The sequence below is a fragment of the Zootoca vivipara genome, chromosome 11 (assembly GCF_963506605.1).
Source record: "Zootoca vivipara chromosome 11, rZooViv1.1, whole genome shotgun sequence".
NCBI lineage: Eukaryota > Metazoa > Chordata > Lepidosauria > Squamata > Lacertidae > Zootoca > Zootoca vivipara.
In genome coordinates, this window is record NC_083286.1 from 54,619,216 (window position 1) to 54,743,942 (window position 124,727).

General features: G+C 46.4%; 1 protein-coding gene across 3 annotated transcripts; it reads left to right on the forward strand.

Moving 5' to 3' along the window:
- Nucleotides 1–24,484: 24,484 nt before the first annotated feature.
- ZBTB7C (zinc finger and BTB domain containing 7C) lies at nt 24,485–108,694 on the forward strand. 3 transcript variants are annotated; one of them, XM_060280373.1, is made up of 5 exons: nt 24,865–24,994; nt 69,644–69,796; nt 92,660–93,841; nt 103,976–104,642; nt 106,657–108,694. In XM_060280373.1, exons 2-4 carry the CDS (start codon nt 69,744–69,746, stop codon nt 104,610–104,612), a joined length of 1,872 nt encoding a protein of 623 aa, XP_060136356.1. In that variant the 5' UTR covers nt 24,865–24,994; nt 69,644–69,743; the 3' UTR covers nt 104,613–104,642; nt 106,657–108,694. The 3 variants fall into 3 exon arrangements, with proteins under 3 accessions (XP_060136355.1, XP_060136354.1, XP_060136356.1); XM_060280371.1 differs by lacking the exon at nt 69,644–69,796 and having other exon boundaries at nt 24,486–24,994; XM_060280372.1 differs by lacking the exons at nt 69,644–69,796; nt 106,657–108,694 and having other exon boundaries at nt 24,485–24,994; nt 103,976–104,881.
- Nucleotides 108,695–124,727: the final 16,033 nt, after the last annotated feature.

A 124,727-nucleotide genomic window follows, 5' to 3' on the forward strand; every position in this document is an offset into this window, starting at 1 on the left:
TGCCCAAACCAGCTTGACAGCAAAGAGGATGCATGAGAACATGCGCCCCCATACTGAAATTATTTATTTATTAGACCTTGCATACTGCTTAATTGTAAATAAAACCTCTAAGTGGTTTAGGGGGGGGGGAGAATAAGATCGTTTTTTTAAAGGTCAAGGTGAAAATCAGTTTCAAAGTATGAATTGCTGAATTTGAGTTATCAACCTGCCTAGATGAGAGACTGTTTCAGGACTATGTGTAAGCTTTTCTGAGTTTGTTGGCATCTGTCTGTCTTGGGAGACAATGGAGGAGTGCGCCTTTGGGGATGAGGTCAAGCTGTTGGAAGGTTTCATTGTCTGCTTTGGCTGTAGAGACTGATGCAGGAGAGACATGTTTTGTTGCAGCTGGGGAGAGGGGGGAAATGTGGGGAGAAGGATAAAGTGTTGAAGCTGGTTTCAGTTCTGCCCTACTAGATGCCGGGGGGAGCAAGTATTTGTTTTATCTATTCGTATCCCCATGATTCCATCATCACAACAACCTTGCAGGGTAGACTAGACTTTGAGGGAGTTACTCAGTGAACTTAAGAACATAAGCATAACTCCGCTGGGTGAGATCAAAGTCCTGCCTAGCTTAGTGTTCTGTTTCCATTGGCCAAGCATATGGGAAGTCTATTTGCAGGACACAAGCATCATACCACTCATAAGGGAGTAGAGGCTTGAGCCTAGGTGTCCCCAGTCTTAGTTTAACCATGTGATTGAAATATGCATCGCACACCCAACAGGCTGTAAAGCTGCAAGTTTCTGTAACTTTTTCGTGTGCACCAGATAATTGACATTATGTGGTAGTTTCTGGATCCAACGGAAAACAAGTAACATGGGAATTTTAACTAGAAACTGTTAAAAGTGGTGCTTCACAGCACCTAGGAGCTCCCATTACCTTCTCATGCAACCAGCAGAAATCAAATAAATGATGCAAAGTAAGTTGATACATTTTACTGTAAGCGCAATGTGTGTTGCTTTAAGCTCGGTCAATGTTGGCATTTACTGGTCTGTTTTAAGATTAGAACAGGGTCAGGGTTGAAATGTCACAAAAGTTGATGTCATGGCCAACAGAGTGCTCTCGGTTCATGTTCCCAACTATCATTCTAGTGCCACCCCCCACATTTCCAAGGGGGTGGAATGCTTGGCTTTGGGCATTCTTAAGAACGCCCAAATCCCAACAAAAGTTGTGGCTTAGAAAATAGTAATTGAGAAATTGACTCATAAGCCAGTAGTGTATGAAGCTACTTTGAAGCAGCTTTAAGGCCTCTTCCAGTCCTTATATCTTTTTAACAGGAGATATCATGGACTCAATCCATGATATGGCAACTCCTACTCAGACCCTTGGCCCATCTTGACCACTATTGTCTTAATCAGGAGAGGAGAACCTCCGGCCTGCAGGTGAAGTTTGGCCAGGCATGGGTCCCAATTTGTCCCACAAGGCCATTCACCTGACACACACCTGGCGCAGGTTGTGATGTCACATGTGGAGCAGGTAGAGACATGCCTGGCCCAGCTACACAACTGAGATCCCCATGGGGAATTCGATTGCACAGCTAATCCCTGCAGGAAGCCGGGTTGAAATCACCCTCCAGACCTTTGGGGGTTGGCTGCATGACTTCCCCAGTTGCACAGCCCATCCTTGCAGAAAGCAGACTCACCAGCCTGGTGCTTGGGGAGTACTGGGCATCAGGTTGGCAAAGGCTACAGTTCCAACAACCAGCTGGTGGTTGGTGCATGGAAAGCATTGCACAAGGGACTTTTGACAACACAGCTAACAGTCATCTGATCAGATGATTGGCAGGAGGGCTGTCACACCCACTTGTCAGAGTTGGCCAATGGGGACCAATAAGTCTGCCGGGCCAACAAGATTTTCCATTCCTGGTTTAAATTCTTGGGCAGGCATCCTTCCCTACCTATCTGCATATATCAGGGCTGGGCATCAGTCCGAGGTGAGTCAGGAACCATGGGAGAGGCCAGTAGTCAAGACCAAAAAGTGGGTCAGAAGGGAATGGAAATGCAGATTAAGGATGCAGATTAAGGAGCAAGCCAGAACCAAAACTTCTGTATACATATGCATACATGCATATTATATTTTCTTGCTCAATGTTGAGACAGCAGAACTTTGCACTTGTACAGCTTCCCAGTTTACATTTCACGCCTCTTGCTTTACACTGGAGGCCTTTGGATAAATAGGTGTGGCTTAGCTCAGGGCTAGCTAACATGGTGCCCTCTCAAAGTTTTGGACTACAGCTCTGCAGAGCTCTGACCATTGGCCCTGCTGGCCGAGGTGCTAGATCTTGTAGGGCACCATGCTTGCTACCCCTGACTTAGTCACACACTCGCTGTGATCACATGTTTGAGGATCTTGCACCATATGACATACTGGACTTGCACGGTGACCTGGCCTTAGATAACTATGGGAGAACATCCTTCTGCTTGCCACCAGCCGATAAATGAAGGTTGCTATGGTTAAACACCCCGGGTTTTTAATCATTACCACACTCTCTCACCCTTTCCCCTTCACTAGCCTCTGGCCCCTCCCTCTGGCCCCAGCTTCCTAGAAGGAGCAGCTCCTAGCAGAAGCTACGAGCAAAATTTCAAAAAAGATGTGTGTGTGTCACCACCCCCCCCACTCTGGTTTTTCCAGACTTTATATCGGGTGGCAAAGTCAAATGCAAATGAAAATCAAGGAGAACAGGCAGCCATTACCCAGAATCCTTTCCCCAAGACATCAGGCGGTTGCCGTATGTTCTTGATGAGTTAATTAATGCTCAAGGACATAATAGGGCAGATTTGTGCAGCCAGTTAAAATGTCACGCAGGTAAAATGAAAACGGATGGGGGAAGGGTCTGTCTGGAGTTGGGTAAAGGGCAGCGGGTGCTCATCTTCTCGTGGAACAACTCCTCAGCAATCTTTGGATGAGTGAGAGGCCCTTTGGGCGTCACAAGATGATAGGAGTAGCCACCGTGGCATTTTTGTAGGGCTCTCCCTACTTCTAATCAGCTGGCTAAGTAACTCTGGCGATTGTGGGTTCGTTGCAGGAGTGGAATTTACGAGGTTCACACCTGACGCCTCTCTTGACAAGTCTGTTCTTCAGGGTTTGGAGATGCGCAGATTCAGAAGTCCCGCTTTGAAACAGACCCCAAAAGTCCTGTTGTTTGTAACTCAAACACTGCAAAATAGTGGTCCGGCAAGATCCTCAGCAGTTTTCAAGTTGTCCGTGGGGAGGAAAGGTTTAGGAAGTACTCTGTATCTCTGTTGCACACGGCTTGGGAACGATGGTATTGAATAGCATCTAATTTTTTAAAAAACCACCAAATAGAATTATAGTATAAACTCCCATCATCCCCGGCCAGCTTTGCCAATGGTCAGGAATGATGGGAGTTGTAGTCCAACAATGTCTGCCGACCCAGGGTTCTTAAACGGAGATGTTCACAATACTGAGATGGGCCAACGACCTGCGTTGGCGCAAAGAAGCATTTCGACTTGCAAAGGTTATGCTACCATTTGCAGAATGCAATGAGCAAGGCTTGCTTGCTTGCACCATTTGGATAGGTTTCAGCATTCATTTCCCATGCACCAGAAGCTGACTTAAAGCAAGCCTGGGTAGGTTAAGCAGGCATACAATTGCACCAGATCCTAACCTGGTTCATCAGAGGGGCTGGTGCTGCTCTGTCTGAGCCTGGAAGAGGGAAAAGAAGCCTTTAAAAGTAGTGTTCTGTGCTGGGTTGCCAGGTCATGTGACCAAGCTGAATGCGCTTAAGATTCAGACTAAGTCTCTCCCCCCCCCCATGCCCCTTTGGCTCAGCTCACCCAAATGTTTCATTGGCTGAGCTACAGTTGGAGACTTACCACTGCCTGAACCCAGTGGACCTTACAATAGGACTGCCCTCTAATTCTCTACCAAGGCAGATCTGATCTCTACTGCATATTTTGAAACACCTCTGCTTCTGAGCACCCTTTTTTCTGCTCTGGAGCTTTCCTTGTGAAAACCTGATCTTTAGCTCTTCATCGGAGCAAACAGCAACATGCACAAAACCCAAATTGATGTTTACTCCGTTTGAGCGCCAAAGAGCGGGTTTTTGCAGGCAGAAAAACTCACGTTTGGACACAGAGCTTTTAAGAGAGGATCTGTGCCTGGAAAGATCGGGGCAAAAGGGATAAGCCCTTAGTCTTGTAGTCAATCTATTGATAATATCCAGGCAGCTTTGGGATGTGGAATCTCTGTTACTCCAGGAAGGGGCTCTTGAAGCCAAATATTGAGAGACAGAAACATTTAAGTGGGTCAAGCGAAGATCTGAACCAGGGTGATATAAATTGAACAAGGAAGTTGTTGCAACATCCACCCACTTCCTGCCTCCCCAGCCCAGCTCCCATTTATCTTTTCTCCGTAGACCAGACCTCTCCACAGTCATTGTGCTGTGGGCACAAAAACAGCCCAAGTTCCTTCCTTTGCAGTACAGATGTCCAGTGTGCCGTCCTCCACCCAGGCTGACCCCGACACAGAAGATTGGCTGCGTCCTTTCGTTTGCTGGGCTTTTGTGCAGGTTTTCCTGATGAAGGCAAACAGATGCTTGACACTACCTGCCCCCTCTCTATGATGTTCCCTCCCTGCTTTGAGGAATCACTGTCCCTGCGTCCTCAGGACAGTGGACACTGTGTGGACACGTGGCCTTTGCTATGCATGGCTTATGTCTTCCCAGGGCCTGAGTCCAGATGCCAACCATTGGCAGAAGCCTACCGTATTTGAGGTCATGTTATTGCCCTTGCCTGGCAAAGCTGCTCTTTCCCCAGTTGCTGCCTCCGTGACAGGTCTGATTCATCCATAGCTGCCAAGTACCCCGTTTTCCCCGGGAAACCCCGTATTTTCTTACCGTTTCCTACAGGTGTCCCAAATGGCAAAATACCCCATATTCCCCTGGATTATGGAGCTCCTGCCTCCAGCCATGTTCTTCTGGTGCTGTGCTGGCACCGAAAGTTGCTTCAACGTACTTCCGGACATGTGTAGAAGCGACTTCTGGCGCTGCAGAAATTTTGGAAATGGGCAGAGCAGTGCCAGAAGTCGCTTCTACTCACTTCCAGACATGCGTAGAAGCGACTTTTGGCGCTGCGGACATTTTGGAAATGGGCACAGCGGCGTCAGAAGTCGCTTCTACGCATGTCTGGAAGTGCGTAGAAGCGACTTCCGGTGCCACAGACATTTTGGAAATGGGCACAGCAGCATCGGAAGTCACTTCTATGCATGTCCGGAAGTACGTAGAAGCGACTTCCGGTGCCGCGGCGCTGCTGATCCCAGATTTTTCAATCCGGAACTTGCCACCTATGGATTCATACCCAATTCCTCAAAAGTGGGCATGGCCCGCCTCTCCCCATTTGAGCTGACCTGGACCCTGGGATCATCAGCTGAGGCCCTTCTTCATGTGCCTCCAGAGGGCAGCAACACAAGAACAGGGCCTTTTCTGCAGTGGCTCCCTGCTTGTGGACTGATCTCCCAGGCTCACCTGATCCCTTCATTACATATCTTTAGGCACCAGGCGAAATATTCCTCTTATCGCAATCTGTGGCTTTTAAAACCATGTGTGAGGGTTATTGTTATTGTTCGTTATAATGGTATTTATTCTTGTGTTTTTTTATATTTTAAACTGCTTTAGCATCTTCAGATGAAGGGCAGTAGAGCAATTTAATGAATAATAGTGATAATAATAATTGATCAGCCACCTAGTTCTGCATCAGAACTGGGCCATGAGAGCACCTACGTGTTATTCATGTCACTGACAGATCATGTGCATAGAACATGAGGCCGGAGGAACATCGCCCGGCTGTGGGGCATGAAAGCCACTCTCCGCAAGGCCCTTTCCACCCGGCCTAGGGGGCAGGGCCCACACTCAGTAGCCCCACTGAATAGGCTCCTCATGAGGCCGGAGGAACATTGCCCTGCTAATGTTTTATTTATTGATTGATTTTAATATGCTTTATACCACTTTGAGATTTTTATTAAAAATATAAAGCGGTATAGAAAAAACAAAACAAAAACAAAACAAAACAAAATCCCTGCCATATCAGACTCGAGATCCATCAAGTCCAGCATCTGACTTTTTGTGTCTCACCATGACCAGCCAGGTACCCATAAGCAAGGTGTGAAGCCAATTGCCTTGGGCTCCCCAGATGACCTCTTTATTGAGCATTCATCCCAATTTGCATGCGCAAAGCTCCTGTGGTTCAGCTATGTTTGGTTTTTATTGAGCACTTTTTTGCGGGGAGGTTGTACGACAATGAACACTCATCTTGATTCCCTTGTGTGGAGGTAATACACCTTCCCATAAATCACTTCTACATCCCACCTTCTTAATGCATTACCCTGTCACTTGCCTAACAGCAAATAGTCATAAAAAGTGGATGTGTTGCTCCAGAGCACTTTAATTGCATAAACCTGAATTTTGCGTATGCTATTGAATTCCTCCTCCAAAACGCTGGCACCCTATTCCTGCTGTTGTTCCCAAGCACCTGGTATTCTGAGCCACAGGTATACTGAACTGGGAGGGTTCCATGTAACCAGTAATAGCACTGCCCTGTATGCATTTAAATCTTAAATGGCAAGCATAGAATCATAGAGTTGGAAGAGACCACAAGGGCCATCCAATCCAACCCCCTGCCAAGCAGGAAACACCATCAAAGCATTCCTGACATATGCCTGTCAAGCCTCTGCTTAAAGACCTCCAAAGAAGGAGACTCCACCACACTCCTTGGTAGCAAATTCCACTGCCGAACAGCTCTTACTGTCAGGAAGTTCTTCCTAATGTTTAGGTGGAATCTTCTTTCTTGAAGTTTGAATCCATTGCTCCGTGTCCGCTTCTCTGGAGCAGCAGAAAACAATATTTCTCCCTCCTCTATATGACATCCTTTTATATATTTGAACATGGCTATCATATCACCCCTTAACCTTCTCTTCTCCAGGCTAAACATACCCAGCTCCCTAAGCCGTTCCTCATAAGCAATCCAGTCCTCTGTGACACTGCCCACTGCGCTGCACAGAGTCGCCTACGCAATCCAGATTACTGTGTGACGCAAGTCGGTTTCAGTGGCTTGAAAAGCCACCGGCTCCAGGTGAATCAAGCAATCGAGCCAAATTGTGCATTTCAGGGGGAAGCTGAAAAAGTAGGACAAAGGCGGAAAGGGTGAGGAATAGAAATTAAAACGGGAATGTGCAGGACCTGTCTGACCGGAGTCAGGAAGGATTTTCCTTCGGATCAGATTGGCCAATGAACTTAAACAGACACACACACACCAAAAGATCAGTGGTCATCCTGACCTTGAGAAACTCCCTTCCTGATTCCAGTCAGTCTACATGCAAGCCCACTCTGTTGTCTGAGGCATCTGAAGGAATCTTTATTAGAGGCAACCTTCCTGCCTCTGGCTGTAACAGTCCCTGGTGTACCAAAGGAAACGACCTTTGGAAGCTTCTCCTTGGCCAAAATGTCTGGTATACAAAAAGCTAGCTTATCAGGGAGAAGAAGACAGTGCCAGAGCCCTTCTCTGTGGCATGCAAACTTCAGTATGAAGACCGAGGAGTCTCCCCAATCCCATTCAGCCTCAGTTAGCATCTTTGCCACTCTTAGAATGAGAGGCACAGATTCCAGGTTATGGTTGTGGCTTTCCATCTTCCTCTCCTCTTTCATTACTTGTTGCCTTCCTCTTGTTTGTTTGGGGGTTGCTCAAGTGACTATCCAGTACCCCAGCATAGATTTCTAGGTTAAAACTTTATAGGTTAAAACTTCTAGGTTAACATTTTAGCAATTTGCTTGAAAATTATTTAAACTTTGACATTTTAAACTCTGGTTCAGCTCCCTCCCACTGATTCATATATGCCATCCCTCCTTTCTGGTTCTTTCTGAATTAAATTGGGATTCTGAATTAAACTGGGCTGCATCAATAGGAGTATAGCATCTAGATCAAGGGAAGTAATAGTACCACTGTATTCTGCTCTGGTCAGACCTCACCTAGAGAACTGTGTCCAGTTCTGGGCACCACAGTTCAAGAGGGATACTGACAAGCTGGAACGTTTCCAGAAGAGGGCAACCAAAATGGTCAAAGGCCTGGAAACGATGCCTTATGAGGAACGGCTTAGGGAGCTGGGTATGTTTAGCCTGGAGAAGAGAAGGTTAAGGGGTGATATGATAGCCATGTTCAAATATATAAAAGGATGTCATATAGAAGAGGGAGAAAGGTTATTTTCTGCTGCTCCAGAGAAGCAGACACGGAGCAATGGATTCAAACTACAAGAAAGAAGATTCCACCTAAACATTAGAAAGAACTTCCTGACAGTAAGAGCTGTTCGACAGTGGAATTTGCTGCCAAGGAGTATGGTGGAGTCTCCTTCTTTGGAGGTCTTTAAGCAGAGGCTTGACAGGCATATGTCAAGAATGCTTTGATGGTGTTTCCTGCTTGGTAGGGAGTTGGACTGGATGGCCCTTGTGGTCTCTTCCAACTCTATGATTCTATGATTCTACGTAGGGACATAGGAAGCTGCCTTATACCGTGTCAAAACTTTGGCTCGTCTGTCTCTGCAGTGCCTACTCTGACTGGCAGGGCTCTCCAGGGTTCTGGGCAGGTGATAGTCCCAGGCCTACCCGGAGGTGCTGTTGAGGATCGAACCTGAGACCTTCTGCATACAGAGTGGGTGCTCTGCTGCTGAGCTACGGCCCTCGTGAGCAGCATAGCTGCCATGTTATCCCTTTTTTTAAGGGAAATTCCCTTATGCTGAATAGGCTTCCTCGTGAGAAAAGGGAAAACTTGGCAGCTATGGTGAGCAGGAAGCCAACCAATGCTTGCAAAATCAGAAACCATCAGTGTGCTTCGCAATGATGCCATTCATGGGGGCAATCGAACTGGGTAAGCAGATATTTTAGGAAGGAGCTACTGAAACTCGGCAGAAAGGGGTGTGGCTTCCCCTGTCTCTCTTTGGGCAGTATTCAAAGTACCCGAAAAGAAAAACGGCGAGCAGTTCGGGGATCGGCGCCTACCATTAATTATGAACAAGTTCAGCTTGGGCTTGTACAAATAACTTATTGCTATTGAGCGCCTTGTATGAATCAGTCTTGTGCTCTGTTCTGCTGCTGGAAACATTAGTAAACAAAGAGGTTTTTTGCATATGCTGCTGCTTTATCGATCCTGTGGGTTTGGCTCAGTCTCCTCTTCTGGAGCGCAAGGACTGAACGTACAAGTTCTTCGTCACGTGAGCCGATGCCATTGATTGCAAAAGGGCAGCTCGCGGGGGGAAGACATTGGCAGGAATGAAATTTGCAGCATGTTTCCTTTATTGCTACATGATTGTGTGCACAGATAGTGCCCCGCCTGATCCGGGGTGAATTTGTTGCAGAGTTTATCCTTTACAGTGTGATTTCACTGCCTGATCTTTATCCTCGAGTGGCAAAGAGAAAGGCTGGTTTTGGCCTGGGGCTTCGCTTTGCCCTTATCGGGGATTGCAGCTTTACTCATGGGAAAAGGAACAGAATCTATGGGAGCCTATTATTATTATTATTATTATTATTATTATTATTATTATTATTATTATTATTATTATTATTATGCCATGGGGATCCAGGTCTGCTTGAAAGTTGCGTTGTAAAGAAGCAGGTTTACTAAACACCCGCTAAAACTAAGCTAATAGGGAAATAGGTAAACTGCTCAGCAGGGCCGGTGCTTCTGGCCCCCCCCCCCCATTGTTGACCTTTTGTTATTGACCTTTTTTAGAAAAAAATAAAAAGTGGAATAAAAAATAAAATAAAGAAATAAATGAAAATAAAAATAAAAAAAGAAAAAATAAAAAAGAGAAAAGAGAAAAAATAAAAAAGTAGAAAAAATAAAATAAAATAATAAAAAGAGAGTTCCTTGGTTGTTGGTGAGGAGAAGGGGTAAAAAGCAGTCTCTTTACCTTGTCAGCTAGCGGCCTCCCCTGTTTCTTGCGCGGCCTTCTCCTGCTTCCTCTGGAGCCCAATCTCGGCGCGCTAGCTGCTGGAGGGGTAGGTCCGGCTCGAGCGAGCGAGCGGAGAGGGCGCCTCCAGGGTCCCTAGGCCCGGGCTGGGTGGCGCAAGGCACCAGGGCACCTGGCCATCAGGGACGCCAAACTCAGCGGCTTCAGGTGGGCGGCGGGCAGGCTGGCCAGCGCCCCCTACATTTTGGCGCCGTAGGCAGCTGCCTAGTTCGCCTAAATGGACGCGCCGGCCCTGCTGCTCAGATGTATTTCTTAAATTTATTTGTCTCATGATTTCGATCCTGCCTTTCCATTTCATGGCTAAGCACTCAAAGGAGCTACCATAATCAATGAATTATTATTATTTTTAAAGCAAGCAAACAGAAACACCAGCCAAGGAACAGCAGAAAGTAAAGAATAATAATCAGTATCAAAAGCGCAGGTTGTAAGGATGGGGTAAAGAAAAAAATTAACATAAAAACCTGTCCAAATACCTGTTTGAATGAAGAAAGGTCAGTAATTGGCAGAAAGTGAGCCAAAGAGATGTCCTGTTAGATATCCTTGATAAGGATATCCTCGATAAGAAAAGCCCTTTATGTTTGTTAACAACTATGCTTTCCCTCTTTTTTTCTAAATTATTTCTTATTAGAATGTATATTCTATGCATATCACAATAAGATTAATATGTAGTTCTTTTAACAGAATACAAACATGAAAATACCCAGGCCCTAGTGCAAACAGAATGAAGATTTGTATTATTTTTTGCAACATTGGTAAATCGCTTTGATACTCCTTTGAAGTATGAAATGGAATACATGTTATTTAAAAAAGAAAAACTGGTTGCTGCTGTAGTTCGTACAAAAGAGCAGTTAAAAGAAATAGCCTGGTTCTAGTTAATAGCCTGGCTGCTGTGTTTGGAAATACCCTAAGTTTCTGAACGGTGGTTAAAGACAGCTCCACAGAGTGTGCTACAGCAATCCAGTCTAGATGTTGCTAAGGCTTATATGACCATCGTAGCAGATTGGGTGAAGGAAGAAGAAATAGCTCCAGACACTGCGTCATACGGAAGAAGCAGGTTGAGGGGCTCAAGCCAAGCTTCTAACAAAGCATTTGGGATTCAGGGCTAATTCTCCATCTATTGGAGAAATAATTTATCTACAGATTATGCTGCGATTCCCATTAAAGTACCAAAATTTTCTGTGGGCGCGTAATATTTTTCATGCCAGCATCTTCCAATAGAATAGGAGTGGCCAAGTTTGGAAGAGGAGAGTTGAGTCTTCTTTTAGGGCAGTGGTCCTCAACCTTGGGCCTCCAGATGTTTTTGGCCTACAACTCCCATGATCCCTAGCTAGCAGGACCAGTGGTCAGGGATGATGGGAATTGTAGTCTCAAAACATCTGGAGGCCCAAGGTTGAGGACCACTGCTTTAGGGTACAGGGACCTCTGATCTTCCAGATGTTGTTAACTCCCATCAAGCCCAGCCACCATGGCCAATGGATGATTGGAGTGGTAGTTCAACATCTTGAGAGCCATAAGTTCTCCATCCACACTAAGGAATGCCAATGGAAGTACCAATACTCAAGTATCTGGGGTTGACTGTCCCATGTAGGAAACTGTAGCATGCAGACCTGATGTTGAAAATAGGCTCCGGAGTTGAGCCTTGGGAATCCCTCGCTCAGTTCATGCTCTGAAGCCAACCAAGAAGACTCAACTGCTGCTGTTAAGACCTTCCTTCCCTCAGGCTTGGCACCTGAGCTCCATGTGGGCTGCTTAATTGCAACACAGTGCCGGGAAGAAAAGGTTGGCTTTGGATCAAGAAGTGCTTTGATTCTTTTCAAGGGTATTTCTGGAGCCATCTCCTCTTGCGCAGAAACAAACAAATAACTTGCCATATTTGATCTGCAGGTCTTAAATTGCTTGCGTTCCAAATTGCTCAGACCCCTTCAGAGGCTTTCCCTTCCCTTGTGCTCTATCACCATCTGTGGAACCGATTAAAAAGTGTTCTCTTTGCTCTCTGTGTCAACGGGCGATCACAGCAGCTCTCCTTGGACAGTTGCCAAAGGGCTTTTCTGTCTTGTATCAAATGATCTGAGACCCTGAGGGGTGCCAGGGACAGTCTGAATGGGGCTTGGCTGCAGCTGGAGTCATCTGTCACCTCATGGTCCGTATCAGGAAACAGGTACTGTGTTTCTCATATTATAAGACACGTCTTATATTTATTTTTTCCTCATAAAAACACACTATGGCTTATTTTCAAGGGATGTCTTATTTTTTTCCTCCTCCTCCTGCTGCGGCCGGCATTGCTGCTGCGCCTATCACTATGTCTTATTTTCGGGGTATGGCTTATATTCCTTGAATGCTTAAAAATCCTGCTATGGCTTATTTTATGGGTATGTCTTAAAATATGAGAAACAGGGTATTGGCTTCCAAGGAACTGGATCCAGATTACAAGGGCAGAGTGAGCTCAACAGGACCCTGGAGAGCTGCCTGGCAAAGCAGACGTTGCTTTGACCTAAATTGGGGACGAGGAACCTCTATTTCCCCTAACAGAGCTACAATGACAAGAGTGGTGCGACAATCAATGCCTCTTCCAAGGGAACTCTGGGAACTGTAGCTCAGTGAGGAGAATTTGAGTCTGCTAATACCCCTCAGCACTTTTAACAAACTACACCACCCAGGATTCTTTGGGCAAATTCATGACTGTTGAAGTGGTACAGTAGTGATTTAAGTGTGACCTGGATGTTGGAACTCCAACTCCCATCAATTTTGACCAGTGGCCAAGTTGTCTGGGTGTGGGAAACCTGTTGATGACTGTTAACGACTGCAACTGGTCTTATGGGGAACACAAGGGGTGAGATGGCTAAAAATAGCGTTATCATGTACAGTGGTGCCTCGCTAGACGGATTTAATTCGTTCCATGGGTCTTTTCTTATAACAAAAAATTCGTCTAGCGAATCCCATAGGTATGCATTGAATTTTTTTTGAATTTTTTTTTGCCCATAGGAACGCATTAATTGAATTTCAATGCATTCCTATGGGAAACCGCGATTCGCTAGACGAATTTTTCATAAAACGAATTCGTCTAGCGAGGCAACCTCCACTAGAAAAAACCTTTCGTTAAGCAGAAATTTCGTTAAGCAGGGCATTCGTTAAGCGAGGCACCACTGTATAATGAGATAAGAATCCAAAGTCTCTATTCAGACCAGGTCTCTCCATGGTTTTAAGCTTGGTAATAAGTTGCAGTTCAGCAACTTCTCTTTCCAGTCTATTTCTGAAATTCTTTTGTAATAAGACAGCTACTTTGAGATCTTGTATAGAATGTCCTGGGAAAGTGAAGTGTTCTCCTACTGGTTTCTCCGTCTTGTGATTCCTGATGTCAGATTTATGTCCATTTATCCTTTGGCGTAGGGTTTGACCTGTTTGTCCAGTATAGAGAGCTGAAGGGCACACCATTGACAAACTTAGTTGGTCTCTAAGGTGCTGCTGGAATGAATTTTTTTATTTTGTTTCGACTACGTCAGACCAACACGGCTATCTACCTGTAACTAGAACTATGATGTGAAAGAGCTACAGACATACCTCACAAAGGTGCCACAGGCACAATCTAAGAGATGCCTGTATCTTGGGTTGCCACTTTCCCTCTCTTTTTGTTTACTGCTCTTCCGCCTAGGTCTTTGGAGCAACCTGACGCACACAATGCAGGCAGCCGAAGCTTTGACCACCCCTTATCTCCACATTAGGAAAAGCTGATACATTTCTGTGTGTCAGGTTGCTGTTAACTACACAACGGGAGGGTGAGTAACACAAGCTAGCCCCTTTTAAACTTTTTATTATTATTATTATTTCTGCTTTTCTGGAGATTCCTCATTCCTCTGTCTGCATGCATCATACGACGTAGCATTCTAAAGATAGTAAGCCCCCCCTCACTCTAGAATATGCATATTTCATAAAAAAATTAATACAAGGATAGACGTGTTGCCTGCTGGATCACACCAAAGGCCTATCTAGTCCATCATCCCATTCTCACAGAGGCCAGGAAGGAAGCCCACATGCAGAAATTGAGTGCAAAAGCACTCTCCCCATTTGCATACCTGCCAAGTCCCGGACTGCAGAATCCGGGACCGGCAGCCACATGACACCGGAAGTTGCATAGACGCAACTTCCAGTGTCGCTTTGCCCATCTATGGGCACCAAAAATGGCCGCCGCCAGCTTCGAAAGTTGCGTCTACGCACTTCCGGACATGCGTAGACGTGCCTTTCGAAGCTGGCACCAGCCATTTTCAGTGCCCATAGATGGGCAAATCAGAAAAAAAAGGCCATCGGCAGGAGAATATAAGGGAGAATAACGGGAGACAAAGTGATACGGGGGACCGCCAGGAAAAGGTAAGAAAAAACGGAGGTTTCCCGGGGAAAACGGGGTACTTGGCAGCTATGCCCACTTGTGATTCCTCACAACTGGTATTCGGAGACATATTGCCTCTGACAGTGGAGGAAGAGCATACAGTAGTTGTTGTGGCGAGTAGCCATTGATAGCTGTGTCCTCCATGATTTGGTCAAATCCTCTTCTAAAGCTATTCAGGTTGGTAGTGATCACTAGGGCTAGGTGATATCCGGTTTTCAATATTGCGATATATCACCAGCTAAACATCGTAATATACCGTTATATCACAATGTCTGAAATAAGGATGGAATTGTGAAACCATTATCACAATATGGACTTCAAACCGGTTTTGGATGATATATTGATATACCGCCCAGCCTTAGTTATCACCGCACCTTGTGAGAGCGAATTCCACAATTTAGCTATACATCCTGTCAATAAATACCTCATTTTGTCTGCTCTGAATCATTCAACATTCCGGTTCCTTAGATGGCGCCTGATATCATGAGCAAGGGAGAAAAAAATTATCCCTTATCTACTTTCTCAAAACCACCCACCATTTTGTACCCCTATACCACACACCATTTTTTTCTAAACTAAAAATCCCCGAATGTTGTAGCTTTTCCTCACAAAGGACGTTGCTCCAAGCCCTTGATCATTTTTGCTGCCCTTTTCTGAACCCTTACCCTTTTTTGAGTTGAGGTGACCACAGCATTTTTGGGCCATTCAAACTTCCTGCAAGGGGCTGGCTCGCTCCGCTTTCCACTGCTGTTTAACAAAAGCTTGCCCTTTTACATTACTATTATTAAAGCCTGTATTTCTTTTGACTCAATAAGGCTTTGCGCTTTTGCCACCTCCACCCATCCCAGGAAGGAGAGGGGGGAGTCCAGGGTGGATATGGGAACTCGAGTTTCTGTCAGGCGATGAATGCAAGACTAGAGTGAGTCTCCTGCTGTGTTTAGACTATATGGTCAAGTTATGGGCTCCGATTGACAGCAGTTTGATGGGGAGAGTGATAGCACAGAGCTCCATATTCCCTGTCGGGTGTTCACTGCCCATAGGAAGCAGTATTGTGTGACTGAATGTTCCCCAGACGTTGGGGAGGGAGAAGTGATACGGGTCCGTTCTATATATAATTCATCTGTTTCATTAGCTCTGTGGTACCACGGCAAGTGGGAAGATTATTTTCGCCTTTCCGAGCATTGTCCATCCGAGATGGGTGCCCGGAGTTTTCAAACCCCGTTTATTTAGGACTTCCGAACAATATACCCAAATAAATGAGCTCTTTGTTTATCCAACAGAGATCCTATCTGTCCTGTGCCAGGTCACTTTTGTAGCGCGGCCACAGTGAGAAGATTTCTCCAAGGGGGTTTGCCTGGGACTCCCGGCAAGCAGTGCCAGAAGGGATTTTATTTATTGATGTGTTTTTTATTTATTTAATGACATTTATAGACTGCTTATAGACTGCTTATAGACTGGGACCCAGGTGGCGCTGTGGTTAAACCACTGAGCCTAGGGCTTGCTGATCAGAAGGTCGGCGGTTCGAATCCCTGTGATGGGGTGAGCTCCCGTTGCTTGGTCCCAGCTCCTGCCAACCTAGCAGTTCGAAAGCACGTCAAAATGCAAGTAGATAACTAGGAACCGCTACAGCGGGAAGGTAAACGGCGTTTCCGTGCGCTGCTCTGGTTTGCCAGAAGCGGCTTTGTCATGCTGGCCACATGACCTGGAAGCTATACGCCGGCTCCCTCAGCCAATAATGCGAGATGAGCGCGCAACCCCAGAGTCGGTCACGACTGGACCTAATAGTCAGGGGTCCCTTTACCTTATAGACTGCTTATGAAAACAAAACCTGAATGCAATTTACATAAACAGTATATAAAATAGCTGAGAAAATGCCAATTCAAGAGAGGTTAAAAACAAGTAGCTATAATACAATACAAAACAAAACAAAAAATCCTTCCAGTAGCACCTTAGAGACCAACTAAGTTTGTCATAGGTATGAGCTTTCGTGTGCATGCACACTTCTTCAGATACACTGAAACAGACCCTTATGTATAGTCAGAGGGTGGGGAGGGGTATTACTCAGAAGGGTGGTGGGAATGGGTGATTGATTGGCTGATAGGTGTGGTAAACCTGTTAATGACTGTTAACGACTGTTAATGACTGCAATTGGTCTTGTAGGAAAAAGCAAGGGCTGAGGTGCTAAAGAACCTGCAAGACCGATTTCTTGCAAGACCAATTGCAGCCGTTAACAGTCGTTAACAGTCATCAACAGGTTTACCACTCCTATTAGCCAATCACCCATTCCCACCACCCTTCTGAGTAATACCCCTCCCCACCCTCTGACTATACATAAGGGTCTGGTGACTTCTGTTTCAGTGTATCTGAAGAAGTGTGCATGCACACGAAAGCTCATACCTATGACAAACTTAGTTGGTCTCTAAGGTGCTACTGGAAGGAATTTTTTATTTTGTTTTGACTGCGTCAGACCAACACGGCTACCTACCTGTAACTAGCTATAATACAATTATCAAAATATAGATGGTGGTGAATATTAAGGTCCCTTAAGGTCCCAAGGCAGGTCACAACTATTTAAAAAACAAAATTGAGATCTGTTCGAAACAAATGGCAGTCACAAGAGATGGGTGGGTCCTAGAATGATATATCTTAGGCATCGAAGGCTGAGGTAAAAATGTCTTCAACATTCCCCGAAAACTGTGTAGTGAAGGTGTGAGGCGCACCTCTGTGGGGAGGAAGTTTCACAACTTAGGAGCTGCCACAGAAGCTGCCATCTCGCAGGCCATCCCTCCGAATTTCTGAGGTGGCAGTGCAACAAGGGGGTCTCCTCTGCTGATCTTAATACCAGAGAGGGTCTGTAGGGAAGGAGATGGTCTTTCAGCCTTATAAAATCAATAGTTGAAGAGCAAGTGGACATAACTTTTTAAAAAACGATTTCGCCTCAACCTTTAGCCTTGGGAGTGCCGATGATGATGATGATGATGATTTATTTCTATCCCGCTCATCTCTGGGCAGCTTCCAACAAAATATTTTAAAAATACAATAAATCACCAACCATTAAAAACTTCCCTAAACAGGGCTGCCTTCAGATGTCTTCTAAAAGTCAGGTAGTTGTTTATTTCCTTGACATCTGATGGGAGGGCGTTTCACAGGGAGGGTGCCACTACCAAGAAGGTCCTCTGCCTGGTTCCCTGTAGCCTCACTTTTCGCAGGGAGGAAACCACCAGAAAGCCCTCGGAGCTGGACCTCAGTGTCCGGGATGAACAACAGGGGTGGAGACGCTCCTTTGGGTATACTGGGCTGAGGCTGTTTATGGCTTTAGAAGTCAGCACCAACACTTTGAATTGTGCTCGGAAACATACTGGGTGCCAATGTAGGCCTTTCAGGACCGGCATGATATGGTCTCGGTGGCCACTCCCAGTCACCAATCTAGCTGCTGCGTTCTGGATTAGTTGTAGTTTATAAACATCCAAACCAGCCCTGGTTTATTTAGAGATCTGTTTCTCTCTGTCTCTCGTTTTTCCAACTTTGAATTCAGTTCTCCACAGTTCCACAGCAATTTGCAGATTTTCTAGCATTCTAACGCTTTGTACGCTAGTGTTATGTGCTCAACGAAAGGTCTCATAAAGTTTCTCCCTCCTCTTGCCAAGGTTTCCAAAGCCACCCTTCCCTGCCTCTTTCCCTCAACGCCCTTTCCTTCTCTGGAGTCAGCATCATCCACCAACCAGTTCCAAAACCAGTTTCTTAAAGCCAAACGTTCTTCCGTCCCAGCCTCATGCAAATGGGCTGCAGGTTTTCCTTGATGCCAGTGCCAGCCGCCCAATTAAGCAAATTAATATACTCTTCCCTGCCAATCTTCACAGTTCAGCATCACGCCACATCCCTCGCCCCACAAGCAATGTTTCTGTTGTGACAGTGTCATGGAATAACTAAGAGTTTAAGCGGGGTGGGGAGGGGAGAGAGATTGCAAATAATAGTGATTAATAATAGGTAGCTGTTTTTTTCTTTGACATCTGATGGGAGCATAGCTGCCAAGTTATCCCTTTTTTACAGGGATTTTCCCTCATGCTGAATAGGCTTCCTCGCGAGAAAAGGGAAAACTTGGCAGCTATGTGGGAGGGCGTTCCGCAGGGCGGGCGCCACCACCGAGAAGGCCCTCTGCCTGGTTCCCTGCAACTTGGCTTCTCGCAACGAGGGAACCGCCAGAAGGCCCTCGGTGCTGGACCTCAGTGTCCGGGCAGAACAATGGGGGTGGAGACGCTCCTTCAGGTCTACTGGACCGAGACCATAAACCGAACAAGAATTCTCTCCCCACCCCTCAAAGAACACCAAAACTTTAGGAGGGTTAACGTTTTTGGAGAACATAGTCAACACTTGTTGGGGAGTGCACCCACACACAGCCCAGTGTCTCAGCAATGTTGTGTCTGAGGCATTGTGCGTGTGTGCGGGGGGGGGGGGGAATGGTGGTCTGTTGCGGCAGCAAAATAAAGCATAAAAAGTGTTTTTAAAATCTGCCTCTCATACACCTCTAGATCTTTTCTGAACCAACAGAAACTAACCTACTGTATGAAAGTGATCCCTGTATTCATCTCTCTCAGTCCGCTGTTGTCTCTGGCCCTGCCACTAGTGACGTGGGGAATCTCACCTGCAGATACCAGCAACTTCTACTTAAAAGTGCATAAAACCCACGTCTCTTCGTTTCGAACCTGGAGTGAAAAATGCACCGTTCTGCCGGATTGCTAAGACAGGTCATCTATTAAACAACAGGCGGTGCAATGTGGCCGATTAGAAGAGCCAGCCTTTGACTGTAGCATATTTTCTTCATGGGCATGTATATATTTTTCATTGGATTTGTAGGAAGGCCATAAAGAGTTTAATTTCCAACTGAAACTCGGTCAATACATTGTCAGCCTTGGAGCACTTTTCAGACGTAATACGGAGGATGGGAGAAGAGGGAGGAAATCGGGTCAGCTGGATATTTTAGTTCGGGAGAAGCAATATTAAATGTTTGCCCGCAGCAAAAATAGGCGGAGGGAAGGAAAATGGGAAAGAACGAAGGAAGGAAATAAAGTTTTGTTACTATAAGCAGAAGATACAACATCAGTGGCTCAGTTCAACTCAGGAAAATGATGGCGAGTTTTTTCTTAGCCTGCTGAAATTTTAAAGGCCCTGTCCATACCATATCATATCATTTCCAGCAGTCATGGCTTCCCCCAAATAATTTTGTGAACTGTGCTTTTTTAAGGGTGCTGAGAATTTTTAGGAGGTTCCTGTTCCCCTCACAGAGTAACAATTCACAGAGTGGCTGCAGGACCAGTCATCGGACTTCCCATACCCCAACCCATATAAATGTTGTTGTTGTTTGTTGTTTAGTCGTTTAGTCGTGTCCGACTCTTCGTGACCCCATGGACCATAGCACGCCAGGCACTCCTGTCTTCCACTGCCTCCCGCAGTTTGGTCATATAAATAAGAGACTAATAAAACTGGTTTGGGGTCAAAACAGGCTGCAACTTTATCGAATAAAGACGAAAGAGGTTTGGCTTGGGCAATCTAAATACTTCCAGCCCACCCGCTGGAAGTGACGCGTGGTCAATCCGGGTGGAGGTTCCTAAAACTTACATCCAATAGGAAGACCTCTGCAGGGACCGTCGTGGGGGGGGGGAATTGCCTTCGGCCCTGGGCACGCGGAAATGGCCACTCCCCCCAGATCCGTTTCACGGGATACCCCAGCGTTTGGAGGGGCAGGCGGAGACTACAACCTCCCCTCCGTCCAAAACAAAGGATTGCCCCAATGCCCAACCAGTTGTGACGATTGCTATGAGATAGGCAAAACCACTGGGTCAGAGCCAATTAGCCCAGTGGGCAATTTCCTACCCCATAAAGAATGGCAACCACCATAGCCACAGCAAAGTCATTGACTATCAGCGTAAACCATGGGAAGGTGGGCAAGAAAACCCCGCGCAGGAACAAGCAGGCTGAGCTCCAGGTGTAGGCTGCTGAAATGGGCAAGGGGCGGCTCCGAGGAAGCCCACCGCTGGCTCCATCAGCTCCGCCCCCTGGCACAGCCCAAGTCCCAGCCTGCACCCCCGTTTTCCAAAGCAGGGTGCAGGCTAGGAGCTGGTTCCTGATAGGTGGCTGAGGCTTATTCCCCCTCCACCCACCAGAAAGCGCACGGCAGTTTGAATTCTTCTGTCGGGGCCCCAGTGAATCCTCCTCCGTCCCGCAATGCTGCAGCACCAAAAGGGGTAAGCGGACTTCTAAAAGAAACCCCTCTTCCCAGGGAACTATGGGAGGCGAATAGGGAATCTGCTAGCAACTCTCAGCACCCTTAACAAACTACACTTCCCAGGATTCATTGGGGGAAGCCCAAAGCTCTAGCCACATGTAATAACATAATTAATGATGTGATTGTTATGTGATTGTCACGTGGTTTTTTCCCACATGCTAAAAAAATAATGACAGCGAACTGCAGGCTGGAAAAGAAAAGTTGACAGCGATTACTAGCCCTACTTGCCAGACTATATAGCCTCCCCCTCTTTTTCTAGGAAAACAGTAATATCTATTAAAGTTTATTAAATCTCAAAAAAAAAAAAAACCATTTACCATCCTATAAAAAAAAAAATCAACGTAACTTTCTTCTTGACTTCCCACACCTCCTTTCCTGTTGTTTGTTTTTTATTAGCTGATTTATAATACATGTGCTTTTACTATCTAAACTTTGCTTTTCTTAGTTTTTTCAGTAATCCACTGCTTCTACTGTATTTCAAATCCTGTCTGTGACTTCATGCATGGGTGATACTTTGATAGATAATCCATCAATGGTCTCTATTCCTCCTTAAATGCTTCGACATTATGCCCTCTTCTCCTGGCAGCTAACTTCGCCATTTCAGCACAAGTTTCCGGACAGATTCCTATAGCATCCCTACTGAAAGGCAGGTACCACAGTGTAGCCTAGAATGGGTCTTCCAGCCTACAGTGCCAAGTGCTCACTTCAAGCCTCTGTCCAGGAGAGGTCTTTCCATTGCATTTTCCAGGGCATTGGAAGGGTCCTCAGGGGTCCTCTAGTCCAGCCCCCTGTGGTGCAGGAATCAACGAATCCCCGACAGATGGCCATCCAACCCTTGTTTAAAAACCGCCAGTGAAGGCGTGCCCACCATCTCCCAAGGTAATGCAGTCCACTGTCGAGCAGCGCTTGCCATCAGAAAGTTCTTACCAACGTTTAATCGGAATCTCCTTCCCTGTATTTTGAGTGTTGGCTTGGACCCTACCCCTTGTTGTTGTTGTTTAGTCGTTTAGTCATGACCGACTCTTCGTGACCCCATGGACCATAGCACACCAGGCACTCCTGTCTTCCACTGCCTCCCGCAGTTTGGTCAGACTCATGTTCGTAGCTTTGAGAACACTGTCCAACCATCTCGTCCTCTGTCGCCCCCTTCTCCTTGTGCCCTCAATCTTTCCCAGCACCAGGGTCTTCTCTTCCAGGAAGTCTTCTCTTCTCATGAGTTGGCCAAAGTATTGGAGCCTCAGCTTCAGGATCTGTCCTTCCAGGCTGATTTCCTTAAGAATGGGTAGGTTTGATCTTCTTGCAGTCCATGGGACTCTCAAGAGTCTCCTCCAGCACCATCAATTCTTCGGCGATCAGCCTTCTTTATGATCCAGCTCTCACTTCCATACATCACTACTGGGAAAACCATAGCTTTAACTATACGGACCTTTGTCGGCAAGGTGGTGTCTCTGCTCTTCTGACCCTACCCTCCGGGGCAGCAAAAAACAACCTTGCTCCATCTTCCATGTGGCAGCCCTTTAAGGGGAGTCTTTTACTGCCTTTTGGCTGGTTGGTTATGCCAGGGGTTCTGTCCTTCAGCTTCTCTCCTCCCATGGTCGACTTTACGATGCTAGCCTTCTGTTCTTCGTACACTTCACCCTCCCCCCAGAAATCTTGATGGGTGGGGGCTCAAACTGGGAGGTGGGCGAGCAGATATACACAAGGGTGTATTCCTCCTAGGGCGATATAACCGGAAAACCACTGGGAGGCAATTTTCTTTCTTCTTCTTCTTCATTTCCAAGGCTGGGTAGATTGGCATTTACTGGACATGGCCCAGATTTTGCTAGGACCTTATCTTGGGGGCTGGCGTATGGTTTGCACAGGCTCTGCTGATTAATGTACCCAGACACTCCTTAGAAAGCCAGTAGCCAGAGAAGTTGCTGATAGCGGGTTGGGTGTGGGATTGTAAGAGAAAGGTGGGAGAGGACGTTTAGAAACCAAAGGATTCCAAAACCATTTAAAAAAATAAAAAATAAATAAGGTCCCCTAAGCATTCAACTTCTGCAATTAAAGTAAAGCCTCGCCCAACTTGTCGGCACACAGATTGCTGCTTGTTCATCATTTGAATTGGTTGGTTGTATTTCAGGAGCTCTGCCCTTAGCAAGCAGAAAAGTTGGGCCGGATAAAGTTTTGGGTGTCGTCGATAAGGGTAATCAAACTTAGCCTTTCCATGGAACTTTTTAGAGTATTCTGATCTCGGCAATCCTTACAGCAACCTCATAAATTCGATTAATATTACCGCTCCCATTTGGCAGATGGAAGGACTGAGGCTGGGGGGGGGAGGGAGGAGTAGGGGAGACATGCCTAAAGGCACCGAAAGACTGGTTCATAGTAAAGTCGGGATTTCAATGGGGATCTTCCAAGTTGATAACTCAGAAGCTGAAAGCTGGCGGCCCAAGCATGCAGAATGAGACTGGAATTGAGAGGTAAATTGCTCCTGAGGTGGTAGAGCAGAATACGGCGGACTGGAGATTTAGGGTTGCCATATTTTGAAGAGCAAAAAAGAGGGCACATTTGCAGACTTCTACTTTTAACTATGGATTGCTAGGACGACTCTCATTTTACATACCCACGAGAAAGAGGAGGCGTCCTGGAAAAAGAGGACATATGGCAACCCCGCAATGGTCCCCTAGATTTAAAAGCGAAGCAAATCACCCACTTCCCTGAAAGTAGAAGCTACCGTGTTTCTCCGAAAATGAGCCATACCCCGAATATAAGCCACACCCCGAAAATAAGCTATAGTGATAGGCATACTTAATAAAAAAATAAGACATCCCCTGAAAATAAGCCACAGTGTTGTTGTTTTTTGAGGAAAAATAAATATAAGACAGTGTCTTATTTTTGGAGAAACACGGTAGCACAAGAAGGAAGGAGCTGAGCTAATTTCTCCTTGGTGCAAAAGTTTGTTGCTGCTTTTAAAGGGTATTTTTTTAAAATAAAAATAAAAATGTGGTAGTAGTGCATTCAAAAGAAAAGACCTCCCAAACCTGAGGTGGTACGATCTATTCCATACACTCCAACATTTCTCTGATGAAAATAGGGACGTCCTAAGGAAAAGTGGGACATTCCAGGATCAAATCAGAAACCAGGACGGCTTCTGTAAATCCAGGACAGTCCTTGGAAAAGAGGGGCACTTGGAGGGTCTGTTATTCTACCACCACCTCCGCCATCACAGGATTCTGCCACTTCATTTTACTGCAGTTGCATTATATATATATATTAATAATAGCATGGCATGTGCCAAGGTATCAGGGTAGGGGTTCGGTCCCTTACGTGCAGGAATTCAGCCTGGGATGGATGCAGTTAGAACTAGTAATCTCCTCCACACATTCCTGTCCAGATAATCTCCTCTACCCTCCTCATCCATTTTTCCTCTCCTCCTTCCAACTGGGTGGATCCCTCCGCAACTGCCATTTCATACTCTGCCACGTCCCAAACCTACTACCCTTTAAAATGCCCTCTATCTGCCCTCCAGAGGTTTTGGACTAGCCAGCCTGATGGGAGTTGCAGTCAAAACCTTTGGAAGGCACCAGGTCAGCAGAGGCAAACCTACGTCAAACAATCTCCTCCCTGCTCCCCTCTAAACACATACCCCGAACACAGTTCACTATATATTCCAGTACAATAGGTTTAAACCTTGCATGGCTTAGGTATTTTATAGCATATTGCATGGTGCGTGTGTGTATAAATTAAGCTCTCTGTGATCCACGGATGTCTTTTAAATTTGCACAGAAGGAATGCATTCGTTATAGTTAAGGTGTAACTAATTGCATTGCATTTTTTCCCCTAATTTAATTATGTTTTAACTATATCTGCCTTTTAAATCTGCTGTTTGTCTAGTTAGTTATTCAGAGCCTGTGCTCTCGGTTTGCAAAACTGCTGCTTAGATGGCAGGAGCCTGGGCAAGAGCCTGCCTTTCTTTAAGAAGAAAGGAGGAAAGAAAGAAAGAAAGAGAAAGTCTTTCAGAAGAACGCAGTTGGTGAGAAGGGAGCATCCAAAATAGGCGCTGGCTTCCCCCGCGTACTGTTAAGCCTTTCGTACAGGTGGACAGCCAGGGCTGGGTGCCAAATTCTTTTGGTTTACAGGGAGTGGTGGGAAGGAATCCTTCAAACCGCTCCTAGAAGGGCTTAACTTTCCTCTTTCAAATGAGGGACAAGCTACTACGTTCTGCTGCAGACGCTCGGGGAGAATGCTTTTTTGCAGATGTCTTTCTAAAACAGAGCAGCACGTTTTTACGACTGAAGGCTCCAGGGGAAAGGAGGAGGAAAGAGTTGCGGAGGTAGGTCAGGCTTGTCTCTCCTCTCTCTCTCCCCTGCTTCGGCTCTTTCCCCAAGAAGGGTGGTTGGAGTTTATTATTTTCAGTGCTTCCAAGTTTATTTAATCACAAGGAAGCATCCTGTCTTCTCTGTGCAGAGGCTAATTTGGTTAATTAAAAAAATGTTTCCAGTCTGCCTGAAGTGCCATAGCGTGTTTCGGTTTACTGTTCTCTTTTACAGTCTATCACAGCCAACATGTTTTGTTAATTGCTATTCAAAGGAGAAGCTGTGATTCTCTCTCTCTCTCCTGTCTTTTTAGTGCTTCTTAAATCCTTCCAAAACACACTGGCATCTTGGCTTGACGTCAACCCAGCAGATAGTAACAGCATCTTCATTTTTTTTGCATGTTTCCCCCCCATGATGGATTCAATACATTATTTTTAATCTTCTTTTTCTTTTCTTTTTTGGCTGGCAAAATGTGGCATGGACATACCTTGTTGTTTTAGTGTCTTACAGTGAGTTTGGGCATACTGGATTTTTGTATCCGACAAGCTTGTCTCTTTTTCAGCTTTGTTTGAATCTCCCTTTTGCATGGGGGTTGATTCGTACACCTGACGGTCGCCTTTATGCTCCTTTGTGCCTCAACAAACATGTCGAGTAAAGACTTACCCTGGAATTGAATGCTGCCGATACTCAGGGCTGTAGTTTTAGAAGCCACTCAAAGCGACTGGTTCCATTGCTCTCAGGGAAGAAGTCTGTCATTATGTACGGAAAACAAGAAACTATCTTATAACCATTGTGTCATTGTGATCTGAAACTCGGGACGGAATATCCTGTGAATAGCTCTGTGCAACTTTTGTGTGGCTATCCCCCCCCCCTTTCAAATCAGATACTAGGAAACAGATGAGGTCTTTTCACAGTTCAACCTGTGTGTATAGGACTGCAGACTCAGGTGTATGTTGGTTTTTTAAAAAATTGTTGCAAACATTCGCTGGATCACCATGGTGAAAATAGTATTTTATACCTTATGGTGTGACATAGAAATTGTAGCGATGTGCTTGATCGTCCATCAGTATAAAACCTCTTGCCTCTCATAGCTGAATGAGGTCAGGATTAGAGATGAGCAAATCTGTCAATCTATGTTTCCCATTTTTCCATTCTTAAGATAATTTCTCCACATTTCTACATCAGTTTTCTTTTTTTAAAGAAAAATTCCCTTGTGAAAGTTCACCATCAAATTACTCCTGAAGTTTTGTGTGCAGTTCCCCTGATAAACAAGTTTTTGGAAAGCATCCGCCCCCCCCCCTGAATATAACTTATTTTTGTATGCTGTCGTTACTAATAGAGGCACACAGTCCATTTATGCATCTTTGTACAGATTACTTGCTTGGAGAAGTGCCCTGAAAAATTCAGAGGTGCGAATTTCTGTAATAAAAAGATGGCTGTGTTTCAGATTGTGTATTGTTATGTAAAGTACAAATTAGGCAGCTTCACTTTTAAATGTAAACAGAATCGAATTGTTCTCCTTCCTTAGCCAGGAGGTGTGCATTTTCTTTTTCTTCTTCTGCACAATACGTACCTGAAATCGTCGTGGAAAACTGCTATATGGCCTTTCGGGAATAGTGCGTTTTTCAGTTTCTTTTGTAAAGAGCAGCTTGATACCATCAGTCTTGTAGGATTTTCTTTGACTGGAGTACAGATTGTTTCAACAATCCATTGATGGTTGGACTGTGGGTTTCCTTAAATCACACCAAGGTTAGGGACACTGAACTTTTGGTCACTCTTGGGATTTCTGAGGCACAATCGTCTCATGGATATCTGTTAAGAAATTGCTCCTCCACTAACACACACACACACACAATGTGTTTATCATGTTTGTACACAAACACCCATTTTTGTCCAAAGACTTCAGAGGCTTAACACTTCCCCCAAACTTTGCTGGAAAACATTGCGAGATGTGCCAAACATTTCCTTGAAATTTAAATGAGGAAGAAGCTCAAAACTCGCCTCAAATATCTCTTTAGGAAAAATCCAGTGATTGCTTTGTGCCATGCCACAGCCACTGCCACCCCACGAATATTTACTAGTCTTTACAGAACTCTTTTTTGCTTTTCTCCCAAATTCCTCGCATCTTTCGCATGAGAAACTATCCAGATTTTGCTTTCACTGTTGCTCTAGGTGAAATGTGGGTGGTAGCTCTAGGTTCTCTTTATTTTCTGACAACATTGGTTCGCGTCGCAAAAAGACGGTGCGCGAGCCAAACAAGCAAGCCTTTTAGTGTTGCTGTTGACGTTATTAGTAATATTATATATAGTACTGTCATTATACATGCTGCTTTCCTGTGCAACATAGGCAAGCAACTTGCATTGATCCAAGGAGGTTGCTCCTTGTAAAGGGGAGCTAAAAACATAGGGGAAGGGCAGAGGAAGAAGCAGGTGTAGCAAGGGTTAAATGCAGGAACAGAGAATACACACACAGAGGCTTAAGACGGTAGTTGAAAGGGTTAGCCCTAAGTCCAGTGGTATTCCCCAAGAATAAAGTTAGACATAACTATCGATTTCTGTTTCTCCCAGTTTCTCATTATTTCAGTCTTATGTTAAGTTCACTTTGCCACATTTCCACATCGTTTTGCTTTTTTTGTTCGTTAAAGACTGTCCTAATGAAAATTCACCAGCATTTTAGAGCAGATTTCTTCTTTTTTTGCAAGCATTTTTGTTTATTTTTATTTGCAAGCAATTCCCCCTAATATAATGCATTTTAAATGTTATTTTTAATAATATGTGTATTTTAATCCATACTTTCCCCTGATATACACATTTTGGTTGGAGAACGACACTGCAAAATTCAGTGCAATGTGCAGATTTCAAAAGATGGATCTGTTTTGCTTTGTGTACTGTAAACTACAAACCAAACCAAAGTTTTCCTCCATCATTTTGCAAAATATAGATTCCCTTGCAGCCCCCACGTTGTAGTTTTCACATTTCAGGGTAATAAACATGTTCTTACAATTGCTCTGATTACATGACATTCGCTGTCAGTAATTTTTTCGGAGCCCTGTGCATGTTTGCAGAGTTAGTTTCAACAGCTAAGCAAGGAAACAGAACATTGCAGCCCAAATAAGTGCACCTCAGGACTTGAAAACCCTCCACTGCTAAGCAGAAGACCAGCACTCACCAGAAATTAGTACAATTCAGTAGTGTGCATGCAAAAAATGAATTAAATGAAATTGAGAACTGGAATAACATAGTGTCTAAAACATAGTTATAAATTCAGAAGTCATAGAATCAAGAAACTGTAGATTTCGAAAGGACCTCTGAAAGCTTTGGAAAGGTCCCCTAGGATGCCTAAATCACAGCTAGGTCGCTACTTCAAATTTCACCTCTGCCATGAGCTCACCAAGGTGCCTTAAAGAACTCTCTCTCTTGACTCTTCAACCCATTTGTCTACAGTAAGTGGACATTGCAAGCTCTTAGAGATGATCTCGCAACCCTGGGTCCTTTTTTGCTGCCATGCCATGCCAGGTTTGGTTAGGTGTGTTGTTTGAACGTGGACTCCCTCTGAACCGGACCAAACTGCCTCTACAAGCTGGTGGCCCAAAAAGAAACGAGGTTTGGCTTAGCATGTTGTGCGAACCAACTCAATGCCCTTTGAACAGTTGCGTTATGAAGATGAAGGTGGCGGGTGGTTGGTGTGAGAAGCAGGGAAGGCTGGGAGAAGAAACGGAAGCTCTCAGGTAAGAGCTGAGAGATTCACCTCTTTCTGAGTGGGGCAAGAGTTAAGATTTACCTCTGAGAGAGGACTTTGTATTCGTCTCTTTGTTTCTGTTTTATTTTGTAATGTACAGTGGTACCTCTGGTTATGAACGCTTCTGGTTACAAACCCTTCGGGTTATGAACAGGAAATAGCGGCTCCTGGGTTGTGAACTTTGCCCCAGGATGCGAATGAAAATCGCGCGCCAGAGGCACGCGCGCAGTGGGAGGCCCCAATAGCGAAAGCGCACCTCAGGGTAAGAACGGTTTCAGTTTAAGAACGGACCTCCGGAACGAATTAAGTTCGTAACCGGAGGTACCACTGTATTGTGAAAAGTCTTAATAAAATCTTATTAAAAAGGGAAAATAGCAGTTGCGCTACAGAAGAACTTCTTGCTGTTGTTAAATCCCTGCAGCTGGGATTGAAATCTGAATTCAGCTCTCTTCGTTCAGGTGTATAGTTATGTTCCTAGCAAAGGAAGCATGAAAATTCATGTCATTGCCCCAATCCCACAGTAGCATTTACGTTTGTGGTCAAAGTAGTCAATTAGAGCCTCTGAAGACTAGAGCTGTGGTTGTTTGTGATATTTTACCCCACGGAGGGTCTTCATATCTCTCCGTTTCAGCCAAAGGTCTGTTGTGGGACCTAATCACTTTCCCGCTGTGTTTATGCAGGAGTCAGCATTTTCTCTCTCTAAATGCTGCATGGCTGAAACCACACTGTAGCAATGGATTTCACCACAAAACTATCACACCCCCTGAATCCCTTTGTTGTGGGTCTTGTCGGTGGCTCAGACTGGTGCTAAAGGATGCTTTTTTAAAGTTATTGCTTTTGTTTTGATTGCAAAGGCAATGTGCTCCAGCAAATATAGCTCAGTTGGAAGAGCATGGAAATTCAAGTCCCGTGTTGGGCAAAAAGATTCCTGCATGGCGGGGGGTTGGACTAGATGACCCTCATGGTCCCTTCCAACTCTACAATTCTGGGAATCTCTTATTCTAAATATGTCCTCTTCAGGGGCAGTGGTTCAGACGGACAGCCCTGCCTTTTTAGCACTAGAGCTGAGTGAGGAGAACACAGTTGGGCAGTATCAAACGATGTAGATCTGCTAGAGCAAGGATTTCCATTTGTGCAGGAAAACTCCCCCACCCCCTGCTGTTCCTCTATGCTCCCACATACCCCCATCTGTCCCAGAGGGTTTGGAGATTTAGAGGGTACACAGGGCGAGAAGAAAGGGGGAATATTCCACTGAGCTGTCAAAAGTCCTTACCCTGGTGGACCTAATTTGTTGCCTTGCCTCCCCATAGTTGTTTAAAAAGTGCTGAACTGCGTATGCAACATAGCAAGTGAAATAAGAGGTTGCCCAGTTGAGTGGTCTTGTTCAAGACATCAGGAGGAATTTTCTGGCGGTAAGAGCAGACTCCCTTGGAAGGTGGTGGACTCTCCTTCACTGGAAGTTTTTAAGCAGAGGTTGGATGGCCAGCTCTCATAGATGCCTTAGTTGAGATCCCTGCATTGCAGGGGGTTGGACTAGATGACCCTTGGGGTCCCTTCCAACTCTATGATTCTACGACTCTGAGATTATCCATTCCACTCTCTTCCATTCTGGTTGGTTTTCTGTCCGCCTGCTTCCTCCACTTCAACAGACTCCCAGCATCCTACCGCCATTGAACATGTTCAAGTCCCATTCGGATTTTCTGTTTTTTTCTTCTTCTCCTGGACCTTTTGTCATAAAGAACACTTGTATTCTGACAAACCTTATGGTTCTCTCAAGCACCTCCATTTTCATTTTTGGTAGCCACCGAGCATGTGGTATTTGTGGGTGTGTACATGTCTGAACAGGATGTGGGTGGCACTGTGGTCTAAACCATGGAGCCTTTTGGGCTTGCCGATCAGAAGGTCGGCGGTTCAAATCCACATGACAGGGTGAGCTCCCATTGCTCTGTCTCAGCTCCTTCCAACATAGCAGTTCAAAAGCATGCCAGTGCAAGTAGATAAATAGGTACTGCTGTTGTGTCAGAAGTGGCTTAGTTATGCTGGCCACATGACCCGGAAAGCTGTCTGTGGACAAACACAAGCTCCCTCAGCCAGTAAAGCGAGATGAGCACTGCAACCCCAGAGTCGTCTGCGCCTGGACTTAACTGCCAGGGGTCCTTTACCTTTTTTTTTTTTACATGTCTGAACACTCACTTGCTCTCCATCCGACATCAGTTTGAGGATTTCTTCATTCATCTTCCTTGACCAAGCGACCTCTAAGCAAGCAACATGGTTATGCAAATCTGGGTGTTGGGGATTTATTCTCGGAAACGTAATTCCAGTGTTTCAGTTTAGTACACTAGCTGTGGAATGTGGAGACCTCTTTTCAGTTAAGTCTCGTTTTCCCACTTTGCATCGACCCCTCTCAAGAATATCAGCGGACCCTCTGAAGGCACACCTTGCAGTCCGTAGACCTTTGCAAAAAGCTAGTGCAATGGCATACAGTGGTGCCTTGGTTCTCAAACTTAATCTGTTCCAGATGTCTGTTCCAAAAGCAAAGCGTTCTAAAACCAAGGCGTGCTTCACCATAGAAAACAATGCAAAATGGATTAATCCGTTCCAGACTTTTAAAAACAACCCCAAAACACCAATTTAACATGATTTTTACTATCTAACGAGACCATTGATCCATAAAATGAAAGCAATATCAGTGTACTGTACTATAAAATAAATAAGACAGCATTGTAGATGATAATTTTTTTTAAAAAAAATCTTACATGCACTGATAGTCATTGATGAGGGGCTTTTATCCATTTCTGCAGTCACACAATCAATCAATCAGTAGCTGAACTGATTCCACACAGTCACAAAAACAAGTCACAAAAACAAAGTCATAAGCCACAGTCACAAAAACGAAGTCACAAGTCACAATCATAAGTCAGTCCCATAAAACGACGAACAAGTCACAGTCAAAAAAAGGAAAAAGCCACACAAACAACCCCCCCCCCAAATAGCAAAAACAAAAGCTCCAAATTTTACCTCTGCCTTGTGTGGGTGCTTGGGACTCAACAGCCGACAGATTCAACAGGAAGCGTAACATGTCCAGCTTCCAAGGCAAAGTTCACAAACTGGAACACCTACTTCCGCATTTGCAGCGTTCTATTTCCAAGTTGTTCATAAACTAAGCTGTTCTAAAACCAAGGTGCCACTGCACTGGGTTTATAAAACCTCCTAGTACTGATTCAGTGTGTGTTCATTTTACATTGTGCACAGAAAACCACACTCCAGTTCTAGATTAATGAATCCAGAACAGCCCCCACTGTCCTAGTACAGTAGTTGCTTTCATAGTAGCTGTTTACTTGAGAGTTGCAGTCCTTTTTTCATCCGCATTTAATAGAAGATACAGGCAGCATGGGTGCCAGAGTGTGGCTTCCAGTGTTTTCTGCGTTCTCCCATCTTTTCTCAGACCTGATCGGTGGTTATTCCCTTCCCCCCACTTAAATTGCAGGGGCAGCACCAGCCTGCAAATCGCTATTGTGGATTTTCAGAGCTTCTGAGTTTGGGGTTATTTTTATTTATTTATATATAGAGGGAGAGCCAACAAGGTTCCCAGAGCCACAGACTTACAGTCTAGAAGTCATGACAGGCCCGGGGGGGGGGGCAAGCAGAGAAGAGGGAAAAAGCAAACTGACGTGGTAGTTCTTTAAATTAAACAGAAGTTTTTACAATGACTAATTAAGTGGTTCTTAATTAGAAGCTTTCTTATTGTGGCTCTTGCCCCTAGAATTTCTCCTGACCAGTGGGGGATATGGTATCATTGAATTGTCTCTTAATTAGCTTCCCTGCATTCCCCGCTTTAGTTATTGTTGTCTGTTGTTAATTTTACTTCTTCATCATGTAGAGCAATCAAAACAAAAACAGTGAGAGGAAACAGTAATTAAAGCCCCTGGAACTAAGGAATTAAGTGGGGCAATTCAGGGGCAATTCAGCAGTAATTTTTGGGCACGGTTAACAGGAAGCAATTACAGCCAGGCACCACACGGAAGAAGCTTTTAATTAAACATGCAGTAGAGTTTTGTTGGGCGGCACATACTTCTCTGTGTTATGTGGTTTTTAATGTGTGCTCTTAGAATCTCCTCGTGCCAGTAAAAACTGTGTCTAAATTTGTACTTTACACTGGAATTCAATACATTTTATAAGACTAGGATATCAATCTACATAAAAATGCAAATAATCACCAATTGAATTAATCTGGATTTTGAATTGTATTATTGCTTTGGTTACTTCTGTGAGTCTTTCTGATCCAGAGCTTTATTTCCTCATGAACAACAAGAATTCCATGTACTGTAATAGTTTGTCAAGTCCTCCTGTGTGTGACACACACATTCTCAAATTTCTCAGTTCGTTGAAAAGGTTTCTGCTTTAGGTGTTCTTTTTGTGTGTGTTTTCAACCCTTACTCAGTTCTTGTATTTTTTTTAAAAAAACATTTCAGGTGTTTTTAAAGATTTGCCTGTAAAGTTAAAAGGGTAAATGGCATGGGCGTAGCCAGGATTTTTGTTGGGGGGGGGGGTAGAACTCAGTTGGGGGGGGGAGGACTTTTGATGGGGGCCAAACCAACATTTTACTTGATCTAGGGGGAGCAGCTGCCTCCCTTGGATATGTCCATGGTAAAGGACCCCTGGACGGTTAAGTCCAGTCAAAGGTGAATATGGGGTTGTGATGCTCATCTCGCTTCAGGCTGAGGGAGCCAGCATTTTTCCACAGACAGCTTTCCAGGTCATGTGGCTAGCATGACTGAACCGCTTCTGGTGCAACAGAACACCGTGAAGGAAACCAGAATGCATGGAAATGCCGTTTACCTTCCCGCCGCAGCTGTACCTATTTATCTGTTGGCACTGGTGTGCTTTCAAACTGCTAGGTTGGCAGGAGCAGGGACAGAGGAATGGTAGCTCACTTGGTCATGGGGATTTGAATTCGAACTGCCTGTAAGTCACCCTGGGAAATATATGTGGGAGGCAATTCACAAAACAATGTCAGCATTTGTTTTAGATAAAATCATTTCTAACCCACTTCCTAGTTCAAAAATCTCTGAGCCGTGTACAGTCTAAGACAAACAAGCAATATATCATTAAAACTAAACGGCAACACAAAACCAATAGAACAGCAATATAAAAAGACAAGAAAGCATATGGAAGGAACTAAAATAGATATTTGGGGATCCAAGGAAAGCCCGGGCAAAAAGATACGTCATCATCACAATCATCAGAACAACTGGAAGGGTTACTGCATGACCCCATATGAACTTTCAATGAAATTCCCAGCACTAGAATTTCCACATTTTCCTGAAACCTGTGAATCATATGAGGAAAGACAGAGATGAAAAACTGGAAGTGCTTGGGATATGACAAAAGAGTGGAGACTTGTCAGGGGGTTGTTTTTTCTTTTGAGAATTGGTAATAAGGCTGGGGTAAAGGGGAAGTTGTTTTGGGGAGGCTTTTTTTGACCCACAAGGGAATGTAGACCTCAGGATGAAAAGGGATGACCGTTCTGAACAATTGAAGACTCTCCATCATCAGAGCTTTTAAAGAACTGGGCAGCGTGTTACAGCCACCACGGGTATGTGCTTGAAAATGGCTATCACTGGCGAGTTGTCTGCTCCACTGCGATGATATCTAGGTTTCCTCATCTTGCACAGCTATCGCGTTGAGTTTGCCCTGCCAGTGGCCTCCACTGGCATGGTGTCAGGAGTGCGTGCAGGAGCCACGCCCTGTGACCAGTAGGGCTTCGCAGGACTGGGGCTTTCCTAAGTTTGTTCTGAGGAGGCAAGGTGCGGCTGCACAGGTGAGGCTGATTGGTACAGCACCTGGTGGCAAGAGCCGGGAAGGGATATAAGGTCAGCATTTCCCTTTGGCTCTTTGCCACAGCAACACGCTTCCTGCCTTGGGCTTCCTTCTTGACTCCTTGCTCCCTGATCCTCGGACCCTTGGCTTCCTGACTCCTGGCTTCCGGACTCCTGTTCCTGCTCCCACCCCGCCGTCTTGCCCCCAGTCCCAACGTCTTCAGCCAGGACTTTGACCGCCCATAAACTGGACCATGACACACGGCACACAAGAACAGGGAAGTCCACAATGTGATCATGTGATAGGGAGCACTCCAATACGTTATGGAAAGGAGGGGGTGTCAAATCCTGATTGAACCTTGAGCAGAAGCCCTCAGCAAGTGGGGGCGGGGCTGATCTCATTCACATCCCATTTGTGAGCCCTCAACTTCAGCTGAAGTGGTACATCCCAAAGCAGTGCTGAGTCAAACTTTGGGCAAAATTCAAGAGCCGGGCTGTGAAAAAGCCCCCCCCCAACCAGGGGGCCAGTTTTTGATAGAGAATAAAATAAAGTTCAGAGTTTGCATGGGGTGGTCTATTAGCTGTGGCACACTGTGTTTCACTTTTTGTTCTTGGTTTTTTTTGTCTCTTCCTGATGCCCAGCTGTCACCAGATGCCATGTCCCCCCCCATAATGCCACTGGAATGATGCTCTTGGGGTGTATTAAGGTAGCCACCCATAGAGATCACCATTTCCTACCCAGAATGCTCCTTGGAACGTTGTGTCATGACATAGCATCCTGCTGGGAGATGTTAAGGAGAATTCAACATGGTGGCTGTCAGCAGTCAAGCGGCAGAAGTCATGTTTTGAGTTTTGAGTCGTCGTCCCCCTCTACATGCCCCCTTAGCTGGAAGAGTTCCACCCCACCCCCCATGGATGTGGGCAGTGAAATGGAGGGAACATTCCATCCATTTCGCAAACACAACCAACCCTTTCATGGAGAACCAAGTCTAGGTTTGTCAAACATTTTGTTGACTAAGCATCGATGAGTTCAGTCCCTGAGACAGTGAGATCCCTTCCAGCCAAGGTCACCCTCTCACATGAGGATGATCACTGCCTAGTCTTTGAAGTAAGTATTTCTAAGAAAGATTCCTGCTTCTGGGGAGGGGCTGAACCTGATAACTCGTGCAGGTGTCCTTGAGATACCACTGACATTTGAGAGAAATATTAGGCTCTGGCATCCTAGACATCTTTGAATGTCACCGTGTAATTTGACATGGAATGGTAATAATAGTGTGAGATACAAGAACATGCAGATTGGTCAAGCTGACCCTGAGCTGCAGCTCAAAATGCCGAACACACAGAAACTATTAATTCACATCTCCGTGGGTGTAATTATAGGGGAGACTTGTCCCCTCCCAAATTTCAGAATGGGTGTGGGGATATAATTAGTCTCTTTCCCCCTCTCCCCTCCTACATCTTTTCAGCCCACAGTCTCCATAAATTCAACTACTTGAGAACATAGTAAAGAGGTAAAAGGAGTGGGAGGGCAGGGCAGGGATCACAGCCGCCCCGTCTGACTCCATGGATTGAACAAAGGTTCAGCTGTGGGTGCAAGACCATCAGAATCTGCTCCTATTTGTTCATAAGTAAAAATGAATATGTCCATATGTTTTGTCGTCCAAAACACTTCAGTACTTTTTTTGGGGTGTGTGTGTGGTTTGCTGTAAAGTAGAAATGTTCTCTACAGCAATGGCTTTCAAGCTGTGTTCTGGTCAATGATGTGGGTTTTCCAGAATCTTTCCTGGGCAAGTTTTGGTAATTTACGCAGCAAATGTTCCATGTGCATTGGAAAATTTCCTGGTGCCCTAGAGCAGGACGAGGGAATCTCTGGTCTGCAAGCATGGTTAGTCCTCCCCACCTGGCTCACAAGTAGGGGTGCCAGACTCAATAGAGGACAGGACTTCTGTGCCTTTAATTGCCCTGCTCTCTTTTGAGTCTGGAAACCTTAAAGAGAAACCAGCAGACCCTTTGCTTGGAAATTAAACAAAGGGTCTGCTGGTTTCTCTTTAAGGTTTCCAATGGCCAAGCCATTTCTACCTGCCCTGTGCCTGATGTCATATAGGGGGCAGGTGAAGTTGCGACTAGGCCCAAGGGGCATGTAGAGCTCCATGCAAGCCCTGAAAATCAGCTGGCCATTGGAGTATGCGCAGGCCCTGAATCCCAGCCGATTGCCAAGGCTAGCATTGCTCTGTTCATAGCTGTCACCACCAGGTGATGGACAGGAGTCAACTTTGTTCGCCTTTCATACTTGGGCCACAGGATATCAGAATGATAAGGATCTGGCCTGCCAGCTGGATCCAGTCCCGTCCCCCCCCCCGTCCCCGCCACTGCCCTAGACAATTATCTAATTTCGCATTTCAACTTGTATTTAGTAAACAAAGCTAAGAACATGGAAACAGCCAAGCTTGCCTAATGCTGTCTTTCCATTGACTTTCCTCAGACTCATCACTGAAACTCCCGCCTCTCTAGAAACCAAAGCAGATTTTTTTCTTCCACATTTTTTTTAAAAAATAAATTTGCTTGCTTCTATTTCTTTGCTGTTGTTGCTCAGCTTCCTCTTCTTTTAAACTAGATTTGGCTATGACTTTACTATTACAGAAAGCGATCCGAGTTCCAGTGGCTTCCTGGCTATAATTGTCAGGTTTTGCATGGAGAGTTTGCAAGGGAAATCAGGGAGCGTTGTTCAAGGCTGTTGCGCAATATATTCCCCTTCAGCTCCAGCCAGCATGGACAATGGTAAAAGATGTTGGGAGTTGTAGTCTAAAGTAGCTGGAGTGCAACACATTGCAGACCGCTAGGGGTGGCCCAATACATTTTGGCACCTGAGGCAAATCACAAAATGGTGCTCCCCTCTTTTCCAGGGAAGAAAGCGCGACTGAAGATTTACGTCATGAACAAAGGGGGTGGGAATTTGTGTTGGGATTTGTTGCCCCCTGTGGATCCTGCCACCTGAGGCAGTTGCATCATGGGTGGGCCGGCCCTGCCTGGTAGAAAGCACTATGGCTGGCACCTGAAACCCATGAAATAATCAAAATGTGCCCAGAAGCAGCACATAGATCCAAGAACTTTTGGTGAGTTTTTTTTTAAAGTCTTCAAATGCATGTTAGGACATCTCTGTGGCCGCACCTCTCCTCTCCCTCATTCCTTTATTTAAATTGATTTGTATACTGCTGTTCATAAAACAGATCTCAGTGTATTGCAAACTTAAAATAAAACAATAAAACAACTGTTTGTGATAACCAAAACCCAAAAACAACAACCAAGCACAGCAAAACAGCTCTAGGACACAGCATAGAGCAGTCAACTCTAATTTTCAAAGGTCAGCTGGGATACACTGACTTTTGCTTGTCTGCGAAAAGCTAGCAGAGAGGAGGCAGTGGGAACCTGCTTTGGGAGAAAGCTCCCAAGCATTGGGGCTGCAGCAGAGAAGACCCTGCTGCTTGAGGCTGAAGTCACCTTCCTATAAGATGTAACCCAGAGCAAGGTGGCAAGATTTGATGTGCCGGAGGAGGGCGTTATATGGGAGGAGATGTTCCCAAGAAATAGGGAACTTTTTGTCCTCCAGATATTGTTAGATTCCAACTCCCATCAGCCCCATCCAGCATGCTCAGTGATGATGGAAGCTGTAATGCCAACATTCCTTAGACCTGCCATTAGGGTGTCGTTCGAATTTCCTTGTTTCCCATAAACAACAGCTAGCCAAGTAGGGTAGAGAAAAGGAGGGGGAGATGAGAGCTCCCGGAATGTGTCGTTCCTCTTCTAGGCTCAATTTAAAATATATGGGGGGGGCAGGCTCAGTTGAGGCCACTGGCTCAAAAGCGACCAGGTTTGCTCTTCCCTTTCTAAATGTAAAGATTAGCACTGGGGATAAGGCTCAGGAGCATTTGGCGGGGTCTGTTCTGTGCTTAATTACACAGGTGTATAATTGTCCAGAAGTGTTTTGCTTGCCATGTTCCCATTCAGCAGCACGACTGTACAGGTTTGGTCAGTGAGATAGCTGCGTGGTTTATTTTCTTTTGGCTGGGAGCCCTGGAGGATGAATAGAGGGAGGGGATAAGAGGCTGGGATTTTTTTTTATTTTCTAATGCCAAGAGCCAATTGGAGACTCCCAACACATTAGTCAGTGGTCTTTCACTTCCATTCTTTTTTCTCCTCCTTTCTTCCTTGCTTACTTCAGTGGTGCACCAGGCCTGCTAACACAACGGCATTTAATAATTGCAAAGCAAATCCCACCAAAAACTCTAGTGTCCTTAGAGAGAGAGGAAAGACTCAGTTTTTTCCCCAAAGCCTTGGGGCATTTTGGGCTGCGATCATCTGAAGATACAAATATAAGAATTGTAAAGTTGGAAGGGACTCTGAGGACCATCTGGTCTGACCCCCTGCAATTCAGGAATCTCAACTAAAGCATCCATGACAGATGTCCATCCAACCTGTGTTTAAAATCCTGCAGTGCAGGAGAGTTCATCATCTTCCAAGGCAGTGCATTCCACTGTCAAGCAGCTCTTGCCGTCAGAAAGTTCTTCCTAATGCTTAGTCAGAATCTCCTTTCTTGTAACGTGAATCCATTGTTTCATGTCCTACCCTCTGGAGCAGGAAAAAAAAGTTGGATCAGAAGGGTCTAACTCTACTGCAGCATTCTGCCTTACTTATTCTGCCAGCTGTTTGTAGGAAGCTTTCAAGCAGGGATCTCTGTGTAGCCTTGGGGTACGGAGGTTCTCTTTAGCTGCCATTGATAGATTTATTCACAAATTTGCAAAACTCCAAAAGCCACAGTGCAGTGATTCCAAAAGAGGACATCCATTGGTCCATCTAACTCAGCATCGTCTGCTCTGACTGGCAGCAGCTCTTTAGGATTTTGCTGCCAGCCCTACCTGCAGATGTCAAATATTGAACCTGGAATCTTCTACGTATAAACCAGATGTGCTACCACTGAGCTAAGATCCTTCCGCAAGAGTAGGGCTGCATAAAGTGCATTGCAGTCATCTGTTCAGCGGATTTCCAGGGCATTGTGTAATGTGGCCAAGCTATGCCAAGCCAGGAATGGTCAGAGCAAGTTCTCAAGGGCTTCAGAACTCTGTCTCAGGCTGAATGCTCAAGATATAGTTGGGTAGCTGCTGGGCTTTACGTTTTCAAAAAGGGTGCCAGCAGTCGCTTCCTAGGCGTCGCACGATGGCAGCTGTACCTGGCAGACTCTTAATTCAATCTGTCTCCAGTCTCCATCTTGAAACTGAGCCTAATTGCACACTTTATGGCTGCAACATCCAGCCAAAGGTTCTTTTGTTTTGTTTCCCACCTCCCTCCGCCTGCACTTTGCATATCATCCACCCTGAATAAAGAGTTCTAGAGAACGTGAAAGCTTTCTCGCCATTTTGGGATATTTCAGCTGGTCCTAATAAATGCATTCTTCAACTGTGGAGTTTTTCTTCATGGACCACCGAAACATCCTTTGCTTTTTTCATGTTCCAACTATGGAATCTGCTTCCACGAGGGGCAGTGATGCCTAACACGTTGGATGGCTTTGGAAAGGGGTTAGACAAATTAATGGAGGGCAAGGCTATCAGTGGCTGCTAGCCACAATGGCTGTGTTCTCCCTCCACTGTCAAAGGCTGCGTTCCTCTGAAGATCAGTTGCTGGGAATCCCAGACTTCACATCTCGTTCCACTGTGGAAACAAAGTTCTGGACTAGACACACCTGATCCAGCATATTCTTCTGAGGGACTGCTTGATCATGATCTCAATAGGTGCCCTTGGCTCATCTGGTATCTTACACAAATGTAAAATAACAATGAATTGGCATGGATGAGGATCATAAGGAACTTTGTACACTTTAAGTGGTTTTCAAGCGAACAACGGCCATACAGCCAAAGTGATCTGCTTTGGGGCTTCTTGTTGTAAGTTGTGCCGGGGTGATGAACCTTTTTCAGCGCTGGCTGCATCCATTCATGGACATCCTCCTGGGGTTCACATGTTGTGGCAGGAAGGCCACCGGTCATTATTGCAATATACAGCTACTGACTCACACTTGTGTGCATGAAATAGTTAACTTGAGCCCAGAGCTCAGGTTGCAAGTGGGTGTGGCTTAGCAGGCATGCGGCCAGTGGCTCCCAGCTGCGAGAAAAGCCAAGTGGACTGAATATTTCCAAAAAGCAAATCGTGCAGCCTGCATCTTTGCTAACCCAAATATTCCATGATCCTTTTTGTAAGGAAACCAAGCTCTTTTCTTTTTAAAGTCGTTAGGAATCTTTTCCCATTTTTATTTTTGTGCCAGCAGATGGAGACTTTGTTTGCAATAACTTCTGGAAACACTGTGGGTAAAATCTCCACTTATTTGCAAAGCTAAGTGTCTGTGATTTATTCTAGCCTAAGCATTTTCATGGGAAATGTTTGTTTAAAGGTGGATGAAGACAGATGCAAATCTAACCCAAGTTTTAATGTATACTTGGAGCAATAATTACCATTGTGCTTAACCCTGCTAATGGAAAGTAAGCCCTCTCAACCAAATCCCCCTCCCTCCAACAGTTGGCTGATCGAGGGTGCCGCCCAAATGTGCATGTAGGGTGTGAGAGATATGAATTGTGATTGGCATTTCCAGGGATATTCGAGGAGAGAGAGATTTCAACCCTACCTGGGATAATAAGCCAAGAGCTACTGTATTGCAGAATCTTGCTGGAGTTTCTTGTTCATGTAGGCAGCTTTTATTGATTCAGGATAACACTGACTCAGCACCCTCTGAAACAATGCCAGGTATCCCTGATCCTAATGATTAAAGGATCATGGGGACTCTGACATGGGGACTCTGACAGTGCTATCTCCCTCTTCCCGATCCACGCAGAAATGTTGCGCATGGCTTAATGGGAGAAGGTAGACATGCTGCTCACAGGATTCCTCCTCCCTAAGAAGAGCTGAAGTTTGGAATTGGGTGACTAGACTCTCCTTTTTCTAGGCCACAGCTGAAGGTTGTCCGCACAGACAGATGCATGCGGGAGGCCATACCTCTACCCCCCCCCGCCCGCCCGCCAGAAGGAAAAAGTGATATATTTTTTATATCAATGGCTCTCTAGTGAATCAAACGGTGCCTAATCTGCATTGTGGGAGGAGCCCTGGGGCCGTTGCAAAATCCAAACAGGCCGTGCTTTCCCAAGATTTTGCCTCGAGTTCACATCATCATCATCCATTTGCTTTAATTGCTCCATAATTAATTGCAGTAAAATTGTTTCAAGTTTTGCCTGAACGCACGCACAGCTGAGAAGCTGGAACATCCCCATTGAACCCACTTCCCTTCCTCCCCTGCCTTTATTGCCACGAAAGAAGTGTTGGCTGCTAAGGGCTTTACCTGGAGTTTATCACTCTGGCATCTCTTATGCTTACAGTACGAAGAGCATGGTAGCTGTAGGTGGAACTGGTATGGGAACTGAAAGGTCTAGTCCAATATTGGCTCCCAACAAAATATTAAAAACACGATAGAACATCAGACATTGAAAACTTCCCTGAACAGGGCTGCCTTCAGAAGTCTTCTAAAAGTCAGATAGTTGTTTATTTCCTTGACATCTGATGAGAGGGCGTTCCACAGGGCGGGTGCCACCACCGAGAAGGCCCTCTGCCTCGTTCCCTGTAACCTCATTTCTTGAAGGGAGGGAACTGCCAGAAGGTCCTCAGAGCTGAACAATGGGGGGTGGAGACGCTCCTTTAGGTATGCTGGGCCGAGGCCGTTTAGGGCTTTAAAGGTCAGCATCAACACTTTGAATTGTGCTCAGAAACGTACTGGGAGCCAGTGAAGATCCTTTAGGACCAGTGTTTTATGGTCTCGGCGGCCACTCCCAGTTAAAAACTTCCCTGAACAAGTAGAGGATGATGCTTCATCTCCTCACTCTTGCACCTGTAGGTTTGGTCAGAGGAGTGATCGGAGATTGCCATCATGGCACTGGGTTTCCCCTGGTGCTCTCAAAGCCTCTACATGTCACCACCCTCTTGGTCCTGCAGCGGTGAGAGTGCTTACCTTTTTCTCCCTTGACAAGTACACGGAGCTGAAGAAGATAGTTGGAAGAGTGACCCCCCCCCAAAAAAATTGTGCAGTTGGAAAAGTTGGAAAGGCACACTAGGTATACAGGCAACGTCAGGGACAATGTAAACAGGCACCCCCCGCCCCATTTACACACGGTCAATATATGCATGAAATCGCGCAACATGCAGAACCCAGGAGTGACCCCAAAGCATCACAAAAAGGGGTGAAATAGGGTGGGGTGAGAACAGGGTTTGGGGGGATGAAATGGGGTGTTTGCAGACTTTTTCAATGGCGTTTCAAAAATACGTGATTTCACATGTGCAGAGCCTGGGAACGTAGCCCCCGCATAAATGTGGGGGTTGCCTGTAAACAAATACATAAACTGTCCAAACCATATTAAAACTCTTTTGAGGCAGAACCTCCTCTACTTCACTATCTAAGTTGCTATACCAAAACAAGGCGGGGGGGGGAGAAGAAGCCATGAGCAAAGAGATTAACATAAGGGTGGGGGCCGGCGGGGGGGAGGGGAATGTACAAGAAGAATTAGCAGCTGCATAACACGTTCCCCCTGCTGAACATTATCCAATCTGTGTTGGCAGAAAGATATATACCATACAATAGGTAGACCCTGTTTGCTGTCTGCCTCCTTTGAAGTTAATACCACAAAAAAACACCAAGCCACACTTTAAGTAGCTCATATATTCTTGCCCTCAGAATAGAGCTCCAGACCTTCAAAATGCAGCGAAGGGCTGTGAAGGGAAAAATACATATCCCTTTTCTTCCTTATCAATTCATCCCCTTCTAGCATTTCAGCCCCTACCTGTAATAACTAAGCCATCCGCGCATTCACCCCCGATCAGAAGGACTTTCATCGCTTTTTACATTTTGAAGAAAACCCTCTTGTGCAAACAATGGCGGCTGCTTCTTAAAAATATCAATCGCGGCGCGTATTCGTTAGAAAGTGGGATGTGCCAAGGACCACCTGAAGCCTGTTTAGTTCTGTCACCTGGCGTTGCTCTTGTTTGAACAGATGCACAGATTCCTGCCCTGCCCAAGACTCTCCCCAAACAGTTTTCATAAACAAAGATCGCTCCGTAATACCCTAAATGCACCTGTGTCCAAACCAATTATGGGTCTCGCCAAAATAGTAATCATAGACAAATCTCTTGCTCAGTTACTGGCACATTTTCATCCCATTTGGTGATGGGATACTACGCATACACTCTCCTTCCTGCTTTCTGATGTGGTGATTTCAGCACACCCATTTTGCATTCTGGATGTTTCCTTTGAATGTGCCATTGTGTGCTGAGAGGTGGTTTTTATTACCTCTTCAGTGGGAACCAGTTGCTCTCACTGACAACCCTTCCAGACTGGTGGGGTTTTTGTGTTTTTTTATGTGTGGGCATATTCTGCAACCTAGCGATACAATAATACTGCAATGAAAGGTAAAGGTAAAGGGACCCCTGACCATTAGGTCCAGTCGTGACCGACTCTGGGATTGCGCGCTCATCTCGCATTATTAGCCGAGGGAGCCGGTGTATAGCTTCCAGGTCATGTGGCCAGCATGACAAAGCTGCTTCTGGCGAACCAGAGCAGCACATGGAAACACTGTTTACCTTCCCGCTGTTTACCTTCCTATTTATCTACTTGCACTTTGAGGCGCTTTCAAACTGCTAGGTTGGCAGGAGCTGGGACCGAGCAACGGGAGCTCACCCCGTCACAGGGATTCGAACCGCCGACCTTCTGGTCAGCAAGCCCTAGGCTCAGTGGTTTAACCACAGCGCCACCTGGGTCCCCAATACTGCAATAGTGGTGGATTTATTCTGGATTGTCCATACACCATTCAATTTTAGTTATTACTCCATAATGCTGCACCAGTGTTATCACATTACTGCCACCCAGAGGGGTATATTGATCTATAGCGCAACAAAAGTGAGGCAAAACAACAACAACACCCCACTCTCAGAGCATCTTGTGTTATAAAAGTGACAGCGTTTCAGCAGGAAGTTATGGGATATGGACCGGTCAGAAAACAAAGCAGTATATCCATGCTGAAATATTTGCAAGTGCAAACCGTATTGAAAGCAGGAATAACTGCCTTGATACCATCATGAGCAGGGCTTTCCCCCTGGGGGGGGACTTTTTTGTCAAAAAGTGTGGCCCTTACTCATGATAAGTAACTGGCACCTATTTTTCTAGAAAAAAAGCAGTGATCATGAGCACAAATAATCAGGAATTCACAAGAAAAAGGGTGTGCAAAACTTTGCAGTGTGCAAAACTGATGTAGTAAGAGAGAGAAATTGTTCAAAGGTAACATGAGCCGCAGAATGAATCAAAGTCTATGTGGTTCTTTTTGGGGTGTAGCTTTCAAATGGCAATGCTTTTCATTAAACAGGTGTGATAGAAAGAAAGAAAGATCTTGTTATGTGCCCAGGCCAGAGGCTATCCAGAGGGGATTTGAGTCATAAGACACTGAAACATTCCCAGGGCCCACCTATAATGTTTGGATACCCTGTCCTTACTATGGTGAAGGTAAAAGGTAAAAGACCCCTGGATGGTTAAGTCCAGTCAAAGGTGACTATGGGGTTGCTTTCAGGCCAAGGGAGCCAGTGTTTGTCCACAGACAGCTTTCCGGGTCATGTGGCCAGCATGACTAAACTGCTTCTGGCACCTTGACGGAATCCAGAGTGCACAGAAATGCCATTTACCTTCCTGCTGCAGTGGTACCTATTGATCTACTTGCACAGATGTGCTTTCAAACTGCTAGGTTGGCAGGAGCTTGGACGGAGCAACGGGAGCTCACCCCGTCACACGGATTTGAACCGATGACCTTCAAATTGGCAAGCCCAAGAGGCTCAGTGGTTTAGACCACAGCGCCACCCACATCTATGGTAAAAGCAACTGACAATTGCCCAATCTTCAGTGGCCAACTCATGATAGGGCAGGCCATGAGTTTTCAGGGGCCTCTAGCCTAGCCACATAACTTGCTATGTGAAGGACCCTTATGGTGTGGGCTTGCATTCAATAAACTTGTACATGCTCTGTGTGCCATAGCTGACCTTGGGGAGAAGTCTGAAGAGGTGAGCCTGGCCTATTGGAATCGCCAGGGATTGGCTGGACATTGAGGCATGGGCATTGGGAGAAATGAGGGTTGGCGATTGACTTGGAAGAAGGGATTGGTGATCTGGGGGAGCCTGTAACAGCCAGGAGGTGAGAAACAGAGGCAGGAGAAGCTGCAGGGTTGGTGAGGGGAGAGCAGGTGCAGGAGGAAAGAGAGAGAGGTCAGGCTGGTGTAGAGTCAAGGGCTTCCACACCTCCTCCTCCCGCCTCCATTTCTACTGTCTCCCAGGACCAGGAGAGAATTGAAGAGGGAGGAGCAAAAGAAGGTAGTCTTCTACACAGTCTTTGCCTGCTTGCGTGGGGGAGATACATTAGCTGGGGTCAAGGGTGAGCGCTCTCTGTTGCAGCAAATGCCTCATCAGGGGCATACCTAGGAGTGGTTAAGAAACATAGGACTGATGGACATGCATAGCATCTTAAAAAGCAGAGGCATCACCTTGCCGACAAAGGTCCGTATAGTTAAAGCTATGGTTTTCCCAGTAGTGATGTATGGAAGTGAGAGCTGGACCATAAAGAAGGCTGATTACCGAAGAATTGATGCTTTTGAATTATGGTGCTGGAGGAGACTCTTGAGAGTCCCATGGACTGCAAGAAGATCAAACCTATCCATTCTTAAGGAAATCAGCCCTGAGTGCTCACTGGAAGGACAAATCCTGAAGCTGAGGCTCCAGTACTTTGGCCACCTCATGAGAAGAGAAGACTCCCTAGAAAAGACCCTGATGCTGGGAAAGATTGAGGGCACTAGGAGAAGGGGACGACAGAGGACGAGATGGTTGGACAGTGTTCTCGAAGCTACTAACATGAGCTTGACCAAACTGCAGGAGGCAGTGGAAGACAGGAGTGCCTGGCATGCTCTGGTCCATGGGGTCACAAAGAGTCGGTCGGACACGACTTCACGACTAAACAACAACAACATGAATTTGACGAAACATCGGGAGGGAGTGGAAGACAGGAGTGCCTGGCGTGCTCTGGTCACGAAGAGTCGGACTTTACTAAACGACTAAACAACAACAACAACAACAACAACAACGTGTACTTTGGGCAATAAAAGAGTTAATTCCTCATCTGACAGCACTGTGACAAAGGGCAACTGGGGGTGAGACCAGAGAAGAATTCAAGAATCAGAAGCAAAGAGTAATCAAGGTTGGACAGCATCATGGAAGGCATGACCAGAGAACTGGACCAAGGAAGGAAATGTACATGCGAGTTCAGGTGGACCTTATTGCCCGAGATGGGAAAGAAAGTCCATTATACTCCTCCTTGCCTAGGGCTGGAGCCAGGAGCCAGCCTGGGTGGGTGGAGTCCGCCAGATTAGAAGAGGCTGCAGTTTCGAGATTCCCCACATGGGGCAGTAGGCACTACTTCCTGTCCGAAAGTTATTCAAGGAGAGACTGTGCGTACGCAGCTCTCCAAACGGGGCAGTGGTCAGAAGTTCTTGGCACTTGTAGAGGGGCGTCTGAATTCAGGGGCATATCCATCTGAGCTCCTCCCAGTTGGTGCCTGGCTGCTGGAACTGGAAGCTCCAGAGGCAGTTCCCTAGCAGGCCAGATGAACCCTAACCTAGCCTTGACCATTTTAGAGAGTCTCCTCCGGGAATTCTGCCCCTTGGCTGTTCCTCCAGTTTGGTATGGCGCTGCTGAAATATCGGTAGCTCTCTCAGCTGGATTTGAAGCGAACTAAGCTCTTCACCTGAAACTTAAAGAGGACAGGAGACGGTTCAAAATCATCCAAAAGAAGAGGAGGCGCTGTTGTGCCTGATGGCTCAGGGGGCAGGGATTGATCAGTTGGAGGGCAGGGCTCTGGCACAAGGGCTGCCCCCATCCCCTCTCTTGGACCAGAGAGGTATATCTGTGCTCCATCTCTCTGCTTGCAAAAAGGGAAAACCTTAGCCCCTGCAGCTGATGACCCTGTACCTGCTATGCATACTAAATCTACTGCCGGGATATAAAACTCTTTACACTGATTAATTTGAGCTCGCTGATGGCTCTTATCCTGGTTTCAGAGTAATTGTTTCTCTTGTCTGCGGTCTTCCCTCCTTACATTTCACTGCATATTTATTAGGTTCTCTGCCGAGGCTATCTGCGGCCACATTAAACCAATTTACTCCTTGAAACGTCTGACCTTCGATCTGCCAGCTGCATCCTTTCTAAACCAGCAGTGGAGAGAGCGGAGCCTCCCTAACAATGGGCTGGCCGAGGATTCTTGTACCTCTGAATTGTCCCCGGGTCTGCAAAGAAATCATGTTATTGCACCTTAATCACCGAAAGTCATTTTTATGCTAATAGAATTTTCTATTAGGCCCCCTCTTTTTTCCTGACGGTGTCATCTTAGTTAAAATATGAATGCTTAGCCATGTCTGCTCTGAAAGCGCTGTTGATCTTATCAAGGGTGTGTAAGCAAGCACAGAGTTAGGGTCTCTTGGGACTTTGCCCACTGATGCCCTTTGTGGGCCACACAAAGCTGCAGAAGGGAGGGGGAAATGTCAGTATAGCCACCCCAAGATTTAACTTGGCTCCTCCCCCTTTGCAGCCCATTGGCTCCTCCTCTTTTCTTGTGCCTATGAGAGCTAGCCAGTCAGGTGTGCATCTATTTTGCCACTTCCTGACCTTCTGTGGTGGCTTCCTGATCATCTTCACAGGGGAAATTTGCTAGCTTGCTAGATTTCCAGCTTCAGCGTTTTTACTGAAGGCTGCTGCCTTCCCTCTGAGTCTTCTTCAGGCAAACATCTCAGCTCAAGCTCAGCCTGCAAATGACTTAGTCTTTCGTTCATTTGCTGCCTTTATGTGGCTTTCTTCCTAAGATCTGCCTTGGCTTTCCCGTGAGATATCCCCCAGTCCGCCATCCTAACTCCTGTTCTTGGTGGGACTAGGTTTTGGGCCCTCCTCGTTCGAGCTGGCTTCACAATGAAGGGGACCCTGGGCATATTCCACCCTGACGAGACCCCTGATGGTTGTGTTGGTTGAAAACTTCTGGAGGGCATTAGGTTGATAAAGATTGCTATACCAGCTTGGACTCTGTGTCCATCTATCCCAGAAGTGTCTGCTCTGTCCGGCAGTGGCTCCATAGGGTCTCAGGTAGAGAAGTCTATTTCCCATTGTCTGCTAAACTGGCCTCTTTTTTTTCTTTCCCAAAGAGTTGGAGATGGCAGGTGGGGACCCAGGTGGCGCTGTGGGTTAAACCACTGAGCCTAGGGCTTGCTGATCAGAAGGTCAGCGGTTCGAATCCCTGTGACGGGGTGAGCTCCCATTGCTTGGTCCCAGCTCCTGCCAACCTAGCAGTTCGAAAGCATGTCAAAGTGCAAGTAGATAAATAGGTACAGTGGTGCCTCGCTAGACGAATTTAATTCGTTCCACGGGTCTTTTCTTATAACAAAAAATTCGTCTAGCGAATCCCATAGGAATGCATTGATTTTTTTTTTATTATTGCCCATAGGAACGCATTAATTGAATTTCAATGCATTCCTATGGGAAACTGTGATTCGCTAGACGAATTTTTTGTAAAACGAATTCGTCTAGCGAGGCAACCTCCACTAGAAAAAACCTTTTGTTAAGCGGAAATTTCGTTAAGCAGGGCATTCGTTAAGCGAGGCACCACTGTACCGCTACGGCGGGAAGGTAAACGGCATTTCCATGTGCTGCTCTGGTTTGCCAGAAGCAGCTTTGTCATGCTGGCTACATGACCTGGAAGCTATACGCCGGCTCCCTCGGCCAATAATGTGAGATGAGCGCGCAACCCCAGAGTCGGTCACGACTGGACCTAATGGTCAGGGGTCCCTTTACCTTTACCTAACAGGGGTCAGCAAACTTTTTCAGCAGGGGGCCGGTCCACTGTCCCTCAGACCTTGTGGGGGGGCCGGACTATATTTTGGAAAAAAAATATGAACGAATTCCTATGCCCCACAAATAATCCAGAGATGCATTTTAAATAAAAGCACACATTCTACTCATGTAAAAACACCAGGCAGACCCCACAAATAACCCAGAGGTGCATTTTAAATAAAAGGACGCATTATATTAATGTAAAAACATGCTGATTCCCGAACCATCCGCGGGCCAGATTTAGAAGGTGATTGGGCCGCATCCGGCCCCCGGGCCTTAGTTTGAGGACCCCCTGGATTAAACCTAGGGCTTTCTGCATTCAAAAGGATGTGCTCCACAGCTTCTTGGGACATCTTTGGACTTTTCTGAATCGCCACTCTTCCCAAATGAACCTGAGAGGACTGTTTGCTCCAACACACACAGAGCCCAAAATGACAAATTGCAGACGAGGGAAACATCTGCAAGACCGCATAATGTCGTTTCTGGCCTTGCAGCCCTTGCAAAGGTAGATTTGGTTTCTATTAATAAAGGGATAATAGAATGGGGGAAGCCTGGCACCGTGGCGGCCTTTGGCCGATTACAGCCGCCTTGCAGTTATAGCAGCAGTTGCTGTACAATTATCTGACCACACTGCAGAGCCACAGCAGAAACAGAGGCCGCTTGGCTTTTTATTCTTAGTAACAGTATAACGGGGAAGGTCCGGGGGGGGGGCTTCATTTGAACTCCTTCCTGTGGCTGAGGGGAAAGGCAGAGGGGAAAGGAAGGTCACATAGACTCCCTTCTGTGTGGTGTGGAAGTGAGTTTATGGGCTGCGCTTGCGGGCAGAGAAGCGGCGAGCTTGGTTCGAACCCCTTCTTCTTAGCCTTGAGCCATGTGGGTGGCCTCGGTCAAGTTATTTTCTTGTGACTTCGGGTTTCCCCATCCATTAAAAAAGTGTAATTGGAATGGTGTGCACCGCAAGGATTAATGGGAGACTGAAAATAGTAAGGACAACTGGCCCCACCCACCCCCGCCACTTAACGTGCATTCCACTCGCACACGGCCACGTTTATGTAGGTCCACACAATATGAATAAATAAATACAGTGGTACCTCTACTTACGAATTTAATGCGTTCCGAACGCACATTCGTAAGTTGAAAAAAATTGTAAGTCAAATCCCATAGGAATGCATTGGGAGAAAAAACCCTATCTAAAAATTCGTAAGTAGAAAAAAAATCCTATCCAAACCGCATCCAAGATGGCGGACGGAGCTCCGTTCGTAAGTAGAAACATTCGTAAGTAGAGTTATTCATAAGTAGAGGTACCACTGTAAATAAATAAACCTTCTCTCTCTCCGGCTGCTGCCCGGATGTGAGTGAAGGAAGGAATGTCGGAATACTTCCCAAGTGAGGTAAGGCACCCTGGGCATCAGCCCCGATCAAGGAAAGGCTTGGGACAGGTCGGGCAGCAGCCCCGAACGACTTGCAGGCAGTAGCCCCAGCAAAAGCCCCTAAGCAGAAGCCCCTAAGCAAAAGAAGCATGTGCTTAGGGCATCAAGTGAAGAGGGATACCACAGAAATTTTCCATTGCCAGGTTTTTAACATTGACCGCCATCGATTGCTCAGCTGAGCATTCATTTTCTCAGTTGAAGCAGATTGAAAATCCCTATGGAACAACTATGCAACAAGGCAGGCCGGAGATGCCTTATCTCTGCTAAGTCTTCTTCTTCTTCTTCTTCTTCTTCTTCTTCTTCTTCTTCTTCTTCTTCTTCTTCTTCTTCTTCTTCTTCTTCTTCTTCTTCTTCTTCTTCTTCTTCTCCTCCTCCTCCTCCTCCTCCTCCTCCTCCTCCTCCTCCTCCTCCTCCTCCTCCTCCTCCTCCTCCTCCTCCTCCTCCTTCTTCTTCTTCTTCTTCTTCTTCTTCTTCTTCTTCTTCTTCTTCTTCCGAGTAAGATTGTCTTCAATAAACATGGTTTTAACAATGAATCCGTAAGTGGCTGTGGAGGCCAATTCTGGATCCACACGTCCTTCCACAGTGGGGACATTGGTTTCTGGGCGGGAGTTGATCACGGTGTGAATTTGTAAAGCGTGACTTCCTCTTAGCACGTTCCTCCCTTGCGTCCTGAGTTCGAGTGTCTTCAAAGCCCATGACACCTTTGGTAAAGGCTGTTCTCTAATTGGAGTGCTCACAGGCCAGTGTTTCCCAGTGTTTATACTACATTTTTTAAGATTTGCCTTGAGAGAGTCTTCAAACCTCTTTTGTTGACCACCAGCATTACGCTTTCCAATTTATAGTTCAGAATAGGGTAGTTGCTTTGGAAGACGATAATCAGGCATCCGCACAACATGACCAGTCCAACGAAGTTGATGTTGAAGAATCATTGCTTCAACACTGGTGATATTTGCTTGATGTGTTAATGTTGGATTAATTTTGAGGGTCTGATCAAAGACTTTGCGATTAGAAAAAGTAGGAGTATCCCCTCCCCCATACAAATAAAGAGAGAGCCTATGAAAAGAACAGGATAGACTGTTCTTCCACCTCCCTCCTGCTTACTCCATGGGCAGATTGTGTGGGTGACATGTGTGTCCTTGCCTGTTGCTCCAAGTTCACAAGCCCACTCTCTCATCCCATCCTCATGATACAGGCACCGATGAGAGTCAGCAGATCTAACCCGCCCACTGAAGAGTCCCTTTGCCGAGTATAATTATTTCTGTTTCCTGAAAGGATTAGAGGATTTAATTAGTGTCCTGTTTGACGTGCCCAGCACAAGAGGAGCGGGGGAACGCACAGCCTCCAGAGCACCAAAATACACATTGCAAAAGGCTAATAAAAAGGCAGACCTCCAGCGAGCGTGTGTACGTTTGTGCAGGAGAGTGTGTGGCTGGTTTGGGGCCTTTCATTCAGTCCCCAGTGTCTCTAGGTAGGGCTGGGAGTGGCCCCTGCCTGGAACTCCAGACGCCTGAGGCTGCCACAGAGTCCACTGCCTTCAAATAATTTGTGTGTGGCGATCGAGGAAGCAAAGTATGGTTTAAAATGAAGTTCTCACACCCAGATAGGTAAAGGCACCTTGGAGAAAGAGACAGGGAGAGGTGTTGTAGGGGAGAGTAGCAGAATTGCAACAGATGAGAAAAGGATATGGGTTCAAGGTGGTAAATAGTTTCGGAGGTGGGAGTGCTTGCTTGGCGGGGATGCAAAATTGTTAATATATTTTGGATCAGGGTTTTCGGTATTACCTCCAAAATGGTTAAACAACCCCATTGCCAAACCCAGCCTAAGCCCTGCTTTCCCTAAACCCAGATTCCAAACCTACTATTCAGCTTAAAGATTTAATTCTTTTTCTACTGGTAGCCGCACATCTAGTGATAGCATATCACTGGAAATCCCAGGTTGGGGCTACCTCTTGGGAGCTGGTGCAATAATTTTTGGGATATAGCTAGTTCAGAACGACTATATGGGCTTAAGAAGAGTTGCAAATGGGGTCATAAAGAAAAATACCTTTGATGACACCTGGTCTCCCCCCCTTTTTTTCCATCCATAAGGGAAGAAGAAAGTAAAGCTCTCCCACCAGCCTCACAAAGCTGTCTCTGTGGAGAACCTTTATGCACTGCCAATGTTTTAAGACCATGTAAAATGATGCTGTAGCTGTTCTTTGCCTTGCTTTGCTATGACTGTATTGTATAATAAATTTTTTTTAAAAAATTAAAGTGGGAGGGTGGGATGTTAAAGGGGCCTTTCCAGATCAGGCCAAAAGCCCATGTAGTCCGGCAGCCTGTCCTCCCAGTGGCCACGCAGATGGTCTAATGGGAAGCTCGCAAGCAAGACCTGGGTGGAACAACACTCTCTCCACTCTGTCCACAGTGGAGGTAGAATGTAGCCTTTGTGGCTAGTAGCAGTTGATAGCCATGTTCCCCATGAACCATCCAAGATGGTGGCCATCTTGTGGGAGTGAATTCTGCAGTTTAGCTAAGAAGGACTACAGTCGTACCTCGGAAGTCAAACGGAATCCATTCTGGAAGTCTGTTTGACTTCCAAAGCATTCAAAAAACCAAAGTGTGGCTTCTGATTGGCTGCAGGAAGCTCCTGCAGCCAATCGGAAGCCGTGGAAGCCCCACCGGACGTTTGGCTTCCAAAAATAGTTCGCAAACTGGAACAGTCACTACCGGGTTTGCGGCGTTCGGGAGCGAAAACATTCGGGAACTAAGCTGTTCGACTTCCAAGGTATGACTGTACTTCCTTTGGTCTGTCCTGAATCTTCAATCAGCTTCATTGGATGACCTCCAAATTATAGTATTATTGTGGTGGCGGGGGCAGGGGGAACACATCCCTCTCTACTTTCTTCGCACCCTGCATAACTTCAAAAGACTTTAAAATGTGACATGATTGATCCCGAATTACATCTCAGGAAACATCTGATAGTGTCCAAGCAGTAACCTTCTGCATGGAAATCACAATGGCAAAAGAATGTGCCAGGAACGACTGGCTGCCTATTTTCAGGTACAAACGTGATGCTGTTTTAAATGCTCAGAAAAGCGCTGTATCGTTGCAACAAGAAGGCAGCCTCAGGAGAGAAAATAGGCAAGTTATGGACAGCAAACAAAAATCAAATGTAAAAAGTCGGAAGGCTGTAAGCTGAACCTTGGTAGTCATAAAACATTGTAAGTGCCTCAGGGGCAGCTATCATTTTTATGATAGTCTGTGAAGTGTGAATATTCTTTGTTTTATACAGAACTAACAGCCTCATACCCAGTGTTATTTGGGAACGCTTAAGAAACAAACAAACAAAACAAAACAGTGAGGGGTTGACCAGTGGTTAAAATTGGTCCCGTTTCGAAAGGTTCACTCCACCATCTTGATTCAAAATGGCGCCCTGTTGTATCCAAGCATAGATGAAGAGCAGCTTTGCCTTGTCAGGAACCATGGTGCAAAATTTGGATGCAATGTCTTAAGAGGTGTCCAAATACATAGCAAACAACTTTTCAATATATATAGTAGATGCATGAATTAATAATAATAATAACCACTACTCATTATCCATGCAAGGCAAGTACTTGCTTCTCCCTGAAGCATTTCCTCAGAGTGTCTGGAGCTAGCATCCTGCCTTTTCTTGTGAGGCTGAAATCTCTTCAGGAGCCTTTCCCCACTGCTATCTGCAGATCATCTCCACTTTTTCGCCGTGAAATACGACACCTGTCTCAAGCAGCTCTACACCCCCTCCATCTTCCTTGAGGATGACAGGAAAGTGGCCGCTTAACAAATGGGCTGCGTCTCTGAATATCCTCGTTTCCGATGCGTCGCTATCATATTTTGAAGGCTGACTCTTTCCCTCCGCACTGTCGGCCCCTTGTGCAGATTGCAAAGAAGCTTTTATTGTTTGCTGAATGATTTCTTGAAATTTCCCAGCTCGTGATGTCTTGGGGGGGGGGGGGCTCCTTTAATCTTCCCCCTCCAAAGTGCTGCTTTTTTTTTTAGTGCTCTCACAAAAAAACGAAACACTTTCCCAGCTGTTTATACATCCCAATCCAATAGGCTGAGAATGTACGGGCATAAGGAGCAGGATCAGGCCAATGGCCCATCTAGTCCAGCATCCTTCTCTCAGAAGGCCAACCAGATGTCCATAGGAACCCGGAAAGCAGCACGTGAGGGAACACACTCTTTCTTCCTGGCGTCCAGCAATTCAGAAGCCTCTAACAGAGGAAGTGTAGAGCAGTGTTTCCCAACCTTGTGCCTCCAGCTGTTTTCGGACTACAATTCCCATCATTCCTGACCACTGGTCTTGCTAGCTAGGGATGATGGGAGTTGTAGTCCAAAAACATCTGGAGGCACAAGGTTGGGAAACACTGGTGTAGAGCATAGGCATCAAGGTTTCTGGCCTCTGACAGGTGCTCTATTACTGGGGTAGGAGAGCTGGGGGGAAATTTCACAGCTGGCAACCAATCCACCCCTTCGGTTTCAGATAGTACATGGGTAAAAGGTAAAGGTAAAGGGACCCCTGACCATTAGGTCCAGTCGTGACCAACTCTGGGGTTGCGGCGCTCATCTCACGTTATTGGCCGAGGGAGCCGGCATACAGCTTCCAGGTCATGTGGCCAGCATGACAAAGCCACTTCTGGCGAACCAGAGCAGTGCATGGAAACGCCGTTTACCTTCCCACCAGAGCGGTACCTATTTATCTACTTGCACTTTGACATGCTTTCGAACTGCTAGGTTGGCAGGAGCTGGGACCGAGCAACGGGAGCTCACCCCGTTGTGCAGGGCCGGCTCTACGGGCAGGCTGGGTGGCACAGGGCACCATGGCGCCAGCCCGCCGGGGGGGGGGGCGCCTCGCAGCCCGCCTGCTCACCGGCCGCTCCGCCGCACAGCAAGCCTGCCTGCCTGCCCGTAGCGCAACAGCGCCTTCGGCGACTGCGCTGCACGCTGAGCCTGGCCGCCCGGCCACCCGTCGCGCTGGAAAACGGGGCGGCGGCGGGATCCGTCACACCACGGCGCCAAAGGTGCTTAAGACGGCCCTGCCGTTGCGGGGATTCGAACCACCGACCTTCTGATTGGCAAGCCCTAGGCTCTGTGGTTTAACCCACAGCGCCACCCGCGTCCCTCATGGGTACATGGATAGTACATGGGTAGACGAGTCTAAAAAGCCCAGGAAACAAGTTTTACCAGAAGCAATGTATTTCACGTTAGCTCTGGTAGTGTATGCACAATTTGGACCAAACCAAGCCTCCTACAGCAAAATATACTGTACATCAGGACAGGATGCATGGTTGTGATGAAATAATGTGTGAAAAAAAAAAGTGTGTATTGTGATAAAGTAATAGATTAAAATGCACAGTATTAGAGAATGCAATAATTTCAAAAAGCATTTCGTTAGGCCAGATTGCTTGCAAAAAAAATGTGCATATCAGGCAAAACTGTATGCAGAAATGTGTATGTCAAGATATTTTTTATCTAAAATACTGGCGAATATTCACGAGGACTTCATTTTGATTTTTCATGCAAATTGCTTTGGAAATGTGGAGATCTGAAGTCCAGAAAAATTGAGAGAAATTAAATGGATGGATTTGCCAATCCCTATTGAAGTGAGCAGTGTTCTCGAAGTTACCAACATGAGTCTGACCAAACTGCGGGAGGCAGTGGAAGACAGGAGTGCCTGGAGTGCTCTGGATCATGGGGTCACGAAGAGTCGGACACGACTAAACGACTAAACAACAACAACAATTGAAGTGAGCTGGGTGAAACTCCCTTCCCTTCACAATAGGGAGCAGTGTCTGCAGCAGAACAAAACCAAAACCCAAACCCACCCCTAAAGGTGCAGGGGTTGGGTGGGAAGGTGTCAGGATGAGCTTTTGCCTTGGGCAATAGAATAGCTTGAGCCAGCCCTGCATAAACGGTAATTGCAGCAATAGATTTTGGGGTGTGGGTTAATTATATAAATCACGATGCTCTTAAGGGTTGCATCTTTGTTGTGTGCCTAGTAGTGACTCGTTGTTGTTCTTCCTTTTTTTTTAATTAAAAGTGGTGTGTCACCTCTAAAACTGGTTTCAGACTCTTCCCAAAAAGTCCTGCTACAGTGTTTCAGGGCAGTTATTTATGTGGAGTTTGGAATTCAGGTGTCTGCCGTTAGGTCCTCCACGTGGATAGCTAGCACACCGTAGGCTCTTTCTCTGAAGGGCTACCTTTCTCTATGCAGGGAGTTTTAACACATGCAGACCCACTCGACAGGACTTTTACCACGTGATTTTCAGGTGTCAGCACACTTTTTCAGCAGGGGGCCGGTCCATTGTCCCTCAGGCCTTGTGGGGGGCCGGACTATATTTTGTACAGAAAGAAAGAAAAAAAGAATGAATTCCTATGCCCCTACAGAAAACCCAGAGATGCATTTTAAATAAAATCACACATTCTACTCATGTAAAAACACACTGATTCCCGGACCATCTGCGGGCCGGATTTAGAAGGCGATTGGGCCAGATCCGGCCCCTGGGCCTTAGTTTGCCTACCCATGGTAGTCCTATTTTCTTGGCCTGGCTTTTTGTGCTTGGGGCTAGGTTGCTAGGAGAATGAGGTATTAACATTGCTAGATCTCTTTTATTAAATCATTTCATATCTTATTTTATGTGTGGTGTATCTTGGCTGTAAGCCTCTCTCCATCTATCACACATTCGGACCGGCCTTCCTCTGAGAAATCCAGAGAGACATAAATGAGCTCTCTTCCTCCACAACATGGCCCATATCACCCCGTCAGTTTCCTGGATGGCAAAGGCCGAATCTTACTGGTCCAAGTCCTTGAGCAAGGAAGCCCAGGCCACTGAGCTCATGCCGTCCGCTCCTGAAACTGGCCTGAGAATATTTTTGTAGCATTTGTTTATTCCAATATTTAGAATTGGATGCCTTGGCAGAAAGGTGACATAAAAATGAATTCACACATCCCCACATTAGCTTAATGAACCTGAACAGAAATGCCCACATTTTCCAGCATTCTGGTCCCGTGTCCAGAAAGATGCTTTTGAGAAATGTACAAGTGTAACATGATGGTCATAAGAATGTTTAAAAGGGTAAAGGTAAAGGACCCCGACTATTAAGTCCAGTCGCAAACGACTCTGGGGTTGCAGCGCTCATCTCGCTTTACTGGCCGAGGGAGCCGACAGTTTTTCTGGGTCATGTGGTTACCATGACCAAGCCGCTTCTGGTGAACCAGGGCAGCACACAGAAATGCCGTTTACCTTCCCGCCAGAGAAGGTAGGTACAAGTATCTACTTGTACTTTGACGTGCTTTCGAACTGCTAGGTTGGCAGGAGCTGGGACCAAGCAACGGGAGCTCACTCCGCCGCAGGAATTCAAACCGCTGACCTTCCGATCGGCAAGCCCAAGAGGCTCAGTGGTTTAGACCACAGTGCCACCCGCGTTTAGGGAAGTTTTTAATGTTTAATCATAGAATCGTAGAGTTGGAAGAGACCACAAGGGCCATCCAGTCCAACCCCCTGCCGAGCAGGAAACACCATCATATAATGCTGTATTGTGTTTTAATATTCGGTTGGGAGCCACCCAGAGTGGCTGGGGAACCCAGCCAGATGGGCGGGGTATAAATAATAATAATAATAATAATAATAATAATAATAATAATAATAATAATAATAATTAGCATCCACATTGAGCCTCAACATTAAGCCTCCATTTAGCTGTCATGGTTAATGCTAGTTGGTTAGCCTTCCCTCCATGAAACAGCAGTTTCAATGTGATGTTGTTGGACTACAACTCCCAGCTTCCATGGCCAAGGATGATGGGAGCTGTAGTCCAACACACCTGGCTGCCTCTCTCCTCTAGGAGTTACAGTAATCCAATAAATGGATTGTTTCTTTTGTAAGGAAGTATTTCCTTTGTTTTTGCTTCTGAACTGACTTCCTGCCAACTTCATTGGAAGGAAAGACTAGTAGATCTAGAAGTCAATCTTGCTTAAATGGATATCAATGGCACTCCCCCCCTCCTTTTCTTTTATTTGAAACTTGGTTCTCTGAGAAGCACCTCAAGCCTGATCTGCTGGGGTTTCAGGAAACCCGCGATGGCAATGTCCTCTGCTAGGCTTTAGAGAGACATTGATCATTTGATTCCTTTACTCTTCATTTGCTTTGAGTCTGTAATTGCGTTTGGTCGTAGGGTGCTGTTGTTTTTGTGTCGTTTTTATGGCGGAAGCTTTCTGATGGGTCTCAAGAATGCAAAACGAAAAATGGGATATACCTTTTAAAAACAGGTTCTTTTTTTAAAAAAAAAAGGCAAAGTAGTTCTGCATAAGTGTGCTGCTGTAGTAAATTAAGCCAGTCAATCAATCTCTAATGCGATAAATGACCTTGAGTTCACATTGACTCTGCTTCAACCGCTGTCTTGCCTTATGCGGGTAATCCAGGCAGTCTGCCTGTTCCTCCAATGTACTCTCTGCTGCTTAAAGGTGATTTCTTTGTTAGCTCTGGTTAGTTGTCCTTTAGCTTACCATCCAGTGCTATGGACAGTGCAATGTTTTAAGGAGAAAATGTGAGGGTATATTATTATTATTATTATTATTATTATTATTATTATTATTATTATTATTATTTTAAATAGCCACGCACAAGGTGGGCATATGGAAGGGGGCGGACCTTAACCTTTCTCGTACCTGTATTGTTGAAAACAAGGCACAGCCCCCTAATTAAAACCACATCCTTCCCACCTGGAATTAGAAGCCGAAATAAGTTTTAATGGCTGGGCTTGTTAGAAAGACTTTTCTGCTTAAAATGTCTGTTTGGCAATTATAGCTTGGGGTCAACAGACGACCACATCTTCTTGGACTTAATGGTGACTCCAAATACTGCTCTTATTATCTCAGCAATAGAGTCTGCAGTCTTCCCCCCCCCAAAAAAAAGGGGGGAAAGGAAGCGAAATAAGGCGCTTAAAATATTCTTTTGATATTTATGTTCCCATTAGAAAGCTGGCAGAAGAAAGTGAGAGAAGCATGTAAGGTCATAACCAAAGAGAGCCCCAGCTACTGCCAAGGTGTTTGGTAGCACTGCTGTGCAAATCGTTTGATTAATAACCAGGTCCTTGTCATAAAACCATTGGGTGGAGCTGTTTCCCACCATCGCTTGTGGCTTGGCTCACTTGCCCGAGTCATCTAGGTGCTGAAGCATAGTCGAAAGCAAGCAGGAACAGGAGTCGCTGAAGTTGCTGGGGGCTTTCCATGACAAGTGAGAGGTGCAAATGTAAAAAAATAATAATGTTGGCTCAGCTGGAAGCAAATGGGGGCTTAGAGTATGGATGTGATAAGGCATCAATTTACGTTCCACCCTAGATGCATCACACGCAGTAGTGTTTCTGTTCTGCTGCAGTTTGTCTTCCGCCAAAAACTACATTATTTCTCTCTCTGTCTCCTGTAGCAAAATTACACCACTTATGCCATTTGCGTAATTAATTCTGTTAATTATGTCAGTTGCATGGTCATGATGCTATTGCAGCCCCAAAGGAAATGCAGAGCAAATGGGGTGGGGAGTAACCCATTCTGTTTCTTTCTTTCTTCTTTTTTTGTGGACTGAAAGAAACAAAAACAATGGATAGCAATCACATTTTCTGAACCAATTTTCATTCCAGACACAGGACAACATAGCTGCCAAGTCTCCCATTTTTCGTGGGAAACCCCCGGATTTTAATCCGTTTCCCGCTGGTCTCCCGAACTGAAAAAAAATCCCGGAAATCCCCCAATTTCCTACCTGCCAGGGAGGCTCCATTTTGGGTGCTGGCGCCGCCCAATTTCCGGTGTCCATGGGTAGCGTCGCTACCCGGAAATGCGTAGAAGCGACTTCCGGTGCCGCTCCGCCCATGCCTGGGCACTGAAAATCGGGTAGAGTGGCACCGGAAGTCACTTCTATGCAACTTCCGGACATGCATAGAAGCGACTTCCGGTGCCGCTCTGCCCACTTTTCGGTGCCCAGGCATGGACGGAGCAGCATCGGAAGTCGCTTCTACGCATGTCCAGAAGTTGCATAGAAGTGACTTCCAGTGCCACCACTGAGAAGGCCCTCTGCCTAGTTCCCTGCAACAAGGGAACCGCCAGAAGGCCCTCGGTGCTGGACCTCAGTGTCCAGGCAGAATGATGGAGGTGGAGACGCTCCTTCAGGTATACTGGACCGAGGCCATTTAAGGCTTTAAAGGTCAGCACCAACATTTTGAATTGTGCTCCAAAACGTACTGGGAACCAATGTAGATCTTTCAAGACCGGTGTTATGTGGTCTCGGTGGCCACTCCCAGTCACCAGTCTAGCTGCCGCATTCTGGATTAGTTGTAGTTTCCGAGTCACCTTCAAAGGTAGCCCCACGTAGAGCGCATTGCAGTAGTCCAAGCGGGAGATAACTAGAGCATGCACCACTCTGGCTAGACAGTCTGCAGGCAGGTAGGGTCTCAGCCTGCGTACCAGATGGAGCTGATAGACAGCTGCCGTGGACACAGAATTGACCTGCACCTCCATGGACAGCTGTGAGTCCAAAATGACTCCCAGGCTGCGCACCTGGTCCTTCAGGGGCACAGTTACCCCATTCAGAACCAGGGAATCCTCCACACCTGCCCGCCTCCTGTACCCCACGAACAGCACTTCTGTCTTGTCAGGATTCAACCTCAATCTGTTAGTTTACTGACCCCCTGAACTAGGAGCTACCTTTAAGAGAGGGTTCCATATTTTATTTGTGCTTTTTGTGGCTGTTTTTTGTTTACATTGGTTATCCGTATCTGGTGGTCTTGTGAAAACCTTTCAGAAGCATCCTCACCTCGCCCCTCGCTCTAACTTCTGAGATTTTACGGGGTGTTTCCCACACAGTTTTGATGCTGCCTTCTCAGACGTAAAGGCCAGAAACTCTTTTTTTTTTTAAGGAAAATGCTCACAGTTCCCCAGGAAGCTGAGCCCTGCCTGACAATTTAGGACTTTTGCAGTGTTTCTCCAGCACTGCAGCCTGAGCCCAGGCCCCAGGATACAGCCACACCATTACATTACCAACGACATCATTGCACAACACTAGCTCCCTTGTGCATCGGAGGGTTTTTGTGTGACATGTCAGGAAAGATCGACTAGATGGACTGCAGACTTTGACTCCTCTGCAACCACCTCCTCCTCCTCCTCCTCCTTTCAGTGCCCAAATTAAGCTGAATGGATTCAACCAGGCCCTGGGGTCAAGTTTCATTGCCATAGAAAAGGCTTTTTCTAGAAGTCTGAGGAGCAAACCACCTAGTGAACTCTCTCTCTCTCTCTTTAAAATTGCAGCTTCAAATTGTATGTGCAATTGTAAAAATAAATAAATAAACAGAGAGGAAGCCACCGCAGTCTTTGCCGTGAAGTAAATGGAGGAGAGGTTGGAGGGGAATACAGTTTTGTTGAGAGTGGGGTAGGAAAAAATGTATGTGAAAACCATGCACATGCAGGGAAGCCTGGTATTCTAGAATCTGCATTTAACCAGGCTACAGGTTCCTCTCAGACACAAAACAGCTTTGGTGGGTCTTGAGGAACGCCACAGAATTACCTAGCATGGTAACTTGAGAAATGGATCCGTTCTCTCAGCTCCTAGACCAAAGCTTAGCCTACCTCAAAGGGTTGTTTTGGGGATTATGTGAGGAGTGCGGAGGACCACGTATGGCACCTTGAAAGAAAAGTGGGTTTTAAATGCGGGTTTTAAATGCAATAAACAAACAAAATAATCAAAGGGCTACATCTTGCTCTCTCTTTTTTTTATCAGTATGGATCCTTAAAGCCTGCCCTTTCATATTTCTTTTTTGATGCCATTTTGGAGTAATAATGCATTTGTTTAATTATTATTCAGTATATATCCTGCCCTTCCTCACAAAGTAGCTCAGGGTGGTGAACGCCCAAGTGTTGAAAGATTTGAAAGTTCTGAAAATATCTTAAAACAATTCCAGCGCAGAAATAGGCTGGGAAAGAGCTCTTCTTTCTGAAAAAGTAAGATGGTGCCTGGCTAATATTTAAGGGGAGCGCAGTGATTGATTTGGTATACTGTACAAGGGATGAGACAATCGTTTAGGCATCCTGGTCCCAAACTCTATAGGGCTTTGGGTGCCAGAAGCATGAATGGCATACAAAAAATGAGGAAGAGATGCACATGAAAACACACAAATTCACACACTGATGCAAAAGCGAGACAAACTGGAGATTGGGAAAATGAGAAAATGCAATTGCCAGATTTGTGCATTTGTCAAATCTTAGTTTTTCTCTCCCTAGTTGAGAGTATATACCATGGGGCTTGCTATAGTCACGAGTCTCTGAAAACCTCACCAGTGATTATATTATGGATGTTGCGTTGAACAAATGTGCTTCTCAGTCTTCAGATTGAAATTGGCACAAAACTGATTCTCATCTGAAAGGCGATCTTGGGTGGGTGAGCTTTGTGCTAGAAGTAAAACAATGTGGAATAAGTACAGAGCTGTTAGTTTAACATCTGTGATATATGACATGGGTTCACCAAAAGTACATTGCACTTTTATTTTTAATATTTTAAGAGAGAGGAGGAGGAGGAGGAGGAGGAGGAGGAGGAGGAGGAGGAAACAAAGACGAAATTAACTGATTTATTCTGGATGGGAAGTGTGGCTCGATCAAATGTTTGAATACAGGAACACAGAGTGAGCAGATTATTATTATTATTATTATTATTATTATTATTATTATTATACTGCCATATACCTTCAGGGCGTTTCACAGGATAAAATCAGAATATAAAACTACAAAATACATAAGTAAAAACAACAACAGCCACCCAACAACACCCCTCAACACATTTTAAAAGAGCATAAGATGTCAATAAAATCAAATAATGAAATAGAAATTGATTTTGAAATAGTTCATATATTTACTCCAATCTTCTAGGAACCTCTGATCCCACCGGTTTCGAATACTTCCTGTCATTTTCTCTAATTCTGCATAGTCCATTAATTTCATCTGCCATTCTTCTTTCGTCGGTAATTCTTCTTGCATCCATTTCTGTGCCAGTAATACTCTTGCTGCCATGATTGCGTATAAAAACAATTTGCCATCTTGTCTGCTAATGCCCTCACCAATAATACCAAGTAAAAATACTTCTGGTTTTTTTAAATGAATGTATATTTCAACGTTTTGTTCATCTCATTATATATCATTTCCCAGAAACTCTTTTAACTTTTTTACATTCCCACCACAGATGATAAAAGGTTCCCTCTTTTTCCTTGCATTTCCAACATTTATTGCATGTTTTATACATTTTAGCTAATTTCACTGGTGTAATATACCATCTGTACATCATTTTCATCACATTTTCTTTCAAAGCATTACATGCTGTAAATTTCATTCCTTCTTTCCACAATTTCTCCCAATCTTTCAATTGTATATTATACCCAAAATCTTTGGCCCAATGTATTATTACCGACTTCACCTCCTCATCTTTCAAATGCCATTCCAACAGCAATTTATCCATTTTTGACAATATTTTACAATTGTTATTCAATATTTCCACTTCAAATTTTGATTTATTCTGTCCAAATCCATTTTTTTTAGTCCTCTTTAAACATTTCATTAATTTGGCGATAGTGCAACCAGCCATTCACATATTCCTTTACTTCTTCATAAGGTTTAATTTTCCAAATATTTCTCTCCTCTCTTACTAACATTTCATACATTACCCAATTTTTACTGATATTTATCTTTTTCACACTCATTGCTTCCAAGGGCAACAACCACCAAGGTGTTTTACGCAAATGGGTCTGATCTTAGCGCCTAAGGCAGGGGTCAGCAAACTTTTTCAACAGGGGGCCGGTCTACTGTCCCTCAGACCTTGTGGGGGGGCCGGACTATATTTTGAAAAAATATATGAACGAATTCCTATGCCCCACAAATAACCCAAAGATGCATTTTAAATAAAAGGACACATTCTACTCATGTAAAAACATGCTGATTCCCAGACCGTCCGCAGGCCGGATTTAGAAGGTGATTGGGCCGCATCCGGGCCCCGGGCCTTAGTTTGGGGGCCCTGGCCTAAGGGGTTCACCCAACGCGATACATTAACATGTCTCTGAAAACCTCTGGGCTACTTGATAGAAGGTGATAGGCAAGTGAGTGGCCCTTGGGGGTCAAGGGGAGCTCAGGCCCTGGGCTGCCAGCAAATCCTGTTTGCCACCCTTGTGTTACACCAATTCGACAAGACAGGTGTTACCCCAATGTTACAGGTGAGGGAGGTGAGGCAGAAAGAGAGGTTTGCTTCGTGAGTTCATGGCAGACAGTTGTAGCTGGCATCTGTCTGCCTGGGGAGACAATGGTGGAGTGAGCCTTTGGGGGTGAGGTCAAACTGTTGGAAGGTTGTAGCAACTGCTGTGGCTGTAGATACCGACATGGGAGAGACATGTTTTGTCGCAGCTGGGGCAGATGAAGGTGTCCAGTTGTGCTGCTGCAGCTGCCCCATGGCATTTCTTCTCTCTGCAGTCATTTCTCCTCTAGTCACTGCTATGAACGCACAACTTGACTGCCTGTCTCCAGGCACAGTAGTCTTCTACAAGGGATTCCCACAGGGCAGGGTTAATGTTGCCACTTGCCAGCCTTCCCGTCCCGTTTGCAGACATCTTTGTAACACAGAGTTGGTCTGCCAACGGGCCTGATGCCTGAAGGCAGCTCCCCATAGAGCAAGTCCTTGGAGATCCTGCCACCTTCTATTTTGTGGACATGGCCAAGCCAGCGTAGACATCTCTGAGACAGAAGTGCGAACATGCTGGGAATGTGGGCTTGGGAGAGTACGGCTTTGTTTGAGGCTCATGGGCCAGGCAACTTGTTGAAAAGGAGGATTTCCTGAGTCATCACTCAAATCTCTTAACCACTATGTTGCACCAGCTTGATCTCCTTCCTAGCAAACCCCTACCTTGGCTGGATAAGCATATTGATTGTGTGTGTACATGTGTTGTTTTTATCCAGTGGTACTCACAGAGCTGAACACAGAGCACATGAGACATGTATTCAAAACATTGCAATTCATTTAGTCACTAAGGTGAAAGGCAGGTTCATTTATCCTGAATTCTCGTCCCATTAAAGGAGGGCAGCTGACAGAACCCAAACATTATCAGGGCTGCTGAGTTGCAGGTGGAACCTGAGCCCCAGGCAAAGGAAATCTATTTTTGCAGGTCTCTGAGGATTACACGGGAGAGTAACATTTTCTTCCTTTTCCCCGCTTCTCACCCCGCTCAAGAACGAGAATTGTGAAAAGCAGGGGGCATTTTTGTCTCCTCGCTTGTTCACATGGCTTCCTTAACTGTGGTACAGTGTCTGGAATCCTTCAGAACAAAGGCCTCAAAAGCAAAATCCAAGCCTGTTATATAGATTGGTGACATGCCAGGGGTGCTTTTGGGACATGAGGCTGAAATCAGTGTGTAGGTAAAAGGTAAAGGTAAAGGACCCCTTGGCAGTTAAGTCCAGTCAAAGGCGACTATGAGGTTGCGGCGCTCATCTCGCTTTCAGGCCAAGGAAGCCGGTGTTTGTCCACAGACAGTTTCCCAGGTCATGTGGCCAGCAGGACTAAAGCGCTACTGGTGCACGGAGGACCGTGACGGAAACCAGAGTGCACGGAAACGCCATTTACCTTCCCGCCGTAGTGGTGTGCTTTTGAACTGCTAGGTTGGCAGGAGCTGGGACAGAGCAACGGGAGCTCACCCCGTCGCGGGGATTTGAACCACCAACCTTCTGATCAGGAAGCCCAAGAGGCTCAGTGGTTTAGACCACAGCACCATTCGCGTCCCTGGACTAAAGGACACAATCCACATCAGGAGGCACTGTGCCTCCGAATATTGGTTGCTGGAAATCACTAAGGAGAAGATCTGCTACACTCAGATCCTGCCTGCGGGCTTCCCATATGCTTCTGGTTGGCCCCTGTCGCCACATTCTCACCATATGTTGAAAGCTGTATCACTGACAGCTTCCCTCAAAGGATTATGGGAGCACTCATTTGTTAAGGCTGCTGAGATGTCAGGGACTGGCTAGACGAGGAAGAATGGTGGGAGGCTACAGCCAGGGAACTCCCCCCCCCCCAGGGAAGCATCAGAGCGGGAAGGCTCCGAGCCAGGAGACTGGTGGTGGGATACAGGTCAGAGGAAGAAGTGTGGGGCAGATGGTTTGGAGGCTGAGCAAGCAGCAGGTTTGTGTGAGAGTGAGGAGGAAGAGGCTGAGGCTGCCATAGATCTTTAGCCCCTGCCAGTCCCACGGTTCTCCTCTCCCTTTCTCCCTGTCTCCAAAAACAAGGAGGGCATTGCATGTAGCAGAACAAAAGGCACAGAGAGCCCCTCCTTGAAGGGGTTTGCAACTGTTGGGAAGGCAGCCAGCTGGGAAGGAGCCTTAGGAGGAAGTGCGATGTTCAGATCCTGGCACGTTCTTGAATAAAGAAGCAACTTACTGCTCATCTCTGAGTCTCTGTGCTGAACCAGCCCTGACGTGAGAGTTGTTAGGTGACGGTTCCCAGAGTCCCCTGGAAAGAGGGATTGACTGTTAAACCACTTTCGGGAGATGCTACCTAACTAAATGGCTTGGGAATTTTGGCATGGGCCCTTGGGGCAAAGCAGCTGCTTTGGTTCGGTTTCTTTCCCCCCCATTCTTAGTGGCTGTCAGTTACACCCTGTTGGCAGAAACCAAACAAAGCCTTATCTTGGGTGTAATGAAGTTCTCAATAATTGGGGGATTATTGTTCCATAGCATTCTGGGGAATTAAAGATGGCAAGTGGGAGGAACGCTGCTGAGTTTCACACACACACCTGTCCTAAAGACGTGCCACACCTCCTAAATAGGGTGACCCCGTGTCCTGCTGCCAGTGAGCTACCGGGCCCTGTTCAAGGTGTTAGTACTAGAGATCCCTAAATTGCTTGGGCTTAAGTACCTAAAAAGGATGTTTGTGTAGTTGGCATCTGTCTGTCTTGGGAGACAATGGAGGAGTGTGCCTTTGGGGGTGAAGTCGAACCGTTGGGGAGTTACAGCGCCTGCTGTGGCTGTAGAGGCTGACATGGAAGAGACATGTTTTGTTGCAGCTGAGGCAAATGAAGGCGTCTGGTACTGCTGCTGCGGATATACCATGGAGTTTCTTCTCTCTGTGCTCCTTCCGGCAGTCATTCCTCCTCTGGTCAATGCAGTGGAAACACAACTTGACCATCTGTCTCCAGGCACTGCAGTCGTCTGCAAGGGATTCCCACATAGCAGGGTTATCTTCCTGCCATGTTTGCAGACATCTCTATAACACAGAGTTGATCTGCCAACAGGCCTAGTGCCTGAAGCTAGCTCCCTATAGGGGATCCTGCCATCTTTTATTATATATTATTATTAATAATAATTTATTATTTATACCCCACCCATCTGGCTGGGTTCCCCCAGCCACTCTGGGCAGCTCTCAACAGAATATTAAACAGAATAAAACATCAACCATTAAAAACTTCCCTAAACAGGGCAGCCTTCAGGTGTCTTCTAAAAGTCAGGTAGTTGTTTATTTCCTTGACATCTGATGGGAGGGCGTTTCACAGGGAAGGTGCCACTACCAAGAAGGCCTTCTGCCTGGTTCCCTGTAACTTCACTTCTCGCAGTGAGGAAACTGCCAGAAGGCAGAGCTGGATCTCTGTGTCCAGGCTGAACGATGGAGGTGGAGGCGTTCCTTCAGGTATACAGAGCCGATGCCATTTAGGGCTTTAGAGGTCAGCACCAAAACTTTGAATTGTGCTCGGAGATGTACTGGGAGCCAATGTAGATCTTTCAGGACTGGTGTAATATGGTCTCGGTGGCCATTCCCAGTCACCAGTCTAGCTATATAAATGATTGTGCTAAACGTTCTGTGAACTAAAAGAGTGCCTTCCCCAATATTTCACACCCTACAATTGCCAGGTGAGGCCTTGTTGGCTGCCTAGATGCTGTTGACCCATGACGGGGCCTCTTCAGTGGTGGCTCCCCATTTGCAGAACAAGGTGTGTCCCTCATTGTTGAATTTTTGGAGGGATATCAATACATTCTTTCTTCCCCAGGCATTTGAGGGCTGGAAAATACTTTTGCTGATCACTGTTTGAGAGAATACTTTAAAACTGTTTTGAGAATGCTTTTTAAATGTTGTTGTCATTGTTGTTGCTTGCTGTCCTGGGCTTCTTTGGGAGGAAGTGTGGGTATAGATTGGTTGGTTGGTTGATTGATTGAATAGATAGATAGATAAACCTCCCATCTTACACTTGTGCATTTAGTTCTCCTTCAAACTCATCATTTTTTTAAAAAATTCATTTGCTTCCTATCGGTCAAACTGTCCAATTTATCCTTTCGAGCGTTCAGCCTACCCCATCATGTGTCCTCGTATAAACATGGGCTTTGGCTCTGACATTGGCACAGGTTGCCAAGAGTCTTGTTGACAGACAGGAAGACCCACCCAGGTGTGGGTTCGAAGTGAGGGACCTTGGGCCAGAGAAGAGGCGTTCATCCTGTCCTCAGTTTTTGACAAAGCTCAGCAAATACTGTGGTCAGCTGGTAGCCGAGGTTAAGGCTGCTCTCACAGAGAATCCTCAGGGAAACTTTGCTAGTTTTGTCAAAAGGGTGTTTTTTATTTTTTTGAAGATTGCCAGGTGTTTCTCCTGAGCCGGAACCTCAAAATTCACCTCAGAATTTTCCCTCCAGGTAAAATTTGGCGGCAGCTCAAGCCCCAGGTCTAACAACAGTGGCTGCAGTGGGGAGAGTTTATTTACCGTCCCGTTACTCCGATGCTGCTTAGAGATAGATGAGATCCACTGCACAGTTCTCAACTAGCAACCTGTTACTTGAGAGTCCCAGGTAAGAATATGCAAAACTCCTCCCCTCCTATTTTTTCAGGGTGGGGGTATTTAATTTAAATTGAGCGGTTAATGTGCATAAAAAACGGTCACTGGGCATGTTCAGCAGGCCTCCTGGAGAATGTGTACACCATCTACCCATGAAGAGGGAATTGTGCACATTTCCCAGTCAATGTGCATAACCTCCAAGAGAACTTGAAGAATATGCATTCTCCAGCCAATATGCATCACTACCAACAGACTTTGGGAGATGTGCACAACGACTGTATTTTGTCCATTTTCTGGGCAATATGGAGAGAGAGAGAATGAGGGAAATAAATAAATAAATAAATAAATAAATAAATAAATAAATAAAGAGACTTTAAAAGCCCTCAGATGTTTTGTCCCAGCAGGAACCTCCACATGCATTTCTTTACATTTATTAAGAGACTTGTGTGCCTCTTTTCAAGCATTAAATACAATCAAATAATAAAACCAACTGCATTAAAAATTCACGGACAGACAACAGAAAAGGAGCAAACAGGAAATAACTGAGCAGAGGAATTACAGGGTCCAGCAAATACTTGGGTGATGAATGGCTTTCATTTGTGAAAACACCCTCCCTGGTACTATATGTGCAAACTGTCCAGTTGTCAGTTTGATTGCTATTTGTGTGGAAGAGAAAGTGGAGGAGAGTCGTTTGTGAGGCAAAGGATTATCCTGCCCAAGGCAGCTCTCGCATTCATACTACAGCCTTACAGAAGTACTAGCGACCAGTAGCTTTGTGTGTGTGTGTGCACGTGCGCACGTGCAAACACGCACGTGCAAACACACACACGCAAGCACACACACCCACACCTTACAAGTGCCCCAATTTTCCATGGGCAGTCCTGGCTTTACAGACGTCATCCCAGTTTCTGATTTGATCCTGGAATGTCCCGCTTTTCCTTAGGACGTCCCCATTTTCATCAGAGAAATGTTGGAAGGTGTGGTGGTAGGTGCAGTGGCAGAGCATATGCCCATGCTGCCCAGGGCGGGCGCACTCCTGAAGGGGGCGTGGCATGCTCCTGAGGGGGGCATGGCACGGAGGGTTCCCTCCCAGGTGTGGGATAGACGGTCAGGTACCCAGAGCGGCGTGCGCCCTGCAGCCAGGGGCGGAGCAAGCTGCCCACAGGGATGGAGCGTGCTGCCAATGGCGGACATCCGAGGCACGGGTGGGCAACGCGCCGGATGTCACCCCCCCCAGTTAGGGCACCTGGGGCGGACCACCCCCACCGCCCCCCTTCCTGCGCTCCTGGTTGCTCCCAAGCTAAGGAGATAAGTAGCCATAAAACCTTTAGAAGACACCTGAAAGCAGTCCTGTATGCAGAAGCTTTTAAAAATGTTTAATGTTTTATTATGCTTTTATATATGTTCGAAGCCGCCCAGAGTGCCTAGGGCAACCTAGCCAGGTGGGTGGGGGTATAAATATCATCATGATCATCATCATCATCATGGAATAGGCCACCCCTATTTGCATTGGAGAAATGTTGCAGGCAGGGCCGTCTTAAGCCCACCCAGCGTCCTGGCGCTAGGTCCCTCCAGCGCCCCCCTCCAGAGCCTCTCCAAGGGCCCGGGAGTGCCAAGCGGACCACGGCAGCAGCGGGAGGCCACCCCCGAGGACTCCACGCTGCGCCTCCTTCTCGTTTCCCCAGCCCTGGGTTCCGCTCAGTCAAGCTTCGCCACCAGCGCGCACACCGCGGGACCAGCAAGAGCTGCTTGGGCACTGTGTGTGCGCTGGTGGCGAAGCTCGACTGAGCGGAACCCAGCGCTGGGGAAACGAGAAGGAGGCGCAGCGCGGAGTCCTCAGAGAAGGAGTGCAGTCCTGGCCAGATCGCCGGATCCCTGCGCTCACTTGGCGCCCTTCCAGCACCCTCCAGCGCCTGGCGCCGTGGTTCTCCGCGCCACTAGCCTCTATGGCTAGGACGGGCCTGGTTGCAGGGTATGTGTGTGTCTGAAAAGCAGCCTTACTCTTGAATGTAGTCTTTGGGCAAGCATAGGACTGAATTCAATGCCTCACCCAGATCCATCCATCGGATCACAAGGGGGCAAAACTACTTTGGGGATCTTGAGGGGTTGGAGGACTGAGGAGCTTGGTTGTCTTTGTAGTTACTAAAGTAAATAAGAAACGAAAGGAGCAACCCACCCCAAATGATATGTTTTCTGCTGCCCCGAACCTTTCAAAAAATTGTGTGCAATCTCCCTTTCCACACTCCCACACCAGTTTATGGGGCCTTCTTTTACTCGTCCCCTTCTTTTACTCGTCTCCACCTTACAAAATGAGCCAGTAATTCTCCTCGGGGGGGCTTTAATTCAGAAAGGAACAATAAAATCTGGAACCAGCAGCAGGGCTGGGCGATGGGATGAAGAGCAAAGGAAGCCAAAAGCTGGACTTGAGGAGGAGTATGTGGGAGAGAGAGAAAAAGAGAAGGGGAAATTGTGGGCTGTACCTCTGGAAAAATTTTCTTGCATGGTAAGGTCAATAAAACTTCCCTTCCAAGGGAAGTGGTGTGTGTTCCCTGCAGCTGGAGTGGTTCAGGCGCATCCTTGGAAAAACACAGTGCGGAGAGGAGGGCAATGTTTGAATTTGCAGGGAACAATCCTGTCTTGGCAGGGGACGCACTGGATGTGCTATGTGCTAACAGGTCCCTTCCATATGTGTGTGTGTGTGTGTGTGTGTGTGTGTGTGTGTTTATCATTAAATATCTATAATTAAGAAACCCTCTTTCACACTCTTGCCTGGAGACTCTGTCCAAGGCTTGCCTGTACCTGCTTTTAATCCAACCGCAAACCTGCTCAGACACTCAATGGCTTCCTCGCTTGCATTGTTTGCTGTGCCCCACACCCAGCCCTGATAGAAAGATAACTCCCCTTACACACACACACACACACACACACACACACACACACACACAGAGGTCCCACCCTCCTCTCGGTGACTCAGTCCTTCAGGCTGAGAGCTGCAGCCGTGTGGGCACACATGTTTCTGATTTAATGTGCCAATTCGCCAACCTCAGCTTCCCCTTCGTTCCTCCCTGAGGGCTTTGCGTTGTGATTTTCCGCCCTGTTTGTGTATATGTAATTTGCTTTTTGAAAAACACGCCTACGGCCCTTCCCCATCCTCTTTCTCCTCACCTTCTCTCTCTCTCTCCCCCCCCCCATTCCACTCATCTCCCTTTCTATGTTTTTTCTTTTCTTTTCCTGTGGCGAGTGGCCTATTTTAGGGTTTTCTCGACAAATCCTGACAGCTTCTGAGGACAGAACGCTGTCCAGGTTCGTCCGGCCTGGGGCGCCCTGGGCAGCTTTGAGCCAAACCAGTTTTCTGTGGGTAAGCCGGTCTCATATTCTACAGAGTTTTCAGTCAGGAAGGAAACCCACCCATTGAGTCTGCTGTCAAACAGGATTTTAAATATATATATTTATATCCTCTTTGGGGACAGGGCAAGAGAGAATTCCGCTGACAGAATGAAAGAAAGATCTGCTTAGTTGAAGCACCTTTCCCAGGAGACAAGTTTAAAGCAGCCTTGTCCGACCTGATGCCCTTCAGATGTCCTGAATGTCTTCTGCAGAATACAACTCACACATGCCCAAGCCAGTTTGGCCAGTGGTCAGGGATGATGGGAGTTGTGCTCCAAAACAGCTGAAGCCTGGTCTAAGACTTTAGTGCAGGCATCCCCAGACTTTGGCCCTCCAGATGTTTTGGACTACAATTCCCATCATCCCTTACCACTGGTCCTGTTAGCTAGGGATCATGGGAGTTGTAGGCCAAAACATCTGGAGGGCCGCAGTTTGGGGATGCCTGCTTTAGTGCCTTCTCAGGTTTAGCGGAAAAGGGACCGAGGCTGTGATCCTGTTTCCACTTACCGTACCTGGACTCAAGGAGACTTATATCTCATTATATCTTATATCTGGGTAGGATTGGGGAGAAACATGGTTGAATTCACTTTTGTGGCAAACCTAATTTGCACTTCCTGAAGCAATGCATAAATGGAAAATACAGCCGTCCTCTGAAATTTGCGTTGCTCTGAATTTTGCTGAATTTTCACAAGGACTTTTTTTAAAAACAAAAAAGATAGCAAACTGATGTGTAAATGCAAAGGACCAAACTTAAGATTGGAAAAATGAGAAACTGAGAGATACCCAGGGCTGGATTAACCATTAAGCAAAATAAGCACATGCTTAGGGCATCAAGGAAAGGGGGACTCTGTAGAAATTTTCCGTTGCCGGATTTTTAACGTTAATGGCCACAAATCCGCAGCTGAACATTCGTTTTCTCAGCTAAAGTATATTGAAATTCCCAACAGAACAACTATGCAACAAGGCAGGCTGTGTGCCTCATCTCTACTAAGTATTGAAGCAGATTTGTTTTGAGGATCTGATCAAAGACTTTGCAATTAGAAAAAGTAAGAGAATTTCCCCCCCAGATATAAACAAAGTGGAAGTATACACCAATAAATATCGTTTTCCATCTTACTGTAGGTTTTGTTTCATTTCAAAAAAATAAAATTTTATTTTAACTTTGTTTATATCTTGAATTAGATATATATGGGGGCGGGGCACCAAAATCATTTAAGTATTTAGGGCCTCTGAATGTCTTAATCCGGCCCTGCAGAAACCAAAATGAGTGGATTCATCCATGCCCGATCTACAGATATAAAATAGGAAGAGGTACTCATGTTGTTGTTGTGGGACGCAGGTGGCGCTGTGGGTTAAACCACAGAGCCTAGGGCTTGCTGATCAGAAGGTCGGCGGTTCAAATCCCTGCAACGGGGTGAGCTCCCGTTGCTCGGTCCCTGCTCCTGCCCACCTAGCAGTTCGAAAGCACGTCAAAGTGCAAGTAGATAAATAGGTACTGCTCCGGCGGGAAGGTAAACGGTGTTTCTGTGTGCTGCTCTGGTTCGCCAGAAGCGGCTTTGTCATGCAGGCCACATGACCTGGAAGCTGTATGCCGGCTCCCTCGGCCAATAACACGAGATGAGCGCCGCAGCCCCAGAGTCGGTCACGACTGGACCTAATGGTCAGGGGTCCCTTTACCTTTACTTACTCTTGTTGTTTTCTACAACTGCCCAATGAGTGTACAATCAGCGGCAAACCTGAGTTTGCAATGTATGGAGCAGATCTCTGTGTTCTCACCTTCAGTGGTGAAATGCCACCCCTCTTTGCACCATGCCAGGCAGGCAGAGCAGCCAGCTTGGGAAAGGCAGCCTCAAAGTCTGAGGGCCATGGAGTCTGATGCCAAGAGAGCCTGAAATCCCAGCTGCGCTCTGTGTTTGCCAAATGAGAAAATGCTGGGCGCTGTGCCATGCTATAGAGAGCCGCAGCCTGATCCCTGGAAGTTAGCAGCCAGGAAGGTGGAAGCTGGCAACCGGCCTCCCACGCACTGAGTTCCGTCCATAGAGGCTGGAAACTCTGCCGAGGACGTGTTTCCAGGTGAAATCCGAGGAAGAAAGAAAGACATCAGTGGAAAAACCTGGCCCTCGAGGCCTCCAGGATGCCAAGGGCCTTTGGAGACAAGCGCAAGCCTTTAGAAAAGAAGATCTCTGGGCTCGCAGGGGGATTGTTGCTATTCAAACTGGGTAGAACGTGAGATAATTTAATCCCAAAATATATGACGAGGGCAGCAGTCCCACGAAATGCCCTGAAAGTGAGCAGTGAGCGGGGCACACACCACCACCTTTTGCACACAGGTGCAAAAAATCACTACTGTCTGGTGCACAAGAGTGAATAAAGATGTGAGGTTCAGGTGCTCACTCCTTGGCCTGTCCCATTTTGTGAATCAATTTTGACTTTGGAGGACTCAAGCAATATTTATGTGAATCTGCCTGCCCGTGAGCTTGCTTCTGTGCCCTATAATGCCTGCTCGGTCTGAACAGCTTGCAAAGAATGAAATCGGACCGTTGCAAAAGACATTCTAACACTCTGGGACTCTTGCCTTTGAAGGATATGGACCATATAATGTCGTCGTCCCCCGTCCCCCCATTATCTGGGGAAATGAGGAGCTGAAACAATATGATGTGTGATTGGGTGACATGCAAAATGCACGTGTTGACTTGAAGTTCATAAAGAGCAATGGAGGGCATAACCTAGGACAGAAATGGCACACAAACTGCATTAGTTTGTAAGATTAGTTAAGTATCTTCTTTTTGCTGGTTGCATCCAAGTAGACACACAACCCATGAAGTGTTGTACCAAACCCAGATTCCCTTTCCACGCAGCCACACGGATTTGTCATTATTTGCATGCCCAGAAGTATCATTGAGTTTTTGGTACTGGTCTTGCTCCTCTCCAAGGAGGCTGGCTTAAATACAGTTCAGCGTGGAGCACTCTGACTACAGGTGGGCGGCTGTGTGCCTTTTCTGTCTGCATTCCAGGAGCTGCAAATTGTTGGTGCTCTCCTTTTTTAAGGTCCTTTCAGCTAGGACTGAACAGGTCTTCAGAAAGAGGACCATCATCTGTAAAGTAAGAGACACGGCCAGCTTAGCATGGTGTTAAACCTCTTTTCTAGCCACTATGCTAAATCATTTTTGTCCGCTTCCTCCTTCCCTCTCTTAGTTCTTCCTTGTGCCTCTTCCTGCATTTCCCCAACTTCCTCCCCTTTCTTTGTTAGGAAAAGAAGCAAATAAAATGAGAGTGGAGCCATTGGTACGACCTCCCTTATATAGAAGCAAGGACAGTAATGGGTCACAATGCCATACCTGCCAAGTTGCTGTAAGAGAAATAAGGGACCGGGCCCAAAATAGCAGACCGGAAGTAGCGCTGCCGCCATTTTGGAACTGGGCGGAGCATGCTCAGAAGTAACTTTTGATGCTGCTTTGCCCAGTTCCAAAATGGCCGCCGCGCCAGAAGTCGCACTGCAGCCATTTTGGAACTGGGCAGAGCAGCATCAAAAGTCTCTTCTGAGCATGCTCCGCCCAGTTCCAAAATGGCCGCCGCGCCAGAATAAACTGGGGGGAAAATCCATTTTTTCAGCTGGAACAGCTGGAAAAACGGGGATTTCCCGGGAAAAACGGGAGACTTGGCAGCTATGTCACAATGCAACAGCTGAAGACTCCTGCCCTGGGAGACTCTCCCATATTACAGAATTGGAGAGTTGGAAGGGACCCCGAAAATCATCTACTCCAACCTCCTGCAATGCAGGAATCTCAGCTAAAGCATCCATGACAGATGGCCATCCAACCTCTGCTTACAAACCTCCAAGGAAGGAGAGCCCAACACCTCTTGAGATGTCACATAGTGCTACAAATACTTGTTTTGTTTTGCCTTGCCCCCCCCCTGCAGCTCAGAGCTGCCTCTGCCAGCTTACATGGGAGGAAACTGAGGCGACAAATGAAAGTCAGATGACAAGCCATTAGCAAGTGCGGAAGGCAAGGGCCTCAATTATCTATTAACCAACACAGAGCATGACACAAAGGCAGGAAGGAGCGATTTAAGCTCTAGCAGGAAATCTTTTCTTCAGGACGACTTCTGTAGTTTGACGGATTAGCGTAATCTTGTGTATGGATCTTAATCTGCTCCTTACTGCCTTGCACAAATCAACATGGAAAAGGGAACCATCTTTTTGTTGTTGTTGTTGTTGTTGCTAGGTTGGTGCTGTTTGAGAGGGCAAGAGAAAGGCAGAGGTTGGGAGCTGGGAGCTTCACGCACCCCACGGGCCTTGTTGCTGGTGCCTGGGAAGCAGTGAAACGTTCCTTGTTACTTTTGTGTGGAATTGTGACATGTGGGGTTTTTCGGTGTGTGTGTGTGTGTGTGTGTGTGTGTGTTTCAACAGCAGATTTCACGTTGCCTTTTGCATTAGCTAGCATGGTCACAGAATCATACAGTCTAAGAGATTCTGGGTTTTTTATGTTTGTTGTTTTGTTACATATTTATACATGCCATAAGGCACCCAGAGTGGCTGGGGAAACCTAGCCAAATGGACTTGATATCAATAATAAAATCATCATCATCATCAGAGATCATTTAGTTCAACTGGCTGCTGATGAAATAAATAGAGTACTAAAGGGTAAAGGTAAAGGGACCCCTGACCATTAGGTCCAGTCGTGACCGACTCTGGGGTTGCACGCTCATCTCGCATTATTGGCCGAGGGAGCAGGCGTATAGCTTCCAGGTCATGTGGCCAGCATGACAAAGCCGCTTCTGGCGAACCAGAGCAGCACATGGAAATGCCGTTTACCTTCCCGCTGTAGCGGTTCCTATTTATCTACTTGCATTTTGATGTGCTTTCGAACTGCTAGGTGGGCAGGAGCTGGGACCAAGCAACGGGAGCTCACCCCGTCACAGGGATTCGAACCTCCAACCTTCTGATCAGCAAGCCCTAGGTTCAGTGGTTTAACCACTGTGTCCTTTTCAGGGGTGAACGAAGGCTAATCGACACCCAGGGTGGGGCAAACCGCAGGTTGCACATGCATTGTGTCGCTACATAGGCTGCATGTGTGGCGTCACTACAGACAATGCATGCGTGCGACACCGCACATGCGTTGTTCATAGCAGTTTGCCACCAGCACCGCCCAAGCGCCGTATGGACGGTGGTGGGATCCTCTGCTTGTGGCTGCAGCTGTAGCGGCGACGGAGGGATCCCACCCCTGTCCGTACGGTGCTCGGGCGGCACCGGCGGCAAACTGCTATTTACATGTGCGGCATTGCTACGTACATGCATATGTTGAACATAGTGGTTTGCCGCTGGCGTCACTCGAATGCCATATGGACGGTGGCGAGATCCTCTGCTCATAGCTGCAGCCACAAACGGAGGATCCTCCACGTGTGGCTGCGGCGGCCTGATGGCTGCTCGCACTGCCGCGCCCAGGGGTGGCGGAATGAGCACCCTGCGGGTGCCTTCTTACCACCCCTCCAGATATGGCACCCGGGGCGAACTGCCCCCGCTCCCCCTTGCGACGCCACTGGTCTTTTTACATGCAAGGCATACATCTGTGCAGCAGGATCAGGCCAAAGATCCATCTAGTCTATCACCCTGCTCTCACAGGGGAACCTGAATGCCACACCAGACTGCAACAGTCCCGATAGGTGGGATAATATGTTCTTTGTTTTGGTCTACGTCAGGGGCCCCCAAACTAAGGCCCGGGGGCCGGATGCAGCCCAATCGCTTTCTAAATCCGGCCCGTGGACGGTCCGGGAATCAGCATGTTTTTACATGAGTAGAATGAGTCCTTTTATTTAAAATGCATCTCTGGGTTATTTGTGGGGCAGAGGAATTCGTTCATTCCCTCCCCCCAAAAAAATATTGTCCGCCCCCCCCCCACAAGATCTGAGGGACAGTGGACCGGCCCCTGCTGAAAAAGTTTGCTGACCCCTGGTCTACGTGTATAGGATTCTACATGCACAGCCTGTACAGTCATACCTCTGTTTAAGTACGCTTCGGTTTGAGTACTTTCAGTTTAAGTACTCCACGGACCCAGAAGTGTTTACTTCCAGGTTCCACCGCGCGCGCAGAAGCGATCTGCTCACTTCGCACTTCACACATACGCAGCAGCGCTCTATCGGCGCGATCAGCGCTCAGATTAAGTACTTTTTGGGGTGTGAATGGCACCCCCAACTAATTAAGTACTTAACCTGAGGTACCACTGTATATATATATATATTTTTTTGCGTTTTGGTTTGTGTGGCTTTTTTTGTTTTTTTGACTGTGACTTGTTCTTCATGTTATGGGACTGACTTGTGACTGTGGCTTGTGACTTCTTTTTTGTGACTGTGTTTTTTGTGACTGTGTGGAAACCAGTTCAGCTACTGGTTGATTGTGTGACTGCAGAAATGGATAAAAGCCCCCCATCCAAACTGACTATCATTAGTGCACATAAAGGGGGGGAAATGTAAATTTTTATCATCTACAATACTGTCTTATTTCTTTTATAGGACAGTACATTGATTATTGCCCTCATTTTATGGATCAATTGTCTCGTAAGACAGTAAAATTTGTGTTAAATTGCTGTTTTAGGGTGTTTTTTTCATCGCCTGGAACGGATTAATCCACTTTCCATTACTTTCAATGAGAAAGTTTGCTTCAGGTTAAGTACGCTTCAGGTTAAGTACGGACTTCCGGAACCAATTAAGTACTTAACCCAGGGTACCACTGTATTTGAATGTTCAGACTGTGTGTGGAGCCATCAGAAGTGGGGTCAGCACCCTGGGTGACCATGGAAGGCAGTCTCCCTCTTGTCCTCTGTGCCAGGAGTGGGTTCTCTTCTTGGCCAAATTTCAAAAGCGCCCTGATGGTGATCAGTTCAGACCTCTGGCAAGAATTGATCTGCCCCTCTTCCAGCATCCCAGGAAGGGACTAGAGATAGCAGGGGTGGCAGAGGGGGGGACCCCTGAGATATTGCTCCAAAGTGAACATAGGTTGAGTTAGGACAATGTTTGCCTCCTCACACTCTGCATGGTTACAGTGAGGACGGGGAGTATCAGATGATCTTAGACGGTAAAGGGAAAACCCCAAACAAAGCCAGCCTTTCACTTCCACTGAACAGGCCCACAGTGCCACAGAGATGGCTTCCTGAAATTTCTGCTTCCTAAGGCACAGGAACCTGATGCTACATTGAGTGATTATCCTGGAGCTACACACTAGAAGGATTAAGGAGGCTGTAACATAAACCCTTATTTGTGTGGTCACTATTTAGGGCGGTGCTGAATATTCAAGTTGAAACTGGATTTCTCAGCAGAGTTGAATCCCTTACCCCACCCCTCCTTCCGAAAAAATACTTCGATTGTGTGAATGTTCACCGCCCCCACTCCCTTTTGAATAAAAGCGCTGTTTGGCATCATTTCACCCCCTGGCTCCTGCACCTTCCTAAATTAGTCACATGGGTGATTTCGACGGATTCAACGTGCATGGGTTGGGGAGCACATGTTATAACAGCCTCGCTGGAAGCTGAGCAGGTCTTGAGTTTGGTCACTTCCTGGATGAACTTCCGGAGTTGCTGGGTCAGGGAGTGGCTCCCCCATGTGGTGAACCACTGAACAGCAGGTGGCACCTCCTTGCGAATTACCCTCAGGCCCTAAACGGGCTCTTCCCTCCCACTGAAGTTCCCATTTGAAGTTGGCAAATGCATCCTCTTTTTTGGTCTTCAAAATATGGCAACCTCTATCTATCTATCTATCTATCTATCTATCTATCTATCTATCTATCTATCTATCTACAGTGGTGCCTCGACTTACGAATTTAATCTGTTGCAAAGGCACCTTCGTAAGTCAAAAAAAATGTAAGTCGAAAAACGCCATTGGAAACGCGATTTCCCATAGGAATGCATTGGAAACGAAAAAATTCGTAAGTCGAAGCAACCCTATCTAAAAATTCGTAAGTCGAAAAATCCCTATCTAAAACGGCCACGTTTCCCCCCCCGGATGTCGAGACATTCGTAAGTGCACGGCCATTACCCCCATTCGTAAGTCGAAAAATTTGGTTGTCGAGTCGTTCGTAAGTCGAGGTACCACTCTATCTATCTATCTATCTATCTATCTATCTATCTATCTATCTATCTATCTATCATCTATCTATCTAACATCTATATCTATCTATCATCTATCTATCATCTATCTATCTATCTATCTATCTATCTATCTATCTATCTATCTATTATCTGTCTATCTTTCTCTCTATCTTATCTATCTATGGCCCAAACGTATGCAAATATCCCACCCCACTCCCCTCTGCAAGATGGAAAAACACAAATCTGTTGGGGTCAAAAACCGACAGCGACTGGGAGACCTGGCCATCGTGCTTCCCCCCCCCCCAAAGGAGCAGCTTCTTCTCTCCGGTGTGACCTGCTGTGCTCTTGCTCTCTCAACCACATACACAGTTGTTTTCTTAAGCAGCTCTCCTGTTTGCTGACGCTGCATTTCTAATCGCAGCTGTGGGCTGCCCTGCGTGGTTTGTGGCAAAGGGGAATGACTCAGCAGAGGAAGGGGAGGAAGAGGAGGAGGAGAAGAAGACACAGGGAGCATTGTCATTGCTGGGGGCTTGGTTCCCGCCCCCCCCTTTGAATGGGAAAGTCGGAGGAGGACCGGCACCCTAATAGCCAAGATGGTGGCTTTTGTAGGTGGCTGCTGCCAGACAGAATTTCTGTTTTCACCAGCCTGGAAAAGAGCACAGTCCTCTTCCCCTCACCCAGATTTTAAATGCCTTGTGGTTTGTTTTTGTAATTTTTTAAAGCTGTCCCTTAACTCCATTTTTGTTTGTTTCTGGCCCCCAGAAAGCGTGCGGGGGGGGGGATATTTCAGACATTCCACGCACCATTTCTGTCTTTCTGATCTGCCCGCTTGAATCGAGGAATTACTTCAGCTTGTACTCTTGCCTTGCTGTGTGGTTGGCAGCTGTGAACTCTACCCTATTGGTTTCAAGCCTTTGGGTAGTACATTTCCTTTGCCTGCAGTGGTATTCTGTACCAGAGGGGTGAGCACAGCATAGACTGAGACCTGCTGGCCGATCCCTTGACTATTTGAAGGAAATCAGCAAGGGTTTCTGATCTTCCCCCAGCTTGCTTTACTAACGCCAACAAACTGAACTCGTAGACAGCCGATGAAGCTGAACTTTGGAAGATGCAGGGCCGGCGAAAGGAAGAACTAAACTATGGAACTCATTCCCACAAGAGGCAGTGATGGGCACCAACCTCTAGAGGGGTTTAAAAGAGGATTGGACAAATTCATGGAGGAGGCCTGTTGACGGCTGCTAGCCATGATGGAGCCAATGCTCTTTGTCCACAGTTGGAGGCAATATGTAATGGTGGCAGACTTGTAATCTGGGGGACCGGGTTCGCGTCTCCGCTCCTCCACATGCAGCTGCTAGGTGACCTTGGGCTGGTCACACTTCTCTGAAGTCTCTCAGCCCCACCCACCTCACAGAGTGTTTGTTGTGGGGGAGGAAGGGAAAGGAGAATATTAGCCGCTTTGAGACTCCTTTGGGATATCAAATCCAAACTACTCTTCTTCTTCTTCTTCTTCTTCTTCTTCTTCTTCTTCTTCTTCTTCTTCTTCTTCTTCTTCTTCTTCTTCTTCTTCTTCTTCTCCCATGTTAATTCTGGAAGCCTTGTGGAATTGGTGATAAGCTCTGGTGGGTGCAATGCGGGAAGGCGTAGAACTCGAGAGAGAGGACCAGTTGATTGATGTCATTGCCTTGGTACACAAAATATATTTTGTTGCAGTGGAGCTCTTGGAGCAGAAGCCACTGGATGAGGAGGGTGGGGGAGGAAATCCCATCTCAGGAAATCAACTCCGCCGATTTGTATTTAATTGCCGTCCCCTTCGATAAGGAACGGTCCCAGAACCCAACAGCTGTCAGCACCCACACAGCCAGAGAGTTAAAATTATGGGCGAAGAGGAGGCCAGGATGTTTAAATATGGAAGAGGGACGGCTTGGACCGAAACTTGATCAAATCGAACCTGCTTGTTATGATCATGCTATTACATGGAAATGTGCAATTACGTCCGAAAATTGCATGTTTCTGCTGGTGGGTCAGGCAGTCGCCGTTTTACTCATTTCCTCCATGAAGGGATAGAATGGAAATCGCCAGATGCCAACTGCTGAGGGGAGGGAAAGCACCCCTCCCCTTCCAACACATTTTGACTCGATGTAAGGTCATTTGAAACTCCATTACGGGGCCCTTGTCAAGGACAGAAAATCCCAGGCTCCTGGTTGCCGTGCACTTAGAATATTGCTGGTGGTTCCTAGAGATGGGGTGGTCACCCCAGAAAAGCTAAACTGTCTTCTTCCAGCTCTACTGGCCCCTGCTTGCTTTCTTAAGCATCTCTGGCCATTTCTAGAGCTCTCCAGCTTACCTTATGCTGCTTGTTGTGTTTGGGTTTTGGTACTGACATTATGGAAGACTTTCCCAGGTCCCTTGTCAGGATGCTTGGAGGTGTCCCCAAGAGTTTCCCAGATACTTACTCCAAATACTTCAAGATCATCGCCCACTACAAGGGTTTGATTCCATTTTTAATTTCGAAGTTTTAAGCCAATGTATCTGAGCAGGAGCCTACTCCCGTAGGAACCTTCCTCATTGTTGAAATGATCTAAGATCCACTCGCACATATCTTCCGAAGGAAGGTGTGTAACTACCAGTGACAGGGGCTTCTAAGTAATGGCACCTTGCCTGTAGAGCTCTTTCTTCTTCTTTCCATTGGTTGATGCCTAATTCATTGATTTTCAGGTTCCGGGTGAAGGCTGAGGCTGCCACCCCAGCTCCATTCACCTGGGAGCAAGCCCTGCTGAATCCAGGAGGATTTTCATCTGAGTAGACCAAGTTAGGGTTGTTTCCCCATGCGTTGGGTTCGTGGCAGAAAATGGGTTCCGCTTAGAAAAAGTCGCAGGCAGACTTTGTGGCATTTCCAGACCAGGGTGGGGTTTTTTAAGGCAAATAATAATAATAATAATAATAATAATAATAATAATAATAATAATAATAATAATTTATTTATACCCCGCCCATCTGGCTGGGTTCCCCCAGCCACTCTGGGCAGCTTCCAACAAAACATTAAAATACAGAAATCCATCAAACATTAAAAGCTTCCCTAAACAGGGCTGCCTTAAGATGCCTTCTAAAGGTCTGGTAATTGTTGTTTTCTTTGACCTCTAGTGGGAGGGCATTCCACAGGGTGGGTGCCACTACCGAGAAGGCCCTCTGCCTGGTTCCCTGTAACTTGGCTTCTCGTAGCGAGGGAACCGCCAGAAGGCCCTCGGCGCTGGATCTCAGTGTCCGGGCAGAACGATGGGGGAGGAGACGCTCCTTCAGGTATACTGGACCGAGGCTGTTTAGGGCTTTAAAGGTCAGCACCAACACTTTGAATTGTGCTCGGAAATGTACTGGGAGCCAATGTAGGTCTTTCAGGACTGGTGTTATGTGGTCTCGGTGGCCGCTCCCAGTCACCAGTCTAGCTGCCGCATTCTGGATTAGTTGTAGTTTCCGGGTCACCTTCAAAGGTAGCCCAACGTAGAGCGCATTGCAGTAGTCCAAGCGGGAGATAACCAGAGCATGCACCACTCTGCAGTCTGCGGGCAGGTAGGGTCTCAGCCTGCGTACCAGATGGAGCTGATAAACAGCTGACCTGGACACAGAATTGACCTGCGCCTCCATGGACAGCTGTGAGTCCAAAATGACCCCCAGGCTGCACACCTGGTCCTTCAGGGGCACAGTTACCCCATTCAGGACCAGGGAGTCCTCCACACCTGCCCGCCTCCTGTCCCCCACGAACACCACTCGCTGAAGCGAAGTGCTGGGTTGGTCTAGTTCGCGGACAGGAACCTCAGTTCTCTTAGCGTGGATCTTTCTGCAGCCAAAATAGCACCGCCAAGGCAGACAAAGAGCCATCAGCAGGCTTGGGGAGACACTGAATGAAGATGGAACACGTTCCGTGGGCACAGAATGCCGTCTGAGGGGGAAAGCAGAACACCATGGGTGAGGTGGGAATGGAAGGGAGTATCTGGAAAAGGAAACACTCGAGAGGGCAACCCCATTTATACACGAAATTCCCCCCCCTCTACTTGCTCTCCCTCCCTTAAAAAATAAAAAATAAATACTGACTACACTATTGCTTCTCTGTGGTAGGCAATTTTTCATAGCAGAGAAGCCGAAGTTGAAAAGAGGGGTGGAGTGGGGACACGACAAACCCCTGAGATAAATCTCGAAGCACTGCAGATTGCAAAGCAAAGCCGGGGTGGGTTTGGCTGCGGTTTCGCAAATATAGTCTCCAGGGTGTGTCCAAGGGAGGTTTGCAATAACAAACTTGGCCTGAACCCCACATGCCAAAAGGAGAGACAATGGCAGGTTTTCCCCTCCGGCTGTGATCTTGTGGTGTTGTGTGGTTGGGTGTGTGTGTGTGTGTGTGTGTGTGTGTGTGTGTGCGTTGGAGGAGTGGTGGTGGTGGGGAACGAAAGAGAGAGGAGAGGGAGGATTGTTGATTGCTGGTGCTCATAAGGCGGTTCAGGAGATTTATGAGCCAAAGCCTGCCTCGCTTGGAATGCTTCGTGGCTCGGGGGAGTGGGCGTCTCGGTGGATTAATGGATTCTGGTTTTTACCTTGCAAGCTTGAATTTCAAACCTCAGCCCTGTACAGACTGGCTTGAAGTTTATTTTCAGCCAGCGATGGCTGCTGGTTTTATATGCAGAACGGAGAGGGGGTGCTCCCAACCAAAGCTCTTTCAGGTCATACTCTCTCTCCATGTACAGAGTCCGTTCCTGAACCACTACAAAGACCGGGCTCTCGTTCAACAATTTTTGACCCCCTTCCTGCACAAGTGTCTCCCATAAGCCCTGTTCGTAGGGCGGACCTTTCTGCATCGCAAGCACCGTTTTGCATTAAAATGCACATGCGCAAACTTAGATGCAGATTGAGAAACAATTGCAGTCATTTGAATTAGAAACCTTTTGGGAAGATTGGGGCCGGGTGACAGCCTGCTGCCCAGTTGCTACTAACTTGGAGCGTCAAAGCTCCCTCCTGCTCTCCCTTGTTTAGGTTCTTCATCTTCAAACTGAACAAAGCCGCCTTTCAAATAGGCCACTCTACCCAGACAGGCTGTACCTCTTCTAGCAGAAGCAAAAGCCTCATCTTTTAGGACACATCATTTGGTTGTAGAGAAGAAATGCATGTGGCAGCAACTTAAAGCGTAGGACAGGGGCAGGCAATAATAATAATAATAATAATAATAATAATAATAATAATAATAATAATAATAACAACTTATACCCCACCCATGTGGCCGGGCCTTCCCAGCCACTCTGGGCGGTTTCCAACAGAATATTAAAACATGATAAAATATCAAACATTAAACACTTCCCTAAACAGAGCAGCCTTCAGATGTCTTCTAAAAGTCAGAAAGTTGTTTATTTCCTTGACATCTGGTGGGAGGGCGTTCCACAGGGCGGGTGCCACTACCGAGAAGGCCCTCTGCCTGGTTCCCTGTAGCTTCACTTCTCGCAGAGAGGGAACCACCAGAAGGCCCTCGGGGCTGGACCTCAGTGTCCGGGCAGAACCGTGGTGGTGGAGATGCTCCTTCAGGTATACTGGGCCACAACTCCCATCAGCCTTGGCCAAGGTAGCTGATGGTAATGAATTAAGAGAGTTGTGGCCCACAACATTTGGAGGGCACTAGGTGCCTCCTGCTGGTGTAGATGATTATCAGGCTCTACAGAGCGTTGTCGAAAGCAGAGGTGGATTTCGGGAGCATGGCAGGTTCCTCCAGACTGGGCACTGAGCCGCAGCAGGTCAGCATGACTATGATGTACTGAACGTGTACAACCAGGGCCGTCTTAAGCATACCCGGCGCCGTAGTGCAAAGATCCCTCCAGCACCCCCCCTTTCCAAGGTTGTCAACCTTTTTTAAGGGGGGGGGACCCCAAAGTTGTTGATCTTTTTTACAGAAGCCCCCAAAGGCACCACTTAATTGCACTCTTAGCAAGGAGCACCTGGCAGAACAAAACACGACTGACTTCTGAGTAGCCTTGGATAGGACGGCCCAGTTAATAAATAAAACAGAAAGTAGCTAGGAAGAGAAATGGCCAGCTTGCTGTTAGGTGTCACCTTCATCCCTCTTTCTCTCTCTGTCTCGGCTTCTGCCAGTTTCACCCTGAAGGGCATGAGATTTTGAAGGTCACTGCAGAGCCGGCTGTTGCATCCTGTCCAGCAGTGCAGAGCAACACAGCTGTCGAATTGTCAGGCTGGCAAAAGGGCGGCTGGGAGAATCCTTTTCTCCAAACTTATGTCAATGTTGTTTAGAGGGATAGTCAAGATAATTAGCAAATGATCTGAGGGGTGGGGTGGGGGTGAACAGTGCAGTTCTTTTGCTGCAGGTAAACAGGCTTAGACCTCTAGGTGCCTCGGTGGAAGACACTGAACTGCGCAGAGATAGAGCCTGAGCATTAGGGTTGGGGGATAAATTCGATTCAGTTTGTATTGAAAGGAGAGCCTAACTAAGCCTCTCTTTCCGAAACAATATGTGAACCGAAATGCAGCCAACAAATTTGCCCTTCTCTAAATTAGGCAGTGAGACGCGGGTGGTGCTGTGGGTTAAACCATAGAGCCTAGGGCTTGCCGATCAGAAGGTTGGTGGTTTGAATCCCCGCAACGGGGTGAGCTCCCGTTGCTAGGTCCCAGCTCCTGCCAACCTAGCAGTTTGAAAGCACGTCAAAGTGCAAGTCGATAAATAGGTACCACTACAGCGGGAAGGTAAACAGCGTTGCTCTGGTAAACAGTGTGTTGCTCTGGTTCGCCAGAATTGGCTTTGTCATGCTGGCCACATGACCTGGAAGCTGTACTCCGGCTCCCTCGGCCAGTAACGCGAGATGAGCGCCGCAACCCCAGAGTCGGTCATGACTGGACCTAATGGTCAGGGGTCCCTTTACCTTTAAATTAGGCAGTGTAGTTCTCCAGCCAAGCAACGTGTACATAAAATGCATATGCTAGGGTAAAGCATGCATGTAAATGCATGCTCGCAATATACGTGCATTTAACATGTGCACATTCAGCTTTGCAGGCTAGGCAAATTTAAAAATAAAATTAAATTAAAAAGCAGGCAGCTATCCGGGGCAGGGGGTGGGTGGGAGAGAACCTTTGGCAATCCTGCAGATTCACCCAAAGTGCGTTTTGGCTTTAAAAGGGATAAGCCTGGGGTGTATTGGTGAAAATAACATAGAAGTTTGCATTGGTGTGTATGAGGGGGAATTGGTTTGCAAAAAATGTGTATATTAGGCAATATTGCACATAACATCCCAAGACTGGGAAAATGGAAAAAATGAGAGAAACCAAAATGGATGGCTTTTCCCATTCCTACAGGCTATACATGTACTGTAACTGTAAATGCACACATTTTCACTTAAGATCTAAGTAGGGTCAGCCATGGAAGGAGTCAGTGCTAAGCTATGTATCTGGAATATTTTCTATTGGGAAGTGAGCGAAAACTAGGGATGGACGAATCTCACTTTCACAAGTTTTTGCCCTTTGTTCAAATCCATTTCTACATTAACCTGAAATTAGAAACATTAGGTAAAAAGGTAAAGGGACCCCTGACCATTAGGTCCAGTCGTGACCGACTCTGGGGTTGCGCGCTCATCTCGCATTATTGGCCGAGGGAGCCGGCGTATAGCTTCCAGGTCATGTGGCCAGCATGACAAAGCCGCTTCTGGCAAACCAGAGCAGCACATGGAAACGCCGTTTACCTTCCCGCTGTAGCGGTTCCTATTTATCTACTTGCATTTTGACGTGCTTTCGAACTGCTAGGTTGGCAGGAGCTGGGACCAAGCAACGGGAGCTCACCCCGTCACAGGGATTTGAACCGCCGACCTTCTGATCAGCAAGCCCTAGGCTCAGTGGTTTAACCACAGCGCCACCTGGGTCCCCCAAAAGATGTCTTTTCAGCACTGTTGCTGCTTTTGAGGTGAGCTGTGCCACTTGCAGAATGTACAGACTGCTTCCCTCTGTACAGATGGAAGGAAGTTCTCGGCACCCAGAAAATTAGCTGTTGGGGAATGGCCTAGGCCAGAAACCTTCTCCCTGGCATTTTAGCTTTCTGTGTGCAGGAAACCCCTTCACATGCAGGAGAAGTTCTCAGCAGTGTGAGCTCCTATCCCACAATCTGACACAGCAAAGCCCAAGCACAGGTCTGCCAGTGAGAACAATATAGCCCAAGTGGGGAAAGGGGTGCCCTTAAAAACAGGTTTCTGCACATAATGATGCAGAATATAACCAAGGAAGTATCATGAAGGGCATTTATTAGCTGATTTCCCAAGGTTTAAGGTGCCTCGAGTTAATTTTTAAAACAAAACTTAAATAATACAGAAAACGCAGATTTAACAGCACCAGGAAAACCCAAATCACCAGCCAAGCCCAAAGCTGCTGTTTTGTTTTTAATTATTTGTTTGGTTTTTATCCTGTATTTTATTCTGTGAACCGCCCTGAGATCTTACAATGAAGGGCGGTGTATAAATCCTAATAAATTAAATTAAATTAATTGAGGAAGGTTGGCTTGCAAGAGCAGCTGCTCTCGGTTGCTGCTTTCATCCCATCTCCCAGGGCCGGCCATCCTTCTCCCACATAGTAATTGCCAAGCAAGAGAGGCTGGCTGGCCGGGAGTGTGGGCAGTGGGCATGGCGCAGAGAGATAACCTCAAGGTCTCAGCTGCTGATTGATCTTCTGTGGGCGGGAGGGAAGTGGCACGCTTGAAGAAGCCCACGCCGTAAACATCTGACTGCTCTGCAATCAGAACACATTCCTTTCCCTCCGTACCCTTAGACAGGCTCCCCTGGACTTTTCAAGGTAGAATTGTTGTTTAAGATGCACCAGCCGTCGAAGCCGGTTCTACTTTTCCAGCAGTGGCCGGGCAGAGAGGTCTCTGAATCTCCTTCACGCATGTCCAACATGTATGTTTGCTGGTGCCTCTGGTCATTGTTTTGCTACGTTTCGTTTGTTTGTTTTGCTTCGTTTCTGAACAAGGAAGCCTAAGGCATCCACAAGACCAGAAAGGAAAATAAAGTTTTCTCATTCTTGGAGCCAAACAACATGTGATGCATAGAATCATACTGGTAGAATTGTAGAGTTGGAAGGGACCCCGAGGGTCATCTAGCCCAACCCCTTGCAATACAGGGATCTCAACTAAAGCATACATGACAGATGGCCATCCAACCTCTGCTTCAGAGCATAGCTGCCAAGTACCCCGTTTTCCCCGGGAAACCCCCGTTTTTACTTACCCTTTCCCGGTGGTCCCCCGTATCACTTCGTCTCCTGTTTTTCTCCATTATTTTCTCCTGCCGGCGGCCATTTTTTTCTTTCTGATTTGCCCTTCTATGGGCACCAAAAATGGCCACCACAGGCTTCAAAAGTCGCATCTACGCATGTCCGGAAGTGCATAGATGCGACTTCCGGTGTCGGTGGCGGCCATTTTTGGTGCCCATAGAAGGGCAAAACGACACCGGAAGTTACGTCGAAGCAACTTCCGGTGTCACATGGCTGCCGATCCCGGATTCTGCAGTCTGGGACTTGGAAGGTAAGCTTCAGAGCCTCCAAGGAAGGAGAGTCCACCACCTCCTGATGGAGACCGTTCCACTGCCGAACAGCTGTTACTGTCAGAAAGGCTTTCCGTATGTTTAATCGGGATCTCCTTTCTTGGAACTTGAAGCCATTGGTTCTAGTTCTACCCTCCAGTACAGGAGAAAGCAAGCTTGCTCCCTCTTGATTACCAATTGCAGCTTTCTTTCTCCGCTGGCAGGCAGGCAGGCAGATGCTCACTATATTTGAATCTACAACAGCAACATGTTTTATTACTGATAACGTTATTATCCTGCCCCCCATCATACACACTATCAGCAAATTCTTTCTCTGAAAGTGGATCCCTATGTAGGCAAAACGGTGCCACCGATTCACAAAAAGCCCTAGATGGGGAGAACCATAAAAACATTCTATATGGGAGGCTAATAAATAAATTGCTGCTGCTGCTGTTGTTATATTGTGCACTGCCTCTGAAAGCAAGTGCAGAGGAGTTAGCTTGCCCCTGACGCAGGACACTCTACCTGCTCCCAGCCTCTTGGGGCAACTTTCCTGTGCTGCAATGCTCAGGTGTGTTGCAGCGCCCCTACCTGATCCTCTGCATCCGTGCAAGAGTTGCTCCTATAACCCCGAATTTGGAACAGAGCTTGTGCTTCACTCACGCAGTGAAGCTACACCCTCTGTGCTAGGAAAAACCCATGCGGCACAAAACAAGTATTTCAGGGGATGGAAGGATGTGGGAGACGCTGCGACCAAGGAGGAGTGCAGCGGCAGGGATAATTAAATGAAGGTGGAGGCCGAAGGCACAGGAGAATAATGGGAGGCGGCTCCATTTGTCGGGAACAGTCTAAATAAAGACCGAGAGCAGACAGGGGAGGGGAGGGAGGGAGGGAAGAGTGCAGGGCAGGGTGTGGGATGAGATCACGGAGGGCCTTGAAGGACAGAGCAAGGAATTCAATGCCTAGCACACGGCGAGACACGATGTGTCTGGGGCACCTGGGAGCAGCCAGCAGTGTTAATCGTGATTCCCTTAATGTGCTTTCCGAAGGAGCAAAGATGTGACGGCGATAAGGACCGCAGGAGTAGTGAGATGATAGATGTGGCATTTGGGGTGGGGGTGGGGGAAGCAGAGACAGGAAGGGCAGGGAGGCACCTTAGGGGGAAGGTGGCTGGGGACTCTTTGTGCCGGGGACGGGAAATAAAAATTCAGTGGCAACATAAGCTGGAATCTATAGCCTGGGCAATCATGGGAATATTGATGGGGTGGGGAAATATTAAATTGTGGAGAAACCTTCCAGGGGCCACATAGCAAGGTGGGCAGGACCAGGAGCAAAACTGGGTGGGCCAATGAATCGACTCGATTCGTGGGCATCCAGCTCTTGCATGCATGCATGAAGGTGAAGATCAGCATCCGAGACTGTTTGCCATTGAAAACAGTGAGGTTGATGTGTCCCAGGATCAGAACATCATTCTCTGAGGTGGTCCTGTTTTGGCACGCCCAGCCCAGGAAAATTTGCACAACCCCCTCTCTGTTGGCCTTTAGGAACACCCTAAATGGCACTTCCATTTCAGAACTGTTTTGTCTGTTGTTTTGATGTTTTGCATTGTTTTTACCGCTATTTTAAATTTTCAAATTTGGGCGCTGTGTTGGGCTGATCAGTTGCAAGCAATCCATCTAGGGAGGTTATCAAGCGATCTAGAAATCCCTTAAAAGATGGCAGTGGTAGTGATTGATTGCCTGTATCAAAAGGCAGATTGAGTCCCGTGCTTTGAAAGGTTTTTCTTTCTGGGAATTTTGTGTCTCTGCTGTCTTGAAGGATAAATACAAATGTGCTAATTCATTTTGTATGTGTGTGTGTGTTTCATCCTAGGGCTCTAAGTGAGAATATGGCCAATGGCATTGAAGACCTTATAGGGATCCCATTCCCAAACCACAGCAGCGAAGTCCTTTGCGGCTTAAACGAGCAGCGACACAACGGCCTCCTCTGCGATGTCATCCTCATTGTCCAGGACCAAGAATACAGGACCCACAAGTCCGTCCTGGCTGCCTGCAGCCAATATTTTAAGAAACTCTTCACTACCGGCACTTTAGCAGACCAGCCCTATGTTTACGAGATTGACTTTGTTAAGCCTGAAGCACTTTCGGCAATCCTCGAGTTTGCCTATACCTCGACCCTCACCATCACCACCTCGAACCTCAAGCACATCCTCAACGCGGCCAGGATGCTGGAGATCCAGTGTGTCGTCAATGTCTGCCTAGAAATCATGGAGCCCAGTTTGGAGGAGGGAGACGAGAGGGAAGAGGAGGAAGATGAAGAGGACGATGAGGAAGAAGAAGAGGAGGACGAGGAAGAAGAGGACGTGGGAGACTTCGCAAACCAGAACCTAACAGACGTCCAAGACGTCGGCTGCCACCAAAGTCCTTCCAAATCTGACCTCGCAGAGGAAGCTTACTCTGAGAGACCAAGTGGGTTCTCCAACCATTTTCAGGCCAACAGCTCCAATGGCTCCTTGGGCGTGATAAGAGACTTCTCCATTGAGTCCCTCCTAAGGGAGAACTTGTACCCTAAATCTAGCATCCCAGAACGGAGGCCGGCTCTGTCTCCCTTTGTCCCCGACCTCTTCCCGCACTTGTGGAACGGAGACTTTGGCGCCTTTTCCCAGGTGGAGGAGCAGCAGGTGGACAATGGCCCCTTGGATCTAGTCATCCGGAAGAGAAAGATCAAGGAGGAGGAGAAGGAGGAGGAGCCCTCTCCCGCCCCGTTCCCCAGCGACCTCTTCAAGGACATGTTTGCCAACAACCCGGTGGCCCATTTGGGGCACATCAAGGCGGAGAATGATTACGGAGCCTACCTGAACTTCCTCAGCGCCGCCCACTTTGGGGGAGTCTTTCCTCGGTGGCCGGAAGAGAGGAAGATCAAGCCCAAGGCTTCCCAGCAGTGCCCCATCTGCAACAAAATAATCATGGGAGCCGGGAAGCTGCCGCGGCACATGAGAACCCATACGGGGGAAAAGCCATATATGTGCAATATCTGTGAAGTCCGATTTACCAGGTCTGCACACGTTTAAAAAAATACTAGACATCCCAGTAGTTATATAAGATTGTTTCCTATGTGGTACAGTGGTGCCTCGCTAGACGAATTTAATTCGTTCCACGGGTCTTTTCTTATAACGAAAAATTCGTCTAGCGAATCCCATAGGAATGCATTGGAATTTTTTTTTTGCCCATAGGAACGCATTAATTGAATTTCAATGCATTCCTATGAGAAACCGCGATTCGCTAGATGAATTTTTCGTAAAACGAATTCGTCTAGCGAGGCAACCTCCGCTCGAAAAATCCTTTCGTTAAGCGGAAATTTCGTTAAGCAGGGCATTCGTTAAGCGAGGCACCACTGTATATAATGAGTGCATGCTTTATCCTGTTCTGTTTACAAAGACTGCAGGCTGGTATATGTAGTTATTCCCCACCCACCCACCCAATCTTAATCCTCACAGCAACCCTGACAGGTAGGTTGGGAGGAGATGCAGTAGGCGTCATGCGCAATTGGGGTCCTGAACCATGATCTCCCAGGTCTTAGTCCAATGCCTTGGTCCAAGGATGGAGAAAATGCGGGCCCACAGGTGTCTCTGGGCTCCGGCTGCCATCAACCCCAGTTAAAAGGTTGAAAGGTCAGGGATGGTGGAAGCTGAAGTTAAACAGCTTCTGGAGGAAAACAGGTTTCCCATCTTTGCACAAAGAATTCCTCAGGGCGGAGAAATCAGTTCGAATAGGCGTCTCCTAAAAACTCTCAGTGCACTTAACAAACACTCTGTAAACAAGCCACAGTTTACAGGATTCAGTGAGGGAAACCATGGCTGTTTAAAGTGATATAATAGTGCTTTAAATGGATGGTGCAGGTGTGGCCCAAGTCTGTTTTTAATAGCGTTACTTGCACACTATGGGAAGACTCGGGTAATAGCAAAGTTGGGCGTCTGCTTAGGGCTGACGCCTCAGCAGGAGCTCACTGGTCCTTGGGATAGCTCAGTTGGTAGAGCACGGGACTCGTAATCTCAGGGTCGTGGGTTCAAGCCCCAGGTTGAGCAAAAGATTCCTGCATTGCAGGGGGTTGGACTAGATGACCCTCAGGGTCGCTTCCAACTCTACGGTGATTCTATGATTCTGTGACAAGAGCCTTCCCTCTTGCTGCAGTGGGGAGGTAGACATGGTGAGGAAGGACAGACATGAGGGAATGAGTTGCCTGAGAGCCCTCCAGAACTGGGAGCTGATGCCGTCTAAGTGCCTTTATTAACGGGCTAAGTCAACCTCATGGCGACTGGAGATGAGAAAAGGGAGGCGGTGAAGAGAGTCAGAGACACCCCTAGAAACCTGCTCGCTGGAATCAGCGTCTCCGTCTCCCAGTTGTAATCTACAATATCATGTTCTGGTTGAGAGTATTATTATGCTAAAAGACCGTGCTCATTAACCATTAATTATCATCTGCGAGAACAGGCCTGGGAATTGATTTGCCTCTGCAGTCCAATTTAATTCGCCAAGAGGATTTTTGAAAGGGTTCTTCTGCAGCAGAAGGTTAGGCCTGTAGAAGCTGCCGAAAGCCCATGGTGATGGGGGCAGGGGCAAATCCCAGTCTGACTCCCCCCTAAGGATATGTGTGGGAACCAATGAGATCGGGCAAGGGTGTGTTTTATTTTCCCCAGAGAGTTGCATCAATCCTGTGCCAAGGACAAGAGAAACGGAATCTAAAGCTGCTGTTGAGAATTTTCTTTTATTGAAATGATCACATCCACAACATAGCATGACATTGACATTCCCACCAATAGAAACATATTTACATTTTATCTAATGCTAGCTAGTTAGCTGGAGATATTGTGTATATATTAATGTGAGTTGAATGGAGAGGGTCCATAGGTGCCTCTTTAGCACTCAGGTGATCATATTTCGGTTCAATAAGCTGAAATATATATGAGCCTTTTGGCCACACCTGCTTCACTCCCTCCTTCTGCAACCAATTCCCAACCATGGCTTCCTATCCTGGCTTGTTATATTAACCATAGTTTCCTGGTTTGGGTGTAACAGCAAACAGTGGTTCACAGAAGACACCCTGGTTTGTTTGCTCGCTTTTACAAGGGGTGCAAGCATCTGTGACCCACCTGGACATTGGGCGTGGTTGCCACTCGAGTGTGTGAAAGATGCACACAAACCCCACATCTCTCAATGTTGCTTTTGGGATTACTCATTCAATGTGAGCATGTGGCCTTGAGTTTATTGGGCGCCGTGTAGCCAATCTGCACACCAGCAGCTAAGTAGACCTAGGGGACATGACTGTGGCAACCATGGCGGGAAAGGCTTGGGAAACCTCTTGTAGCAGCCTTATAGCAATCTGGTTGGGGCGTGGCTTTTGGCACCCCATCACCAAGGCCCCCAGCAATCAGCAGTTGCCACTTCACATCAAAACCCAATTTCAGCAGCAGTCGCTTGTGGCCAACTCTGCCACTTCGGAAACAAATCGCTGCATGGGCTTTCCCCTTTCCCATCACACATGCAGTTGGTTTTATGACTGTGCTCCGATGCTTGTCTATTTCACTCTAAAGCCAGGTTGGCAAGTTCTGTTGGCAGGAAGGGCCGTAGCTCAGTAAAAGAGTATCTGCTTTGCATGCAGAAGGTCCCAGGTTCAATTTCTGGCACCCTCAGGCAGGACAGGGAAAGATTTTTGCCTTAAATCCTGGACTTCCACAGCTGTTCAGCATAGGCAGGCCTGAGCTAGATGAACCCATCTTCTGACTGAGTGAAAGACAGCTTCCTCTTTCTGCGATCGCTGAAGTTTCTCAAGAGGCATTGGCCCTCCTTTGTTGCTGCCTTCAAACAAAATTAGGGAAGCAAAATTGGGGAAGCTGTGCTTCTGTCACTGCTCGTGGAAACCCTCAACCCCAAGGAACAGCTGAAGAATTTCTCTTTACCTTGGAAAGCTGAAGAATTTCTCTTTACCTTGGAAAGGTACCTTGGAAAACTGTTGTTGTTGTTGTTGTTTAGTCATTTAGTCATGTCCAACTCTTCGTGACCCCATGGACCAGAGCATGCCAGGCACTCCTGTCTTCCACTGCCTCCTGCAGTTTGGTCAAACTCATGTTGGTAGCTTCGAGAACACTGTCCAACCATCTTGTCCTCTGTCGTCCCCTTCTCCTTGTGCCCTCCATCTTTCCCAACATCAGGGTTTTTTCCTGGGAGTCTTCTCTTCTCATGAGGTGGCCAAAGTATTGGAGCCTCAGCTTCAGGATCTGTCCTTCCAGTGAGCACTCAGGGATGATTTCCTTCAGAATTGATAGGTTTGATGTTCTTGCAGTCCATGGGTCTCTCAAGAGTCTCCTCCAGCACCATAATTCAAAAGCATGAATTCTTCGGCGATCAGCCTTCTTTATGGTCCAGCTCTCACTTCTGGGAAAACCATAGCTTTAACTATACAGACCTTTGTCAACAAGGTGATGTCTCTGCTTTTTTAAGATGCTGTCTAGGTTTGTCATTGTTTTTCTCCCAAGAAGAAAAATATACTGGTCCACAAATAGGGTCAAGAATTTCAAGAGGTCATTAGTACCCAGCAATCATTCATTGTAGCTGCTCTATTTTCCAGGCAGCAGTCTGGGGGCTGGAAGTATATTCTAGCATGCAAATAGACCCCTATTACAGTCCCTTTTCTGTTGCTACCGCCTGACATTTCCATTGCAAAAACAAGGGTCTGGTCCTCCTGTTAATTATGGCAAGTCTCTTTTATACAGCAGGCCTCACCTAGCAAGTAATGATTTCCTAAGAAGTGCAGGGCATTATATACAAAACTCAAAGAGACATGCACACATTCAGATCAGAGAATCAGAATTGTGGAGTTGGAAGGGGCCTCGAGGGTCTTCTGGCCCAACCACTGCAGATGACTAGATCCAAGAAAGGAGAGTCCACCACCTCTTGTGGCAGTCTGTTCCTTTGTTGAACAGCTCTTACTCCCAGAAGGTTCTTCCTGGTGTTTAGTCGGAATCTCCTTTCTTGTAACTTGAAGCCATTGGTTCAAGTCCTACCCTCCAGAGCAGCAGAAAACAAACTTGCTCCACCTTGCATATGACAGTCCCTTAGGTATTTGAAGATGGCTATCATGTCTCCTCTTCTCCAGGCTCCTTCAACCGTTCCGCATAAGGTTTGGTTTCCAGACCTTTGATCATCTTGGTTGCCCTCCTCTGCACATGTTCCATCTTATCAATATCCTTCTTGAACTGTGTCGCCCCGAACTGGACACAGTATTCTACTAAATGCAGTCTGGCCAAGGCAAAATAGAGCGGTACTACGGCTTCCCTTGATCTGATGTGGAATCTTTCTCACAAACATGCACACACTTAACTTTAGGGAGGAAGTATATTCACACGAGGGACGCAGGTGGCGCTGTGGGTTAAACCACAGAGCCTAGAGCTTGCCGATCAGAAGGTTGGCGGTTCGAATCCCTGCAACGGGGTGAGCTCCCGTTGCTCAGTCCCAGCTCCTGCCAACCTAGCAGTTCGAAAGCACCTCAAAGTGCAAGTAGATAAATAGGTACCGCTACAGCGGGAAGGTAAACAGCGTTTCCGTGTGCTGCTCTGATTCGCCAGAAGCGGCTTTGTCATGCTGGCCACATGACCTGGAAGCTGTACACCGGCTCCCTCGGCCAATAATGCGAGATGAGCGCCGCAACCCCAGAGTCGGTCACGACTGGACCTAATGGTCAGGGGTCCCTTTACCTTTTATATTCACAAGAAGAGCAGTAGCAGAGCATATCAAAGGTTCATCATCCCATTTCCCCCAGTAGCCAACTTGATGCCACCAACAGGGTGGCTTTAATGTCCACCCTTAGCAAGGCAGGGTCTGTGGGCATCAGTCACAATCTACATGTAAAGTAACACCTGCTCCTAGAAGAGGAGTTTGGATTTGATATCCCGCTTTATCACTACCCGAAGGAGTCTCAAAGCGGCTAACATTCTCCTTTCCCTTCCTCCCCCACAACAAACACTCTGTGAGGTGAGTGGGGCTGAGAGACTTCAGAGAAGTGTGACTAGCCCAAGGTCACCCAGCAGCTGCATGTGGAGGAACGGAGACCCGAACCCGGTTCCCCAGATACGAGTCTACCCCTCTTAACCACTACACCACACTGGCTCTCTGCTTCTATACTGGGAGGCTCATTTTCCTTATAAACAAAAATGTTTTAACACTTTTCAATTGCAATCTGGCAGGGCTTCCTGGGATCCGCTAAGATGGCTTTGTGGCCTTAGACGTTGGCTCCGAAATTAGACAGGGAACCTATGTCTCTCCAGATAATCAATGATCTCCAATTCACATCAGCTCCAACCAGCATGACCCCTGGTCATGGATGATGGGAGTTGGGAGTTCAGCAATCTCCAGAGCGCTACAGGTTCCCCAGTCAATGGTTGCATCAAGTTTGTGCCAAGTGCCCTGGCGTCGCAAAAATAAATGCTAAGACCGTAGCAGCAGTTTAAAGTGCTGCTGCAGTTTTGTTTGGATTTTTTATTTTTATTTTAAGGGCTGCATCGTGCCAAGCCATGATTCATGCATCCTTGGACTGGTATCAGCATGCAAGTTGATGACGGGACCATTTGCAAATCCATTGTGCACAGAGGGAGGCAATTGCGCTTTCCTGACCTGCCCAGGTTGCATCATGCTGTTTGCAAACCCTCTGAAGGGCTGGTTTCCAAGAGCACAAGCTGTGACCTTGCATGCCGGCACAGCTCACCTTAGAATGAATGGATGGGGCTGAGCCTGTGGAACATGGTGGGATTTTTGGGCTTATTATGGTGCCCTCAGTGGACGTGGGGCTTTCTCACATAGACAAAAGGGGCACACACCCTACATGGAGGAGATTATGGTGTAAAAGTTGAGGGTGATGGAGAATGGATGGGGGGAGGAGAGGGAACAAGGGGTGCACGGTCCTTGGTGCTTCACCTCAAAAAAGACATTACATTGCTGGGAAACATGCAGAAGGGATAACCAGCATTGCATCAATGAGATGTTTTGGCCAAAGCCCAGCAATGATGGTACCCAGAGGGTACCAGATCGGCTACGCACCTTCACCAGAATAAATCCCATTGAATTAGATGCCTCTTACGTCTGAGCAGAGAAGTGTACGATTGCACTGTTAAATGAATGACAGGTTGGAAAACTTCTCCTAGAAGGACAGATCAAAGGGTTGGAGGTCTTTTAGTCCAGAACAAGAAATGATTCAGCAGGGGGTCGGTGAAGGTTGAGGTGTCACAAAATGGTGACGAGAAAGCTGTGGGTAGACAGAAGCTTTTCTCCCTCGCTCATAATGCTAGAACTTGGGGAAAGCTGATGAAACTGATTCTTGAAAGATTTAGGATGGGTAGATGAATAATAATAATAATTTATTATTTATACCCCGCCCATCTGGCTGGGTTTCCCCAGCCACTCTGGGCGGCTTCCAACAGAAAAATAAAACACAGTAATCTATTAAACATTAAAAGCCTCCCTGAACAGGGCTGCCTTCAGATGTCTTCTAAAAGTCTGGTAGTTGTTTTCCTCTTTGACATCTGTTGGGAGGGCGTTCCACAGGGCAGGTGCCACCACCGAGAAGGCCCTCTTCCTAGTTCCCTGCAACTTGGCTTCTCGCAATGAGGGAACCGCCAGAAGGCCCTCGGTGCTGGACTTCTTCATACAAACACATAATTGAAACATGGAAGTGGTGACAGTCGCTGGCTTATGTGTCTTTAAGAAGATGCTAGGCATGTTTCTGGTGGAAGATCAAAGGCTGTTAGCCAGGATGGCAACATAGAACCTGCATGTTCAGGTGCAGTATACTTCTGAATATCAGTTGATGAGGAGCACCTGAAGGAGGGGACCGTCACCTCCAAGCCCTGCTTGGGGGCTCTAGTTAGACTTGGACAGCTTACAAAGCAGACCACTGGAGGTTTCTTAGGGACAAATGCAATGATCAAATGCATTTTCCGGCTTTGTTTCAGCTGGGAATGGGTGGGGTGTCTCAACCTGTGTGCAAGGTAAACAGCAGCCCTTGGCTACACCCAGAATACACTGTGCACAAGAGAAGTGGTTTTGTTGTTGTTGTTGTTTTTTTAAGTGGCAAGCCACCCGTATAGAAGCCATGCAGGCCGGCTGTGTAACAGGGTGGAGTTTGCACAAAGGACAAAGGCGCTCACAATAGCCCTCCCTGTGACCCTGCTTCTCAGACTGATCTTGTGACGCCACTGTCAAGACATCCAGCACCTGGCCAATGAAGTGGTGCAGCAAAAGTGGGCCTGCGTTGAGATAGTGGGCTGGCTGGCAAGCAATCGCGTGAGTGCTGCCAGGCCAAATATTGGCATATTTAGGGAGAGCCATAGCTTAGTGGCAGAGAACCTGCCTTGCATGCAGAAGGTCCCAGGTCCAACAGAGCTCCCATTTCCATGGTGGTTTAACCATCAGTCCTTTTTTCCAGGGAACTCTCGGAATTGTAGCTCTTTGAGGAGGATCGGTGTCTCTTAACAACCCTTAACTGCATTTAAAACAGAATGGAAGAAACGAAATGTGGTGTGGATTTGGGATGTGGGTTTGTGCTGCCACCTGCTGGCTCCAGGAGCTCGCTTCTCTCTCTCTCTCTCTCTTTTAATAGCCTTTATTGAGATTAAAACAATACTACAGTATACATAAAATACATACAAATAAAAACTACAACCAAAACATGAATCAAATCCGCCATTATGCAAATCTTACATTTTCTTCTTATAAGTTGACTTCCACTCATCTTCATCCCGTGCTACAGATATACTTATTTATACTGCTTTGAATCAATTTCTTTTTGGAATCTCTACAGAATATTTGTTGTAAACCCAAGTCTTTTCAGATATTCTCCAAATTTTTCCCAATTATGATTAAATTTCTTATAGGTACCCCCTCTTATTGCATTTGTCAGCCTGGCCAAATCAATGTAACTGATTACTTTTTCCTGCCGATCTCTAATTGTAGGCGTCTCCTGTGATTTCCATAATTTAGCGATTAAAATCCTTGCCGCTGCCACTGAGTACAGGAATGCTTTTTCGTCCTGTTTATCAATTCCCTCATCTACCATGCCCAATAGAAATGATTCTGGAGTTTTTTTTAATGTTGTATTTGAGTATTTTTTTCAATTCCTCCAATACATCATTCCAAAAAGGTTTTATTTTTGTACAGTGTCACCAAATATGTAAAAAGGTCCCTACCTCTTTGTGGCATCTCCAGCAATGGTTGTCCTTGGTTTTGTACATTTTATGGATTTTGACTGGCATCAGGTACCACTTATAAAACATCTTAATTAGGTTTTCTTTAACTCCCTCTGACGCTGTGAATTTCCAAGATACTTTCCAAAGTTTTTCCCATCTATCCATCCCTATAGATTTCCCCAACTCCATTGCCCACTTGGTCATCGTTTCCTTAACTGCTTCATCTTTAACCTCCCACTCCAGAATTGTATTATACATCTTACACCAGGAGCTCGCTTCTCACTCAGTTCTTTGTGTGCTAAGCTTTCCGCACAGTGAGGTCCACTTGCGGCATCCAAGATGGTTTTCAGGAATCCTTGTCTGACTGGTGTCTGTAGCTACTGTGGCAAAAGTTGGAGGTTCCTCAGCCTTTTAGTTCTTGTGTTTGATGTGGCCTCTGTTCAGTTGCCAACTAGGTTAGCCCATTTTAGAATCGTAGAATTGTCATCTAGTCCAACCCCTTTCAATGTAGGAATCCCGGCCACAGCTGTCCCCCTGGGTGGGCTTGAACCACCATCCTGTTGGTTAACAGCCAGACTCATCGAAAGAACTGTGCGTGCAAATTTGACAATGTAGCCCACATTTCAATGCCAGGTACTGTTGGGTTTTGTTTTTTTTGCAGCTGAATAAATTAAGAAAAATAAGTATGGAGGAACAGGTATTGCTGTCAGAAGGTTCTTCCTGTTGTTGACAGGGCCGGCCCTACGGCAAGGCTGGGGGGGCGCAGAGTGCTGGGCCGCCAGGGGGGCAGGCGCGCTGCACCCGCCAGACAGCTGCGCTGGGAAATGGGGTGGGGGGCGCTGGAGGGATCTTCGCATCAGGGCGCCAGATATGCTTAAGACGGCCCTGGTTGTTGAGTCCTGTTCTCTCCAGAGCAGGAGAAAACAAGCTTCCTCCATCTTCCATGTTCCATAGACCTTTAGATACTTGAAGACGGCTATCATATCTCCTCTCGGTCTCCTCTTTTCCAGGCTAAACATACCCAGCTCCCTCAACCGTTACTCATAAGGCTTGGTTTCCAGAACATTCCTGAGTTCCTAAACTTGTTGTTGTTGTTTAGTTGTTTAGTCGTGTCCGACTCTTCGTGACCCCATGGACCATAGCACGCCAGGCACTCCTGTCTTGCACTGCCTCCCGCAGTTTGGTCAAACTCATGTTCGTAGCTTCGAGAACACTGTCCAAACATCTCGTCCTCTGTCGTCCCCTTCTCCTAGTGCCCTCAATCTTTCCCAACATCAGGGTCTTTTCCAGGGAGTCTTCTCTTCTCATGATGTGGCCAAAGTATTGGAGCCTCCGCTTCAGGATCTGTCCTTCCAGTGAGCACTTGGGGCTGATTTCCTCCAGAATGGATAGGTTTGATCTTCTTGCAGTCCACGGGACTCTCAAGAGTCTCCTCCAGCACCATAATTCACAAGCATCAATTCTTTGGCGATCAGCCTTCTTTATGGTCCAGCTCTCACTTCCATACATCACTATTTAGAAAACTATAGCTTTAACTATGTTGTCTTTGTCCATGGAGTTTTCTTGGCAGGGATACTGGAGTGGCTTGCCAGTTCCTTCTCCAGGTGGATCACGTTTAGTCAAAACTCTCCACTATGACCTGTTCCATCTTGGGTGGCCCTGCATGGCATAGCTCATAGCTTCTCTGAGTTATTCAAGCCCCTTCGCCACGACAAGGCATTGATCCATGAAGGGGGTTCCTAAACTAGCCTCCCCCAATCTTGAGACTCCAGATACTGCTGGATTCCCAACTCCCATCCGTCTCAGCCAGCCTGGCCAGCTGTCAGTGATGTTGTGAACTGGAGTCTGAAAACATATAAAGGGCCACAGATTCAGACAGGACCTTATAGGCGTGTTCCAACTCCATATTCAGCGGAGCTGCCCAGAACTGATAATGTTGCTTCTCCTTTTTGCAGGCAAGACAAGCTGAAGATCCACATGAGGAAGCACACGGGAGAAAGGCCCTACCTCTGCATCCACTGCAACGCCAAATTCGTCCACAACTACGACCTGAAGAACCACATGCGTATCCACACGGGCATCCGCCCTTACCAATGCAAGTTCTGCTACAAGAGCTTCACCCGCTCGGACCACCTGCACCGCCACATCAAGCGCCAGAGCTGCCGGATCTCCCGGCCCAGGAGGGGGCGCAAGCCGGCCACCTGGAGAGCGGCCAGCTTGCTGTTTGCGCAGAACGGCCAGCCAGACGACAAGAGCTTCCTGGTGCCTCCGGCCCTTGAGCAGATGAGCAGCCACCTTGGCAGTGCGGCCATGTGCCTTCCGGGCCCCAGCCCTAAGCATTTTATGGACGGGGCCAAGAACGCTCTGAATTTGCAAGAGCTGGAGAGCCAGTTTGAGGAAACTCAAATGAAGCTGTTTGGGCGGACACACCTGGACGTGGAGAGGAACGGAGGCCTCTTTGCCTTCGCGCTGGGCCACAATGAGAGCCTCTCGGCCCGGCCGTATTTCTCCCTTCCCGACCCCTGGGGGACGGGGTTCAATGGACTGGCGGGACTCAACCACCTTGCTCCCATTTCCGAAGCGAGCAACTAAGTGCCACCTTCTATCCAATGGATGGTTTTGGTAGGTTGACGGCTGGCAGAGGAGCTAAATTTCAGCTAGGAAGCCAAATCATGTGCAATTCTGACTCTTTGCTTCTTTCTGTCCCATATAGTGCATGTGATTGGTTAACTCTGGTCACATGGGAAGTACAGTGGTACCTTGGTTCTCAAATTGAATCCATTATGGAAGTCCGTTCCAAAACCAAAGCGTTCCAAAACCAAGGCACGCTTTCCCATAGAAAGTAATGCAAAATGGATTAATCCGTTTAAAAACAACCCCTAGCATAGTAGCATGAATTTTACTATCTAATGAGACCATTGATCCATAAAATGAAAGCAATAAGCAATGTACTGTACTATAAAATAAATAACACAGTATTGTAGATGATAAAAATTAAAACTATTTTTTCCCTTACATGCCCTGATAGTCATGGTTTGGATGGGGGGCTTTTATACATTTCCGCAGTCACACAGTCAATCAATCAATCAGTAGCTGAACTGGGTTCCACACAGTCACAAAAACAAATTAACCGAAAAAGACTCAAAAACAAAAACACAAAATAAATAGCAAAATCAAAAGCGCCAAAGTTAATCCATTCCAGAAGTCCGTTTGACTTCTGAAATGTTCGAAAACCAAGGCGCAGCTTCTGATTGGTGCAGGCGCCCCGGAAACAATAGCCGACAGTTGCATCGGATGTTCGGCTTCCGAAAAATGTTTGAAAACTGGAACACTTACTTCCGGGTTTTCGGCGTTTGGGAACCAAGGCATTTGAGAACCAAGGTACCACTGTATCTTATTACGTCCGCCATTTTGTTTTGTGTGTGAGTGACTTGACTGCCATGGCTGCATCTCCAAGAACACCGAAGAAGAGGCAGCGTTAGATACCGGTAACTGTCTTTCCAAACACAACAAAGGAGAGGAGTGCTAGATCTTAAGACACAGTCAGTCTGTTATGGGAAGAAACATTGGGGCCCCGAGCTGTTTAGGGCTTTAAAGCACCAGCACCTCACATTGGGCTTGGAAGCACATAGGCGGCCAATGTTAATTCTTTCAGAAGGTGAAACTCGGAAAATTAGAATATCGTCAAAAAGTGCATTTATTTCAGTAACGCAACTTAAAAGGTGAAACCAATATATGAGATAGATGCATGACATGCAAAGCAAGATAGGTCAAGCCTTTATTTGTTGTAATTGTCATTATTTGTCTTAGGCAGGTCAATTATAAATGGAATGCAATTAATGAAATGTAATAGCGATGCCTATTTTTGTTTATTTTTGTATTATTGTAACTACAGTGGCACCTCGGTTTATGAACACAATTGGTTCCGGAAGTCTGTTCATAAACTGAAGCGTTCATAAACTGAAGTGAACTTTCCTATTGAAAGTAATGGAAAGTGGATTAATCCATTCCAGACGGGTCCGCGGAGTACTCAACCTGAAGCGTACTTAACCTGAAGCATGGGTGTCATTGGTTCTGGAAGTCTGTTCATAAACTGAAGCGTTCATAAACTGAAGCGAACTTTCCCATTGAAAGTAATGGAAAGTGAATTAATCTGTTCCAGATGGGTCCGTGGTGTTCATAAACCGAAAATTCGTAAACCGAGGTGTTCATAAACCGAGGTTCCACTGTATTTGTTTTATTACTGTGGAATTTCCAAAAGAAAGCATTTGTAAAAATTAAAAGAAATATAAAAAATAATAAGTTGCATTACTGAAATAAATGCACTTTTTGACGATATTCTAATTTTCCGAGTTTCACCTGTAGGTGTAATATGTATCAGTTGAAATTCCAGTAGACAGTTTCTGCACTTGTTGAAGCCTCCAGGTTGTCTGTAAGGGCAGCCCCACAAACTGTGCATTACAGTAGTCTAGCTGGGAGGTTACCAGAGAGCATGGGAGGGTGCTCTCCCATTTTTATGTGCAAACTTCCTTCCAAGAATAATGAAAGAAAAACCATAGGACCATGGCTTTAAAGAATGGACTACTGAAAGCAACGTTCCTTGTACCTGTAATTTCTTTTCTTTTTCTCTCCGTAGGCCCTCTTCAGCACTGCTTGGCTCCCTCTGGTGAAGGGACCTTTCAAGGGTCAAATACTTTTTTTTCTTACTGGAAGACTGTTTAAATCCCCCCCCCCCAAAAAAAACCTGCCTGCGTTTGTTTAAAACCCACCAAAAGACTTCTCTTATTTGCACCAATGTGGGGAAGGAGAACAGAACCTTTTGAGAACCGCGTCGGACTATTTTTGTTTCTAAATGTACAGACATCTTTCTGAGCTACTGTTTTGCAGATTATGGCTTCCTTCAGGTTTTGAGGGGTTATTTGAGTGTGGGGAGGGCTTGGGGGGGCGGGAGTGTCCTACGATTTGGAGTCCTTGTAAAATATCCAAAGATTCTGAGTACTGTATAATCTACAAGAACTTGAAGCAAAAGGGACATGCTTTCGTTATGTTTCCTGTTTGTCGGGATGGGGTATTGTCAGGAGGGTGGAAGATCCTTTGGAAATTTTCTATTTATAACTATTTTTATGTGACTGCTTTATGTAAAAAGAAGAATGGGGGTGGGATACCATGTCAAATAGATTTGCCTTAGATAATCAAGGGACAATCATCCTTAACTCTTGTGGACGCTCTAGATTCTTGTTTTAAAAGACCGGAAAAGATACTTTTATGTATTTATTAAGCAGTATTAGTTGATTTTCTTTTTCTTAAATTATTGGCAACATGCAGGGTGTTTTTTTTTAAATGCACACCAGTAAAACACAGGGAAGGGAAAGGCTGATTCACACATGACAGGGCAGCAAACCTAGGTTTGTCGCCAGGTGTACACTCAACAGGTAACATAACCATGGCCGGTCATGGCTTTCTGACAAATGTACTTCGATAATGCACGTGTTTGTAAGCCTATGGGTCACATGTGCTTAAGACATCTTCAGGGCACACCAAAGAACGTAATGTGTGAAAAGATGCTAGCAGGTGTTCCAAACATTTAACCCAGCCTTCCCCCAACCTGGTGCCCTTCAAACGTTTTGAACTACAACACACAGTTCAAACCCACCCATGTACATTTAGCACCGTTCTGTTTGACTTACGGGATCCCCAGACTGGGCTGCTTCCAAAGGCCTTTTCTATGTGACTTTGCACCTTATTAGACTTCTTGATTGTTAAAGGGAACAATGGGAGCTGATTGTGTTGCTGTTGTTAACAAGTTAAGGCTGATTGCCCCTGGATGATCTCATTTGGGTTATATGTTAGCTGGCTCATGGCTGGGCTCGTTTTTCTGGTGGAAGGGACGTTACAGACCATAATGCTCTTGCAGCTTCTTGACATTTCACTGCAGTGCAGTGGCATCCCACAATTGCAGCTGCCTGCTTCGAGGGGGCGAATACCCCATTGTGGGCCTGCCCTGCCCTTGGCTAATTGTTCCCTGTGATCAAGTACGTGTAGAATTTTTCCACGGCACCTGGAACCTAGATTCTGACAACCTTCCGCTTTCCTTTGTTTTATTTCTCTTTGTTTGTTTATATATATATATAAATAATGCATACTTCTAGACCCTATGATTTTGGAGATACATTTGAAGTCATGCGACATGGACCTTGGTGCAATGAGCTCTGGTTGGTGCCCTGATGAGAGATCTGCTCTACAAAAGGATTTCAGCAGCACACACACACATAAAGGGATGGTTGCCCCCCCAATGAAGTGAACAGGAAATCTCGCTTCGGCAGAAGCTCCCTCTCTGTGTCGGCATCACAGCACACAAGAGGTTCTGGACTATGGCAGTTTCTGGAACTTTGGAGGTGGGTTTGAAGCTCAGTTAGGCACCTGCTGCATCGCCGAGCTTCATCATCTACAGATGTGCCTTGCGTTCCAATTCCCCCGAAGCTATCCACATGTCTGCCATGCAGGTGGAAGCAACTGTGCTGCTGGTTTCTGCCTCTCTCCCCACCCCAACTTCAGGCAAAAACAGCTGCTGCCAGAGAGATCTGTGAAAATAGTAGACACAGACGTTCTCTCTCTGGTAAGGAGAAGGGAGATGCAGCTAGCAGGGTGCAAGTACACTCATCTTTTTTTTGGGGGGGGGGAAATGGTGTGACCCAGAAGGAACCCCTCCAGCTACACGTCAAGTCCTCCTAGATCAGGGATGAAGAACCAGTGGCTTGCCAGTTGTTGTTGGACTTGAACAGCCCAAGAAAACATGGTCAGGGATGATGTCCAGCTAGATCTGGAAGCATAGCTGCCAAGTTATCCCTTATTTTAAGGGATTTTCCCTTATGCTGAATAGGCTTCCTCGCGAGAAAAGGGAAAACTTGGCAGCTATGTCTGGAAGGCCACAGGTCCACCACCTCTGCCCTAGAAGATGCCGGCAAAGGGAGAATGGTGTGCTTTACATGTCTTGCCACATTTAGAGGGTAAGACCCAGGTGGCGCTGTGGGGTTAAACCACAGAGTCTAGGGCTTGCTGATCAGAAGGTCGGCGGTTCGAATCCCTGCAATGGGGTGAGCTCCCGTTGTTCGGTCCCAGCTCCTGCCCACCTAGCAGTTCGAAAGCACATCAAAGTGCAGGTAAATAAATAGGGACCGCTCCGGCGGGAAGGTAAACGGCGTTTCCGTGCGCTGCTCTGGTTTGCCAGAAGCAGCTTTGTCATGCTGGCCACATGACCCGGAAGCTGTCTGCGGACAAACGCTGGCTCCCTCGGCCTATAGAGCGAGATGAGCGCCGCAACCCCAGAGTCGGACACGACTGGACCTGATGGTCAGGGGCCCCTTTACCTTTACCTGAACTTGCCCATCGTATCTGCTAGTGCTAAATCAGGAAGTTGCCACACAGACATTCCCAATACGCATCTAGGAGACTTTATTCTGGTCCAGAATAAAACTGGCGTATAACTGAGCAGGGTTTTGTGTGGAAGATATTTGCATGAATTGCAACTGATTTGTTCCATTTATCCAGAGCACAGAATTGGAGGGGGGAGGCCTCTCACGCATGCGGAATATTAAGGGTGCTCGCTATCCTGTTAACTCATTCCTCACAATGTGCAGGATGTATATTCTGATGCACCAGCTTGCCCAGGGAGGCTCATTCTGATCAAGGGTATCGCTGGAGACAACACAAAATCTGACAGGCCACAGGCCAACATAGCTGAGCTGGCTAGAGCCCATCAGAATCAATACTAAAAGTGGGTTGAGCTCCTGAGTATGAGCTGGTTCCCAAGTGATGAATGGACCGTCACAGGGCATGTCTGAATGGACCGCCACAGATGCAAAACCACAGGCAGAGCCTGCATATCTGTTTGCACCTCCAACACACAGCTCTTCCAGTGGTCTCAGTTCACACCTTCAGCTGCCAATCACAAAGTGCACAGTAATCAAGTTTGAGAGAGAAGGAAGAAACACTTGAGTAAGTAAACCAATCAAAGCACAGATTGCAGTAAAATGCCCCAGTCAGGCCCCAAATGCTACAGGCCCCAAAGCTTTGATGCCTGGATTCATCCACTCTTCCCTAATAATAATAATAATAATAATAATAATAATAATAATAATAAATTATTATTTATACCCTGCTCATCTGGCTGGGTTTCCCCCGCCACTCTGGGCGGCTTCCAACAAAATATTAAAATACAGAAATCCATCAAACATTAAAAGCTTCCCTAAACAGGGCTGCCTTGAGATGCCTTCTAAAGGTCTGGTAATTGTTGTTCTCTTTGACCTCTGGTGGGAGGCCATTCCACAGGGTGGGTGCCACTACCGAGAAGGCCCTCTGCCTGGTTCCCCGTAACTTGGCTTCTCGTAGCGAGGGAACCGCCAGAAGGCCCTCGGCGCTAGACCTCAGTGTCCGGGCTGATTGATGGTGTTGGAGACGCTCCTTCAGGTATACAGGACCGAGGCCGTTTAGGGCTTTAAAGGTCAACACCAACACTTTGAATTGTGCTCGGAAACGTACTGGGAGCCAAAGGCTTCTTGAGGGAATTCTCTGCAAGAGGTGAGCACTTTGCAGGCATTGCTTTGTACAGGTGTCAAGTCCACAGCGACCACCTTGGTTGTGGTAGATGAAGAGAATTGCCCTGTGCAGCACATGGAAGCATAGAGGGGCATTGGAGATTTGTGTGTGTTAACTCAAATTTCAGAAGCCAGTTTTTAAAAAATCAGCAGTGGGCAAGAATTCGGGGCCCACCATAGCCCTTCCCTGTGACTTGAGAAACCTGAATCAATTGTGCAGGATGGTGGGCAGGGTGAAAACCTGCATTATAAGCGGTGCAAAGTTGAAAGAAATGATGTAGCATTGCTCAGTTTGCATAATTTATGCAAGCCACAGGACCCAGCTTTTGTATTGCTTAGGAGCAGATTATTATTATTATTAAGCATTAAGTACACACGGCCCTGACTGTTTTGATCTTTCAATTACTCTTTCTGCTTCCACATGATTGAATCTCATTACACACCGATAACACTTGACATGGGGAACGAAGTGGAAGTCCCAAACCATGGCATTCCCCCTGCTTCAAATGTTACCCATGTGGTCCCGGACATGGGGCAGAGGCAATTATTCTGCAAACCTTCCTTTTAGTCAAGTGGTTGTTCTGCACAGATGTTTCAAGATACCTTGAGAATGAGCTTGCATGAGCAACTCTGGCCAGGGCAGTAAGCAGTCCACGTGAACATGTTGAGCAAATGTTTTTACTTGCACTAATTGCTGTACAGCAGGATGTGATCAGACTCCTTCCATTTGATTTATTTTGAGGGCAGGGAAGAAATGGCAAATCCCATCCACTGACAAGGAGCCGGTCCTGTAAACATACCTATTGCACAGTTTTGCAACCCGTGGACAAAATAAAATATTATCTCAAATCAACCAATGTCCTAAACCTCTCAGAATTATGTGTTGTTATTTGATCTGCATCTGTTTCTTAAGGCCTCCCTAATCCTAAACCTTCTAAAAGTTTGATGTTCGAATGTGTGCAGGAGGAGGAGAACTAAGATGACCAAGGGTCTAGAAGCCAAGCCTTATGAGGAATGGTTGAAGGGTCTGGGTATGTTTAGCCTGGAAAAGAGGAGACTGGGAGAGGAGATGATAGCTATCTTCAAGTATCTCAAGGGCTGTCACATGGAAGATGGAGCAAGCTTGCTTTCTCCTGCTCTGGAGAGTAGGACTTGAACCAATAGCTTCAAATTACAAGAAATGAGATTCTGACTAAACATAGGGAAAAACTTTCTGACAGTAAGAGCTGTTTGACAGTGGAACAGTCTCCCTCGGGAAGTTGTGAACTTTCCTCCGTTGGTGGTTTATAAGCAGAGGTTGGACCCCGGGCCTGAGTTCCTTTCTCCTTACAGTGACTGACAGCGACTCTCCAGAATTTCAAATGGGTTTCTCCCAGTCCTACCTGAGTCTATCTGCATGCAGTGCAGATGTTTCACCACTGAGCTGTGTCTTAAGAACAATAATCTGTGCAGCTCTTCAGCCCCATCTAGTGGCCAAATAATGTGGGAGACTGTCGCAGACAAACTGCACAGTGCTTATTTATTACGAACATATGAAATTATTTTGCTTCTCAAGGCCTGATAAAGAGTTCTGGGGAAGCGCAACACCTGCACTCTATTTTGCAACATTCCTGGTATTTATTTCATTTATTTGTCTCCTAAAATTTATACACCACTTGGTTGTAAACACCCACACCCACACACCTGGAGTACTGTGTCCAGTTCTGAGCACCACAGTTCAAGAAGGATACTGACAAGCTGGAACGTGTCCAGAAGAGGGCAATGAAAATGGTCAAAGGCCTGGAAACAATGCCTTATGAGGAACGGCTTAGGGAGCTGGGTATGTTTAGCCTGGAGAAGAGAAGGTTAAGGGGTGATATGATAGCCAAGTTCAAATATATAAAAGGATGTCATATAGAGGGGGGAGAAAGGTTGTTTTCTGCTGCTCCAGAGAAGTGGACACAGAGCAATGGATTCAAACTAAAAGAAAGAAGATTCCACCTAAACATTAGGAAGAACTTCCTGACATTAAGAGCTGTTCGGCAGTGGAATTTGCTACCAAGGAGTGTGGTGGAGTCTCCTTCTTTGGAGGTCTTTAAGCAGAGGCTTGACAGGCATATGTCAAGAATGCTTTGATGGTGTTTCCTGCTCGGCAGGGGGTTGGACTGGATGGCCCTTGTGGTCTCTTCCAACTCTACGATTCTATGATTCTACTGCTTAAAGTGGTTTACAAGGAGGTATTGTCCTGCTATGAATTTTAGGTGTTTTTTTAAAATAACAATAGTGATATTCTTTAGAGTTTACAACACATCCAAAATGAATTGTGTGAAATAAGGTGACAAATAAATGAATATCCCATCAACTAGTTCCCATGATGGAAATCTATTTCTAGACTGCAGAAAGCTGGAGAGAGTGAAGAGACCACAACCAGACTGCGGTGTTTGGGGTGAACCAAAAGTTCATCCCCAGAGCTTCCTCTTCCTCCCCACCATGTGACTTCTTCAAAGCAGAAATGGTGGCCCAACTAAATGAACACAGGAAGCATTAGAAATGCATATTGCACAATCCACTTATGGTTTGGTAAGTAGACTCTGCCTCTCCAGTTACCTGGGGCCAGTTTTAATCTACATGCAATGCTATCATATAAAGGGACCCAGGTGGCGCTGTGGGTTAAACCACTGAGCCTAGGGCTTGCTGATCAGAAGGTCGGCGGTTCGAATCCCTGCGACGGGGTGAGCTCCCGTTGCTTGGTCCCAGCTCCTGCCAACCTAGCAGTTCGAAAGCATGTCAAAATGCAAGTAGATAAATAGGAACTGCTACAGCGGGAAGGTAAACGGCGTTTCCGTGCGCTGCTCTGGTTTTCCAGAAGTGGCTTTGTCATGCTGGACACATGACCCGGAAGCTGTACGCCGGCTTCCTCGGCCAATAACGCGAGATGAGCACCGCAACCCCAGAGTCGGTCACGACTGGACCTAATGGATTTGTTGTACAGATATTTTTCTTTTATTGTACATGTTTTAAAGAATGAATTAATAAAGTTTACTTTTTAAATTTTTTAAAAAATAAAAATATTATCATAGGGAGAATTTTGCCTGATTCAGATGGATCACTGGTATTGTTAAATAGCTCTTGACGTCAAACTCTATTATTATAAGCGTGTCTAACTCCCACTGGTGTCAATGGGGAATGTTTGCTAGTGCATTCTGTTTTGACTCATGGATAAAAAGGTAAAGGTAAAGGACCCCTGGATAGTTAAGTCCAGTCAAAGGTGACTACGGGGTTGCAGGGCTCATCTCGCTTTCAGGCTGAGGGAGCCGGCGTTTGTCCACAGACAGCTTTCCGGGTCATGTGGCCAGCATGACTGAACTGCTCCTGGCACAACGGGACACCGTGATGGAAACCAGAGCACACAGAAACGTCATTTACCTTCCCGCCGCAGCGGTACCTATTTGTCTACTTGCACTGGCGTGCTTTCGAACTGCTAGGTTGGCAGGAGCTGGGACAGAAGTAACAGGAATTCACCCCATCGCAGGGATTCGAACCGCTGACCTTCTGATCGGCAAACCCAAGAGCAGGCATCCCCAAACTTCGGTCCTCCAGATGTTTTGGACTACAATTCTCATCTTCCCCGACCACTGGTCCTGTTAGCTAGGGATCATGGGAATTGTAGGCCAAAACATCTGGAGGGCCGCAGTTTGGGGATGCCTGCCCAAGAGGCCATGGGCGTAGGCAGGGGGGGCAGGAGGGGGCAGCTGCCCCCCCCTAGAAGCAAAAAATTATTGTATTTTACAGACCATAACCAGCACTTTTCCCTCCAAAAACTGAAGTGGAAAGGGCTTTGCTTTAGCGAGAGCAGCTCTCCACTTGCTGGGGGGGGGAACACAGCTGTAACAAAAACACATCAAATAAATAAAGCAAAGTGGCTACCGGTACTTAAGCAGTTAAGACAATGGAGCAGAAAATCCCTAATCCCTTCAGGCAAGGTTTGATAGCTGACCAATTCACCCTATTGTTCTTCAGTGGTAGTTGTTAATGAGCATTCAGGGATCGCATTAAGAGTTCTATTGGCGATTTAATGAGGGTGCATTGACTAAGGTGGCTCTGCAAGGCTAAAAGGAAATGAATAAGAAAAGGGGGGGGCTGTAGCTTTTGATAGACACAGTGATGTTTCTAAAAAGCAGAGGTGTTCCAGTCTGCCCCTCCTCCTGCATCTGTATACTGTAAATCAGGGGTGGCCACCTCCCAAGAGACTCTGATCTACTCACAGAGTTAAAAACTGGGAGTGATCTACCCCCTTTTGGGGGGTTCAGGTCAAAGCTGTTGAGTTTTTTTAAGGAAGGGAAGCCCTGTTTTTTTGAGTTTAGGTCAAACTTGTTGAGCTTCTTTTAGGAGGAAGGGAGGCTCATTTTTGTTTAGGGCTTCAGGTCATAGTTCAGCTTTTTTTAGGGAGGAGGAAAATTTTGGGTGAGCTTTTATTAGGGGTGCCAGTGATCTAGCAGTGATCTACCACAGACATCCAGTGATCTACTGGTAGATCACAATCTACCTGTTGGACGTGCCTGCTGTAAATCAAGCAGAGAGAAAGCTGCTTGCAAGGCTCCTGTACAGGCGTACCAGTATCTTCCTCTTGCTGCAGAGTTCCAGCATCACAGCGTCACCCAGAGGCACCCACAAATGTGAGTTATCCCTCTCTCTATTTCTTCCTTCCTTCCCTCCCTCTTCCGTCCTTAATAAAATACGGGGGGGGGCAGATAAGCCCCACATAGAAAGCCCATCAACATGGGGGGGTGACTCTTTAAAATACAGTATTTACCAGTAATTGGGGGGGGCGGCACCTAGGCCTCTAGGAGTTGGCTGCTATGCCTAGGACAATTCAAGAAAGCAGATTGATGCATATGCTATGGTAATATATCAATAGAATCATGGAATTGTAGTCGGAAGGGACCACAAGGGTCATCTAGTCCAACCCCCTGCAATGCAGGATCTTTTTCCCAAGGTGGAGCTTGAACCCACGACATGGTTGAAATATTATGCTGATATGCAGCAACACCTCGGAGCTGTCGTGACTGTGGCCGTGCCTTCCCTCGCCCTTGTCCGCCCTGCCACCCCCTCTCGCCTGCCCGACCCTCCCGTCCTCTTACTGCAGAGTTCCAGCATCACAGCATCACCCAGAGGCACCCACAAATATGAGTTATCCCTCTCTCTATTTCTTCCTTCCTTCCCTCTTCCATCCTTAATAAAATACGGGGGGGCAGAAAAGCCCCACATAGAAAGCCCATCAACATGGGGGGGTGACTCTTTAAAATACAGTACTGTCGTACCTCGGGTTGCGAACACCTCGGGTTACGAACAACCCGGGTTACGAACTTCGCAAACCCGGAAGTATTTTCGTCGTGCGCGCGTGCGCAGAAGCGCCGCACGCCTTTGCGCATGCACAAAGCGCAAAAATAGCGGAAATAGCGCTTTGCGCATGCGCAAAGCGGCGGTTCGGGCCCTTTTCGGGTTACGAACTTTTCGGGTTACGAACTGCGACCCGGAACGGATCGCGTTCGTAACCCGAGGTACCACTGTATTTACCAGTAATTGGGGGGGGAGAGATGCACCTAGGCCTCTAGGAGTTGGCTGCTATGCCTAGGAGTAGGACAATTCAAGAAAGCAGAATGATGCATATGCTATGGCTATATATCAATAGAATAATAGAATTGTAGTCGGAAGGGACCACAAGGGTCATCTAGTCCAACCCCCTGCAATGCAGGAATTTTTTCCTAAGGTGGGGCTTGAACCCACAACATGGTTGAAATATTATGCTGATATGCAGCAACGCCTTGGAGCCGTCGTGTCTGCGGCCGTGCCTTGCCTCGCCCTCGCCCGCCCTGTCACCCCCTCTCGCCTGCCCGACCCTCCCGTCCTCTCCAGCCAAGCAGGGTAGCCGCCTATGCTGCCAGCCCCAGAAGCACAAGGTGGCCGCTGCCGCTGCCGCCGCCACGATATCATCAGGCCAGCTGGCCCTGTAGCCCCGCCCACATTCCCACTTCGGGGCCCCGCCCCTGAACGACCATGGCTTGCCCCCCCCCCTAGTTTTGATCCTGGCTACGCCCCTGAAAGAGGCTCAGTGTTTTAGACCACAGCACCACCCGTGTCCCGTGTATAAGTCATGGACACAGCACACAGTTAGACTGGAGGACTTGCTTTTACAAGATGCAGTGATGGCTACCAGCCCAGATGGCTCTAAAAGAGGACTAGACAAATTCATGGAAGGGAGGGCAACAGACGGCTACTAGCCATGATGCCTGGGCTCTTCCTCCAAGGTCCGAGGCAGCAATGCTTCTGAATACCAGTTGCTGGAAACCGCAGGAGGGGGGAGAGTGTTTTGTGCTCAGGTCCTGCTTGCGGATTTCCCACAAGCATCTGATAGACCACTGTGATAACAGGATGCTGGACTAAATGGGCCATTGGCAGGTTCTTAATAAAGTACAGAGGACCTGTTGCTTGCAGCATTTCTGTACCCTGGCTTTCAGCTGCAGCTCCAGACGTCAGAGATCCTGGATTGGACAATACCCAACCCAGGTCAGGAATGGCTCCTGACAGCCCTCCCATCTGCTCTGAACAATGGAAACATGGGTCTCGAACTGAAAGGTGAGGTAATGAAAGAACCAATGATAAAATGGTCTCAAGAGTTGGGTCAATCAATCTCTTTAGATAGATGGGAAAGGCTATGGAAAACCGACATAAACTTTACAGCGTGTTATTCGGTTAAGGAAAATATAATGAAGATGTTTTCCCGTTGGTATCTCACCCCAATAAAATTATCAAAGATGTATCAAAAACAAACAAACCTCTGCTGGAGATGTAAAACAGAGGTGGGGGCGATGTACTGTATGTGGTGGGGGTGCAGGATGGTGAAACCATTCTGGATTATGATACATGAAGATCTTTAAAAGATATTCAGGAGTTCAATCTTGAAGAAACCAGGGGCATTTTTACTAGGTTTAGTTTCTAATGACATCCCTAAGGATAAAAGGAATGTACCGTATATTCCGGCGTATAAGACGACCCCCAACTTTTCCCGTTAAAATATAGTTTGGGATATACTCACTGTATAAGAAATACGACCCGGCGTATAAGACGACCCCTGACTTTTGAGAAGATTTTCCTGGGTTAAAAAGTAGTCTTATACACAGGAATATACTGTATTCCTTTACGCAACCACAGCAGCCTGAATTGTTTTGGCGAAAAATTGGAAAACTGATAAAACACCAGAATTAGCAGAATGGAGAACTAAAATGTTTGAATTTGCAGAGATGGCAAAATTAACAGCATCAGAGGATGCTCTAATCAAGTACTTAAGAAAGAGTGGGAATGTGTTAAGGAACACATGGGAAAAGTTGGAGCTGGGGCCTGGAAATTATTATGCTATAATTTAAAAGCCGCAAGGAGGCAGACAATATAACATTAATGACTTGATAAATAATATAGTAAGCAATGCAACAATAACAAAAAGAATAGTAGGTAAAGAAGATCGCACATGGGGGGAGGAAAGCACTGGGGGAGGGAGATGAAGGCATTAATTGAAATTGTGAAAGGACATATGATTTTTATGTTTGAATATGTACTGAGCTGCCTTTAATTGCTGTTTTCTTTGGAAAATTCAAATATTTAAATAAAGTCTAAATTAAAAAAAATTAAAAACACAATAAAATATCAAACATTAATAAAAAAGGGAAATGCGGGTCTCTGTTTAGGGAAGCTTTTAATATTTGATGGATTTCTGTATTTTAATGTTTTGTTGGAAGCCGCCCAGAGTGGCTGAGGGAACCCGGCCAAATGGGCGGGGTATAAATAATAAATTATATTATTATTATTATTATTATTATTATTATTATCCAATCCACATGTCATTCTCCATGTCCTTTGGATGCTCTTTTACTCCAGAGACCAGTTGAGGTCCAATTGGAAGCCATAAACTTCAAAGTAAGCTGAGATGGGAGCATGTATAATATATTAATATTTTATTAATATTAATTATATATATAATATTTTATTAATATTAATTAAATAATAATAATAATAATAATAATAATAATAATAATATGATGATGATGATGATAATAAATGTGCTATCTTGTGAAAAGCATTTTAGGTCTCCAAATATCTGAAAAGGTAAAACTGGGGAGGGGGGCATAAATTAATAGAAGAGGAAATTATCAACGTGTCTGGCAGAAAATGGTAGAGATGATGATGACATCTTGCAAAAAAAAAGGAGGGGGGAGAATTACAAAGATAAATTCATAAATATAGGAATAAATAAAGCTATGGGTGACTGACATACAAGTTTTGCACATTGGGTAGATGTGACTTTAGCACTCAAGTAAGCACCTATGGGCATCTGTGAGGCCTGCAGGAATCATAGAATTGTAGAGTTGGAGGGACTCCGAGCCTCGTCTAGTCCAACCCCCTACAATGCAGGAATCTTAACTAAAGCACCCATGATAGATGGCCATCCAACCTCTGCTTCAAAACCTCAAAGGAAGGAGAGTCCACCACCTTCCAAGGGAGCCTGTTCCACTGTTGAACAGCTCTTACCATAAGAAAGTTATTCTTGATGTTTAGTTGGAATCTCCTTTCTTGTAACTTGAATCCATTGGTTTGAGTCCTACCCTTCAGAGAAAATGAGTTTGTTTTGTCTTCCATGTGACAGCCCTTTTTAGATATTTGAAGATGGCTATCATATCTCCTCTCAGTCTCCTTTTTTCCAGGCTAAACATACCCAGCTCCTTCAACTCCCCACTGTGTGCTTGATTCAGATTGGCTTTGGGGCAGGAGAGAGACATCAATGTCCTGATCAGCTGTAGAACATGTGCCCCAGATCTCTCTATCTGGCTCTCAAAACTCCCCATGCCACATTCCCTCTCCCTCTCAAGAGACAATGGAGTGTGCCTCTGGGGGTGAAGTCAAACTGTATTAGCAGCATTGAAGAGACTTCCCCAGGGCACAAACCTAGACAGTGTGTATGGAGTTCCTTGTTTAGTCGTTTAGTCGTGTCCGACTCTTCGTGACCCCATGGACCATAGCACGCCAGACACTCCTGTCTTGCACTGCCTCCCGCAATTTGGTCAAACTCATGTTCGGAGTTCCTAGGCTGCCCAAACAACAAGACCCCCGTCTCAGCCTCGCTGATATGGTCCAAAGGAAAGCAGAGCAAGACATTTAGCAGACAGTTTGGCTGCAGGAATTGCTAGGAGGCAGCATATAAGGCACCATCCAAGTCCAACAGTCTTGGGGACTCCACTCTGAATTTGCATAGGAAATGAATGATAGATAGATGATAGATAGATTAGATAGATGATAGATGATAGATAATCTCCCTCTTATATGTTTCCAGTGGGCACAGATGGTATAGAAAATTGGGGTAAATCTCATTTAGGCCCTAATCTGCGCAAACATATGCTTAATTAGCCGTAGCCCTTTTTTACATAGTATAAATCGGAAGCAGACTGTATTGCAATAACTGACTGATCGTACAGTAAATTGGCTTATTCTTATCTTCCTGTCTGTGTCATTCAGATATTGCGATGAGTATTAGCTTCATCCTATTGAAGAGTTAAATGAGAAAATAATAAAGGTGAGATCAGGGTTAATCAAACTAAGCTCAAGATTATTGCATGCACTTAATTGGGCTCACACGACTTCCAAAGAACCCTTGGTTTCCTATTACTTCCCCCGCTCTCTTCCAGCATTAAGGATTTATAAATATGGTTTGGGATGGCCCAAAAACATGCAGAAAGGATTGGCTTAGGTTGTGTGATGTTTTGGACATTGTTGTTTTCACAGGAGGGGTGTGAGTGTAAGCATGAGGGCCAGCTTTGCACCTGCCATCGTGAGACATCTGCCAAGGTTCAGACTCCATCAGGTGCAACTGCCTTGATGGCCACCCAATACCAACCTTGAAAGGTGGGGTGTAAATTTAAGAATGAGGCAATGTTAAGACAGGTCCATTGTCAGGGCTGGGGCTGGGACTAACCTTGCCAGGAATCCCATCTGCACTCCAATCCACATAAGGAGCTCCATGGGTAGAAGGGGACTCCTGTATGCTTTGCAATTGCTGGGAAGCATAGCTGCCAAGTTCTCCCTTTCTTTAAGGGAAATTCCCTTATGCTGAATAGGCTTCCTCGCGAGAAAAGGGAAAACTTGGCAGCTATGCTGGGAAGTGGGATGAGACCATAACTCATTGCAAAAAGTCAAATCTTTGGGAGAAGCTGGTTTGTTGTCCAAGATCTCCCAATCCGCTATAATTCTGCAACCTGAATTTGCCAGAGTCTGGAAGCAGCCCGAGAGAAATCACCATGCAAGTTTAAAAGTGAGACAAATACATTCACAACCATCCTATTCAACCTTAACTTGCACAGAATCTGGGTTTACACACCGGGAAAGAGCAAGTTCTCTGTAGAGGAGAACAGATGTATAATAAAAACAAGAACAAAGAACAAAGAGGCATGTGGCACCTTAAAGACTTAACAAATTTATTATGGCATAAGCTTATGTAGACAGATGCATGTAGCCTGATGCATAAAGTGAGGTATGATTTATTGATTTATAAAGCTTGTTTGCTGCTTCTCTATAAAACGCCTGAGATTATCTATAATAGAACATCAAATTTAGATAACATAATTTTTAAAAATGTTTTAAAGCCAGCAGCAATTTAAATATAACAAAAGGAAGATCTTTTTTTAAAATGCAATTCAGCCTTCCAACAATTCTTTTCTTTTTTAAAAAAGCCTTTTGGAATTAAAATGCAGGTGTGTCTTTTGAATCGTAACGTCTATAAAGGTGAGTCCATGGAACCAGACTTTAAACACAGATGTGAAAGATGGTGAAGTAATCTTTGGAGGAAACACTTTTAAAATTAGCACATAGGACCCAGGCTGTGCACTGTGCAAGGTCAGTACAGTGATCTGAAAACTAGGTCCCGCCTGTGTAGTATCATAGCAATAATAATCAGAAATGTCTGTTTTGTTTGTTAATTCATTATATTTTATCACACCTGCCATCATCTTCAGTTATCTTTGCCAATGCTCAGGGACGAGGAGAGTTGTAGTCTAACAGATTCTGGAGACCAAAGATTGAAGAATAGTGCTCCAGAGGACAGGGCCATTTCTATACAAAGGCAGCTTTGATGCTTCTCTCAACTCAGTCTCAAGGTTAAGCAAAGGGCTGTTCAAATATCTGCATATATTTACATGAAACATAAGGGCAAAAGATATTATAAATCGCCTGTGAAGTCTCTAGGAAACTACCTCACCTTCTGGGAAAAGAAAGAAAGAAAGAAAAGCCACAAGGGGTTATGTGCTAGGGGAAGTGATAGATACACAGTGAGATTGTGACAGATTTAAATCATAATGAGATCAGTCATGAACTAACTGTTCAGCCGAACCCTGAGAAAGACCACAAATACATTCCTTCTAAAGCAGGGGTCAGCAACCTTTTTCAGCTGTGGGCCGGTCCACTGTCCTTCAGATCATGTGGTGGGCCGGATTATATTTTTTTGGGGGAATGAACAAATTCCTATGCCCCACAAATAACCCAGAGATGCATTTTAAATAAAAGCACACATTCTACTCATGTAAAAACACCAGGCAGGTCCCACAAATAACCCAGAGATGCATTTTAAATAAATGGACACATTCTACTCATATAGAAATACACTGATTCCCGGACCATCCGCGGGCTGGATTGAGAAGGCGATTGGGCCGCATCCGGCCCACGGGCCTGAGGTTGCTTACACCTGTTCTAAAGTGACCATTAGTAAGCCATTAGGAATTAGTTAGGGTCTGATCTATAGAACCCACCCCTTCTCCAATTTGCATGTTGTGTATTGCATCCCAGGGACAGGCTGACTTTTGTCTGCTTCCCCCACCCCCAACAGCTATCACCCTCAAGGTTCAGCTATTTGTTTTGTAAATTTGAAACATGAGTGCATTTTGCAGATTATCTATCAATTAAGGAAGAGCTGCTCTGTGTTCACTGATCCCTAGTGTATGCTTCGTTTCAAGAGCAGAAAGAGATCCTTGCACTTCTATAAGAACAGAAGAAAGGCTTGCTGGATCAGGCCAGTGGCCCACCTAGTCCAGCATCCTGTTCTCACAGTGGCCAAGCAGATGCCTGTGGCATGGAGTTTCCAGCAACTATTAATCAGAAGCATTGCTGCCTCTGCCTTACTGATTGTGAAGGCAGAGCATAGCCATTGTGGCCAAGTCACCGATTTCTCTCTCTTCTCCATGAATTCATTCAACCTTCTTTTAAAGCCATCCAAGTTGGTGGCCATCACTGCCTCTTGTGGGAGCAAGTCCCCCAGTCGTCTTCCTCCTCCTCCTCTTCTTCTTCTTCTTCTTCTTTCACTCGTAGCCAAGTAAGATTATCTTCCATAAACACAGTTTTAAAAGCGAGTCCATAAGTGACTGTGGAGGTCAATTCTGGATCCAACACGTCCTTCCACAGTGGGAACATATGTTTCTGGGCAGGAGTTGATCACGGTGAAGGTTTGCCAAGCATGCCTTCCTCTTAGCGCATTTCTCCCTTTCATCCTGAGTTTGAGCGTCTTCAAAGCCCACGACACCTTTGGTAAAGGCTGTTCTCCAAACACCAGTTGTCAGTGTTTATACTACATTTTTTTAAGATTTGCCTTGAGAGAGTCTTTGAACATCTTTTGTTGACCACCAGCATTGCACTTTCCATTTTTAAGTTCGGAATAGTTGCTTTGGAAGACGATCATCAGGCATCCGCACAACATGACCAATCCACTGAAGTTGATGTTGAAGAATCATTGCTTTGATACTCATGATCTTTGCTTCTTCCAGTACACTGGCATTAGTTTGCCTGTCTTCTGAACCTTCCAACATTCAGCTTCATTGGATGTCCACGAGGTCTAGTGTTATGAGTGAGGGAGAAAAACTTTTCTCTCTACACTTTCTCCAACCCATGCATAATTTTATAAACTATAGTGTCACCTCTCCCAAATGCTGCAAGCTTTTCCTGACAAGAGTTGCTCAGTTTCCCCGATCATTTTGATTGCCCTTTCCTGAACCTTTTCAAACTCTGCAATATCCTTTTTGAGGTGAGGCAACCAGAACTGTTCACAGTATTCCAAATTTGGCTGCTACCCTAGCTTCTCAGCAGCTGAGTTGCTGTTGCTTACCAGGAGGGGCGAGGATTGAACAAAGCAGTTCATGTTCAGTTTCTGTTAATTGGTTCTCATGGGAAACTTACAGATTCTTGCTTCACAAAATTAACTCAAGGCAGTGTCAATTTACTCTTGGCAGAAAGCCAAGGTCTGCCTGACCTGAAAACTACTCTCTGATTGGTTAATGACCAGCACTGAACTCTGTTATCTAGGAATGCTAGCACAGTTGTTTCTTGTTAGGTGTTAGGAGTAGAAGTGCTGTGTACTGTATATGGTTGGAGAGAGTGAGAGTAAGGATTTATTTTGCTTTGCTTTGTATGCAGAAACTCTGCTGGTTTTCTTTTCTTTTAATAAATCCTGTAAATAGTTATTATGTGTCTAGCCGACTAGTCATTTCCACCTCAACTAGCTTCTGTGCTGTGCAGGAAAACTCTGCTACGTTTGGGCTAAAGCCACTAGAGCTATGCCTGACACTTCAAAATTCTAAGAGTTCAATCACCAATAAGGCCACATACATATAAAACATGTGCATTAAATCCCCATCATAGCAATACGGCATGCAGATAATAGCTAACTCTTCTTGCTGACAGTGGAGTGGGAGGACTGTTCAGTTGGCCAGCTCTTGATAAAGATCTCCTTGGTACTCAGATAAGGTTTATTTTGGAACAGGAGGGATTTCTGTTATCTCTGAGCAAATTGGAAAAGTTCTACCTAGCAACTACCGGTATCTCACTGAAGCTCAGCATAAAAATAATCAATTTCCTGAGGAATTAGGACTTTACAAAGGAATAAGGACTTGATAAAAACTGTATGCAGCTGGAAACACTTTTTGCTGGTACATTATCACCCGTGAATTGTTGTAGATCAAAGCTGGTGCTAAAGACTGTACCAAGGGGCCAGTTAAGTCATTGGCAATCCCAAAGAGCAAAAGGCTTGTGATGTTCTTTTTTTAATGGT

Excerpts from the sequence above, each read along its gene's own strand:
- ZBTB7C (XM_060280372.1), top strand. The coding sequence starts at position 24,861 with ATGAGGGACAAGCTACTACGTTCTGCTGCAGACGCTCGGGGAGAATGC. Across the intron at positions 24,995-92,659 it reads AGGAGGAAAGAGTTGCGGAG|GGCTCTAAGTGAGAATATGG; the intron begins GTAGGTCAGGCT and ends GTTTCATCCTAG. Across the intron at positions 93,842-103,975 it reads TGTGAAGTCCGATTTACCAG|GCAAGACAAGCTGAAGATCC; the intron begins GTCTGCACACGT and ends TCCTTTTTGCAG.